Genomic DNA, 139,737 nt, shown 5'->3' on the forward strand with positions numbered 1-139,737 from the left:
CTTGTTCTGTACACCTTCTTGTTTGCTGCTGGAACTCCATGAATTTCCCCGTTGGGGGACGAATAAAGGAGGATCTTATCTTATCTTAATGTCATGAATTTTTATAATTTTACACCAGCTATTAAAAAGACATAGACTGATGAATTTTGCATATCTGTTTGGTAAAAATTGATGCGAACAACTGCTGAAAATTGCTACATGTTTAAGTATATCTTACTTATTAGCACACTATGCAAATCATAAATAGATGGACACACACACACACACACACACACACACACACACACACACACACACACACACACACACACACACACACACACACACACACACACACACACAAATATATATATTCTTAAATATGTTCCATTCTCTTTTCTCAGTGTCAGTCAGTTACCTTCCTTCTTCTTGGGTTTATTGACAAAAGAATAACTTGTCTCACAGTCATCATTACAGGCCGTGTTAGATGCTGAAACATAATAAGAAAAACATAAATATCATGTATAGATGGCAACAGTTGGATTATTAGTTAGTGTTTATGTATCCATTTACATTATTTGTTTAAAGTGATGCTCTGTCCTCAGCTCTAAACCAGAGTTGGCTCATAATCATTTTCTTAAATTGTGCTTATACAAACTGTAGGCTGACAGTTTTTCATCGATAGTCTCATCAACAACTTCTGCTGAAAATGTCTGCATGTAATGTAATTTCTTCATTCTTAAGCAGGTTATCTACACCAGGGGTTATCTACACCAGGGGTTATCTACACCAGGGGTTATCTACACCAGGGGTTATCTACTCCAGGGGTTATCTACACCAGGGGTTATCTACACCAGGGGTTATCTACACCAGGGGTTATCTACACCAGGGGTTATCTACACCAGGGGTTCCCAAAGTGTGGGTTGGGAGACACAAATGAATGTTTTTTTTTCTTCATTATCTAAAAAATAGTAGATTTTACCCATTATAGTAAAAAATATGGACAAAAATAGAGGCTAAACTTGAAATAAAACCTTATAAATATAAAGTGTAATGAGTTTTCTGCCTTTCTTTGTTTCCAGATGACTCCTAAGTTTAGGGTTAGTGAACAGTTAATTATCTAAAGCATCAGTAGCAGCAGGTTCATTCACGATGGCACATGAAACACAGACACATGCTCATACAGGTAGGGTCATTTTCTGCAGACCAGTTAAATGAAGACACATTAAATCACTTTGAGGGACAGTGGGGGGGCGCGAGTCTTTTGAACCTTTATTTTGGGGGGTCACGGGCTGATAGGTTTGGGAACCCCTGATCTACACTAATCACATCCACTTTAACTTGTAATATAAAAGACTCCAAAATATCCACTTTTCTTATTTATTATTTTCAGCTTTGAAATGTAACTCAACAGTGACCACATTTGAATCTGCTGAGCTTAACTCTTTAAGGACCTTTAGAGACTAGAAGAAGATCTTAGTCCAAAGTCACTTTGAAAGCACTAACAGAAGAACATGTTCAACATGTAGTGCAACCTCTGACAAGGCAAATAGCCAATCATGGTTTAGGATTTCAGGGTATATGCAAGGGGCCGAGATATGGGGTGGCCAATCAGATTTCAGGAGGAGATCTTGAGGAGACTGAATAGTTTTCAGGGCTACACCAAACAGAGATTGAGTTGGGGTTATCTTCCCCGCTCAGTCTCCTACATGATTAAGGTTTCATCCATGTCATATGTAGTTGTGTTTAAAGGAGGTTGGTGTTGCTCACCTGTTTGTGTCGGTGGTGAAGACTGGACAGAGGGAGGAGAAGCTGCAGTATGTGTTGTTGATTGACAACTTTTAAAACGTAATAATCCCACAACCAGCAGCAACAGCAGCAGGAATATACAGACACCAATGCAAATCCACAGCAGCTTAGAGTCCTCAGGGGAAGGTGGATCCTCCTGAAGAGCTTTGGGGAGATAACCGTATGTGCTGTTTATTTGAAATCAGAGATTCGTAGTAAACATATGTTTCTTTTAAACAGTGGGAGTCTCACCTCTGACGGTGAGCCAGCTCTGTGGGGATTCTCTAGCTTTGGAGATGCTGCACTTGTAGAGACCTTCATTAGACCTGGAGACACTGTGGATGGTCATGGTTCCTGTCAGACTGTTTTCCATCAGGAGGCCATCTTTGAAGAATTGTGCGGTCACATTGGAGTCAGACGGCTTGGTTCTGCAGCCTAGTGTCACATTGTCTCCCTCCGTCACAGGAAGGACAGGACTCTCCAGAATCACAGAGCCAGCTGAGAAAGATTGTATCAAATATATAATATAGAAAATTAACTTATCAGTTCACATGTCCTGTTGTCCTTCAGACTTCATGTAAGATGGAAGAACCAAAGGATGTCTGAGTGTTTCAGAATTTCGTACCTGTGACTGTGATGTTGATTGAGTTGCTCCTCCTCGCTCCCATTTCACACCAGTATTCTCCGTCATCGACTGAGGGAAAAGCACTGTGAATTCTGCAGGGACCTGTAGACGTCTCCCACGAGCCTGAACATGGTGTTATCCCTCCTTTAACCTTCTTCAGGACTCTCCATCCACTTAATCCCATCAGCCCCTCACAGCTGACGACGAGGGGTTCATATTGAAAGAACTGCTGTCTGTTTGGATCGATCTGAGGAAAATCAGCATCTAAGACACGGACAACAAAATCAGCTTTAAATTTTGACTATTTCAAAAGTCATTGATAGAGATGATAGTTATTATTAAACTGTGAAAGATATATAAACATATAGAGTTATAGTAATAGTAATAACATCAAGATCATTTAGTATATCTGCAGTATGTCACTCAGGCAATACATTTAAAATAAACAAACATGTACTTCTTTTTTTTGTAATGTTACTTTAATACATATTAGTACTTATGTACTATCAAGTCTAGTTCAATGTATTTATGAAGCACATTTAAAAACACAGCAGGAGCCGACCAAAGTGAAGCCGTACGATGCATAAAAAACACAATGTGAAACCAGACAGTTATAAAGAAAATACAACTTTGGAAATGCCAAACAGGCAGTATTTGAAGGATTAGAAGACTTAAATACTAGGCCATAAAAGTGAGTTTTGGGGCGAGACATGAAAGAGTCCACGGAGAGCCCAGGGGCCTTAACAGCCAAAGCGGGGTCACCTTTGAGGTTTTTATAAGCGTTAGTAATCTAGATGTTGAAATTCTCATCCCTACAGCAGTTTGAAAGCAGGAAAGATTGTGTTATTAAACACATTTGATGATAATCAAACATTATGGTTAAAAGCAACATCAATAATATGACTGATTATTAACTGACTTACAGGCTTCTGTAGAATAACTGACTTCATCTTGAGCAGCCAGCAGGAACAACACTGTCATCACTGCAGAGGAAAAAAACAAGTATTATATAGAATATGTTAAAATAACAGATTTAACATGTGTCAATTTATTAAGGTTGCTACTGTGTTCATTAGCAATTATGAATTTTATATACAACCCTGTCTTTTTTGAATTTTGAATGTTGTGTTAAATGTACATTGAAGTGTCCATTATATAAGGAAGCTAAAATTGTTGTTAGGTTTTTAGCATTTATGAATGACCAGGTCACAAATTGAGTTTATATTCAACCTTGTTTTTTTAAAATGCGTGTTAAATGTAAACACAAACATGATTTGATTTTTTGAAAATGATTTAAAGTTCATGTTTAATTGATAATAGTGCAATGACGACATATCATTAATGTTATAACTGAAAAGTTACATTTTGAATTTGATTCCAGTGACATGTTTTAAAAAGTTGAGACAGGGTCAAGTTAACCTTTAACCTTTACTTTCAATTAAATATAATGTTTCTATATCCTGTTCCTCATTAAACACAACATCACAACTTTTGAGAAATTGGTTGAAATGCAAATTTCCACAGAGAAGATGTGCTCTGACCACTAACATATTTTGAATCATTAAAATCCATCCAAAAAACTTTTCAGTTCCACATTTAACATTTCACATCAACATTCAATAACATGAGAACATGAGACAGACTCAGTACTCACTCAGCCTGATGCAGAGAGCTGTGACCTCCATGTCGTCTTGCTGCTGACTGTCTGAACATCAGCCTCAATTAGAAGTGTCATCAAGTAAGTCAGGACCACTTCCTGTTTCTCTGAGGTATTCTGGGGTCTCTGAGACACACAGCAGCTCTAAGAAATACTAGTACTATAAATACAATTCCAACAGGGGGCGCCAGAGGTCCTGATTTCACAAATACACCTTCTTAGTGAACAATAAAACCAAAGTAGTAACATTATGGGAGAGAGAATCAAACATTAATGACACAGATACAGACATTTGATGAGATAAGAATGGTGTTCTAACTGAAGAAACTTTGCAGATTTGTCTCATTGCAGCAATTCAAGTCTTATTCTAAGCTTCTATCTTTAAATGAAACATCTATCTTGACTTGTTGTAAGTGTCTTATATTAAGGCCACCAGTTATCTTGTTATTTACAGCTGCAAAGGTTTTAGTGGTAGCAGGTCAACAGTGTCAGCCGTTAAAATAGATCACTCATTGACAGACTGAGAGAAAATGAAAGTACAACCTAAGGATACACACAGGTTCACTACCTGTGCACCAAACCAACACTGTGTCATTCAGAAAAACTCACTCTGATGTTGTTAGGCTTGATCTTTAAGACATATTCAACAATGTGTGTTATGTGGTCGGTGGATTCACTTTTATTCTGCACAGATCTGTGTTGTATTTTTAAACTTTCTCTTTGTTTTCACACTTTTAACGAAATGTACTGAAGTTAAAAAGTCAGATTAAGGTGTGCATTAATGTGCATTAAGTCTCAAACTATGTCACACATGTTTACTTAAGCCTGGAATAAAATAAAGGACGGACTATAAAGCTATAACAAGTGTTATCTACTCACTACAAGGGGGTGGGGCTAGTTATAAATCCTTAGTATCTGGACTTTGATCAGTCCTCTGTTTCCTCCTACTGTAAGGCAGCTCTGACACGCAATCAGAAGGTACGTTGAATTTTTACTTAGAATATTAAAGAAACATTGTTTTAACATTCCAAGATTGTTATCATTCATAAACCTGTCTTCAGTTGAGCTGCAATCCTCTCCAGTCATCTATTTTCAGTGATTGCAGTGAACATGTAGCACCAGTTACTTAGAATGCACGGGTGTGTTCTCAGAGTTCCTAACAACCTGCATTAGTAAGACTAAAGATACAGGGAAGACAGCAACTTCCAATTCAAACGACTGTATGATTTAAATAATGGCAGAACAATTTAAGACGGTTGAAATAATCAGATAAATTTGGTTGCTTTCTGTTTCTTAAGTTTCCTTTTGAGTAAACAGCTTATTGTGGAATAATCAAAGCTTTATGAATCTCTTTATGACTGTCCTCAATGTGCGTAAGAGAGATTTCTACAGTGGCTGGGAAGGTCATTTCAAATTTACAAAGGATGAAACTCTTAATGTTAGCCACAAATTTACATTTTATAAATTGTGAGACAATTTTAGAAGCAAAGGAACATTTTTACTAGTCCTGGAACTAATTTACAAACAGCAGATTCTACCTAAAAATGAATGTACCGATGATTTTCAAAATAAAAGACGTCTGTAATGTGAAAATGTTCAACAGTTGCTCAGTGGCGGTTCTGGGGAGGGGCCAACAGAGGCCAGTGCCCCTGTAAAACTGAACCTGAACCCCCCTGTGGTCCCCCCTCCACACCAAACAAATATTATACAATAAAAAAAAGCTTCGGTATCCGGCCGATGTTACAGGCTGAACACGTGTGTGGCACTTGGTTCCAGTCCCTTAGAGCGCTAAGGGACTCATGTTGAGTGTAAACAGCTGTTGTCAGTCTGCATGTTGATCTAGAACACAGTAGTATTTATGTCTAGTATAAAGGGATGCACTGATGTTTTGCCAGTTTGTTCTCAGCCGGTCCTTGCCCTTCTCAGTCTCTTTTGTCAGGGTTGAATGTGTCCCTCTGACTACACCCTTGGCCCCAGCCTGGCCCCTCCCAGTGAAATTGGTCTAGAACCGCCTCTGCAGTTGCCTTGCTCTTGGCTAGACGTGCAATCCTACTGAAATGGAAGGGTGCTGCCCTGTCCATGCTTGACGTGGCGTCAGGATGTAATGTCCTGTCTCAAACTCGAGATGCTACGTTTTTCTATCAGTAGCTTAAAGAGGAAATTTTATGAGACATGGGATCCTTTCTTTGCCTTCTTTCATGAACACCCAAACTAAAACATCATGAGATGAGCTTTGAGTCGGTCCTTGGCATAAGAAGTAAGATCTGACTCTGTGTGGTGCGCTGCAAACTAACTCTTACATATTACGCCTTCATTTTTTCAGGACAGCTGGGGATGGGGGGAGGGGAAGGGCTATTGCACTATATCAGGTATTACTAGCACTGCTGCAGAGACCGGTTTGTCTTCCTTGTATTGCACAATACGTACCATCTGTGGCAATGTAGAACATTACCGCCCAACCCACAAGGGAATAATGTATTTGACATTAACCCTGTCTCAGTTTTGCTTTAGACTGATAAGAGAACGCCTCAAAATGTGTTCCTGCCAATCACACCTGTACCTGATTTGGAATTTCAAAATAAAAACCATTGGGAATGTAGCATATTACAATGATTGTGAATGAATTCAAAGTGAGATTATGAACAAAAATCCTTGCTTTCACTGACTCATTACAGTTCACTCTAATCGTGAACAATCCCATAATGTAATCCAAGCAATCACAGCTCATTCTGATGTTTCATTTCAAAATAAAAGCAACTTCTGAAAAAATCCCAATGGCTTTTATTTTGAAATCCCAAATCACATATAGCTGTGATTTGCAGGAACACATTTTGAGGCGTTCTCTCATCAGTCTGAATCAAAATATCTCAGTGGAAACAGGATTGTTAATGTCAAACACAGATGAATCATCCAGCTGTTGCACACGTTCATATTACTGAAGTCTTTTATTTTGATAATCATTGGTAGATTCTTGTTTCTGGTAGAATTTGCATTGCACTTCCCAGCCATTGTAGATTTCAGATTGAATTAAACGTACATGATAAAAAGTAAACTTTGTTATAGTTTCAGACTTCCATGATGATCGGCATGAAGAATGGACTCTTGAAACCTCACATCAGTGACTCCAGGGCATTTATCACACAGCATGCTCTGATTCTCCTTCTCCTAACGTTCACTTGTGGAGGTAAGCAATGCAACAATACATGGTTAGAGGCCGTCATTAGAGGCTAGACTAAATGTTAAAAATGGTACTGTTGTACTTGTATAATCGGCAACAAATACACGTTATACAGTGAATATTTTCAATGTTTTAAAGCTAATTTGTGAAGTCTGCAGATATTTATATACTCTTTGCATGCAGTTGTGGCAAAGAGGGAACTAAAGGTTGGCATATAACAAATCAAAAAACAATCTAACTAACCCGACAACACCACCCCAGGTTATATATAATCACCTTAACCCTCCTGTTAAGTTCAGGGTCAGATTGACCCTTTTCAAAGTAAAAAAAAAAAAAAAAAAAATGCTTAAAGTGTTTTTAACCCTAACCTTAACCCCAATACTAATCCTAACCCTAACCTTAACCCCAATACTAATCCTAACCCTAACCTTAACCCCAATACTAATCCTAACCCTAACCTTAACCCCAATACTAATCCTAACCCTAACCTTAACCCCAATACTAATCCTAACCCTAACCTTAACCCCAATACTAATCCTAACCCTAACCTTAACCCCAATACTAATCCTAACCCTAACCCTATAACCCTAACCCTAATCCTAACCCTAACCCTAGTCATAACCCTAACCCTAACCGTAACCCTAACCCTAATCCTAACCCTAACCTTAACCCCAATACTAATCCTAACCCTAACCCTAATCCTAACCCTAACCCTAAACCCTAGTCATAACCCTAACCCTAACCCTAACCCTAACTCTAATCCTAACCCTAATCCTAACCCTAACCCTAATCCTAACCCCAATCCTAACCCTAATCCTAACCCTAACCCGTAACCCTAACCCTAACTCTAACCCGAACTCCAACCCTAACCCTAATCCTAATCCTAACCCTAACCCTAACCCTAACTCTAACCCGAACTCCAACCCTAACCCTAATCCTAATCCCAACCCTAACCCTAACCCTAATCCTAACCCTAACCCGTAACCCTAACCCTAATCCTAATCCCAACCCTAACCCTAACCCTGTTTTATAGTGAATCAGAAGAGCCGGCTCCCAGTTTGTTCCTTTCCCTGCTTAGCTCTCTCAGTGCTCAGCCCCAGCTCTGCTCACAGCAGGACTTTCTTTGGTTGGTCAGCATGGCGGCCATGCGGCCAATCACATGTGAGGATATAGGATACAGGTGATGGAGGGGAGGCTGTGTATCGTGGCTTCATCTGTTCCTTCTGAGAGGGTTAGGGTTAGGGTTCTTCTCAAAGACCGGGCAAAAACTCACTGAGAGGAGAAACCGGATCAGACCATCCAAGCTGAGGGATCTGATTTTACTCAATGCCAACCTGAGGACATTAATGATGTTTGGTCCAGTTTGGTTCTGGTTCTGTTTGCTTGAGTTTGGTTCTGGTTTGGTTCTGGTTCTGTTTGCTTGAGTTTGGTTCTGGTTCGGTTCTGGTTCTGTTTGCTTGAGTTTGGTTCTGGCTCGGTTCCAGTTCAGTTCCGGTTCTGTTTGTTTGATTCTGGTTCGGTTCTGGTTCGGTTCTGGTTCGGTTCTGGTTCGGTTCTGGTTCGGTTCTTGTTCGGTTCTGGTTCGGTTCTGGTTCAGTTCTGGTTCGGTTCCGGTTCTGGTTCTGTTTGGTTCTGGTTCGGTTCTGGTTCGGTTCTGGTTCGGTTCTGGTTCGGAATCGGTTCTGTTTGTTCGGTTCTGGTTCGGTTCTGGTTCGATTCTGTTTCAGTTTGCTTGAGTTCGGTTCTGGTTCGGTTCCGGTTCTGTTTGTTCGGTTCTGGTTCGGTTCTGGTTCGGTTCTGGTTCAGTTTGCTTGAGTTGGGTTCTGGTTCTGTTCGGTTCTGGTTCAGCTCTGGTTCGGCTCTGGTTCGGTTCTGGTTCGGTTCTGGTTCAGTTCTGGTTCAGTTCTGGTTCTGTTTGCTTGAGTTTGGTTCTGGTTCGGTTCCGGTTCTGGTTCTGCTCCTGCCCCTAACCCTAACCCCAACCCTAACCCTAACCCTAACCCTAACCCTAACCCAACCCTAACCCTAATCCTAACCCTAACCCTAACCCTAACCCCAACCCTAACCCTAACCCTATCCTAACCCTAACCCTAATCCTAACCCTAACCCTAATTCTTACCCTAACCCTAACCCCAACCCCCTAACCCTAATCATAACCCTAACCCCAACCCTAACCCTAACCCTAACCCTAACCCTAACCCTAACCCTAATCCTAACCCCAACCCTAACCCCAACCCTAACCCTAATTCTTACCCCAACCCTAACCCTAACCCTAATCCTAACCCTAACCCTAACCCTAACCCCAACCCTAACCCTAACCCTAATTCTTACCCCAACCCTAACCCTAACCCTAACCCTAATCCTAACCCTAACCCTAATCATAACCCTAACCCTAAACCCAAACCCCAACCCTAACCCCAACCCTAACCCTAACCCTAATCCTAACCCCAACCCTAACCCTAACCCTAACCCTAATCCTAACCCTAACCCTAATCATAACCCTAACCCTAAACCCAAACCCCAACCCTAACCCCAACCCTAACCCTAACCCTAATTCTTACCCCAACCCTAACCCTAACCCTAATCCTAACCCTAACCCTAATTCTTACCCTAACCCTAACCCTAACCCCAACCCCCTAACCCTAATCATAACCCTAACCCTAATCCTAATCCTAACCCTAACCCTAACCCTAACCCCAACCCCCTAACCCTAATCATAACCCTAACCCCAACCCTAACCCTAACCCCCAACCCTAACCCCAACCCTAACCCTAATCATAACACTAACCCTAACCCCCTAACCCTAACCCTAACCCTAACCCTAACCCTAATCCTAACCCCAACCCTAACCCCAACCTGTTTGCTTGAGTTTGGTTCTGGCACAGGCTCTGGGTCTGTTTGCTTGAGTTGGTTCAGTACTTACAATCTGTCTACTCACCTGGGTATTAGGGGTTTGGTTTTAGGACTGAATAACTGATGTTTGTTGTATGGTTGTGATCTTCTCCTTTAGGTGACTCTCAGGTGGTTGGTACATCTCAGCAAGTAGCAGCAATGCTGGGTGATGACACTGTTTTACCTTGTTACCTTGAACCTGCTCGGGATGCTGCTGGCCTGACTGTGGAGTGGGCGAGGCCAGACCTGGACCCCAAATTTGTCCTCTTGAGGCGAGGCGGCATAGAGCTTCAACAAGAGAAACATCCAATGTTCACGGGGAGATCATCGCTGTCCACAGAAAAACTGAAGTGTGGAGACATTTCACTGAAACTCTCTGAAGTGAGACTCACTGATTCAGGAACATACAGATGCATTGTCCCTACAACTACTACAGATTCTGAGATCCAGCTGACTGTTGGTAAGTTAACATTCCTGCACTGTGCACAAATTACCAGCTGTGTTTTTCATGCTCTTTGAAACTTGTAATCAGACGGTTTGTGTCATGTCTCCTCTCTCCTAGGTTCTGTCTCCTCTCCTGTTATCCACATCTCTAAAGTCAGCAATGGAGTTTCATTAGGCTGTAAGTCTGAAGGCTGGTATCCAGAGCCTGAGGTGTTGTGGCTGGATGGTAAGGGGAAAGTCCTCCCTGCTGGATCTTCAGATGCGGTCAAAGGTCCTGATGGTCTATTCACCGTCAGCAGCAGAGTGACTGTGGAGAAGACACAGAGCAACATCTTCACCTGTAGAGTCCATCAGAGGAACATCAACCAGACCAGAGAGACACACATCCAGGTCCCAGGTAGAGAACAGGTTCTTGAGTTATTGATGGTTACACTTCTTCCACTGCAGACAGTTGATGTAGAGTTGCATCACTAATCTGATGTGTTCTATCATTTCAGTTGAACTCTTCATGGACCAGGCAAGTTCTGCTGCTCGCATCACCATCTGTGTGGTTGTGTGCATCATGCCGGTCGTTGCTGTGGTCCTTGTTGTGATGAAATGGGGAGAAAACAAGAGTAAGTTAAATTAAAACTCTTTCAAATATTAATTTCAAAACACAAACACAGATAAACACATTTCATTGATTTTCTGTGTAGAAACCAAGAGAGAAAGAGGGATGTGGAAGACAACATTTGGAACAAGTCTGGAACTGCAGTCTCTGATGGTTGGAGACAGAGAACAGTCCATGACAGTAAATGAGAGGATAAAGTATTTATACAACACAAAGGTTAAACTGGAGGAGGAGTTAGAGAGGAATGGAGGAGAATTAGATCATGTACAACAGGTGATAACAACACTGACGGACCAGAAGAAGGATCTGAAGACCCAGAGAGAGAAACTCATCTCACTACAGCAGGATGACAGGGTGAATATAGAGGAGAACAAGAAGAAAATGGAGAAAACCAACTTCGTGACCAGCGATGACAAGAAGAAAAAGCTTGAAAAGAACAAAACTGATCTGGAGATGAGAAAGGCAGAACATGAAGAACTGTTACAGAATGTAGAGAAACTCCTGGAGTCAACAGATGATATGATTAATAAAATGAATCAAAGGAAAGGCAAACTGGAGAAGGACAAGGATCAATTCAACAAATACCTGAAAGAGACAAAGAGACAGATAGAAGAGAGTCAGAGACAGAAAGAAGAGAGTCAGAGAGACGGGGGCCCGAGAGACGGGGGCCCGAGAGACCAGAGTCAGAGAGATGAGAGTCAGAGAGACCAGAGTCAGGGAGACAAGAGTCAGAGAGACCAGAGTCAGAGAGATGAGAGTCAGAGAGACCAGAGTCAGAGAGACCAGAGTCAGAGAGATGAGAGTCAGAGAGATGAGAGTCAGAGAGATGAGAGTCAGAGAGATGAGAGTCAGAGAGACATGAGTCAGGGAGACCAGAGTCAGAGAGACATGAGTCAGGGAGACCAGAGTCAGAGAGACCAGAGTCAGAGAGAAATGAGTCAGGGAGACCAGAGTCAGGGAGACCAGAGTCAGGGAGACCAGAGTCAAAGAGACATGAGTCAGGGAGACCAGAGTCAGAGAGACCAGAGTCAGAGAGACCAGAGTTCGAGAGAAGAGAGTCAGAGAGACCAGAGTCAGAGAGACTCAGAGACAGAGAGACGAGAGTCAGAAACAGTTAGCATTGTTAGAGAGACAGGCAGCAGTGAAACTTCAAACACAGCAGGCAAAGGGAGAAAAAAAAAAACCTTCTTCAAGTCCTAAGGTTTAATACTTTGAATAAACATTATTTTCGTTTCACATATATCATGTGAAATAAACTTTATATATTTGGGTAAATTCTTTTGTACCAGCAGCTTAAAGCTGAGTATGATGATTCACTTAGTGTTGAATTAGGAGGATATTAAAGGTAAAAATAAAATATAACAGATATATACATTATGTCACCTCCTACATATGCATAGATCAGTTAAAAAAAAAATATATATATATATATATATATATATATATATATATATATTATTTTGGATCAACAATTAAGAACATTTGAATTAGTTATAATAACATTATTATAGTTATTTCAGTCAAGATGTGACCAAAGAGAAGTTTGATCAGTCTTTTTTTCTCCAGGACAAAACCAAAACTAAATCTTTACTGTTCATTTACTTATATTTTATCATTTTTAATTTTTTTTTTAACATTGCTGTGTTTTAAAGTGTTGCTTTTATTGATCTGTTTTTGGTAGGAGATTATTTTGCTGTATCAAATTTAAATTCACGCTTGGCTACTCTCCTATGACATAAATACAACTCTTAAGTGTGTTTGATTTAATAATCCAGAGTGATTTACCTATCTTTACCACTATTACCAAAGATTTTTTAATTTTTTCAATTATATAATTTAAAAAATGATTTCATACATATGTTCTCAAAGTGTCATAGTCTCTACACTATAAGTTCTTTCAGTTCCTAACAGAGTGAACAGCTTTTCCTGCAGGTGAAGTAAACAGCATGAAAGCTCCTCAGAGCACTCCCCGGTCCACAGATGATCATACATGAGTAAAACCTGTGAATCAGTTTTTGTGAGATGCTGTTGTTTTTATATTAGAGCTCTTTTTAAACATATTTTTTAAATGCTACTGATGACTGTTTTTGATTTGTTTTTTTAATGAACAAATAAACTTTTGTCACGACTACTCTGAACTTCTCAAATGTTTTTCTTCAGTTGCCAGATTTGTATTTAAATGTGGACCCCTCTGACCCTGGGTCATATATTGAGTGATTTGTTCATGTTGTATTGTGCAGTTCAGTCTCTTCCTCTGCACACCATAGGTGTTTCTGTGGGTGTGTCTCAGTGAATCAGGTGCTGATGGAGGTGCAGCCTCTGATTGGCCCGTTCAAACAGAATTGCTGCTTCTGGATTGGATGAAGACGGACATCACTGGTTTCAAATCTCAGCAGCTGCAGCCTGCTCTGCACTTCAGACCAGCACAGCAGTATATATGTAAACTGAGTTATCCTAGCCTTCAGACAGTGTGTGAGACATATTGATCAACTGATGATATATTAGTTTGTAAATATTGTATGAATAAAAACACTGAATATGAAGCACTGAGTAGCTTTTGTGTAGGAGTGAGTAGCCTTTTGTTGTGTCCTTATTTTCTCCTGTTCATGGTGGTCAGCAGCTCAGGTAAGGGTTATATCATGTCCTTAAGTTTTTGCTTTCTGTGAGGGAAGTTTAAGGTTTATTTAGACAACTTTATTTTTTATTGTTCTGGCCTTGTACTCTTCTCTCTGAATCTCAATAAATCTGCTGCTTTCACCTGAATTTAACGTACTGGCTTGTACCTTTCTAGGAGTGACCTGATGATGAACACGTCTCTCTGTCAAGAGCTGCAAAGAGAACAACCCAAATATCAGCTTGAGACAGCCTGGTGTCCCAGTGTTAATCTACATGTGATCATTTAATGTGAGCCGCCATTAAACATGAAGGTTATAGTCATCATAAAGGGACTCCTTAAATCTGAAGGTGTATCAGAGTGTGAAGTCTATTTGATTGTTCTAATTTGATAACAGCCGTCACTTCTCTGCAGCAGGATCACACTTCAACAGGTACGTTAGATTTTATTGAATCATCTTCTGTGTTTCTCTTTATCAAAGTTAACATGAACTGTAACTTTAACAAATCAACACTTCATCTGTGGAAAGATATAAATACTATGAGATGTAATATGAAGAACACAACGCTCACTGACTGTGACTGTTGTTCACTTCAAGCTGTTTGAACTTTAACAGAGTTGTGTTTGATTTCTGGAGAGGACAGAATCTAAATCTACATACGAGTAAAACATACTGAAATAGATATACTTAAAAGTGCATAGTAAGCTAAAGAATTTTAACCTCATTCTTTAGTCTGTCTCATAAACTGTATCACCTTGAGGTTTAAATGGAGCCGTTTGCAGCAGTGCCTTCGACCTGCATCATGTGGCAAACAGAAAATAATTACAAGTTTACAGTCTTAGACTGAAGTCTTCTTCAATACTGCATGACGTTATTCTGCAATTTATGTCAAACCCTGCATTTGGCCGTAGACTGACACGTGTTATCATTTCAAACACCCAGGATGTTTCATGTGAAGGAGGGACAATCCCCCCAAACACTGCCCCCCTGTGTCCTCAGTGAGATGGTTTTCCACATCCTGTTCCTGCTTCTGCTGCCACACTGCTGTGGAGGTAACTCACCGACATGTCTTTAGTCCATCAAAATTGATTCTGAGTGATAAGGTTTATTTTGGTCTGCGTCAACAACCAACACGTCCCTCCACAACAAAGGAGCCACGTGAAAATCACAAATAAAAACAAAAAACAAAACAATCACTGAGAGATTCATCAAGAAAATATATATAGAATCCAGCATATACATACACACACATATCTATCTGTACATGCATACGTACACATACACATACATACATACACAAGTACATTCATGCATACATATAAACATGCATACATATAAACATGCATACATATGAACATGCATACATATAAACATGCATACATATAAACATGCATACATATAAACATGCATACATATAAACATGCATACATATAAACATGCATACATATAAACATACATACATATAAACATGCATACATATAAACATGCATACATATAAACATGCATACATATAAACATGCATATATATAAACATGCATACATATAAACATGCATACATATAAACATGCATATATATAAACATGCATATATATAAACATGCATACATATAAACATGCATACATATAAACATGCATACATATGAACATGCATACATATAAACATGCATACATATAAACATACATACATATAAACATACATACATATGAACATGCATACATATAAACATGCATACATATGAACATGCATACATATAAACATGCATACATATAAACATGCATACATATAAACATGTATACATATAAACATATAAACATGCATACATACACAAGTACATTCATGCATACATATAAACATGCATACATATAAACATGCATACATATAAACATGCATACATATAAACATGCATACATATAAACATGCATACATATAAACATGTATACATATAAACATATAAACATGCATACATACACAATTACATTCATGCATACATATTAACATGCACACATATAAACATGCATACATATAAACATGCATACATATAAACATGCATACATATGAACATGCATACATATAAACATATAAACATGCATACATATAAACATATAAACATGCATACATACAAACATGCATACATATAAACATGCATACATATAAACATGTATACATATAAACATATAAACATGCATACATACACAATTACATTCATGCATACATATTAACATGCATACATATGAACATGCATACATATGAACATGCATACATATAAACATGCATACATATAAACATATAAACATGCATACATATAAACATATAAACATGCATACATATAAACATACATTCATATAAACATGCATACACATCCACATATATTTTGGCCAATCCCATGCTGACTAAAAAAGGTGTAGGCTGAAGCCAAGGCTTATCCTGACTACCCTGTAAAATAACTTATACTGTATAGGCAACACTGTGCAAGTAATTATGTTATTTTATAATAAAGCAATATTTAAACGCTTCATTCAGAAACAAACTTACAAACAAAAAAACAAAACACATTTCAATCTCAACAAGCGGTAGTTCAGAAATCTTAGTGAAACCTCATTTATATTACAGTTTATATTACATCCACAACATTTTTTTAAATACACAAAGGGAGTTACACATTTTTAATTCCTCATCACATCTGTTCCAAAGTTTACCTCTCTAACTGACACACACCTCTGTTTTATATTTGTCCTTGTCTTTGTTTTTGTTTTTAAATACCTGTTCCTCTTAATTCATACCTGCTTTCTCTGATTTCAAACAACCTCTGAACACAGTTAGGAAGTAAACTATGTTTTGCTTTATACATTACCTGAGCTGTTTTGTGTTCCACTAAATCATAAAATGTAAGGGCCTTTAAACTAATAAATAATGCATTGGTAGGTTCAAGGTAGTTAGATTTTGTTATGATTCTTATATATGTATTTTCTTTAACTTAAAGATGGAGTCTGTGTTTGTTTTTAAAAAGAAGAGATACTCAAGTAAAATGGTTCTAGGCTTTGTTTATATTTGCCTCAATGTGGCCCAAAACTCATCAAACTTTGCCCAAAACTCCTTCCCTGCAAAATCATTTATGAATTCATTGGTTTTGTGTAAATACCTGATCCATCACCTCCTAGGGCTTTAAAATTAAGGCCCCTGCATCTAGTTTAACCAACATGAATGAACAATTTTTGCAAAGTTCATCATGCCAAAACCTACAAAAAAATATTTATCATTTTTTGTGAACTCCCGACTGGAAGTGCAGAAATTTGAGTTCAATTTCCTATTTGGGCAATTTGCACCTATTAGAACAAACTAGTCCCAGGGTTTTTGTCTGATTAAGTCCTACATCACTCAGTGTATAGTAGACACATTGAACATGAAAATGTATTAATGGATTATTTTTACATCAGTGGGTGTGACTTTGGTGGACGTTCAAAGTTGGAGGTTATTTTGGCAATCTGCCAAATCCTTTAAACCTTAATAATGCTCATCTACAATGTTGGAATTCTGTCCTCATGAATAACACAATTTCTTCCCAGGTGTTCCTCAAGTTATCGGTTCATTTCAACCAATAGTGGCGAATATTGGTGATGACGTCATTCTGCCATGCCACCTCAAACCTGCTCTGAATGCTGCTACCCAAACTGTGGAGTGGACCAGACAAGACCTGGAGCCAAGGTTTGTTTACCTGTGGCGTTCTGGTGAAGAGCTGCTGGGTGATCAACATCCATCCTATGTGAGAAGAACATCTCTGTTCATCAATGAACTGAAGAATGGAAACGTGTCACTGAAACTCTCCAGAGTGAAACTGTCTGATAGAGGAACATACCGGTGCTTCCTTCCCAATATTGACAGAGACGCAAATGTTGAGCTTCTCTTTGGTAAGAGGGTCTATTTTATTTTTACATTGATTCTTAACATGAAGCTTCTTCACTATTCAAACATATGTAAAAATACTTATCCCTTCTATTTCCTCCTCTCTGTTAGGATCTGTCTCCTCACCTGACATCAGCTTATCTAAAGTCAGCGACAAAGTTTCATTAGACTGTAGATCTGTAGGCTGGTTCCCTGAGCCTGAGCTGTTGTGGCTGGACAGTGAGGGGAAGGAGTTCTCTGATGGACCTACAGAGACTCACAGAGGTCCTGATGGTCTCTTTACTGTGAGCAGCAGAGTGACTGTGGAGAAGAGAGAGAGCAACATCTTCACCTGTAGAGTCCATCAGAGGAACATCAACCAGACCAGAGAGACACACATTCAGATTTCAGGTGAGTATTTCCCCATTGTTCATTTTATCTTCTAATAGCTGAGGTGATGTTTTATTAAATTAATATTTTCCTGTGTTTTATCTTTCAGTGGATTTCTTTGAAACCTCTTCTCCCGTTGTTTATATCAGCATCATAGTGGTTCTTGTGCTCGGTGTTGTTTGTGCAGCTGCCTTTGTCTTTTGGAAATGGAGACAAAATCAAATCAAAGGTTAGTAAAGATTTGTGACTGTAATGTGAACAATCAAACACTAGATGTCACCAATGTGTAGGATCATAAAAAGTCTATCCATCAGGGATATATAGAAGTTTGTAAATTATTCAATCATGTAATAGAAAAAAAGGTTTAAGTGTTAATACTGAGTTATGTTCAGTGAGCTGATGGAAGTTTATAATGCATTCAAAATACAATTGAATGGATCAAAAGCGGACCAATAGTTGTAATATTTTATTTTACTCTTCTTAGTTATACACTGTGTGTGCTGTCAGGTATTTCTTTAAAATAATAAAAAAAAATGACCTTACTTTTAAGGAGCGAGGGTACTCAAGGTTCTTTTTGCATCTCTGGTTTTCAGTTTTACACTTTCGCTCAACAAAATTGAACAAAGCACAAACTTAACATTACTGCTCTGTTCTTACATACTCACAGAGGCAAAGCAGAATCAGGATGAATCTGGAGAACCAGAGAGAGAAACAGAGAAACTCATGGCAGGAAAAAATGAGGAGATGGAGGAGAAAAATAAAAGACCTGAAGAAGACTTGCAGAAGAAAGAGAAGGAGAAAAGGAGAAGACTTGAAGACTTGCAGAAGAATTTGGAGGAGAAAAGGAAAACCCTTGAAGACTCGCAGAAGAATTTGGAGGAGAAAAGGAAAACCCTTGAAGACTCGCAGAAGAATTTGGAGGAGAAAAGGAAAACCCTTGAAGACTCGCAGAAGAATTTGGAGGAGAAAAGGAGAAGACTTGAAGAACACTTAAAGAAGGATTTGGAGGAGAAAAGGAGAAGACTTGAAGAAGACTTGCAGAAGGATTTGGAGGAGATAAGGAGAAGACTTGAAGAAGACTTGAAGAAGAAAGAGGAAGAGGAGAAAGACTTGGAAAGAAATGTTCATAGACTGATGGAGCGAAGCAAAGAGGTAAAGAAACAGAGAGATGAACTCAGACATCAAGAAGAGGACATGAAGAGAACCATTAAAGATATTAATGATAAGTTTCAGTCAGCTGAGGAGAAGGCAGAAGGTGACCGAGCTCAGGGATATGTGGACATGAAAAGAGTCGCAGTAACAGCTAAAAATCATCTGGAGAGTAGACAACATGAGGAGGAGAAACTTGACCAAAAAACAGATATACTCCAGAACACAACAGATGATGTGCTGAAAGTGATGAAGGAGAGAAAGAGGGCAGTAGAGAGCAACAAGAGAGACATCTGTGAACAACTGAGGGAGATTCAGAGGAAACTTTCTGAGTACAGACAGAAAACATAAACCGGATACTACGTCACAGCTTCAGATTATATGACGTCAGTTTTTAACTTTCTTTATCAGAAATAAATCAAACAATGAAACATATCAGGTGCAGACAAAATTGCAAACATTAGTTGAATTAGATAATTGTGTTGATTTAAAAATGACTGCAAAATGCTGTTAAAGTGGTGTTTCTAACCTTAACTTGAAATATTTTCAAGCTTTTTTCTTGTAATTATGACCAAGCCTACTGTGTTCAAGTGTGTCCCACATTCAGATGATATGCATTGTATAATTTTATTTTGTGGCATTGTTTTCTTTTGGTTAAATTTTGAGTTTATTCATTTGTTTCACATGCTGTTAATTCCTGCTTTGGAAGTAGTCAAAGTGTTGAATGTTTATCAATACTTTGTGAAATATTAATTAAAACAGAAAAGTAATTTACTCTGGGGCTTTTTCTTCAATCTGCTGCAGATTGAATAAAATAAAAAACACATAAGATGATCATTAATCATCAACTTGATTAAGACAAAAATGCCTTTTTTGAGCTGCTAACTTATTGATAATTACTATTTTAGAGGCTCTTGTTTATTTAATACTGTTTTGGTGTAACACTTTAAATTTCCCGTGGGACGAATAAAGGAATATCTGATCTTATCTCATCAATGTCTTTATTTCCTGATGCACAAAAAAACAGAGAAGGAAAGTAAATTCTGGATCTTGAGAAAAATATGCTGCAAAATGAACAAAGTTATGAAACAGTTCAATTTTAAGACATGCAGTAAACAAAAGCTGAAGTCCTTTGCTTTGCACACAAACTAAAAACAGTCTAAACATATAAAAATTACAATATCTGTCTTTATCATGAAATTAATTAAATTAAATTATGTTTTTTTTATACAAACAGCTTCCTTTAAAATATGTTTTCATGCTGAATATTGAAATGGTACAGTATCTTTAAAGGAAACACCATGCAGAGAAACAATAAGAGACATGCATTCACTTAGAAAGACCTTTTTGTTCAGTCTGTTATAAACAGAGACCCTCTGCGTCTGTCTGTCAGTCAGTTCTGTGGTCATTACCTCAGACCCTGAAATTATCATCAGCACATGTAGAGTCTAAAATGAAACACTGACCATGATGCAGAGCACATATTTCACACATCCTTTAAACCCACATTCTGCATGTGACTCTGCCTGTCTTCACTTTTAAATCACCTTAAATAAAAAGGAGAGACAGAAGCGTCTGACAGAAACACTGAAGGTCTTCAGTGTTGGTAAATCCAGTCCTGTGTGATCCCAGCGGTATGTAACTCTTCACTCACTGCTCTTTGTCACTAACGTCTTTGTTTTCTGTAGTTTGGCAGCTCCCTTTACAAACTTTACAAATGCAGACAATCTTCTGAGTGACTTTGAGTTTTCCAAAGTGAAGCAGTGAGACCAGCACCAGCAGGAGAGCCACCATTAAAACAGTGAAAACCGTTCTGAGGACCAGGTAGGTGTGACAGGAGTGATCTGAGGGGGGTAGAGGCCCACCGGGGAGCGCTGTAGACACAGAAAGGACATAGTGAGAATCTGCATGCCTTAAATCTACCTCTCTAACATCAGGTATATTCTTTCTATTGTTATAAACATTTTTTGTATTTATGGAAAGTTACAATGTTATAATGTTCCAATGTCCTTAAGCAGGCGCTTTTATCCAAAGCGACGTACATACGAGAACAAGAACAACACAAGCAAAGATCTAGACAAGAGGAAACAAGATCAGTAAGAGGAACAAAGAGCTTCAAGTCAGTTTGGGTGCAGGTACTGCCAAGCAGTGTAAAGGCAATGCACAAAGTAAATAAGGAACATCTACAATGAAGGAACCAAACCATTTAAGACCTTCCATTATCATCAACAATTAACATCACCACAATAATGACCAAAGTGCTGGGTCACTCCAGACCTGAACACAGAGTCCCAGAGTAGAGCAGGACAGTGTGAGTCAACTGTAGCTGGAAGACATGATCTGCCCCTGGGGACAACAGTGGAGAACAGTCTAGCTAAGTGCATAGTGCTTCCTAAAGAGCTGGGTCTTTAGCTGTCTTTGGAAAGTAGAGAGGGACTCTGCAGATCGATTGGAACCACCATTTAGGGGCAACAGAAGAGAAGAGTCCAGCTCGTGATTTTGAGGCCTTATCTGCTGGAAGCACTAGGCTCCTTTCAGAGGCTGAGCGTAGCGGGCGAGAAGGGGTGCAGTAGACCTGCATTAGGGGTTCCAGGTAAACTGGAGCGGTTTTGGTTCCTGCTTTGTAAGTCATGATTAGAGTTTTGCATCTGATGCGAGCTGCAACTGGAAGCCAGTGTAGCTGCATGAGCAGGGGAGTGACATGAGCTGTCTTAGGCTGGTTGAAGACCAGACGTGCTGCTGCTGGGTTCTGGATCATTTGCAGAGGTTTAACTGTGCATGCAGGGAGGCCTGCCAGGAGAGAGCTGCAGTAGTCAATGCGTGACATTACAAGAGCCTGAACCAGGAGCTGTGTTGCGTGTTCTGTCAGGTAGGGTTTAATTTCTTAAAGTTGCATTTAAAGCTCCTTTAGAATTCTATGAAACAGACCAAAGATATACTTCTGCCACTTTGTGACCTTCAAAATCAAACCAGAGCATTTCATCTCAACTTAACAACCTCTGCACATTTCTGCAGCAAAGATTTACATGATATGTTGGGCTGCTTAAAGACAGCAGGTCGAGAGTTTTCATCAACACAGTGATTACAAAAGTTTAAAACAAGATTGATGGAGATTTAAAGCTCTGTTGGGGGTTATAGAGTATTTGAAATGAAAAGCGTTATGATGCATGAAATAAAAATGATTTATCAATTAAACTTAATGAAACATCAGTCATTTTGGTAACATGTAGGACACCGGCAACAACAGAGAATTAAACTATCCCAGTGTAGAACAGTTGAACTTTAGAAGAATCAACACATTTCAGAGCAAAAAGACTTGTCTCAAATTCTGCTTGTCTCACCTCTGACAGCCAGCCAGCTCTGCGGTGATTCTCCAAAGTCAGAGATGCTGCACCTGTAAAGTCCTTCATGAGATTTAGAAACACTCCGGATTGAAGTCTCCCCCGTGGATCCGGTGCCGATGTGGACACCGTCTTTATAGAAATCTGCCACGTGTGCAAAAGAGGTCTCTTTACTCCTGCAGCGCAGAGACACCGTGTCCCCCTCCTTCACAGGACGGACAGGACTCTCCAGAATCACAGCACTGCCTGCAAGAAGAAACAAATGGAGCTTCAAAAAGAGCTTCAAAGTTTCAAGGAGCATGAGGAGTGTGTAGTTTTAATTGTTACCAGTGATGGTGATGTTGACGGTGTTGCTTCTCTCTCCTGCTTCACTCTCACACCAGTACCTTCCACTGTCGGTCTTATAAGCAGGCTTGATGGCACAGATGGACTGTGTCATCGTCTCCCAGGTGCTCACACATTGACCTGCTTTATCCTTTACCGTCCTCATGACCTTCAGTCCAGTCTGGACTTGAAAACCCTCACAGGTAAAAGAGATGGACTTGTACTCGAAAAGCTGCAGCTTGGTCGGGACTATCTCAGCGAAAACTGCAGTAGAGACAGAGACACAGAGACATCCAAGTGACTTTCATTCAAAGATCTGACATATGACATTTGTCTGGTGAAGTCCTGACCTTAAGAACAAAAATATATAAGTTCTCAATGATGATTTTAAGAGATCAGAATGAACTGTTACTTACCATTTTCCTGTGAATCATTAAGGTGAACGTGTCCCACCAGAAGAAAGGAAAAAGTCAACGCTGAAGAGTCAACAGAGGAAAGGTTTTGTCTCAGATATATGGAATATTTATTCTATCTGCAATGATTAGAATAAGAGTTTAAAGTCTGCTAAGCATCCAAAAATAATCTTACACATAAAGTAACCTTGAATTCAGAGTCAGGACTCACTCAGTCTGATGCAGAGGGATGTGATCTCCATCACGTCGTCCTTCACACTGATCAGCACACTGAAGTAGAGCTGACTGAAGATGCAGATAAGAGCCTCCTCTTCCTGTGTGGTTAACACATGATGTCACTGCAGACAAGTGTGACTCCAGTAGGGGGGCCCCAGGTCAGAAAGTCCTCCTCAGGTCTATTGTAATAGCAAATGAAGCGCCAACAGGGGGCGTACAACACTCACAAATGGGTTTAGGATCAGATGAACGAAATGTCAAACTGCAAAGTGACCCTGTGTGGTGAACAAAGTGTGACACCTGAGGAAGAATCACAGGAAACACCTTCAACACTCCAAAGCATTGGATTAATAATTAACTGACGGACTAATTAATAAACCAACGACAACTAAACAACAAATCAACAAAACTTAACAAGCACAGAAATCCCTAGAAGTCCTTACTCCTCATGCCTCTGCCTCCTGAAGGCAGCACTCAGGCTTCTAACACCCAGGACCAGGATGTGGGTTCACCTGGACAACAGAAGGGAGGGACCATAACAAGGTCTGGCCATCAGTCTTGGTTCAGGTCCTTCAGGTGTAGGATTAGGGTGAAGTACCATTCATATTCACACCAAGTTGGGAAAACTGTTTAATTTGAGGAGTTACTTCCTGTGAGACTTGACTTGATGAAACAGGGTCAGTGAACTCGGATTAAGGTCCCAAAGTGAAACCACCTAGGTGCAAAACAAAGCGGTACAAACACAGCTTTGTTCCTGCTGCAATCACTGAACGAGCCAGTGTTTTCTTTCTACATACAGACTCAAAACTCTCATTTAACGACTCAAGTCCAGATCTTTTTGTAGTTTTTTTGGTTAATTGTTACTGAAAAGCCTTTTTAAAAGGAACCTTGAGCACTATTATTAAATATTGATTTTATCTTTTTTATTGTTAAATTAGTTTGAGGATATTTTAGTGTGTTTAGCACTTAAAGGTAGTTTGCTTTAACTCCTATTTTCTTCCTTGTTACATCTGTTTTGTAACTGTATGTTGTAATGATCACCTTCTGTACTGTCTCTTTAAGTGACATTTGCTGTATGTTAGTTACCTTGGTAACCTAAGGTCAAGACTGGGGTCAGAGCAGAGTCATCTTCCTGGGCCTCATGCTGCTGGACCGAACATCATATCTGAGTTATGCTTAAGCTTCACCTGCATAAAATAAACGTGCAGCGACAGTAAAGAGTTGTTTTGAGTTTTATTTGCATCTTTACTGACCTGTGGAGCCCCCCCCTGATCTCTACAATGTCATGATCTGATATCTCACTGGCTGCAAAACAAATTTACCTATGGGTACAAATAGAGCAGCCTGAACCTGAACCTGAACCTGAACCTGAACCTGAACCTGAACCTAAAGACAGCTTCAAGATGGTGCACCCCTCAGTTGTGGCCGGCCAGGTGTAAGTGTGTTTGATTTGTAGCTCTTTCACCATCTGCTGCAAAATCTGAGTTTACCTGCAGCCATGGGATGACTTTCATCATCATCATCATCATATTTTCATCATCACCAACAAGCATAGCCTCAAGGGGGCAGTAGATATGAATGGTGTTTGTCTCTAAAGGTCTCTTAAGGTCGCCTTTCAGAGGAGAGGTGAAACGTCTTCAAGGATTTCTACCAGTCCAGTTGCCTTACAGATCAAGCTTTGGACTAAAGGTCTCTCTGTTTACTGCATCAGTATTAAGTACTGTCACTTATCAAGGACTCACTGTAAGTCAGCCGGTGTTAAACAGTCATGAAATGTTCTTAGTGGCTGTGTGTAAACTTTATCTAAACAACAGTCTGCAGAATAAGAGGATGAAGTGTTGAAACTGCAACCCAGAAAGGTCAGGGCAGTCACTTATATTAACACCAACTGTTTAATAAATGCATGGCACAAAGATGTTTCACCGGCTCTCACACGTTTGCCTCAGTGTGCGTGATCGACAAACTAGAACCTGACCTCAGAGAGTTATTTTAAAGGCTGCAGCTCGTCTTATTAAAAGCTGCTCTACATACAATGTGGTCAAACTGCACGTAACACTCTTTAATAACAACCCTGATGCTGCGAGCTCGCTGCAGACCTCAGCTACAGGTTTCCATGAGAACATGTCAGCATGTGAAATTAAATTAATTAGCATTTAGAATCATCATTTAGAATAAACAACTTTATTTTTGCAGTGAGAACACAAGACAGAGCAACTAATGTCAGCACAATGAAATCATGGGGAACAACAGGAAGTCCTTGGATGTAACGTCCAATCCATGTCCATGATGTGACAGATTGAGTCTCCTCATTGGTCAGACGTCTCTGCTCTCTGTGATTTAAAATAAAGAAAACATGAGGAGAGACAAAAAGGAGCATTGATGACAACGTGCCAACTTTTCAACATGCCACCAGATGTTTTCATGAGACACTGGATATGAGAAGTGGTTCTTACCTCGTCGACTGCACTGGATAAGATGTATTCATTTGTGTATTGTTGTTCAGAGTCTGAGGCCGCTGAGTCGCTGAATTCATCTGCTTCTGATTTGGAGAAAAAAAATAATGTTTCAGGTTTTTAGCATTTGAATTGAATGGTTCATGAGGTTTTCTATCTCTCATGCTTCTCAATTGTTCCACTTTTTTAACTCTTCATTACTTTCAAGAGTTTGTAGTCCATGTCACTCTGTGTTGGACATACCTTCTGAAGTTCTGTACGTTGCAAGGAGAGAATACGCTTCCCCGTTTGGCTGTGCAGCACCGGTCGCTTCAGAGACTAAAAGAAAACAGAGAAAACCGGCAATAAAAGAAGTGTCTGTTCTAAATCTGATTTAAATTCAAGTCAGGGAGAAGTTTACGCCAAATGGAGGTAAAGAAAAACGCCTCAGTAGTTCACAGCATTCTTTAAAAAGACAGTCGAGCTTTCTTGAGATGTTAATAAAAATGAAGTTAAGGTGGTAACTTAAATTCAGGAGCAGGACCACACCTAAACCACACCCTCAATCCCCTGACACGCCTACTTAAACGTACCCAGCCTACTCCAACCGTCTATCTGTGATTCTTCAACCCACCCTCCCTCACTTTACTCCACTGCACTTAACCTCTCTCCTTATCCCCTTCTACTCAACTTGTGCTCCCTTCTTCTATGCCCTTGTCTACTTCCAGGTACAACCGGGGTCAAGATCAGCTTGAAATTAAATTCAATTAAATGTTCAAACTTATATCCTTGTGTGGCGTGGTCCTTGCTAGTGAACACTACTACAAATAATGAACACGAGAGATCGAGATCTTTGCAGATAGGGAGCTGGTTTCTGGACTATACTGTGGTTTCCATCCATCCATCCATTTTCTTCCTCTTATCCAGGGTCGGGTCCCAGACATCCCTCTCCCCAGCAACACTTTCCAGCTCCTCCTGGGGGATCCCAAAGTGATCCCAGACCAGGCGGGAGATATAATCCCTCCACAGAGTTCTGGGTCTACCCCAGGGCCTTCTCCCAGTTGGACGTGCCTGGAACACCTCTAAAGGGAGGCGTCTACTGTGGTTTTTAACCCCTTCATATGCATTTCTACCCAGTGGAATTTGAAGAGTTATTTATGTGGTTGCAGTACTGAAGTCTTAAACAGAAGGTGTTTCTGCAGCCAGTCAAGCAAGGTGTATAGTTAGTCACATTCCCAACACATCCCTTGTCTTCCTTACCTGTTTCTGTTTCACTTGGTTGAGGTCTGGTCACTGACCGGTTAGCTGAAAAGCAGACCAGCACAAGACTTCAGTGAAACAAAGCAAAGCAAAATAAATCACAACTTTAAAGTTATCTTTTTCTAACTGTAATCTGTACCTCTGTGTTTCAGACAAAGACAGAGTCCCACCACTATCACTGCCGGCAGCAGCAGCAGCAGCACCGCCGCCAAACACAAAGCCCACATGATGAGGACATTAGAGGACCAATGGGGGGGAGGATGTGTCTCCTCGTGAGGTTCTGTAGAGACTCTTGATAAATTACATTTTAAATAAGACTGAAGCTAACACAGAATATCACTCAGGGTGTTTGTTGTCTCACCTCTGACCGCCAACCAGCTCTCGGGGGATTCTCCAACTTCATAGATGGCACACTTGTAGAGTCCTTCATCAGCCTTTGAGACATTACGGATCATGATGTTTCCATTATAGCCGGTATCTTTCGGTCGGCCATCTTTATAAAACTCAGCTAAATGGACTAATGAGTCATTCTTTGTTATGCAGGTGAGAGTGACGTCTTCTCCCTCAGTCACAGGAACAGCCGGACTCTTCAGGATCACAGAGCCGGCTGAAAGAAACCAAGTGGACCCAGAGGAAGACATCAGTCCACCCCTGAGGGTTTGTTTGTAAAAATGTTGTGATGGAAATGGTGATGCTGAACGTACCAGTGACGGTGATTTTGACAGAGTTGCTCCTCGTTGTTCCGTTGCTCTCACACCAGTATTCACCACTGTCTGCTTCATATGCATGTTCAATACTGCAGCGTCCGACTGATGTCTCCCAGTCGGTACCACAGATGGTTCTTTCAACTCCCAAGATCTTCCTCATCACTCTCCACTCCACTCCATGATCAACTCCCACACAGTCACAGGTGATAGAGTCATATTCAAAGAGCTGGAGGGTGTTCGGAACAATATGGAGAGAGGGTGTATCTGAGGAAAGAGACACATGAGGAAGTGGATGTTTTATAAGATTAGCAAAAGTGAAAGAAATAACCGATTCAAAACAACAGGACTCTACAAAGTCAAGAGGAATATTGAGGTGTTGAATTACAACGATGAGCTCCCTCATGAACCCAGAGGTCTTCCATTTAAAGGGATACTTCAGTGTTTTTGAAGTGGGGTCGTATGAGTTACAGTACACTAGTGCTCCTGTTAGCCACAATGCATGCCGGTGAGCTCTTCCCCTTTAATGAGAACATTCCCAGAGGACCAGCAGGTAAGCTAGGATGTGTTCTCTGCAGATGGGGTCGCCTATTTCATGTAATTTCGCTAAGGTTAAGAAAATATGGTCCAGGCACTCATCATCCCACGTTACCTGGTGGTGCCGGTGTGTAAACTGTGAGCCCAATCTGCTTTCAGGAGAAGGACTTAGTGACAACTTCAGGACCTTTCTGAATCAGAGGATACCAGCAGTGGCTCACATCCGGCTCCAGTCTGCATCAGTCATCCTCCAGAGTTCCCTGGCTTACAGGAGGTCTGCTTGTTTGAACAGCCGGGATAAAGACAGGAACGTCTCCATCTTTTAAATGTGCAGAACAGTGAGTTTAATTCACTCTAAAGACCGAGACCGCTACTTGATCCTGCTACATGCTTGTTGATCCAAACAGTTGATCGGAGTGTATCCGTGCTCATGCAGTGGAAGAACACCGGTCTGAGAGGTGCGTCTGAAAATAGTCCCAAAACAAAGACTGACGGCAAACTGAAGAGCTCCATGTTTTTCTACTGGTGCATGCATTTGCACCGTGATGTGTGCCTGGAACATATATTCTTAACTTTGGCAAAATTACATGAAATAGGCGACCCCGTCTGCAGAGAATTGTAGCCTAGCTTACCTGCCGGTCCTCTGGGAATGATCTCATTAAAGGGGAAGAGCTCACCGGCACTCATTGTGGCTAACAGGAGCACTAATGTACTGTAACTCATACGACCCCACTTCAAAAACACTGAAATATCCCTTTAAAGAGCAGAACTTAAGGTGTATATATGAAACCTGAACAAGTGAAAATACATCATGTTCTGAAGAAAGTATGTCTAACGTAATCAAAGCAATGTTTAAAAGTAAAACCGAAGCTTATCAACATTTTGTAAGCTTGTTGCACGATTCAGACTTGTTTGGTTTTCATGTTATTTAGTATTAAAACTGTATTCTGAATGCCGTTAGACTCACATGGTGTTGAAATGATTATCTAAATGTTACTCACCAGATTGATTAGAGCAGGAACAAAGCTGAAGAAGCACGAAGACGTATATAACTGGTGAGACAAAGATGCAGAGCGTCAGCTCTACACGGATGTTATCTATATGCATAATGAGGTTTTACAGACGGACTCAGTACTCACACATTCTAACTCAGAGAGCTGCGACCTCTTCGTGTCTTCCTGCAGACCGTCTGAGCCTCACACTGACAGATTGACAGATAAACTGCACAGTGAAACGTCTTCTTCATACGCTGCCTATTTCTGGTAACTGAACTGTTGGTTTGAGTTTGTCTGTGCAGTTTCAAGAGACATTCAAATGAAACCACGTGACAACTTTGCAAGGGTGCGTGAAACAGGAAATAACACCTTAACCTGAAACATTCAAAAGAACTCTGATTTAGTGGATGAGGTTTAAAAACCAAAGTTTAGAAAACACAGCTGTCACTTTCTTCTGTAAACAGGCAGGAGTCAGGTCACCTAAAGGGAGGTAGAGATGGGGAGATGCAGGTAGACTTGGGAGGAAGACTAATCTAAGGCCTGACATGGTTCTCTGTTCAAGCAGTCAGCAGAGAGTTTATTATATAGAGCTGACAGTGGGAGGACTCGGTGGAGGAGGCGTATGAAAGGGAAAAGCTTAGGTACTGGAAGCAGAGGTTGGAAGGTTAGGGTTTGTCCAAGTAGAAGTAGGGTGTAGCATGATCAATTCTCTCACTACTGGGAGAAATGGGAGTGCATGGACAAAGTCTGTGAAAGACAGTAAAGGAAATGTCAGATGAAGCAGTTAAGAGGAGTCAGTGGATCGGGGTGCTGGTGGCCTAGCGGTCTAAGCGCCCCACATATAGAGGCTATAGTCCTTGTCACAGGGGTTGCCGGTTCGATTCCCGGCTGGTCGACCATTTCCTGCATGTCTTCCCCCGCTCTCTGCTCCCCACATTTCCTGTCTCTCTTCACTATCCTATCAAATAAAGGCAAAAAGGCCAAAAAAATATAACTTTAAGAGGAGTCAGTGGATCTGGATGAGGGGAGATAATGTCACTTTGGGGCCAAAACAGAATTAGGGAAGTATTCAGTAGGGGGGAGGTAGAGCACACAGCCTAGACCAGCATCTCATCTTGGCTCTGCCTCCCCTGTCTTCTAATCTCTAGCTGCAGACTCTTCTTGTTGGGTGTTGGGTGGTTGGGGCTACCGGGGGTCAGGTGCAAGAGTAGGTAGTATCAGTGTTGTCTCTACCTGGAGCTTGCATGTACAGAGCCTGGGTCTCTGTTGACTGTGGTTGAGTTGTTAAATTGGGGTGTTCTGCTGGTGAATGATGGACAGTGGGAGCTGGCATGGAGGGGGGGCTGCTCTGAGACTCCAGAGCTAACTGTTTTAGCCTCTCCGAGGTGTCGCGGGCCAAACTAAAGGAGCCCACTTTATAACCCCAGTGATGTGCTGGGTCTCGCTCCACATCTGTCCTTTCTATCTCAGGGTTAGGGGGACATGAGGAGCCATGGGGTCGGGTACTAGTCTGATCAGTAGAGGGCATAGTGGTCTGGGTTCCTTCACTGAGCGGTCATCCTTTGTTTCAGCACAAGTATCTTGTGTTTATCTCAAATGCCTGTAGAAGTTAATCAGCCGCCGTCACTGTTATTTATCCAGGACAATTTATTATCCATGCTCCACACCTGTGTTTTATAACAGCTATCATTTATGAGGAGATAAGGTCAAAGTTCAGTTTTAAATTCATTTTCTATAAATAAAGGCACTCATTTAATCACATAAAATCCTAGACTTAAACACGTTTCATTTTCTGTCTACATTTGTTAATTTGATATTTGTGGGTTCACTAAAGAGACCTGCATGTTTTAAGACCTGCCTCTCTTGGCAGCAGAGTCCAGACTGCACCCTTTGGATCAGGTTAAAGTTCACATCATTTTATATCAGGACACGTCGGGCAACTGCAGGGATTCTTTGAGACAAGGAGCAGGTAAGTTTCTTTTATTTAAAAACTCCATGTATTGATTTTGAAGACATTTCCATAAACTGTAATATATGTACAAAGTTTTAGATTACTCAGACCTGGTTGTTACAAAGTCTTATATTTCTAAGTCAGCTTCATGTCAGTGTGTGTTGTTGGTTCATGCACATGATTGCACATGCATCATGTTGGCTTAATCGTTGATGTGTTAAGTACCAAGGAATCCCAGTATAAAGGGAACTAAAGGATATATATAGTGACATAAATTAACATTTTATGCATGTGATTATAAAAGAAAGGATGGATAACAAAGTGATAGAATAAAAAGTAATAATTCACACATTCATGGATCATAGTTTGTAAAGAAATCAAGACTTAGTAAAGGAGTTCATGTGTTTTATTACCACAGCTCGTGACTTTGATGATGATGTGACACTCAGCTTTACTAAAGCAGAGATTGATTTCCTGAACTTTGACTGGTTGAGTTATATTCTGAAAACGTTTTCACAATTGTTAATTTGAATTTTCAGGATGTTTCACCAGGAGAACCAACCGTCCTGTAAATATCCTCTCAGTGCCGTCAGTACTCTGGTTGTGTTCCTTCTCCTCATACACTGTGGAGGTAAGCTACACATACATGTTTATTATTTGAAGGTTAATTGTTGACGGGGGCATTTAGTGGTAATGGTTCTCAATCCACTGTGTACTGTGTCTGGCTTTCACATGCATTCAAATGCTTACAGGTCAAAGGACGCCTCTTAAAGCTGGTGAATGGTCAACTTATGCATTTGACCATATTAGACTTATTATGATGATCAAACTTTGCCTTCTTATAAATGTTACGAAGCTCTACCTCTAGCAGAAGTCAAGGTCACTGCATATTTCCTCTTGGTTAGAGGCTATTGCCTGCCAGGACTCCATCCTAGAGTGACACCTGGTGGAGGAGCATGAACTCATGTCTTAGCCTTGCTTAGGACCTGGTCTTGCTGAGCCTTAAAGACTCACATGTCTTTGCCTTTGGGGGTTCCAGTCACATGGATCGGCTCAGGTGTTCAGGTGGTTTGTCAACTTTGCAGGGAGTGGTTTTAAAGAGACAGGTGTCCTGATCTTGAGCAGCATGAACTGGTTGGCCATTGAGAATATTTTAGAATCATACCTCAAAATTTAATTCAAACACCACCTTGAGAATATGTGGTTTATAAAGTTGTGCACACTGAAAATAACAGCAACAATTCTCCATTTAGCACTAAAATGTCTTTAAAAATGTAGAGTGAATTTTTAAAACTCACCTTTTTATCACATTTAGAGCAATATTTGTGACCATTAGATTTTTTCCATTACAAATACATAAGTTAAAATCACTGTTAAATACAAATGCTGAATATAAATGTAAAATGTTAAATATAACTGTTATATATAAATAAAAATAAAGACTTTCAGGCTACATTTTTATGACGTTTTGGAGCTACATGTGGAGAAACTTGCTGTTATTTTCAGTGTGCACAATTTTACAAATGACACCCCACCCACATGGCAAAACTGGTCTGGCCCGGTTCTGGCCCACACAATACACTTAGACTCGGCCAACATACTGCAAAGAAAGACAACCCTTAAAGGGATATTTCAATTTTTTTGAAGTGGGGTTGTATGAGTCTTAAATCACTAGTAATTGTTGGGGCCACAATAGATGCTGCTCAGCTCGGCTCCTTTAATGAGAAACTGCAGGGAGAACCAGCACGCAAGCTAGGCTACCTCTGCAGACGGTGTCATTTCTGCCACGTGATTTTCTGCACTTTACTTTGCTGCCAGAAACGGTAGCCTAGCTTGCGTGCTGGTTCTCCCTGCAGTTTCTCATTAAAGGAGCCGAGCTGAGCAGCATCTATTGTGGCCCCAACAATTACTAGTGATTTAAGACTCATACAACCCCACTTCAAAAAAACTGAAATATCCCTTTAAGTGGCCTGGATAGTTTGCCAGAGACGGCCCACACATGCCCACACACTATATCTGGGCCACTTAAGGGCTTTGCGGTATGTTGGCCGAGTCTAAGTGTATTGTGTGGGTCAGAACCGAACCAGACAGCATATGAGAAACAAGAAAGAGCACCCATGTGAAGAGATATTAAAAATTTGATTTGTTTCCACCAGGTCAGGCGGAGATGATCGGCTCCTCCACATCACTCCTGGCATTAATTGGAGAGGACATCCTTCTGCCTTGCCGCCTCGTACCTGGGTCTGATATCAGAGCTATGACTCTAGAGTGGGCTAGACTGGACCTGAATCCCAGATTTGTCCATTTGAGACGTGGAGGTGTGGAACTTCTAGTCAGTCAGAATCCATCCTACAAGGGCAGAACGTCATTGTCCACTGACAAACTGCAGCGTGGAGACATGTCACTGATGCTGTCCAAAGTCAAACTGTCTGATGAGGGAGAGTACAGATGCCAGCTTTCAGGACAGGACACCCTTGTGGTTAAACTTGTTGTTGGTGAGTTCACTTTTACAAAAAGACACACAAAGAGTTTTTAAAACTGGTGGACTCAACAGCTGAGTCTATCTTTGACATCTGTAATGTAACACTGATAGCTTGGGTGACCTTTTTTACCTTGAGAGGGGAGGTAGAAGGTCAGACAGTCTTTTCAATTCTTCAAAAACTTGTCATTAATGAGAAACTATATGCTGCCCTATTATCTGAGTATTGTCCTCTCCTTTGTCCTCAGGTTCTGTTTCCTCTCCTGTTATCATCATAAAGGAGATTACTGCTGGGAAGTCCGTGTTAGAGTGTGAGTCTAAGAGCTGGTATCCTAAACCTGAAGTGTTGTGGCTGGACCATGAGGGGAAAGACCTCTCTGCTGAACCTACAGAGACCATCAGAGGTCCTGATGGTCTCTATACGGTCAGCAGCAGAGTGACTGTGGAGACGACAGAGAGCAACATCTTCACCTGTAGAGTCCATCAGAGGAACATCACCCAGACCAGAGAGACTACAGTCCAAATTCAAGGTGAGCATATTTTGTTTTATTTGTTTAATTTGTCAAATCAATAAAATCAGAAGTCTGATGTTTCACTGAGCTTGTTGTCTTTGTCTTTTCAGATGATGTATTCGTGACTCCGTCTTACTATATCGCTTCCATCGTTGTGGTATCGTTACTTGGTCTCCTACTTTTTTCAGCAGTTTTGTTTCTTCTGTGGAAACTGAAACAAAAGAAAGGCAGTAAGTGAATATTTTGTTTTCCATCTTTTAAAGTGTGAATGAACGTTTTTCTGATTGTTGTAACAGACGTTTCAGTCGAGATGTCAAACAAGAAGATGTGTAATGTCTATAAACACATGGTCTGATTCCTATGACAGAGTTTCTTCATGTTTGAGTCACATCTTTAAATATCAAACTGTTCCTGATAAAGATTTAACATGAAGAGGATCAGAAGGGTTTCATGAAAAGGAGGATGAGTTCTGTTTTGATTTTATGTCTTTCTACGGGTTGTTCATTTTTCCTTACTTCTATCAAAATACTGCTTAATAAGTGTGATCTTTCAATTTAACAGCTTGTGTCCTCTTTCTGTGAACAGATAACAAGACGCACAGTAAACGTAAAAATCCAAAAGGAAGAAGAGAACAGGAGCAGCTTGTTGAAAGTCAGAACATGAAGAGACTGCATGATGAGTTACAGGAGAAGGAGGAAGAAAAGAAAGACATGCTAGATGTGATTTCAATGTTGGAGGAACAGAAGACAGAATTGGAGAGATCAAGAGAAGAACACGACTCAAAAATGGTTAAGGAGGAGAACAAATTGAAAGAGAAAATGAATAATCTTCAAGGTGCAATCAGACTTTTTGGGGGCAAAGATGCCAAGAACAGAGATATAACAGAGTTAAATAAGAAAATGGAAAAGAAAAAGACAGGGTATAAAAAATCTTTGCAGAGCACTGTGAATGAACTACAGAGAACAGAGGATATGATTTTTAAAATGAACAATATGAAGGACAAAGTAGAAAACCAGATTGTTGCAATTAGAAAAGCATTAAATAAGAGGAAGTTACTGCAGGATGAGGATCAGGAGGGACTTCAGTCACAGCAGGATGAGAATCCCTGATGAGATTTAAACACTGACTGGTAATTACATTTTAAATACTTTAATTAAATTCAGGTTAATTTAATGCACTCTGACAGAAACATGAGTGTAACTCTCAAACAGTCCAACAGGCGGCTCAATGAGAACATATTGAATCAATGGCTTTCATGCTGTGCTGTGTGAATATGTTCTCAGATAGAAGATTGACCTTATTACAACTGCCACCTGTTTTTATATATATATATCATTTTTACATATTGTGTGTGTGAATAATTAGTTTTTTTACCTGTTTAAATCTAAATGTATCTAACAAGTTAAAACAGAATAAATTACAATTCTGTTGTATCTCATTTGTGAGGGGTGGGTTTTTCTTCCTTTTGTAACATTTCCAATGAAATGCTCTAAAGTCTAAAGTTATGTCTGAAGATTTTAAGATCAATTTTTAATTAAAAACGCTTTAAAGCTGGCCTAATTTATTACAGCCAGATTTGTTTCTCTGGCTTTTTTTATGCACAATCATAAAGAGGGTTTAAGGATTACCAGTAAGGGTCCCACTGATAAATGACAGAAACTTCTGAACATGGAAATAGTAACAAATCTTAAATAACAAGCTGAAAGAAAACATGGATTCCAACAGTTATCTGTGTGCTTACATCAACATGATGTCATGTAGATAAGAGAAAGAAACAGCAGTTTTAACTTTATATATAAACTAGCTTCAGAAATAATACACTGTAATGTCAGAAATCAATCCACTGTCTTCAAATAGTTCAAATGCAGAAACTCATCTTCTAACAAGAACCAAAAACTGTTTCCAAATCATCCTGATTTTAGCTCATCTACACATGCTGCCTGTTGAATATAAGATTATTCTATTAACTTTTAAAGCCCACCATGGACTCTATATTTCTGAGCTTTTATCCCCCATGAACCAGGACGCGGTCTGAGATCCTCTGCTGGCTGTTCCAGGATCCCAACTGACACCAAAGGGGACAGGGCTTTTTCAGTCAGAGCTCCTAAACTTTGAAACAACCTGCCAGAGGAGATCAGACCTGCAGAGTCAGTCCCTTGATTTATTTCATTATTAAGACATACTTTTATTGCAGAGCCTTCTGAATTTGATTTGACTTTATTTTATTTGAACCGTCTTCAGAAACATGTTTTAAAATGATTGTATTCCTTTAAAGTTCTTTTGGGGGAATTTTCTGTCTTTTGAAATCTGTTTTATTTCTTTATCTTGTGTTTTTATGATCTGCCTGTTTGATTTTGCTGCCCATGTGAAGCACTTTGAAACCTGGTTTTGAAAAGAGCTCTACAAATAAAATCATTAATTAATTAATCAAGACACATTTTTACAGGAAAGCTTTTTTTCTGTGATTTTATTTAATTTTAACTTTTATTTTAAGAGTCTGTTTTATAAGTTTGTATGCTTTAACGTTCTTAAGTTTGCTTTGCATTTCTACTTTTTGTTAATGTCCATTGTGAAGCACTTTGTTACCTGTATTGAAAAGTGCTACATAAATAAAATCTCATTGTTAATGTCTCTCTCTGAACCACTGAGTGAGTTTGAATGTTCAACCACACATAAGAAGACATTAAGAACACACTGAATTTAATATTTTACTGAATTTACATTAAAAACAAACTTCTGTCAGTTCATCCTGTATGAGCAGTTATGAGCTACACCAGTGTTCACCACTACCTGCTTCACACACATGTTCAATACGGCACAACTAAAGGAAACATCAATGAAGGGAGGAAACACTTTATAACCCCAGTGATGTGCTGGCTCTCACTCCACATCTGTCCTTTCTATCTCAGGGTTTGTGGGACATGAGGAGCCATGGGGTCGGGTACTAGTCTTATCAGTAGAGGGCATAGTGGTCTGGGTTTCTTCACTGAGCGGTCATCCTTTCTTCCAGCACTAGTACCTTGTGTTTATAGAAGTTAGTCAGCCACCATCACTGTTATTTATCCAGGACAATTTATTATCCATGCTTCACACCTGTGTTTTATAACAGCTATCATTTATGAGGAGATAAGGTCAAAGGTCAGTTTTAAATTCATTTCCTATAAATAAAGCCACTCATTTAATCACATAAAATCCTAGACTTAAACACGTTTCATTTTCTGTCTACATTTGTTAATTTGATATTTGTGGGTTCACTAAAGAGACCTGCATGTTTTAAGACCTGCCTCTTTTGGCAGCAGAGTCCAGACTGCACCCTTTTGATCAGGTTAAAGTTCACATCATTTTATATCAGGACACGTCGTGCAACTGCAGGGATTCTTTGAGACAAGGAACAGGTAAGTTTCTTTTATTTAAAAACTCCATTGGTCACTGATCTTGGAGACATTTCCATAAACTTCAATATTAAATGTAAAAGGAATTCTCTTTCACTGGAGGTTATCTCTAAACTAAGAAAAGGTTTCTAATTCCTATGATCCTATGAACGCTTGGTGTCACACTGATGATGCATTAACAGCAACAAACATGTCATTTAGAATTAAATTATATATGTACAAAGTTTTGGATTACTTCGACCTGGTTATGAGAAAGTCTTGTGTTTCTAAGTCAGTCAGTAAAAGCTTCATGTCAGTGTTTGCATTGTTTGCACATGTATCCTGTTTGTTTAATCACCAGCAAATCCCGGTATAAAGGAAACTAAAGGATAGATATAGTGACATAAATTAACATTTTATGCATGCTGAAGTGATTGCATAAAGAATAATAATTCACCCATTCATGGATCATAGTTTGTAAAGAAATCAAGACTTAGTAAAGGAGTTCATGTGTTTTATTTCCACAGCTCGTGACTTTGATGATGATGTGAAACTAAGCTTTACTAAAGCAGAGATTGATTTCCTGAACTTTGACTGGTTGAGTTATATTCTGAAAACTTTTTCACAAATGTTAATTTGAATTTTCAGGATGTTTGACCAGGGGAACCGACCGTCCTGTAAATATCATCTCAGTGCCGTCAGTACTCTGGTGTTTTACCCTGGGGCTGTCTTCCTTCTCCTCATACACTGTGGAGGTAAGCTACACTGACATGTTTATTATTTGAAGTTAATTTTTCACTGAGGCATTTAGTAGTGGTTCTTATTCCACTGTGTACTAAATCATGCATTCAAATGCATACATGTTTGAGAAGGTCAAAGCTGGTGAATGGTCAGGTTTTGTCTGGGACCCTATTAGACTTATTATGATGATGATGTCTTAGCACAAACTTTGCCTTCATATAAATGTTACAAAGCTCTACCTGAGCAGAAGTCAAAGTCACTGCATATATAGAGTGACACCTGGTGGGGGAGCATGAACTCATGTCTTAGCCTTGCTTAGGACCTGGTCTTGCTGAGCCTTCAAGACTCACACGTCTTTGCCTTTGGGGGTTCTAGTCACATGGATCGGCTCAGGTGTTCAGGTGGTTTGTCAACTTTGCAGGGAGTGGTTTTAAAGAGACAGGTGTCCTGATCTTGAGCAGCATGAACTGGTTAAATATAAATGTTGTTTTTTAAATGTAATTGTTAAATGTTGAATCTCAATGTTACATTTTGCTCTTAATCTATTAATGGCCTCCAAAACTGCCTTTCAAATATTTGTCAGTCAGTTCTGACAGACTATGTTTGGGATATCTGTTATTTTCAGTGTGCACAACTTTATAAATGACACCCCGTATGAGAACAAGAAAAAGCACCAATGTGAAGAGATATTAAAAATCTGATTTGTTTCCACCAGGTCAGGCGGAGAATGTCGGCTCCTCCACATCACTCCTGGCGATGATTGGAGAGGACATCCTTCTGCCTTGCCGCCTCGAACCTGTGACTGATATCAGAGCTATGACCTTAGAGTGGGCTAGACTCGACCTGAATCCCAGATTTGTCCATTTGAGACGCGACGGCGTGGAATTTCTGATCAATCAGAATCCTTCCTACAAGGGCAGAACGTCATTGTCCACTGACAAACTGCAGCGTGGAGACATGTCACTGATGCTGTCCAAAGTCAAACTGTCTGATGAGGGAGAGTACAGATGCCACATTCCAGGACGGGACACCCTGAATCTTAAACTTGTTGTTGGTAAGTTCACATGTGGTGCCCATATTTGAGCTCAGTAAATGAACACATTGACATTTCTTGTATGTCGAGTATTGTCCTCTCTTTTGTCCTCAGGTTCTGTTTCCTCTCCTGTTATTATCATAAAGGAGACAGTGTTAGAATGTGAGTCTAAGAGCTGGTATCCTGAACCTGAAATGTTGTGGCTGGACCATGAGGGGAAAGCTCTCTCTGCTGAACCTACAGAGACCCTCAGAGGTCCTGATGGTCTCTATACGGTCAGCAGCAAAGTGACTGTGGAGAAGAGAGAGAGCAACATCTTCACCTGTAGAGTCCATCAGAGGAACATCACCCAGACCAGAGAGACTAGAGTCCAAATTCAATGTGAGCATATTTTGTTTTATTTGTTTAATTTGTCAAATCAATAAAATCAGAAGTCTGATGTTTCACTGAGCTTGTTGTCTTTGTCTTTTCAGATGATGTATCTGCGACTCAGTCTAACTGTACCGCTCATATCCTTGTGGTCCTGTTAGTTGGTCTCCTACTTTTTTCAGCAGTTTTGTTTCTTCTGTGGAAACTGAAACAAAAGAAAGGCAGTAAGTGAATATTTTGTTTTCCATCTTTTAAAGTGTGAATGAAAGTTTTTCTGATTGTTGTAACAGACGTTTTAGTCGAGATGTCAAACAAGAAGAAGTGTAATGTCTATAAACACATGGTCTGATTCCTATGACAGAGTTTCTTCATGTTTGAGTCACATCTTTAAATATCAAACTGTTCCTGATAAAGATTTAACATAAAGAGGATCAGAAGGGTTTTATAAATAGGAGGGTGAGATTATTTTCACTTGTAAGCCTCTCATTGGGTTGTTAAAGTAATTTTTTCTCTTTTTCATCAAAATACTGCATGAAAAAGTGTGATCTTTCAATTTAACAGCTTGTCTCCTCTTTCTGTGAACAGATAACAAGACACACAGTAAACATAAAAATCCAAAAGGAAGAAGAGAACAGGAGCAGCTTGTTGAAAGTCAGAACATGAAGAGACTGGATGATGAGTTACAGGAGAAGGAGGAAGAAAAGAATGACATGCTAGATCTGATTTCAATGTTGATGGAACTGAAGAAAGAACTGAAGAGATCAAGAGAAGAACACATATCAAAAATGATTAAGGAGGAGGACAAATGGAAAGAGAAAAAGGAGAAACTTCAAGATGCAATAAAACCTTTTTGGGACAAAGATGCCAGGAACAGAGATATATCAGAGTTAGAAAAGAAAATGGAAAACAAAAAGACAGGGTATGAAAAATCTTTGGAGAGCACTGAGAATGAACTACAGAGAACAGAGGATATGATTTCTAAAATGAACAATATGAAGGACAAAGTAGAAAAACAGATTGATGGAATAAAAAAAGCATTAAATGAGAGGAAGTTACTGCAGGATGAGGATCAGGAGAGACTTCAGTCAGAGCAGGATGAGAATCCCTGATGAGAGTTAAACACTGACTGGTAATGACATTTTAAATACTTTAATTAAATTCAGGTTAATTTAATGCAATCTGACAGAAACATGAGTGTAACTCTCAAACAGTCCAACAGGCGGCTCAATGAGAACATATTGAATCAATGGCTTTCATGCTGTGCTGTGTGAATATGTTCTCAGACAGAAGATTGACCACATTACACCTGCAACATGTTTTATATATATATATATATAATTTTTACATATTGTGTGTGTGAATAATTAGTTTTTATACCTGTTTAAATCTAAATGTATCTAACAAGTTAATACAGAATAAATTAAAACTCTGTTGTATCTCTTTTGTGAGGGGTGGGTTTTTCTTCCTTTTGTAACATTTCCAATGAAATGCTCTAAAGTCTAAAGTTATGTCTGAAGATTTTAAGATCAATTTTTAATTAAAAACTCTTTAAAGCTGGCCTAATTTATTACAGCTAGATTTGTTTCTCTGGCTTTTTTTATGCACAATCATAAAGAGGGTTCAAGGGTTACCAGTAAGGGTCCCACTGATAAATGACAGAAACTTCTGAACATGAAAATAGTAACAAAGCTTAAATAACAAGCTGAAAGAAAACATGATTGAAACAGTTATCTGTGTGCTTACATGAACATGATGTCATGTAGATAAGAGAAAGAAACAGCAGTTTTAACTTTATATATAAACTAGCTTCAGAAATAATACACTGTAATGTCAGAAATCAATCCACTGTCTTCAAATAGTTCAAATGCAGAAACTCATCTTCTAACAAGAACCAAAAACTGTTCCCATATCACCCTGATTTTAGCTCATCTACACATGCTGCCTGTTGAATATAAGATTATTCTATTAACTTTTAAAGCCCACCATGGACTCTATATTTCTGAGCTTTTATCCCCCCATGAACCAGGACACGGTCTGAGATCCTCTGCTGGCTGTTCCAGGATCCCAACTGACACCAAAGGGGACAGGGTTTTTTCAGTCAGAGCTCCTAAACTTTGGAACAACCTGCCAGAGGAGATCAGACCTGCAGAGTCAGTCCCTTGATTTATTTCATTATTAAGACACATTTTTACAGAAAATCTTTTATTCTGTGATTTTATTTGATTCTAACTTTGATTTTAAGAGTCTGTTTTATAAGTTTGTATGCTTTAACGTTCTTAAGTTTGCCTTGCATTTCTACTTTTTGTTAATGTCCATTGTGAAGCACTTTGTTACCTGTATTGAAAAGTGCTACATAAATAAAATCTCATTGTTAATGTCTCTCTCTGAACCACTGAGTGATAAGTTTGAATGTTCAACCACATATAAGAAGACATTAAGAGCACCCACTTAATTTAATATTTTACTGAATTTACATTAAAAACAAACTTCTGTCAGTTCATCTTGTATGAGCAGCTATGAGCTACACCAGTGTTCACCACTACCTGCTTCACACACATGTTCAATACGGCATAACTAAAGGAAACCTCAGTGAAGGGAGGAAACACTTTATAACCCCAGTGATGTGCTGGCTCTCACTCCCCATCTGTCCTTTCTATCTCAGGGTTTGGGGGACATGAGGAGCCATGGGGTCGGGTACTAGTCTGATCAGTAGAGGGCATAGTGGTCTGGGTTTCTTCACTGAGCAGTCATCCTTTGTTTCAGCACTAGTACCTTGTGTTTATCTCAAATGCCTGTAGAAGTTAGTCAGCCACCATCACTGTTATTTATCCAGGACAATTTATTATCCATGCTTCACACCTGTGTTTTATAACAGCTATCATTTATGAGGAGATAAGGTCAAAGTTCAGTTTTAAATTCATTTTCTATAAATAAAGCCACTCATTTAATCACATAAAAACCTAGACTTAAACACGTTTCATTTTCTGTCTACATTTGTTAATTTGATATTTGTGGGTTCACTAAAGAGACCTGCATGTTTTAAGACCTACCTCTTTTGGCAGCAGAGTCCAGACTGCACCCTTTGGATCAGGTTAAAGTTCACATCATTTTATATCAGGACACGTCGGGCAACTGCAGGGATTCTTTGAGACAAGGAGCAGGTAAGTTTCTTTTATATAAAAACTCCATGTATTGATTTTGGACACATTTCCAATAAACTTCATTATTAAATGTAAAAGGAACTCTCTTTCACTGGAGGTTATCTCTAAACTAAGAAGAATTTCTATGGGTCTATAAACGCTTGGTGTCACACTGATGATGCATTAACAGCAACAAACATGTCATTTAAATTAAATTATATATGTACAAAGTTTTGGATTACTTCGACCTGGTTATGAGAAAGTCTTGTGTTTCTAAGTCAGTCTGTAAAAGCTTCATGTCAGTGTTTGCATTGTTTGCACACGTATCCTGTTTGTTTAATCACCAGCAAACCCCAGTATAAAGGGAACTAAAGGATAGATATAGTGACATAAATTAACATTTTATGCATGCTGAAGTGATTGCATAAAGAATAATAATCCACCCATTCATGGATCATAGTTTGTAAAGAAATCAAGACTTAGTAAAGGAGTTCATGTGTTTTATTATCACAGCTCGTGACTTTGATGATGATGTGACACTCAGCTTTCCTAAAGCAGAGGATGATTGATTTAATGTTGACTGGTTGAGTTATACTCTGTTAACTTTTTCACAAATGTTAATTTGAATTTTCAGGATGTTTCATCAGGGGAACCGACCGTCCTGTAAATATCATCTCAGTGCCGTCAGTACTCTGGTTGTCTTCCTTCTCCTCATACACTGTGGAGGTAAGCTACACATACATGTTTATTATTTGAAGTTAATGTTTTACTGAGGCATCTAGTAGTGGTTCTTATTCCACTGTGTACTAAATCATGCATTCAAATGCATACATGTTTGAGAAGGTCAAAGGATGCCTCTTTAAGCTGGTGAATGGTCAGGTTTTGTCTGGGACCCTATTAGACTTATCATGATGATGATGTCTTAGCACAAACTTTGCCTTCTTATAAATGTTACAAAGCTCTACCTGAGCAGAAGTCAAAGTCACTGCATATATAGAGTGACACCTGGTGGGGAGCATGAACTCATGTCTTAGCCTTGCTCAGGACCTGGTCTTGCTGAGCCTTTAAGACTCACACGTCTTTGCCTTTGGGGGTTCTAGTCACATGGACAGACTCAGGTGATCAGGTTGTTTGTCAACTTTGCAGGGAGCAATGTTAGAGACACAGGTGTCCCGATCTTGAGCAGCATGACCTGGTTAAATATAAATGTTGTTTTTTATATGAAATTGTTAAATGTTGAATCTCAATGTTACATTTTGCTCTTAATCTATTAATGGCCTCCAAAACTGCCTTTCAAATATTTGTCAGTCAGTTCTGACATACTATGCTTAGGATATCTGTTATTTTCAGTGTCAGTGTGCACAACTTTATAAATGACACCCCGTATGAGAAACGTGAAAAAGCACCAATGTGAAGAGATATTAAATATATGATTTGTTTCCACCAGGTCAGGCGGAGATGATCGGCTCCTCCACATCACTCCTGGCGATGATTGGAGAGGACATCCTTCTGCCTTGCCACATCGTACCTGGGACTGATATCAGAGCTATGACCTTAGAGTGGGCTAGACTCGACCTGAATCCCAGATTTGTCCATTTGAGACGCGACGGCGTGGAATTTCTGATCAATCAGAATCCATCCTACGTGGGCAGAACGTCATTGTCCACTGACAAACTGCAGCATGGAGACATGTCACTGATGCTGTCCAAAGTCAAACTGTCTGATGAGGGAGAGTACAGGTGCCACATTCCAGGACAGGAGACCTTGTTTGTTGAACTTGTTGTTGGTAAGTTCACATGTGGTGCCCATATTTGAGCTCAGTAAATGAACACATTGACATTTCTTGTATGTTGAGTACTGTCCTCTCTTTTGTCCTCAGGCTCTGTTTCCTCTCCTGTTATCATCATAAAGGAGATTACTGACAAGGAGTTGTTGTTAGAGTGTGAGTCTAAAGGCTGGTATCCAGAGCCTGAAGTGTTGTGGCTGGACCATGAGGGGAAAGACCTCTCTGCTGGACCTACAGAGACCATCAGAGGTCCTGATGGTCTCTACTCTGTCAGCAGCAGAGTGACTGTGGAGATGAGACACAGTGACATCCTCACCTGTAGAGTCCATCAGAGGAACATCACCCAGACCAGAGAGACTAGAGTCCAATTTCAAGGTGAGTATTAAATTTATCATGTATTTATGTTTAAAAACATCTTCTGCTGATAAATGATATGTTTGTTTTGTTGTGTCGTTTCAGATGAAGCACCAGTGGCACCACCCAGTTCTGCTGCTCGTATAACCATGATCTTCTTCGTTTGCTTCATGGCACTTTCAGTGGTTTTATTTGTTCTTTGGAAACTAAGACAACAGAGAGGAAGTAAGTTAAAATTATGATTTACTTCTTTTCAAGTAACAACAACCTGGTGGTCTGATGATCCCAGATGTCCTCAGACAGAATCATGTCTATCATGTCTGTGATGTTACAAAAAAGATGCCTGTAATACAAGAAGTGCTGGTGGATCTGTTTTATTTTATTAGAGCTTCTCCACTGTGTTAGTTATTCTTAGTTTTACTTCATTTAGTCTGCTGCATTTCTGCATGTTGTAGAGGTCATACTTTTATGTTAAAACACTGCATGAATTCAACAAGTTTAAACTTTCAAATTAACACGTTGTGTCCTCTTCTTGTGAACAGATGACTGGGTGCAGTGCAGCAGTGAAACCCCAGGAGGAAGAGGAGAAGAAGAGCAGTTTGTTGAAGAAAGTAAAAATATGAAGGGTCTGGAAGATAAGTTACAGGAGAAGGAGCAAGAAAAGAATGACATGCAACATGTGATTTCAATAATGGAGGAACAGAAGACAGAACTGGAGATCTCAAAAGCAACACACATATCAAAGCTGGAGAAAGTGGAGAAAGAGTGGAGAGAGAACGAGAAGAAACTTAATAATGTAAGTGATACATTTCATTGGAACAAAGATGTGAGGGAGAGCGAGCTATTGAAGTTAAAAATAGAACTGGAAAACAAAAAGACAAAGTATAAAATATCTTTGGACAGCATTGAGAATAAATTACAGAAAACAAAGCACGTGATTTTAAAAATGGAAGAAAGGAAGAAAAAAGTAGAATTACAGATTGATAAAATAAAAAAAGCATTAAATGAGATGAAGAGACAGCAGGATGAGGATCAGGAGAGACTTCAGTCAGAGCTGTCTGAGAGAGAGGAGGAGACACAGCAGCATTATGAAACAGTAGAAGTAACAGATAGTTATTACAATCCCTACTGAGTTTAACACTCACTCTTGATGACATCCAAAGAAGTTACATTTCACTTTGGTCCATTTTAAGACTCTCTTCACCTCGTGTTAATGTCACATCCCCTCTGCCTCTACACTGCCCTACTGATCATGTGTGAACTGCATCATGTGTCCACTCTGTTTTAATGTTTGATTTGAAACCTGAAACTGACATCACAACCAGGTTAAACAAGTGAAGTTTTCTTTATATATATCATGAGTGTATAAATAATGCAATATATATGGTGATTCTATTAATATTATTATTCTTTCATTTTCATTTTCATTTTCATTTTCTGATGTCGTGATTATTTAAACTGTTGCATGATTTTACAAGCTATTCTTCTTTGAGTGCATTTTATAACTAATGTTTTATTTTATTATGAGAATTGAAAAATTCAAAGTATTTCTGTAACATCTTTGGTTGCTGAGAACATTAAGATATAACAGTTTGGCTCATGAATGAATCAATGAAGCTAACTTTTGGACTTGTGTTGGGATGTTGTCGATTCATAAGTGTCCACCAGCATTCAGCTCCTTTTTAGATTCTTAAGAGGTTTCATGTGGTGATTTTGATTTTATACACAGTTCTGGATTATGATAATGAGTGCTTTATTTAGGTGTTGCAATACAATCAGTATAAAATGATTTTCTCTCTTTTTTCATGTAATTGAGATTTTACTAAAACATTAAAACTGATCTTTAATATAAAACATGTCTCCCTCCTGGCTACTGTTTCATCTTCCACAAAGGTCATACTAAACACAATGAAACGTGTTCATACATATCCTTCATGTTGCAAAAAGTGAGTAAAATCTTGCATAATGATACAATATGGGTAAGAGACATGACGATACAATATAATATACAAAATAATGTGAAAGATAAGACAACAATGGAACACTGAAGAGACAAAACAGTGACTAGCAGGAAATAATGTATTGTAATATTGCACATTGAGGATGGCGCTGTGTGTGTGTGTACATCAGTGTGCGTGTGTGTGTTTGAGTGTAGGCCTGTGTCTCTTTGTATGCTTGATTGTACCAAATAGGACAGTTGTTTGAGATTAACTGACTGGGTGGAAATAATGGAAGCATAGAACCACCTTCTTTTTCTTGTTCTTGTTGTTGTTGTTCTTCTTCTTCTTCTTCTTCTTCTTTTAACCAATTCATTTTCTGCACCAAAATACCAGGTACAGATTGTGTTTGGTGTAGAGTTTGTCCGCTCTGTTCTGCTGTAGAAACATGGTGGTGCAGGATGGAGGCCTCTGTGGAAGGGGCCCTGCTCCTATGTACTGTAAATCTAAAAGGCTTGTTCTAACTTATTAGTATTACATTCAGGTGATTAAATACTAATTTACTTTAGAACATTATATTCCATTTCTACCAAGTCTGTTCTGCTAAAAACTACACACTGCTTCTTTAAAGAGATACACTTGTTAATACTGTAATGTAATACAGTCACATCTTCACTGCAGCAGACTGACAATAATACATTGATATCAGCCACACCTCCTTCTATCTGAGATGAAAGTCTGTTTTATTTGTGGACTTTGTGCTTTATAATACAGTCTGTGCCGAGACGACTCACCAACACTCACAGGTACGTTTCTTTTATACATTTTAAACAATCCTGATGATTAAAACTCATCATATGATCTCTGTTTGCAGTTTCTGGTAGAAAAGCAGTGAAACTACAACATAAATAATACTGTTTTTATTATTTACTGATCCAATGTTTCCGCCCAATCATTAACTATACAACTGCAAATGTAACAATCTATCCTTCTAGCATGATGTTTAATGTGCTGTTGAAGAAAGATGACAAAGTATGATCGGCTCAAGCGTTAGCTTTAAATGACATTCAGCGGTAATGAACGAGGAAACAAAGACTGGACCTCATCCAGGATATTCATAGTTTTCAGTCATGTGAGCAGCGTGAAGCCTGGAGGTCATAATGAGTAAAATAAGGGTTTCCATTGAATGCTGTATGGAGCTGCAGCACAGGCATGTTAAACGTCCATCTCTTCAGAATCAGGTATATCTATAACAGCAGAACTTCACGTTGGTGATGATTACATTTATCTAAACAAGAAATCTTTGTCATCAGAGGATTGGTGATTGATATCATTCATGCAGATGTGTCAAATCGTCTCTCCCTCCCTAAAGTTCACTGTGAAGCCTCTGCAAGAAATGTTAACCTTCTCCTTGCTTTACCTCAGACCCCTTTATCACCAGACTCTCAGGATAAAAGTGTCCGGTGGTGAAAACAGAAACGTTATTACTAAGCTAGCATTAGCTGGTTAGCTAGTGGTGTCAAGAAGTTAGCGGTGGAGTTGTTTACATCGGTCCACGCACAACGACCATGTCAGAACGACATTGACTAAACATACATTAATTGAAATACTCTGTTTAATTTAAATCAATGAAATGTTCAAAGCTCAAAGAAGTGGGGACTTTGATCCTTGTTTTGTTCCCCCAGTAGGGACAGCAGCTTTCTCAGGTGGGAATCTTACGAAGCTGAACCCAGGCTTGTCTCCTCGTCATATAATTAAACAATATATGTCAGGCATTTTAAACACATAGCTGGCAGCAGAGTCCGGTCATTTCCCTGTAGCTTGTAGAAGGAGGAAGTCTTTCTCTCCCTCCAGGGGGGGCGGGTCCATAAGAGTGTGACATCACGTGAAAATTATGAATAACAAATGTGGTGTCATTTACAAGCCAGGATGATTAACAGTCTAACTGATCAATGCACATGTATTACTGCTAATGTGACAATGCAATAATGAATGTTAGAGGGGTGGTGAACATTTGACTTTAGATCTAATGGAAGTGAGAGCTGATTGGAGTAAAGAGTTCAGAGACAGTCTGTTTATTGTTTGAAAGAAGAAGTGAAAAAAGAAGAAGACATGCTTTCACAAAATACTGGATGTCTGGATTGAAATCTTTTAATTTCATGGTATCATGCTGTAAAAATAAAATCAACATGTTACAAATATTTGTTTGAATCTTTAGGACAAAATGTTTCAGCTTAAAGAAGGACGATCCCCCAAACTTCAGCTCAGCTTCAGCAGCATTGTGATTGTCATTCACACTGCTGGCCTGCTTCTGCTAACACAATCCTCTGAAGGTAACATGCTAATCATTACATGAGTACATCAGGTATAACCTCAAGATAACAGTCTTTCTATCAGTCAAGTAAATACATGAAGTGAAGTATAACCACTACGTCCATCCACAGGTCAGTATCAGGTGGTCAGTCCTCTTCAGCCAGTATTTACAATAACTGGTGATGACATCTTCCTGCCCTGTCATCTGGAACCTGCTATAGATGCTGTTTCTATGGCTGTGGAGTGGACTAAGATGGACATGTACCCCAGATTTGTTCATGTTAGACGGGGCGGTCAGGACCTGCTGGATGGCCAGAACCCCAAATATGAGGGGAGAACATCTCTGTCCATGAACAAACTGAAGCTCGGTGACGTCTCACTAAAACTCTCCAAAGTGAAAATCTCTGATGCAGGAACGTACAAATGCCTCATCCCTGGAATTAACAGAGATGCTTTTATTCGGCTTGTTGTTGGTAAGTGACATAAGAGTATTTAGTTTGAGTTGGTAATGAATAATTTTAAGCCTTAGAATAGTGATATTTTTGGAAATGTCCTCTACTGCTTGATAGGAAGCAACTAATCTAAAAGAGTAGAGATGAAGTGGGATGTTCAGTGAAGTGATATAATTCATAGAGAGGCAGAGAAAGAAATAAGGAGTTATTAGATGGGCTGTTGTATTTAGGTACAGACATATTTCTCAACACTCCTTGAATGGATTACTGTGCATTTACAACTCCAAAGAAAGAGTTTCAAAGATCAGAGTTAAAAAATAGTTTTATACATGCTCATTTTAAATCCCCTGTCTGTTCTCAGGTGCTGTCTCCTCACCTGTCATATCTGGTATCAAAAGAAGCACGGGTGGACTGGAGCTGCAGTGTGAGTCTAAAGGCTGGTATCCAGAGCCTGAGGTGTTCTGGCTGGATGATAATGGAAACCACCTCTCTGCTGGACCTACAAAGACCTTCAGAGGTCCTGATGGTCTCTATACGGTCAGCAGCAGAGTGACTGTGGAGAAGAGAGAGAGCATCATGTTCACCTGTAGAGTCCATCAGGGGAACATCACCCAGACCAGAGAGACAAGAATCCAAATTCAAGGTGAGAATATTTTGTTTTATTTGTTTAATTTGTTAAATCAATAAAATCAGAAGTCTGATGTTTCACTGAGCTTGTTGTCTTTGTCTTTTCAGATGATGTATTCCCGACAAAGTCTAACTGTATCGCTCGTATCCTTGCGGTCTCGTTGGCTGGGGTCCTACTTTTTTCAGTAGTTTTCTTCCTTCTGTGGAAACTGAAACAAAAGAAAGACAGTAAGTGAATAATTAGTTTTTCATCTTTTAAAGTGTGAACGAACGCTTTTTGAGAGTCGTGTTGCTTGTATGTCTCTCTATGGGTTGTTAAAGTTTGTTTTTCCCTCTTAAAAAAAGTGTGATCTTTCAATTTAACAGCTTGTTTCCTCTTTTTGTGAACAGAAAAAAAGGTGCACCGTGGACAAAACCGTAAGAACAGGAAGCGTCTGGATGATGAGTTACAGGAGGAAGAGCCTGGTGTACTAGATCTGATTTCGATATTGGAGGAACATGAAAAAGAACTGAAGAGGTTAAGAGCTAACAAGTTAAAGCAAGAGAAGAAGGATAAAAAGCCGATAGAGAAAGAGAAGAAATCTTTTGAAGCAATGACTACATTTTTTGGGAAAAAAGATAACAGGGAGATATCTCAATCCAAGAAACAAATAAAACTGGGAAAAAATAAAAAAGGCAGAGCATAAGAAACCTTTAGAGAGCATTGAGAATGCACTACAGGGAACAGAGGATATGATTTCTAGAATGAACAAATAGAAGTACAAAGTAAAAAACCAGATTGATGCAATAAAATAAAAAAACAATTAATGAGACGAAGACAGAGGTGGATGAGGATCAGGAGAGACTTCAGTCAGAGCAGGATGAGAGAGAGGAGGAGACACAGCAGGATGAGGATCAGGAGAGACTTCAGTCAGAGCAGGATGAGGATCAGGAGAGACTTCAGTCAGAGCAGGATGAGAGAGAGGAGGAGACACAGCAGGATGAGGATCAGGAGAGACTTCAGTCAGAGCAGACTGAGAGAGAGGAGGAGACACAGCAGGATGAGAGAGAGGAGGAGACCCAGCAGGATGAGGATCAGGAGAGACTTCAGTCAGAGCAGGATGAGAGAGAGGAGGAGACACAGCAGGATGAGGATCAGGAGAGACTTCAGTCAGAGCAGGATGAGAGAGAGGAGGAGACACAGCAGGATGAGGATCAGGAGAGACTTCAGTCAGAGCAGACTGAGAGTGAGGAGGAGACACAGCAGGATGAGGATCAGGAGAGACTTCAGTCAGAGCAGGATGAGAGAGAGGAGGAGACACAGCAGGATGAGGATCAGGAGAGACTTCAGTCAGAGCAGACTGAGAGTGAGGAGGAGACACAGCAGGATGAGGATCAGGAGAGACTTCAGTCAGAGCAGGATGAGAGAGAGGAGGAGACACAGCAGGATGAGGATAAGGAGAGACTTCAGTCAGAGCAGACTGAGAGAGAGGAGGAGACACAGCAGACTGAGAGAGAGGAGGAGACAGAGGTGGATGAGGATCAGGAGAGACTGCAGTCAGAGCAGACTGGGAGTGAGGAGGAGACACAGCAGGATGAGGATCAGGAGAGACTTCAGTCAGAGCAGGATGAGAGAGAGGAGGAGACACAGCAGGATGAGGATCAGGAGAGACTGCAGTCAGAGCAGACTGGGAGTGAGGAGGAGACACAGCAGGATGAGGATCAGGAGAGACTTCAGTCAGAGCAGACTGAGAGAGAGGAGGAGACAGAGGTGGATGAGGATCAGGAGAGACTTCAGTCAGAGCAGACTGAGAGAGAGGAGGAGTCAGCAGCATGAAGAAACAGTACGAGTAACAGTTACTATCCCTACTGAGTTAAACACTCACTCTTAATGACATTCAAAGAAGTTACATGTCACTTTGGTCCATTTTAAGACTCTCTTCCCCTCGTGTTAATGTCACATCCCCTCTGCCTGTACACTGCCCTACTGATCATGTGTGAACTGCATCATGTGTCCACTCTGTTTTAATGTTTGATTTTGAAACCTGAAACTGACATCACAACCAGTTTAAACAAGTGAAAAAATTGTATTCATGAAGTTTTATTTATATATCATAAAATGCATGATTTTAAAGGGGATTCTTCTTTTAGTGCATTTTTTAAATAATGTTTTATTTTATTATGAGAATTGAAAAATTCTAAGTATTTCTGTAACATGTTGGGTTGCTGAGAACAATAAGATGTAACAGTTTGGCTCACGAATGAATCAATGAAGCTAACTTTTGGACTTGTGTTGGGATGTTGTCGATTCATAAGTGTCCTCCAGCATTCAGCACCCGGCTCCTTTTTAGTTTCTTAAGAGGTTTCATGTGGTGATAGTGATCTTACACATAGGTCTGGATTATGAGAATGAGAGGTTTTTCTGAAACATTAAAACTCTGAGCTTTAATATAAAACATGTCTCCCTCATGGCTACTCTTTCATCTTCCACAAAGGTCTGTGACAAAAGACTATACAACTTGTTCATACATATCCTTCATGTTGAAAAAAGTAAGCAGGAACATTTGACTGAATGTTGTTAAAGGTACAGTGTGTAGAAATTAGATTATTTAACTTTATCTATCAATCAAATTGTATATTTTTTTAATCAAAGTCTGAAAATGCAGAATATAATATACAAAACAATTTGAAAGACAAGACAACAAGTGAACACTTAGGAAACAAAACAGTGACTAGCAGGAACTACAAATGTATTGTAACATTGTGCGTTGAGGATGCTTAAAATGGCTGTGTGTGTTTGTGTGTGTTTGAGTGTAGGCCTGTGTCTCTTTGTATGTTTAATTGTAGCAAAAAGGACAGTTGTTCTAGATTAAGTGAGTGGGAGAAAATAATGGAAACAAATCTGAGGAAGGGGTTTAGCTAAATAAATACTTAACAGAAAGACCAAACATTAAATAAAACAACAATAATGAATTATGAATAAGAAAGAAAGAAAGAAAGAAAGAAAGAAAGAAAGAAAGAAAGAAAGAAAGAAAGAAAGAAAGAAAGAAAGAAAGAAAGAAAGAAAGGAAAATGCAAATAAAATATAAGATGATAATAATAATAAGAAAAGGCAAATACTTCAATGGGCAAGTAAGAAATTGAGTAAGCACAAATTGATATAATAATAATACATCCATTAATTAAAGATACATACATTATTGTAATAATAATACATTATTTTACATTAATGAATAGTAATATTAATAAAAATACTAACAGTCAAATGATGAAATAATGACAGCAACAGCAACACTGACCTCAATAACAATGAAGTATTACCACTAATGGAGACATTAATAACTGTAATAATGATAACAATAACCGTAGTAATAGCAATGATACTAACCATAGTTATTATCATCATTATCCCACCAACCATCATCATCGCTGCTTCTTCCTTTCACCCTGAGACCCTCCTCTCCCTTTAAGTCCAGTGGGCTTTTTTCTGGATTCGTTCAGTTCCTGTATTTCGGTCAGACTCTAGACTGAAACGCTCCCCTGCCTAACCCGTCCATCTGTGAAGTGACGGTGGCCTTCAAGGAGAAGAAGCTCCTGTGATGCATGATAAGCATGATCCTCCATTTATCAAGGTTTTACCATAAAAACTTTTATCACCAGACATTATTTTACGCACAACAACCACTTTCTTCTTTTTCTAACAAGCGATACAACAAGTACAGATTGTGTTTGGTGTAGAGTTTGTCCGCTCTGTTCTGCTGTAGAAACATGGTGGTGCAGGATGGAGGCCTCTGTGGAAGGGGCCCTGCTCCTATGTAAATCTAAAAGGCTTGTTCTAACTTATTAGTATTACATTCAGGTGATTAAACACTCATTTAAACATACTTATGAATATTATATTCCATTTCTACCAAGTCTGTTCTGCTAAAAACTACACACTGCTTCTTTAAAGTGATACACTTGTTAATACTGTACTGTAATACAGTCACATCTTCACTGCAGCAGACTGACGATAATACATTTATATCAGCCACACCTCCTTCTATCTGAGATGAAAGTCTGTTTTATTTGTGGACTTTGTGCTTTATAATACAGTCTGTGCCGAGACGACTCACCAACACTCACAGGTACGTTTCTTTTATGCATTTTAAACAATCCTGATGATTAAAACTTATGATATGATCTCTGTTTGCAGTTTAATTATCTGAGGCTGGTAGAAAAGCAGTGAAACTACAACAAGAATAATTCAATTTCTATTCTCTACTGATCCAATGTTTCCGCCCAATAAATAACTATATGCCTCCAAATGTAATGATCTATCCTTCTAGCATGATGTTTAATGTGCTGTTGAAGAAAGATGACAAAGTATGATCGGCTCAAGCGTTAGCTTTAAATGACATTCAGCGGTAATGAACGAGGACACAAAGACTGGACCTTATCAAGATATAACAAAGATGGTGTCATTTACAAACCAGGATGATTAACAGTCTAACTGATCAATGCACATGTATTACTGCTAATGTGACAATGCAATAATGAATGTTAGAGGGGTGGTGAATGTTTGACATTAGATCTAATGGAAGTGAGAGCTGATTGGAATAAAGAGTTCAGAGATAGTCCGCTTATTGTTTGAAAGAGGAAGTGAAAAAAGAAGAAGACATGCTTTTACAAAATACTGGATGTCTGGATTGAAATCTTTTAGTTTCATGGTATCCTGCTGTAAAAAAACAAACATGTCACAAATATTTGTTTGAATCTTCAGGACAAAATGTTTCAGCCTAAAGAAGGACGATCCCCCAAACTTCAGCTCAGCTTCAGCAGCATTGTGATTGTCATTCACACTGCTGGCCTGCTTCTGCTAACACAATCCTCTGAAGGTAACATGCTAATCATTACATGAATACATCAGGTATAACCTCAAGATAACAGTCTTTCTATCAGTCAAGTAAATACATGAAGTGATGTATAACCTCTACGTCCATCCACAGGTCAGTATCAGGTGGTCAGTCCTCTTCAGCCAGTATTTACAATAACTGGTGATGACATCTTCCTGCCCTGTCAGCTGGAACCTGCTATAGATGCTGTTTCTATGGCTGTGGAGTGGACTAAGATGGACATGTACCCCAGATTTGTTCATGTTAGACGGGGCGGTCAGGACCTGCTGGAGGACCAGAACCCCAAATATGAGGGGAGAACATCTCTGTCCATGAACAAACTGAAGCTCGGTGACGTCTCACTAAAACTCTCCAAAGTGAAAATCTCTGATGCAGGAATGTACAAATGCCTCATCCCTGGAATATATAGAGATGCTTTTATTCAGCTTGTTGTTGGTAAGTGACATAACAATATTTGGTTTGAGTTGGTAACCTCAACACTCCTTGAATGGATTACTGTGCATTTGCAATGTTTGCACAGTCTCCAAAGAAAAGGTTTCCAAGATTAGATTTTAAAAAACAAGTGTATATTTGTTCGTTTTAATCCCCTGTCTGTTCTCAGGTGCTGTCTCCCCGCCTGTCATATCTGGTATCAAAAGAAGCACCAGTGGACTGGAGCTACAGTGTGAGTCTAAAGGCTGGTATCCAGAGCCTGAGGTGTTGTGGCTGGATGATAATGGAAACCTCCTCTCTGCTGGACCTACAGAGACAGTCAGAGGTCTTGATGATCTCTACTCTGTCAGCAGCAGAGTGACTGTGGAGAAGAGAGAGAGCAACATCTTCACATGTAGAGTCCATCAGAGGAACATCACCCAGACCAGAGAGACTAGAGTCAAATTTCAAGGTGAGAATATTTGTTTTGTAATTTATCATGTATTTATGTTTAAAAACAGGGTTCTGCTGATAAATGATATATTTGTTTTGTTGTGTCATTTCAGATGAAGCATGTCTGGCACCACCCAGTTCTGCTGCTCGTATAACCGTGATCTTCTTCGTTTGCTTCCTGCTTCTTTTAGTGGTTTTATTTGTTCTTTGGAAACTAAGACAACAGAGAGGAAGTAAGTTACAATTATATTTTACTTCTTTTCAAGTAACAACAGCCTGGTGGTCTGATGATCCCAGATTTCCTCAGACAGAATCATGTCTATCATGTCTGTGATGTTACAAAAAAGATGCCTGTAATATAAGAAGTGCAGGTTTGGAAATGAAGCTGGTCCCTTTTATTAGAGCTTCTCCACTGTGTTAGTTATTCTTAGTTTTACTTTATTTAGTCTCCGTATAAAAGTCATATTTATGTTAAAACACTGCATGAATTCAACAAGTTTAAACTCTAAATTTAACACGTTGTGTCCTCTTCTTGTGAACAGATGACTGGGTGCAGTGCAGCAGTGAGACTCCAGAAGGAAGAGGAGAAGAAGAGCAGCTTGTTAAAGGTGGTAAGAGTATGAAGGGTCTGGAAGATAAGTTACAGGAGAAGGAGCAAGAAAAGAATGACATGCTAGATTTGATTTCAATAATGGAGGAACAGAAGACAGAACTGGAGATCTCAAAAGCAATACACATATCAAAGCTGGAGAAAGTGGAGAAAGAGCGGAGAGAGAACGAGAAGAAACTTAATAATGTAAGTGATACATTTCATTGGAACAAAGATGTGAAGAAGAGCGATCTATTGAAGTTAAAAATAGAACTGGAAAACAAAAAGACACAGTATAAAAGATCTTTGGACAGCATTGAGAATAAATTACAGAAAACAACGCACGTGATTTTAAAAATGACAGACAGGAAGGAAAAAGTGGAAAACCAGATTGATGAAATAAAAGAAGCATTAAATGAGATGAAGACACAGCAGGATGAGGATCAGGAGAGACTTCAGTCAGAGCAGTCTGAGAGCGAGGAGGAGTCAGAGCAGCATTATGAAACAGTAGAAGTAACAGATAGTTATTACAATAACTGATGAGAGTTTAACACTCACTCTTGATGACATCCAAATAAGTTACATTTCACTTTGGTCCATTTTAAGACTCTCTTCCCCTCGTGTTAATGTCACATCCCCTCTGCCTGTACACTGCCCTACTGATCCTGTGTGAACTGCATCATGTGTCCACTCTATTTTAATGTTGGATTTTGAAACCTGAAACTGACATCACAACCAGGTTAAACAAGGGAAAAATGTATTCATGAAGTTTTCTTTATATATCATAAAATGTATCAATAATTCAATATGTATGGTGATTCTATCAATATTATTATTCTTTCATTTGTATTTCTATTCTCTGATGTCATGATTATTCAAACACCCTGCTGGCTATTCTTTGAGTACATTATTTAACTAATGTTATATTTTACTATGATTGAAAAATTCAAAGTATTTCTGTAACATTTTGGGTTCCTGAGAACATTAAGATGTAACAGTTTTAGCTCATGAATGAATCAATATTTAGGTGTTCTAAAACCATCACTGTAACATGATTTTCTCTCCTTTTTTCATGTGATTGAGATTTTTCTGAAAAATTAAAACTCTGATCTTTAATATAAAACATGTCTCCCTCATGGTTTCATCTTCCACAAAGTTCAGTGACACAAAATACAATAAAACATGTTCCTACATATCCTTCATGTTGAAAAAAGTAAGTAAAGTAAGTGAAGTCTAATATTCTTTAAATAGCAGATTGACTTTATTACAACTGCCACAAGTTTATAAGTATAGATATGTATTTATATATCAAATTAAAGAAGCTTTAAAATATCTTTCAATCATTAAATGTGTCAGTAGAAAAACATATATTCATTATTTAGTTTAATATTCATGTTTTATCCTGATTATTATTACAAGAAATGATTAAAAGTTTTTACATTGCATGATGAATAAAAAAATAATTTATGAAATACTTTCAAATAACACAGCACCATTGTTTTTTTGTTTTTTTTTTACGGGTATTTCAAATATTTTATAGAACATTTTATTTCAGATACACTCAGTCTGTTTTATATGGAGACAAATTCAAGTAAGGAAATAAAAACAACAAAAACAACCAGGATTACAAAAGTGATAAAGTGATGAGGGATCAATAAGATGGACTTAATAAGAGTCTTTACTGGCTGTTTTTTTTTTGTTCTGGCTTTAAAAAAATCTAATGTTATTTCAAAATGGCAGCAGGGCGTAAACAAAACCTGACATTTAAAATCAAACATTTTGATCAACAGGTTTGAAGACCATTAAGAGCATTTCGATTGATTTTGAGGTTCCTTACTTTTAATTGAGCAGCACTTACAAACATGTGCAGAGAGGACAACCAGAAAAACACACTAAAAATACACACACACATATAATAACACACATTATCTTCTTGATGCATCTTTCTGCATGTTGAGAACATCATGGATATCAAAATTACAGATGAAATAGTTCTAAAACATTACACACAGCTTTCACAGATTCAAAGAGTTTCTCCACCGTCTGTTAGTATTTCTGCTCCCTGTGACCTGTAAACAGAGGAAATATAAACTGATCACAGCGGTCAATATTTTATTAAAACATGTCATATTTATTTCACTAAGCTTTGACTATAGTCATGTGCAATATATTTGAATGATGACATTACTCTGACCCACAAAAACCCCCTTTTATGAATTATGCATGAACCGTTTTTCAGATGACACCTGAGTTTATATTTCTCAGTCATTAAGTCGCTTGTGAAGGAAAAAAAGATTCATTGAACATAATTAAAATTAAATGATCTAATCAACAATACCTGAATTGAATGTTAGAATGATAAAATAATTCACATATCAGGGATTATTTAATCATCTATTATTTTGTATTGTGACTTCAGTAAAGTACCTCTCCCTCTTCTCTCTGTCCTCATAACATTCAATGTCTCCTTTTTATCTTCAGCTTGAAAACCTGCAGGATGAAATTAAATCCAGTCATTTAATATTCCAAAAACAACAACAAGCAGAAAAATAATAAAAAATAAAATATTTGTTACATTTAAGTTCAACCACATTGATACCTTCGTTTGAGAAACAGGCTTTAATTGATAATGCATGAATTGATAAAACATTGATTTTATTTTAGTCTGATAATAAAATAATGGAATAAATAAATAACTTGATTGACTGAATTTATAATTGATGTTACAGGTAACAATATAAACACTCAGAGTGAAATACCTCTGTGTGTCTTTTGCTGTGATCTTTTAGTATCAGGTAAAACTGACTCTCCTGAAACTGAGATGTTAAAGAAAATAAAGAAGTTTTGTTATTTACAATCTTTAATAATATAATGTGTTTTTTAATGTGTACACAGTACCTCTCGTCTGTCTCGCTGTGGTTAAAGCTCCTACTGTCTTCTTCTTATGTTGACCCTGACGACCTGCAACACAAAATAAAATCATCTTTAATTCAACAAAATGAAACTATGACAGAACTGTTTCTTGTTTAACTATTTCACATAAAACTACTGCATGTGATCATTGTATTGAATTAAATTAAAATGGTATATTTCAAACATGTTGAAAAAGACACAAACCTCCAATCAAACAGACAGACCGTCACAAGAGGACAGACTTTAAAAACAATGCTCTGTTTCATGACTAATACAAATAATATTGACATATCTGAAAGGAGTGGGAGGAGTAACTTTTAAAGTGACAAAACAGTGAAACAGGAATTATCCAAACTAACTGAGGGGTTAACTCTCCATGCAGAGACACTATGGTCCTTACAGTATAGCAGGAATAAAGGTATAAAAGCCCAAATAAAAAAGGGTGCTGAAAATCTTGTATTGACTTTGAACACTCCTCTAAATCTCTTCTTAAGACTCACATTTACACACTTGCTTTTATATGAATTATCCCTTTAACCACTTTTTATTTGTATTTATTTATTGGTATTTGTATTTGTTATCTAACTAATACATTATTTTGAATTCTATTTGATTATTTAATTATTCATTCATTGATTATTTTAATATTCTTAATATGTCCTGGTCTATTTGCTCTGATGTGATGTCATCGTCTTCTTAAAACCTTATTATTGTCCCTTATTCCCTTGATTTATTTATTTATTTGTTTATTCACTTCTTTATTTACTTAATTTTTATTCAACTTTTTTGAAAAACCTCCATAACAATGATTCATTGGTCTACTTTCTAACCACTTTATTCTGTTTAATTTGCATTTATTCTTTCAAATCTTTAGTATTGTATTTTGTCCTCACATTGTTAGAATTTGAACACTGTGTCTGTTAAAGGTTTATTCTGTAATTCAAATTCTGCCATTCTTTGTTTATCAAAGCACTTTGTAAACATGTGTTTTTAAAGGTGTTATATAAATAAAGTTATTATTATTATTAACACAATGGTTAAACTAAAATGAAGTTTAAAACATTTAAAAAGTATTGAGTTAGAGATGTACCTTGTTTGTTTTTATTCCTTGGGACGTTGGCATACACACTCATGTCTTGATCAGCCACACTGACGTTTTCATAAACTGGAAATAAATATGAATTTCATGATGATAGAACAGACTGACTCTGATACATTAACATGTGACAGTTATCTTAATATATTTGGGGACTGTGCAGTTATACACTGAAGATGTGTTCTGTGTTCCTTCAGTGTTGATACTCACTTTGGGCTGATTCTGTTGTTGATCCATGAGAGAAGAATCCTCTCACTACAAGGAAAACAGAGAAAAGAGAGAGTCTGAGAGCTCTAAGGAAGCTGTCCAGGTTTTTTTTAACAATTATGCAAAGTGATTCTGCACTGATTCTATAGCTTTACTACAATGTCTGTTAACAAATATTTATTCTACTTCTTAAATGTGACATTTATGGATTAAAGTCTTGGATGTGTCACTCAAAGTCAAAGTCTCTCTTCACTGTGCTAATCTCTTTGCTTCACATATCAGGGATTATTTAATCATCTATTATTTTTGTATTGTGACTTCAGTAAAGTACCTCTCCCTCTTCTCTCTGTCCTCATAACATTCAATGTCTCCTTGTTATCTTCAGCTTGAAAACCTGCAGGATGAAATTAAATACAGTCATTTAATATTTAAAAAAAAACAGACATTTTCAAACACACATCTTCATTCAGTATCAACACGAACAATTTGTTGATTTCTGCACACGTAAAATATTCACTGAAATGATATGTTGTTAGAAAATCCCCTTTAGTGGATAAGGAGTCATGTCTTTGTTTCCTGTTTCATTTCATTGTTCCCTCCCTGTGTGTATCCCTGAGTTATTTTGAGGTTACTCTATGTGTTCCTCTTATTTTTAGTCATCCATGTTTTGTGTTTCTTGTTTAGTTTTGTCATTCTTTATGCCTGTGCTTCCAAAACCTTTATTTTTCTGTCAAGTTGGGAAAAACTTGGAGGATCCATGTGCAGAAAAATAAAGGTTTTAATTATAAAAGAACAAAAGATGCAAACAAAACTTACTAAAGACATCCAAGAACTAAATCTAAAAGAAAACAATGGGAATACAAAAAAGACGTACAACGATCCAACACAGGAAACAGAGAAACTAAGTGCACAGAGTAAATGACACAGGTGTGGAACACAGGACACAGGTGGAACTAATGAGGTTAATCAGAAAAGGAGGGGAACACAGAGGAGCAGGAGGTAAAACTAAACTGGAAACACAGGGATCAAGACCTACAAAATAAAACAGGAAACACAGCAGGGCCTGATTAAAGCTGCTCAGAGAAACTTTCTCTATCACCAGCAAGACAGTCCTGACTTCTTTCAGCACATTTCAGTTTTCAGACAAAAGGAACACTTCATTATGAATATTTTGTCTGTTCCATAAAAGCAACAGGATTTCATTCGTGCAAAGGAAAATGAATCTCTTTCTGTACCTCTAGATTTCCTATAGTGAAGTAGTCCTCCCACTGAGAGCAGCACTGCCACAAAACAAACGCTGAAGAAAACTGATAACCATGTGGTGATGTGACTGGAACCACGCCTGGGAGGAGGAGGAGTCTCTTGTTCAATGTATGCTGTACACATCAAAGAAGAAATAGGTTTAAAGGTCTCTTGAGTTAATGCATGATATTTTCAGTCCGCCTACAATTGTCTAAACAAAGACATGGTCATGCTGCAATCATATTTGATATATTTCCTTTCTTATGACCCACTACTGGGAGAACAAATGCAAGCTAGCAAATGTTAGCTTTGTCTTTGTTAGCATGTAAGTATGCAGACATGAACAAAGGTAAAGGTGAGCCTCTCTTCCCACCAAGTCTTGTGTTCTGACTTTCCTTTAATATATTCTTATAAGCACATAAATCTGAAATCTGTGAACCCGACTGCAGTTTGAAAACAGTCCTTTCTCATATTTAAAGATAAAGCACGTTTTTATGTCTCACCCCCGACAGTGAGCCGGCTCTCCGGTGATTCTCCAGCTCCAGAGATACTGCACTTGTAGAGTCCTTCATCAGACACAGAGACATTGTGAATGGTCATCTTGCCTTTATATCCTGTCTCTTTGAAACCCCCGTCTTTATAGAAATCAGCGACAAAGTTGTTGGATGAAAGCCGTTTTTTACAGCGCAGAGTGACAGTCTGTCCTTCCATCAGAGGGAGAACAGGACTCTCCAGGATCACATCACCAGCTGAACAACACAGAGACATGCAGTTAGGATCAAGTAGCAATCCTCACTGAAACTGGACTAACAGAGTCCTCTTGTATGACACAGGCTGCAGAGAAATGCAAACTTTCAAGCAAGGTTATTTGACTTCTGCCTTGAAATTTGAATTAATCCAGTATACTGCTTATTCTATTCAGGGTAGGAGACAAGATAAAGTTAAAACAAGACAGGACACTGGTCAATCACAGGCTACACTAACGACCAAATCCCACCGGATCCGTCACAGCACCAGATCTGATAGGTTTCTATTCTAGTCAATGTGTTAACTTCCACTGGATCCGCTCTGTTGCGTTCCGGCTGCATCTCTGATCCGGCAGGTTGGAGTCCTCTGGATCAGATACACAAGATGTGTATCCATCATGATGAGCGGAGCCAGGCCTGGAGTCAACAGGTCAGAGGTTTTCAGAGGACCAGAAAGACAACATGGATGAGGAGAGGAGGAGGAGGAGGAGAATCCTTGATTCAGGGATTACCAAGGGGAAACCTCGGTCACATGACTTCAGGGAGAAGTCGTCCTTTTTCTCAGATTCTATGATTAAAAATCTGATTTCTGTCTTTCTTGATATTTTTTGTTAAAAGTCAGAACTCAGACTTTAAAAAAAAATCTGAATAAAATGTCAGAATTTAATCTTTGTCTCAGATTTCAAAGTTAAAGTCTGAATTCTGACTTTTTTTAACAGGTTTTTCAATACATTTCTGATTAAATTCTGATTTAAAACTTTTTTCTCAGAATTCAACTTTTTTCAGAGGTCTGAGAAAAAGTCAGAATTAATCTTTTTCTCAGATTCTAAGTTTAAAAATAGGAATTTTTACATTTTCTCTTGAATTTTTTGTTCAAAGTCAGACTTCAGAATGTGATTCTTTTTTAAAGTCTGAATTCTGACTTTTCTTCTCAGATTAGTTGAGAAAAGGGAGAAATGATACTTCTATTAAAATCAGAATTTGTTATCACCAGATCGTATTTCACTTAACTACAACAACAAACCAAAGTCATGATGAGCGGAGCCAGGCCTGGAGTCAACAGGTCAGAGGTTTTCAGAGGACCAGAAAGACAACATGGATGAGGAGAGGAGGAGGAGGAGGAGGATCCTTGATTCAGGGATTACAGAAGGGGAAACCTCGGTCACATGACTCCAGCTGTCCGGTCAAAGCTGCAAAGACCGGACTCGTTCTGGACCTAAAGTTAGGATTGTGTAATGAGGTTTTATATCGTTGAATATATGAACGCTGAATGGCACTGGTCCAAGAACTGAACCTTGGGGATCCCCTTTTTGTAATGTGGTGAAATTTCTACATTTCTACATAAAAATGGACAGTTCTGATAACCAATACATCCATTACTTATTGATTATGCAGATAAGAAGCTAGGGATAGATGTATCATGATCAGAGACATATCAAAAGGGGGAGACGATTCCATGAACCCAGTCAACAGGTCAGAGGTTTTCAGAGGACCAGAAAGACAACATGGATGAGGAGAGGAGGAGGAGGAGAATCCTTGATTCAGGGATTACCAAGGGGAAAACCTCGGTCACATGACTCCAGCTGTCCGGAGGTCCTGCTCCATGCTGCGTTCTGGAAACACAACCGGTTGTGGTGACAGACGAGAGAGCACGGAGACGGACCAACAGCGGATCACGTGGAAGTCTGATGTTATAGAGACAAGTCTCTCTTACTCTCACACCTACGACTAACTTAGAGTCACCAGTTAACCTAACGAGCATTTCTCTAAGGCCCAAGTACCCTGAGAGAGAACACCTTAAGGAGAACATGCAAACTCAATGCTGAAAGGCCCCAGCCCCAATAACAACCAGGAAACCTCTTGCTGTGGAGCAATAGTGCCAACCACTACCATTAAAGTCTTTCCTGAAATCTGCAAAATACTTGTGCCCTAATGAAACAGATCAGGGGTCCCTCCAATACCACCAAACCCTCGATGAGCACCACATCCTTAAAAGCATTGCAACCAAGCCGGTTGGTGACCACGCAGATACTACCCCCTAGACCACGTCGCCACGACCAAGCAGCACTGCCACCTTCATCAAGCATAAGTTCAAGGGATCACCTTTGAAGTCCTTGTTCTCTTCTCTTGAGATCCATTGAAGAACAAGGACTAAACTAAAGATGTTTCAAATGTTGAAACTCCTCAGTTTTCTGACGTTGTTGATAAATATGAAGAATGAGAGTTGTTGTTTCTGATACATGCCTGTGACCACGATGTTGAGAGCGTTGCTTCTCTCCCCCTCTCCATTTTCACACCAGTATTCTCCGCTGTGGACTTCAAAAGCAGGACCGATACTCAGCGATCTTACTGAGTTCTCCCATCCAGTCGCCTTTAGTGGATTATTTTTCATCACTCTCCATTCAGTTGAGCCGGTGAACCCCTCACAGTTCAATGTTATGTATTCATACTCAAAGAAGTGCAGTCTTTGGGGGTCAATGTGAGGGAAAGCAGCACCTGTGAAAGACAGAAATACAAAATCAAAGCCTCTTTTTGGAGGTTGAATTGTTGTGTTTGTTCTGTAAAACACAGCCGGTCTAACTTTTAAGTTTGATCCTAAAACCTTAACTCACCTGCTTTTAGAGTATAGTTGTGACTCTGGGCAGGAAGCAGCAACGACACAGACACCACTGGAGAGACAACAGGAGCAGGCAGTGTGTCAGAAACAGACATATAACACACAGGTTTGTATATATAGATATTTAAAAATGTTATCAGGCAAAGAGAACCTCAAACCGAGGTCATTAAAGTTCTAGTTTCAGAGAGACAGATTCAGTACTCACAGAGTCTCAGGCCAAGCACAGCGACCCCCATGTTGTCTTGCATCTGAAGAAGTGTCAGACTGAATAAAGGCTAAGTCTGTTGTACGTGAGGTTGTCATGTCTCCTTTTCCTGTTCAGAGTAGATGCTGCAGCATGACATCCTTTAACTGAGGTCTCGGTTACTCTGGGGTTTAAAATAGCGTGTCATCATGTAGCTGTTTCAGAGAGACTGTGTCACTGAGTCCACACAAGCAAACCTGATCATCAGAGAGTCTGGGCTTCTCTCTGTCTCAGTTCTTGATTCCCTTTCCTGCAAATATTATTCCACCCTCTCTCCCTTTATAAAGAAAACAAAGCACACTCAGGGATTCTGAACCCTAAAGCACATTGGGAGAAGGTAATCCATTTTTCAGTGTGCCATTATCTGCTTGTCTGTATTCACCACTCTATTGAAGAATGCCTGTAGCCTGGCCTGGCATGCATGCTCCAGTGAATCAGTCATTTTGCAGATCTGTGTGCAGGCATATTGTTTTCATAATGCTGTTGCAGGAACATGCAGGTAGGGAGGCTGTTCCTGTCCAAACAAGGCCTGAGAGTCCAGAAGAATCTCAAACTTGAATTTTCAATCATCCTGCACCCTTTCATACATACTTACCTCAACCAGCAGCAGCTTAAGGCTGATTTATACTTCTGTGTCTCCCCTACGCAGCAGGGGCTGACGCGGACATGAGCACCACATACTTGTGTGTCCGTGTCGCGCAGCAATTCTCCTCCGAAACGCTTGAGGGCAGTGCGGTCTCTCTGATAGCCGGTCGCCTGCTTCCGGTCCCGCTACGATCTCTGTTTACTTTTCCACAGAGATTCAGAGCGTGTTATGTTAATCTACAGCTGATACATGTTACTGTTTATCATACAGACATGATTACATGAAGAATAGAGAGGAGGAGATGAAATACACGGCCGATGTGTGGCCGATGTCCGGGATCCTGGAAGTGATATGAATGCGGGAAAGACAAAGCTGCCGAGCGGACCAATCACAGGGCTTGCGGTCAGCGTCGGCTCTACGGGTAGTTACATTCTGGAGGAGGTGCAGGTCAGCTACGTGTGTAGGCCTCGGCGTAGGTACGGGAGCTACACGGACCCCCGGCGTAGGGTACGCCGTTTATTCAACTCAGAAGTATGAATCAGCCTTTAGTCTCCTGGGACTTGGCTTGGGAACCATGGGGTTACTAGTTCAAGGAATTAGGCTGGTGGCTGTAGGGTGCCAGTTCGCCTTCTGGGCACTACCAAGGTGGGGCGGCTGTGGCTCAGTGGGTAGAGGAGGTCATCTATCGACCCCAGCTCCTGCAGTCACATGCCAAAGTGTCCTTGAGCAAGACACTGAACCCCGAATTGCTCCCTCTGTTGTTCAGAGGTGTGTGAATGTGAACGAATGACATTAGGTAACACTGATGGTCCCTTACTGTAGCAGCCTCTACCATGAGTGAGTGAATGGGTATGAATGGGTGAATGTGGCGAGTAGTGTAAAAGTGCTTTGAGTGGTCAGAAAGACTAGAAAAGCGCTATATAAGTACAAGTCCATTTACCAAAGTGACCTTTAGCAAGACAGTAGACCCCAACTGACCGGGATGCCTGTCTCTGTACAGCCCCTAACTTTGATATATGTTCATCAGTGCATCCTGTTTGTGGATTTCCAGCCTATGAATGTGCAGCATGTTTCAACAACAGAGTGTGGAAATTGAACTTCCCCTTAAGGAGTAAGGGTTCACTTCATCTTTTCCTTCTTTAATCCCTTTTGTCCTTCTTACCTTTTAGGATGGGATGACCCCTAACACCCCAACTTTCCTATACCCCCTTCATTACACTCCTTCTAGACCCAACCTCTCAGTCCTTTTCATCCCACCAGACACTGACAACCTTTCATATCACCTCACCTCAACCCTTTCATTCCTATTCACTACTACCGCCTTGAGGCAACTGAAAGCAACTGCACCACTGACCCACAAATACCCAGTGCTAAATCTATGCTGCTACATAAAGCACATTGGTGAGATAGCAAGATGCTAATAACCAGGTTAGCACTCAATGCAACCTGCCTAACACAGACATGCTAAGTGGTGCTCACACAGGGAACACATGCTGACTTTGCTACCATGAGTCCATAACTTGTATGAGGGATACACACCTGGTCCAGGAACCTACAGCTTTATGATCTCAACCACTTCCTGATGACGATCCAACAGACAGGTTTCTCTTATCAATGCATTTTTTACAGAGTTTATAAAAGGCGCCCCCAAACCTCAGAGGTGTGGCCAACTGTTTGAGTTTCAAGTTGTGTTTTGATGTTAGTTTTATGGCTGCATTGGTTCTTTGTTTTGTTTTTGTTTTTCAGAGCTGACTGCAGCTGAACATGTTTTTTCATTTGGGCCTGAGCACCGAGATGCATTGCAAGGCTTTATTAGAACCCTAAGGATGACTTTTCTTTCCAGTGGGATGAATGAATCCCAAATTTGTATGCCTCAACATGCCCAAAAACTCACCAAACTCTGCACAATATAGCATATAAGTACTTCAGCACAGCAATGACTGGTGCAAAAGTGGATCCTGCTGCTCATCAGGCGGGTGTGTGAGGGCCTGTTCGTGTGAATGTGAATGTTTGCTCCAAAAGGGTTCAACTTTTAATTCATGTTTATGATACACCATGTTCTGAAATGGCAAATATAAAGAAAAACACAAAGATGATATCTCAATGATTATTTTTAATCAAGCAGAGGTGGACAGTGGTTCACATTTTGTCCTACAGAGAGGACACTGAAGAGGCTGTGTGGTCACTCTGCACAGCGTATGTCAGGGTCAGATGCTCAGTTAAAAATATAAATGACAAACACACAAAAATACAGAGATGGTGTGATGAGTAAAAATAAGGAACAACATAACCCTGCATTCACCTCAGACACCTTATCTAAGGTTCATTAAATACTTTAATACATGACATGGTATTTAAGATCAGACAAGAATAACCGCATGATCCTTTTTATGCCACAAACAAACAAAGATAAAGAAATGCTCTGAACTCAGAAATGTGTGGTTTCTTTATCTTAGAGTTATCACAGATGTGGGACGTGTAGATTCTAAAATCAGCTGCACAGTTTTTCAACCTCAGGTCAAACTGCAGACACAGTTTCATGTTGGTAACTGACCACGGCGAGTGTATTTCAGAGCTGCTGCAGCTCTGTCATTTTTAAACACCTGTGAGAGCAGACACGTGAAACCATGTGGTTTAACTGTTCCTCTCTATCAAACCACTCACACGCGCTCAGCTTAATAAGACATACATGAGCAATGAGGCTCTGAGGTGACAGTGGGTGAACACCATGTCAGTCCAAATCCTTAAATCTTCTAAACATATCACAATGAGTTTCTGTTTTTACTTTGTTAAATTAGGCGTATAATATATTGTTTGGTAACTTACACCCTCTTACACTATTGCACAAATAATGGGGATCAGTGTGTTTTGTCTTTTTTGTGAAGTTTGTCTTTTTTTTTTTTTGTAAATTTGTTAAAAAATACTTTTTTTTAAACTGATGAGTTTATTTGACCTTGATCATTATAATTTTACCCTTTCACTATTTTTTGTACATGATTATAGAACATCAGTGCAAGATACAGTGGAAAGTACAATATGTGTTACAACTTGGATCTCCTCTCATAGAATACATGCTATCTCCTCATGCAAAAGTTTCTGGTGTCATGGACCTGTGAGTCACAAAAGATTGTTATTAGTGAAAACAACACAATTTAACTTTCCTCATCTCCTGTTTTGTATCCACAGATGTTTACTGTCCGTAACTAATGCAAGACATTAACAAGACACGTTGCTTAGCGCCGCTGGAGTGTGTGCTTGTTGCAGCAGCTCTCTCTTGGTTGTTCTTCTATCTGTTTAGTTCTCTTTGTATTTGGAGCCTGTCAGGACTTTTAAGGACTCATTTGTTGGTCATGGACACCAAACTGACTACGTTTGCAGGGGTGTTCTTATTGTTTTTGTTCCTGTGTGTGTCCAGAGATCCTGTGTATCCATGGTAACGTTGTTTAAATATGAGATCAGCTGTTAGCAGCCTGTAGCGTGCCAATGCTAAATGACGCTAGGCCCAATGTTCCCTGTGAGCTGAGGAGAAGGAGGCGAGGACGACGTGCTGGTACTGAGGTGCAAGCGAAGAAAAAACCACATGGACCTGTCCTTCCACCCACCGTTATGGGGACTGTAAGATCTATCTACGATAAGGTGGACCAGCTAACCCAGCACCAGAGTAGCATCATGCTAACAGAGCTAACACCAGACACGAACGCCACATTGGAAGGATTTCACCTGCTGTGGGCGGACAGGATACAGGAGAGCAGGACTGAACTAACTGGGGAAGAAGGCCAGCTCAGTCCTGGACCCTGTGGAGGTGGTGGCTGACAGGAGGATTATGGCCAAGCTGTCGTCTCTGATGAACATTTCTTTCCTATATATATTCTTGTTGAATTCTTGTTCTGTACACCTTCTTGTTTGCTGCTGTAACTCCATGAATTTCCCCGTTGTTGGACGAATAAAGGAGGATCTTATCTCATCTTATCTTAACAACACAAAGATACAATAATAGTTCCTCATTAATTTGCACAGCAGCAAAGCTGCATCAGGCTGAAGCTGAGTGGAGAAAGAGACAGCATTTTTCAAGGTCATGTGGAGGCCAACATATTGATGACACTCTGTTCTGTAATTGGCCAAAGACTCCTCATGTGTGAGTGAGTGGCTCTCACAACATCTACAGAACACCACCCTTCTACAAACTACCACAGCTGCAGTTGTCAAGTTGATGCATTGGCTCTAATATCAGGTGTTGTGATGGTTTACCATAAAGCCTGCATTGAAAACAAGCAGCAGCAGCTCTATTCATGGAAACCACATTGACCAAAATAGAGCAAACAGCACAAAAAAAGTGGTTTAGTGGCTCTGCTGTGAAGCAATGACTTAAATTGGGACTGTTAATAATGATGCTTTGCAAAAAATAAAACTGTTTTCAAGTCAAGTATAAGTTTTAACACAGAGGTATGTTTTGGGTGTTGCATGAACAGAGATGCATTACACAGCCTGGTTAAGTTTACATGTGTGCAGAAGGTTAATAAACATGAGTTCCCTAAGTTGGATGGAAACTAGGAAATAGACATTTACTTTAGATTTCACATTCTGGTCTTTCACACATCTTCAAATGAAGAATGAGTCTTACCATCATCCTAAACTATATGTTGTTCTCTTTTGTGTTGTATTTTGTCTGTGGTATTCAAAAAAGCAACTATCAATGCTCTTAAAAAAAATAATAAAAATTTGGCTGCATTAATAAAATAAATTTAAAAAGGTAAAACATTAACACTAACACTTGTATTACTTGTTGAATAAACATGAAGATGAAATGGAGATTGTGAAAACATAAAGGTTTAAACTTCTAACTTCTGATAAAACTTCTGATATCTTCATGGTTTACCACAGAGCGTCTGTTTAAAGATGCAGCAGCTCGACTCTTGCATGCAGCATCTCGGTGAAGGTGGAATAATGTGGTTTAACTGTCACACTGTGAAAAACTGCTATAATTTAATCTGACATCGTGTTGCTGTGAATGCCATGGAGGTCAGTAATGACACTGTGAAATATCTCAGTCTAATTTGGAATGCATTCAACGTCCATTCTGTGTAAAACTTCAAGAAAACTTCACTAGAAGACCCTCACAGGAGGGGTCGCAGGAGGGTCGCAGGAGGGGTCAAAGGAGGGTCGCAGGAGGGGTCGCAGGAGGGGTTGCAGAAGGGTTGCATGAGGGGTCGCAGGAGGGGTTGCAGGAGGGTTCGCAGTAGGTGTCGTGGGAGGGGTCGCAGAAGGGTCGCAGAAGGGTCGCAGGAGGGGTTGCAGAAGGGTTGCAGGAGGGGTCGCAGGAGGGGTTGCAGGAGGGTTCGCAGTAGGTGTCGTGGGAGGGGTCGCAGAAGGGTCGCAGGAGGGGTTGCAGAAGGGTCGCAGGAGGGGTTGCAGGAGGGGTCACAGGAGGGGTTGCAGAAGGGGTCACAGGAGGGGTTGCAGAAGGGTCACAGGAGGGGTTGCAGGAGGGGTCACAGGAGGGGTTGCAGAAGGGGTCACAGGAGGGGTTGCAGAAGGGTCACAGGAGGGGTTGCAGAAGGGGTCACAGGAGGGGTTGCAGAAGGGTCACAGGAGGGGTCGCAGGAGGGGTTGCAGGAGGGTTCGCAGTAGGTGTCGTGGGAGGGGTCGCAGAAGGGTCGCAGGAGGGGTTGCAGAAGGGTCGCAGGAGGGGTTGCAGGAGGGGTCACAGGAGGGGTTGCAGAAGGGGTCACAGGAGGGGTTGCAGAAGGGTCACAGGAGGGGTTGCAGGAGGGGTCACAGGAGGGGTTGCAGAAGGGGTCACAGGAGGGGTTGCAGAAGGGTCACAGGAGGGGTTGCAGGAGGGGTCACAGGAGGGGTTGCAGAAGGGGTCACAGGAGGGGTTGCAGAAGGGTCACAGGAGGGGTTGCAGAAGGGTTTGCAGGAGGGTTCGCAGGAGGTGTCGCAGGAGGGGTCGCAGAAGGGTCGTAGGAGGGGTTGCAGAAGGGTTCGCAGGAGGGTTCGCAGTAGGTGTCGCAGGAGGGGTCGCAGAAGGGTCGCAGGAGGGGTTGCAGAAGGGTCGCAGGAGGGGTTGCAGAAGGGTCGCAGGAGGGGTTGCAGGAGGGGTCACAGGAGGGGTTGCAGAAGGGTCGCAGGAGGGTTCGCAGGAGGTGTCGCAGGAGGGGTCGCAGGAGGAGTTGCAGTAGGTGTCACAGGAGGGTCCAGGAGCGTCACAGGAGGGTCGCAGGTGGGGTCGCAGGAGGGTCGCAGGAGGGGTCGCAGGAGGGTCGCAGGAGGGGTCGCAGGAGGGTCGCAGGAGGGGTCGCAGGAGAGTCGCAGGAGGGGTCGCCGGGGTCGCCGTTTCGAATACCGACCGGTGGACCATTTCCTGCATGTCTTCCCCCACTCCCTACTCCCTACATTTCCTGTCTCTATTCAGCTGTCCTATGATATAAAGGCAAAAAGCCCCAAAAAATATAACTTAAAAAAAAAAGAAAAATAAGTTGACTTACAGTCTGTAATTACCAAAGAAAAGCAGAAAATGTTTTGTGAAAACACTAAAAAATAACTGAATGAAGATCATTCATATGCAGTTTGTTGAAACATGGCAGTTTGCTCATGTCTGTATCCTGGAAAACACAAAAATACAGCAGTCAACATGGTTCAAAAACTAGGATAATGAACAGTTACAGTATTTATTATTTTGGTTAGAACTGACTACCTGAAAGAGTGTTTTTAAGTCCTTTAAATCAATTACTCTGTAGATAACACATGACTGATATAGTCCTATTTATAAGTAATCAAATGTGATTCAACAAGATGGAAGCAACACTGATTAAGATTGCTTTTTGCCATGACACATATTTGAAAAAATGAACTTGACCTTTTTTAAACTAACTAACACTTTAGTTTAGAGTGAAATACCTCTTTCCTTCCTCTGTGGTGTGACGACCGCATATGTTGCTGTTGATGACGCATGACCTGGTTCCTCTCCTTTAAAAAGCAAAAGTTTGAAAGAAAAACAAACATCAGAATTTCAGCAGAAGAAGAAAAAAAGGTACAAACAAATTATTTCACTTGTTTAAGACTTATAATAGTGGCTACAGTGAGTTTTGAATATACAGCTTTTGATTGTTTAATAAGTTGTATGTGGCTTTTTTGTCAGTAAAAATTAAGTTAACATTATTGAATATCTCCACTATCATCTCTCTCTCTCTTCATCTCCCTCTATCCCTCTCTCCAACACGGTCTCAGCAGATGTGTGTCTAACATGAGTCTGGTCCTGCTGGAGGTTTCTGCCTGTTAAAGGAAGTTTGTCCTTGCCACTGTAACTTGCTAAATGCTGCAAAGTGCTCTGCTCATGGTGGATTAAGAGGAGATCAGACTGAGTCCTGTCTGGAAGATGGGAGTCCGGTCTAGACCGGCTCTGTTTGAGTCTGAGGAGAACATTTGTTGTGATTCTGTGCTATATAAATAAAGATTGATTGATTGATATTACATATTTTCTATGTATTATTAAACAGGTACCTCTGGCCCTTTTCTTCTTCGTCGTGACCTCAGCATACGTCACATTACTCCCCATCGTCTCCTGACCGCCTGAAATGCACAGACATACTTCATTTCCAAAGAGCTTGTTAGATAGTGTGTTATGTCTAAATAATCTCTGGGTGTACTAAAGTAAGACACAGTGAGCCTGACCTCAGAGAGAATCATCCTTCACCATGCATTCATGGAATCATGTTGCAGATCACAACACAGATTTGTTAATTTTTCACAACAGAACTGTAACAGAAGTCATGTGTAAACTGACTGCCGACAGACCCGCTGATATAACTAGTGATGAAGTAAACAATGTCTTATCTTATCAAGGTTTGTAAAGCTCACACTTCAACTGTCAAGCATTTCTAACTAAAGATGCATTCGAGTGTTGCAAAAATAAATACCTCTTTTTTTCTTGTTTTTAATGACTTTAGCATATACATCTCCTTGTGGTTCAGCTGCAACAACTTGATCATACACTGTAAGAAACAAATAAGACAACACCTTAAAAACACTCTGTGATGATGTGTGCATGAAACTAATGTTGAAAAGCTTTACAGACCTGGGTCTGATCCTGATGATGGTGCGTCTGCTGAAAAGCACGCAGCTGTATAACAAAAGAAAAAAAACAGTGGCATCAATAAACATAAATATATAATAACACAGATATTTTAGTCAATAATAGAGTTAATAGTTAACCAATATATACAAATAAGACAGATAACTTTATCTGATTTCCTTTTCTATTGGTTTTTATTGCATTGTTTTATTTTATTCAACATTTTATTATTATTATTATTATTTTTTTTTTATTATTTAATTTTCTACCTTTGTGTTTCTGACACTGAAGTAGTCCCACTACCAGCACCAGCAGCACGGCTACAAACAGAATGGTGGAGATAACTGGTAACAGCGTGGAGAGTTGGATGGATCCAGGGGAGGCTGGATGGGGAGAAGTTTCATTTCCTGCTGGAGTTGTGCTTTCAGGTGTAGGAGGCCTGGATACTACAAACACCACGAGAAAGGATCATTTCACAACATGCAGTACGGTGCTTAACTGGCAGTTTAACCCTGCCTGGACTGAAGATTATTTACTTGCTTACTGCTTACTCCAAACATCAAACCAACATGCATCATTTGCATCGAGTGCACTACAGTAATTAAATAATGTTAGGTTCAGAAGCAGGGATTACAGGAGTGGTCCTGCACATCCCAACAGAGAGCCTCCCACAGACTCTAAAGTACTGACAGGATGCATGCTTGCCCATGATGCCAAACTTAAAGTCAGTGTGGCATCTGATACTAAATGTTTGCCTCCTGTCTGACTCTCCAACCACTCACAGGGTTTCAGTTCTGATTACAGATGGACAGAAAAGGCAGACTTCATGTATCGAGCAGTCAGTGAATCCACAAACCAAACTAAAATGGAACATCTGTGCATGCATGTCTGATTTTCTGATTGTTTCAATTCTCACCTTTGACAGCCAGACGGCTATTTGGTGATTTACCATGTCCTGGAATCTTGCAATTGTAGAGCCCTTCATCAGACTTAGAGACATTGTCAATGGTCATTGTTCCTTTAAATTCAGTCTTTTTAAGATGTCCATCTTTATAGAAATCAGCTGTTAGGTCGTGGGGTGGTGTCTTTTTCCTGCAGTGCAGAGTGACAGTCTGTCCCTCCATCACAGGGAGAACAGGACTCTCCAGGATCACACCGCCAGCTGGACAACAGGAGAAAAATCAGTGAACACTGAAGTTGAACCACTGCAGAGCATCAACCTCCAACATTAAAAGTCCTTTTTAAAAAGCATGTATTTACAGTTTTTTAAACTTACCTTGAACAATAGATATGTTGAGTGATCTGCTTCTCTCTCCTTCTCCGTTCTGGCACCAGTACTCTCCACTTTGTCTCACAAAAGTAGGTTTGATATTTTTGGATGTCGTTGAATCCTCCCATCGAGATGCTCCTGACGACGAAGTGTTTCCCATCACCCTCCATTCAGTAGAGCCAGTAAACCTCTTACAATCTAACTGTAGGGATTCATACTCAAAGAACTGAAGTCTGTTTGGTTCAATATGAGGGAAAGCATCATCTGTGACCAAGGGAAAGAAGAAATAAGTTAGAAGAGCTTTTCCAAAATTAGATACATGCAATGTAATCTCATACTAATCACCTTTTTAGAATTAAGTGACGGCATAATTAAGAACGTCTTAAACTTACATTGCAGGAATAAACACTTCACTAATAACAACCTGTCATAATGATATTGTTCAAAGACTAGACACAGTTAGAAATGTTGTGTCTTAATAACTGAACAGACTTTAACTCACCGTTTGTCTGAGCAGAGTAAGTGTTCAGAAGAGTGAGCAGCACTGGAGAAACAAAAGAGAGCAGCATATTAGACATGGATGTCTTCATCAGGGATGGAACTAAGTCTAAGCTAACACACTGAGCATGTGCACAAAAGCATCAACAATAATACAAAGTATTAAAACCAGCATTCCCTAATTATAAGGTGCACCAAATATGTGGTGCTTTGGAGAAAGAGTGGTTACTACTTGAGGACAAATGATCCATCATGAATGTTTCACTTGTTAATGCAAAAGAAGTGAAAAGTAGGAAAATAGAAACAGAAAACACATGATTCTGAACTCACACAGCCTGTTCATATGCAAATAGATGATACCTGACTTTACAAAGACGTTAGTAAAAAGTTTGCATTATAATAAGAATAAGTTGTATAAGAATATAGTTGTATATATTACATTATTTTGAAGTTTTCAGGATAAAACATTAAAGCGTACTCACTCAGTTTACTCCAAAGTGATGTGACCTCCATGTCGTCTCAGTCCTCACTGTCTCAGACTGAATGAAAACCCTCTATGCTGAAGACTACATAGTAGTACTTCCTTTTCCTGTGCAGAGGAGACGCTGTTTCAGCTTGTAGGTAACAACTGCAGAAGTATCAGCTGATCTCAGAGATAAAAATAGCTTGATATTTTGGTTCAACTGTCAGACAAGTGTGTGTTGAACAAACCTGAGCAGATGAGGACGTCTGATGGAGACTTATTTAGATAATCTGTAATTCATGTGATGTTTTCACACAGATAGTTAATTCTCACAAAATACTTTTCAGTCCGTGTAAACATTAACTTGTGATGTATGGCCAAAGAGAATATGTGTTGTAATGATTAACTTTATGATGTCCTACTCATGGCAGAGTAATCTTAGATTAAGTTCCTAAAAACAGGAGAAACTTGATTATCAGTGGACACAAATAAAACAAATAAATACATAATTGTATTTGTGTTTTTGCATCTATATTTACTATTTTGAAAGGTAGAACTTTTACCAGAACTCCAAAACTGATGGCTGGATTAATTAGTATTTTCCATCCATCTTCCTCTGCTTATCCGGGTCCGGGTCGCAGGGGCAGCAGTCTCAGCAGGGAAGCCCAGACTCTCCTCTCCCCGGTCACTTCCTCCAGCTCTTTTGGGAGGATACCGAGGCGCTCCCAGGCCAGCTGAAAGACATAGTCTCTCCAGCGTGTCCTGGGTCTTCCCGTGGCCTCCTCCCAGTCGGACATGCCTGAAACACCTCCCCAGGGAGACGTCCGGGAGGCATCCTGACCAGATGCCCGAACCACCTCATCTGGCTCCTCTTGATCCAGAGGAGCAGCGGCTCTACTTTAAGTCTGAGCTCCTGACCCTCTCTCTAAGGCTGAGCCCAGACACCCTGCAGAGAAAGATCATTTCCATCGCTTGTATTCCTGATCTTGTTCTTTCGGTCACTACCCACAGCTCGTGATCACAGGTGAGGGTCGGAACGTAGATTGACCGGTACATTGAGAGCTTTGCCTTCCGGCTCAGCTCTCTCTTCACCACAACAGACCAGTACAGCGTCAACATCACTGCAGACGGCGCCCCGATCCGTCTGTCAGTCTAGCACTCCCTCTTCCACTCACTCATGAACAAGACCCCGAGATACTTAAACTCCTCCACCTGGAGGCAAAGACTCCCCTCCGACCTGGAGAGGGCAAGCCACCCTTTTCAGACTGAGCCCCATGGCCTCAGACTTAGAGGTGCTGATCCTCATCGCCGCTGCTTCACACTCAGCTGCAAACCATCCCAGTGCAAGCTGGAGGTCACTGTTCAATGAAGCCAATAGGATGACATCATCTGCAAAGAGCAGAGATGGAGTCCTAAGGCCACCGAACTGGACCCCCTCCGCCACTTGGCTGCGCCTAGAAATTCTGTCCATAAAAGTTCAGAACAGAACCGGTGACAAAGGGCAGCCCTGGCAGAGTCCAACCCCCACCGGGAACGAATTCGACTTACTGCCGGCAATTAGTATTTTATGTCTAGTAATCATTTACTTTGGAGCTATCATTGTGTTCTAGGTATAAAAGTTACTGATTCACAGACTCATTTTGAAAGTGAAAGAAACATTGAATTATGCAGCTGTTGAGGATAATTTCATTCATTTCAGATCAGATATGTGCTCACCTATTTTTATGATAGATAAAGGAACTACTTGAATCTTTCATGAGATGTTTGAATTTACTTTCACACTTTGAACAGTAGTTTTCTGTAAACTGAGTTAAGAGGCAAACATTAACTCTTATTTTGCTTTCACTGCAGTCTGGAAATAAAAACTATAGGATTGTAAAGGAGACACATCTTGTTACTATAAAGTCAGCGTTTTTTAATTTGCAGACTTTGACCAGGAAGCTTTATACCCTGAGGAGAGACTGACGCAGAGAAGCAGCAGGTATGTGTCTGTTTCCAGTTGATTCATATTTATTTCTATTTCAGTTCTGCTTTAAAAACTTGTAACAGAAAATAATATCTCATTTACAAAGCTTTAAAATGGGCTGATATCTGAAGGCTCCACCTCCCATACTACTTTTACAGACTTCAGGTACGACACGCAGGCCTGCATGTTGGGAGCAGACTAATAGGGCGCTAATTCAGTTGAGTTATTCATTAACTATATCCCAGACCATGACACAGAATGATGCCAGGTGTCAGATCTCAACTTATTGAAAAGCAGGACAGCAGTAAGAGAAGAACTGCAGCAATTTTAAATTAAAGTACTAAAGGCTATTGCCATTTTAGATCTAGTATTATATTTTAAACAATATAAAATGATCAACAGATATCTCTGCAGTCTTGAAGTAAGAACAACAGGATTGTAAAGGAGAGACACACCTTGTTATAAAGTCAGTTAGTTTTATTTGCAGACTTTGACCAGGAAGCTTTCTACCCTGAGGAGAGACTGATGCAGAGAGACGGCAGGTATGTGTCTGTTTCCACTTGTATTTGAATTTCTTTTTCTGTGGTGCTTTAAAACCTTTTAATGGAAAATAATATCTCATGATGTATCATTGCTTTAAACAAACTGATCATTTACAAAGCTTTACAATGTAGTGTGACCACATATCAAGGAAAGTCTGTTTAGCTGCTTCCTACTCGAGGCTCTCTGACTTTGACTCTTTTCATGTTTACATAAAAACATATATATCACAGTCCTGTCAGGATAATGCTTAGGATGCTGTCAGCCAATCATAAACCAATTCAGAAACATTTCATAGAAAGCCGTGAAACTGAGGCAACGTTTAAATAGTTGGAGATATTTTATTTGAATGGCGTTATTGAACTTTTAATCTACTGTTTGTATTTTAAGGGGAGAGACCTCCTTCTCCTTTTAGTGGATCACTTTTCATAAAGCTCTCAAATTGAAAACATTACAAAACAAAACTTAAAATGAATTAGACTAACGTTGGCAGTCTGTGAATGATTACCATTACAGTTTTTCTCAACTGTTTCCACACAAATACTTGGTACTTGAGACAAAATGACTACAACTTGTAACCCATGCACCAACCCCCTGAACCAATTCTGCTAAACTACAAGAACAGTTCCTGCTTTACACTCAAACTGCAGTTCTAAAACACACTTTTTTCAAAACACTACACACAAGTCTGTGCATTTGGCTCAATTTACATGAAGAGAACGCACTGTCTTTCAAAATCTAAAGTGAACTGCCCTACTTTGCACACTGACTCATCACATGGGTACACACCTGTCACACAGTTTTACAATTAGCAATCAGAGCTTTATTTCCCACACTGCTTGGCCAGGGAAAACATTGCTTGTGACGTGGATGAGGTGTTGTGGCCAGACCGAAACAGAAGAGAGGAGGCAGCATAGTTTTGTTTTGACTGTAACTGTATACAGTAAATTCTTCTGTTGTTTTGTATGTAGACCACTGTATGTGTAACTTTGTGTTGGTTGGGATGTGCACCGGGGTCAGGTCGAAGAGGCATTATTTCAAGCAAAGCAACCTAGACATCCCTTTTACCAACAACGTTGTGATCCGGAGGCGTCAGACTCATGATCCACCTTACCCTCACTTGTGAACAAGACCCTGAGATACTTGGACTCCTACACTTGGGGCTTCCCATCCGGAGAGAGCAATAAACCATTTTCCAGCAGATAACCATGGCCTCAGAATTAGACCCTCTTCCTTGTTTCTTAATGCCTGCCGGAGGTCCCAACTCAAAGAAGCCTAAAGAATCACATTATCTACAAAAAGCAGAGATGGAATTCTGAGGACCTCAAACTGGAGACCCTCTTTGCCCCGGCTGCACCTTGAGATCTTGTCCATAGAATCACAAACAGAATCAGTGACACTAGGTAACCTCCTTGGAGGGCTAACATGCACTAAGAATGTCCCTAACTTCACTTTGGTCCTACAGGAATCAGATAGTTCATAGGTCCAGTGGGGTGCCCTAGTATCCCTCTTTCGGGGCAAAGTGACTCTTTTCCCTCTTTGCCTCTTCATGGGGGTTCTGTGAATCTTTCTTAGTCTGGACCCTCATCTGGGACCAATTTGCCTAGTGAGACCCTCACTGAATCATTGATGGTCAGCCTATAACAGCTGAGGCTTTTTGGTTCATTCCTAATACAATCTTTGTCTTTTTTCCTTCTTCAGGATGCTTTGTCTAAAGGATGGATTTGATCTTAAACCAAAGCTCTGTTCCTGCAGGGCTTTGGTTTTCAAGCTCATTGTGATGATCGTCCTGTTGGCAGACTCTTATAAAGGTAACTATATATCAAATACAGAGTCAGGGAACATACATACTGTACAAAAACACTGGAATTGTCAGAGCTAGATAGGAATCTGTATCTCAGATCTATATTCAGTATAGATATTACAGCTTTCAAATGATTCATTCATTTTGATTGCAATTTTTACCTTATGCTTAAGTCAAGTTCCATTTCTGCTTAGCCATCCACAAGTACTCGCAGCAGGATTGGGATATATGATAGCTTTATTGAATGCCTTGAAACAATCAGAGATATGTGAGAGTGCAAATATATTTCTATATTTATATAATTAACTTCTATATATATTTTTTTTTCTTATTCATCCCTCCTCTCTCTGCAGGTTCTTTCTCCCCACCTGTCATTACTCGTATTTCTATAAACACCTATGAGGTGGTGTTAGAGTGTGAGTCTGAAGGCTGGTACCTGGAGACTGAGGTGCAGTGGCTGGATGGTGAGGGAAAGCTTCTCTCTGCTGGACCTACAGAGAGAGACAAAGGTGCTGATGGTCTTTATACTGTCAGCAGAAGAGTGACTGTGGAGAAGAGTAATGATGACATCTTCACATGTAGAGTCCATCAGCAGAACATCAACCAGACCAGAGAGACACAGCTTAAGATATCAGGTGATTTTTTTCAGGCTAATGTCTATTTATGTAATTAATATTGTCTTGTGCATTATTGTTTCATTCATTATTTCACAGTTGCTCATGTCAGTATTATATTGCATGTTTTGCCCTGTTGTTTTTGCATGTCTGAGCTCTCTTTCTATCTATACCTTGAATTTAACTGTTTTTTAAAAACATTTGTAATGTGTTTATTTCTGTATTTTTCTTTCAGCTCCTGAAAGCCTCACCATACTCTTTATCACTATTGCATGTTGTGGTGGCTTAGCTGGTGGCTTAGTTGGTGGCACGCTGTCACTTGGAGGTTCTTGGTATGTCTTCAATAAAAGCAAGTCTGGAATTGGTAAGTGATATCATATTATTGCTTTCTACCAAATATTGTTCTGCTTTAAAAAGATTGTGTATTTCTACCATGGCTTTTATCTGTGTCTTTTTCAGTGCCCTGCTCTTCCAAAAACCAAACAGAGACATCACATGCTAAAGTTGCTCAGCTCCGAAAACAATCCCAGAAGATCCATGAAGAACTGAACGTTTGGAATAAAGATTTGTGTAAATTAAAGGAACAGAAGAGTGGACTTCAAAAGCTAAATTCAAAACTCAGGTTGCAGTTACAGAGAATAGAGAAGGAGAGGGAGAAAAACAATGAGAGGATTAATGAAGTGGTGAGGAAAACAGAGAGTGAGAGGGACAATGACACAGAAAGAACAGAGGGGTACTTGAGGGAAAAACAGAGTCTGTTAGATGCTCAGGGTGAACTGCAGAAAAGAAAGGTGGAGCTGGAGGATCAGCAACTTAGCATTGAAAGTCTTCTTGAGAGTGCAGAGGGTATAGTTGCATCAATAACACAAAGCTGTACGAGCAAAGAAAATGAACTGAAGATGATTGAAATGCAGCTGGAGGAGAAGATGGATGGTATGGGCGGTAACAATCAAAACCTCATACCGTAGTCAAAAGTGTGCTTCTGTTCTGTCATATGATGTGAACACAATCAACCACTTAAATCTGTACACTGAACCATTCTTCCTCTTTGCTGGTTCAAAATAGCTTACATATAAATCCACCCACTACTCTGAAAATATCATAAACACTGACTTTTACAGAATAATGAGTTTTATGCACAACATTTTTAGAGTTTGTCAAAACTTCTTGTTGAAGTTCCACAAAAACCTAAACAACTTGAAGATGATTAGATGATGTTTTGACAATGTATGATTTTTTTCCCTACTTGTTTGGATTTATATTTGAATCATTGGTTGCAAATGAACGATTAGAAATGCTTCAAAAGACTCAACATTAAATTACAACAATATATATTACCATATTATGAAAAGGAATATTGTTTACTTTCATTCTTAAATGTTGTCTCTTATGTTAGAAGTTTTAGTTTGAATGTTATATTTTGTTGTGGTGACCCCAAAGGAGGACAAGGGGTATAAAAAAAATATATAGATACATTATAAAGAAATCTTTGAAGTCTGTAATGTAGAGCAGTTTTTTTCAGCATTTTAATTTGTTATTAAAGGTGACATATCATGCAAAATTGACTTTTTAATGGTTCTTTACCTGAAATATGTGTCCCTGGCATGTCTACAGACCCCCCGAGAATGAAAAAAATCCACTCTGCCCCTGTTCTGATTTCTCCACCTTTCTGTAAATGTGTGTGAAACCAGCCGTTTCAGACTTCAGTGTTTTTGTTACGTAACAACAATATCCGGTCTGTCACGGAGTCAGAGCTCGGAGCTTGTTCAGCCCATAGACTGTATAAAATACAACTCAACCCCTCCTCTGTTTTTCATTACCTGCACAAATGTGTGCTAACAAGGAGCTTAGGAAGGAGGCATGCTAGTTGTAGGCTGTCTTAATAAACACAAAGGTCGGTTTTACTCCCCACGTCTGCAGATTTGAAGATCTAGTGGATGATTTTTATTTGTCATGGATAAGTGCTAGCGCTAATTAGCATAGCCACATAGCTATATGTTCATAGCTGTAGCTGTAGCTGTAGCTGTAGCTGTAGCTGTAGCTGTAGCTGTAGCTGTAGCTTGTCGACATACTGACAGATAAAACAACAAGAAACACTAAATCTGTGACCAATCCTTCATAAAAGGTCCCGCTGCCTTTCTGGCAGAGGTCGGTTTGACTCCCCACGTCTGCAGATTTGAAGATCTAGTGGATGATTTTTATTTATCATGGATAAGTGCTAGCGCTAGTTAGCATAGCCACATAGCTACATGTTGGTAGCTGTGTACCAAGACACACGTCTACATACTGATAAATAAAACAACAAGAAACACTAAATCTATGACCAATCGTTCAGAAAGGTCCTGCTGCAGGCGCCTCTCCGTCAGGATCAGATTCAGAGGGTTGAAGTAACGCGATCTCTGAGCAGCCGTGTATATTCAGCCAACATGTAAACATTAGATCAACGTGCTGGAGAGCCGAGGCACATCCACTTCCTGAGGGGGCGTGGTCAGAGGGAAAACAGAGTGTTCTGATGAGGAATGAAGAAGAGGACTTTTCAGGCATGCCAAAATCTGATTTCAAAGTGTTTTTTTGAGCATAAACTTTAAAGACATGTTTTGGGGACCTCTTAGACCAATATATGTTGATGAAAAAAGCGTGATATGTCACCTTTAATTGCTTAATGTTGCCATGTTGGATAGAAAGCTGATTGCAGATAAAGGAAGTAGTAGTATGTCATTTTGAAATTGAAGACAAACCCTTGAAGAAATTAAGACATCTTGTAATTGTATGTGACAATAAAACATTTCAGATGATTACTTTCATTCCACATGTTTATTTATTCCAACATAAACACAATTTAAATACATTGTTGCCCATAAAGCTGGAATAAGATATTTCTCACCTCTTCTCATGAAATGATTGTAACAATGTCATTTATAAAGAAGAGGAATATGTCTGAAAGCAAAATGATCCTACATAACGGGCAATAGTGTATATGTTGTCAAAGTTATTAGTCATTTTGCTCTATGAGCTACAGAGTACAAAAAAAGTACATTTTTCACTGGATGAATACATAATGAGACCGTGTCTGAGAGAGGGATAGAGGGAGATAAAGAGAGAGATTGATGACCAACCTCTATCAGAGAACTCAACACATACCGCTCATTTAGTTTTCATTTGAAGCAGCGGCTCATAAGAAACCAAATCTGTCAGCACTAAACACACCTCCACCTGCTGCTGCCACCTTGTGTCGACCCTCTGTGAATCTGTCCTGTGTTTTTTAACATACTGTTGCTTGATTGTGTTGTCTATTCGTTGTGCTCATCTGTCGCTCAGTCTTGTGGATATGGGACTCCGTGTCATGATCCTCATCATGGCAGCCCTCTCCTCTCCCTCTTTGTGTGTGTTTTGTCATTTCCCTGTCTGTTGCTCCTCCTCCTGTGTCTCTTCCCCTTGTTTGTGTCTTGTGGGTGAATGTGGGCGGGGTTTCCATTCTGCAGGCAGCACCAGGTGAAGCCACTCAATAATCAACCCTCCACTATAAAGACTCCGGATTCTCTCCTACTCGTTGCCAGATCGTACTTCAGTTTTAAGTGGTACACTGAGTCCGTGGCTCCTCAAACATGTTTTTGTTCTGCTTGTCTTTGTGTGTGTCAAGCTGACGTCCTTGTGTGTTTTCATTTAGATTCAGAGTTTGCCGTGCATGCTTCCTGCTCTTGTGCTGATCGCTTCCCTGTCTGCTGCTGAACCTGCCTGCCTTTGCCTGAGCTCCAGTTACCCTCTGTGGAAGGACTCTGGAAAGAGGGACTGCTCCGCTCGTTACCCACGGCGCCATTACCACGGAGTTCACTCTGAATAAACACTTGTATTTTTCACAATCCAGCTTGCCTGAGTTTTGCATTTGGGTCCAGTCCTAGTGACAATCATAACACTCCGCACCTCACTCTTATATACTCACAATTGTCACTATTTACTCAATCACCTTCATTTACTTAATCATATTATATCATATTAATTTTACTCATATAGCCAAATATACTAATCATCACGAGTGGTTAGATACAAATATAGCGTGTACTGAAACCATGCAGCTTGGCACCACGGAGAACTGAGACCTGTACAGTATTGAGGCCTCGGTCACCCTGAACATCTGAGAGAGTGGAAAAGTACTGAGAACCAAAGAACGCCATGACTGCATGTCTGGATAGCGGAAAACCATAACAACAAGAAGGACCTGAAGGTCGTAGTCACAACGACATATCAAAAGTAAGACGTAATGTAGCCAAAAACAGGAACCAGGGCCTTGGGAGAATTCCATGCATAAGCAGACATAGGTTCAGTATCCCAGAAATTAAGGGGGGCAGGTGGCAGACCACACATAGCTGATGTGCATTGGTGAATGATGAGAGAACGTTATCCTTGAGGGTAGACAGGAATGTGTGTGCACTAACTTTCACGTTTCAGGACAACTTCTCAGGCCTGGAGGAGTATGATGGGAGTCAGAACGAGGTGACGTGGACGCGCCTCGGGCCAATGAGGGGGAGACAACGCCCTCAAATCATGCACAATTCAAATTCATCCTATGTGTTAATAAATACTGGGTCAGGGAAAAAGTAGTGAGTTCAGACTTCGTGAACTGAACAGCACTGTTGTTGATCAGGGACACGATAGTCAGACCCAGAGCTCTGTACACTTTGCAATTTCTACTGGTGTTTAGAATAAAGCTGATTTTTGAAACTTCAATACCTCCATCCTATTTTCTTCATCAAACGAACACGCGAGGACCAGGCATTCAGAGAGGTCCTCCAACAATCTATATGTTGCCTCATTTGAATTGCATGCAGCTAGTTCAATGATTGGTAGTCACTGCCTGATGCAAACATGTACAGCACTGTTAAATGTTGTCCTGTTGTGTCTGCATGTGTCTTCTTTAACATTTCCTCATAGCTGCTTCCTGGTTGTCTTACTCCATGTATTTTATGTCCATGGACACTTTCTCAAAGACGGTCATATCATGTCCTGATGTAGCTTTCAGTCATTTTTAATCATATGGTGCTTTTTGTACTTTTCTTTTCTCCTCTTGTTTGTTTGTTTGTTTGTGTTTTGGTTTCTCCTCTACCTTCTTATTTTGATTTTATTTTACTCTATGTTATCTTTGTTTAATCTTGATCTTTTTAGGGAGCCTTTTTAACATCTGGCAAGGGACTACAGATGTAAACTAGCCTTTTGGCTAACTGGCATATTTACAGAAGTGTTTATTAATATGCATGGTAAGAGTAGACTTAAAACTTTCCTTTTTGATAAAGCTTATAGTTAAGCTGGATCAGGCTTGGACCAGCTTTTGTCATGCTGCTATAGGCCTAGACTGCCGGGGGAACTGGCACACTGACACACTGGGATCCTAGCTCACCTTCTTCCCCCCAACCCCTTCATCACTTACTTTCACTCTGCCTGTCCCATTAAAGTTACTAACCATAGACCTTTCTGGAGTCCCTGAACTCCATTGTCTCGTAGATTCCTCTGAGCTGCCGTAGACGTCCTCCTGCTGTGGACGATCTGGACTCCAGCTGATACGGACGTGCTGGACTCCAGCGGCAACAGCTTCTACGACTCGTCTCATCACTATCACCTCTCTCTCTTACTCCCCTCTATCTGTCTTTCCAGACCCAACTCAGTCGAGGCATGATGGCTGTCTAACATGAGTCTGGTCCTGCTGGAGGTTTCTGCCTGTTAAAGGAAGTTTGTCCTCTCCACTGTAACTAGCTAAATACTGTGATGTGCAATGCTCATGATGGATTAAGGTGGGGTCAGACTGAGTCTTACCCTGTCTTGGTGTTGGGTCTCTGTTCATAATTTGACATAGTGTGGTCTAGAACTCCTATGTTTGTAAAAGCGTCTTGAGATAACATTTGTTGTGATTTGGCGCTATACAAATAAAGATTGATTGATTGATTGATGGTGCTTTTAAATAATACATAAATGATAGTAATGAAACAAGTAGTAGTAGTTGTAGTTGTAGCAGCTGGAGTCTGGCACGTCTACAGCGGGGGAGCTCAGGGACTCCAGAAAGGTCTTTGGTTAGTAACTTTCAATGGGACAGGAAGAGTTAAAGTGAGTGATGGGGGGGTTGGGGGTTGGGGATCCAGCTCTAACTATAAGCTTTATCAAAAAGGAAAGTTTGAAGCCTACTCTTAAAAGTAGAGAGGGGGTCTGCCTCCCGGACCCTGACTGGTAGATGATTCCAAAGGAGAGGGGCCTGATAACTGAAGGCTCGACCTCCCATACTACTTTTACAGACTTCAGGTACGATGAGCAGGCCTGCATGTTGGGAGCAGGCGAATAGGGCGCTAATCAGATCAGATTCAGATGAGTTATTCATTAACTATATCCCAGACCATGACACAGAGTGATGCCAGGTGTCAGGACTCAACCAACTGAAAAGCAGGACAGCAGTAAGAGAAGAACTTCAGCAATTTTAAATTAAAGTACTAAAGGATATTGCCATTATAGATTTAGTATTATATTTGAAACAATATAACATTATCAACAGATATCTCTGCAGTCTGGAAGTAAGAACAACAGGATTGTAAAGGAGAGACACCTTGTTACTAAAGTCAGTTAGTGTTTATTTGCAGACTTTGACCAGGAAGCTTTCTACCCTGAGGAGAGACTGACGCAGAGAAGCAGCAGGTATGTGTCTGTTGATTTAATTATATTTACATTTCTGTGGTGCTTTAAAACTTTAGAGCGAAAATAATATCTCATGATGTATCATTGCTTTAAACAAACTGATCATTTACAAAGCTTTACAATGCAGTGAGACCACATATCAAGTAAAGTCTGTTTAGCTGCTTCGTATTTGAGGCTCTCTGACTTTGACTCTTTTCATATTTACATAAAAACATATATATCACAGTCCTGTCAGGAAAATGCTTAGGATGCTGTCAGCCAATCATAAACCAATTCAGAAACATTTCATAGAAAGCTGAAACTGAGGCAACGTTTAAATAGTTGGAGATATTTTATTTGAATGGCGTTATTGAACTTTTAATCTACTGTTTGTATTTTAAAGGGAGAGACCTCCTTCTCCTTCTAGTGGATCACTTTTCATAAAGCTCTCAAATTGAAAACAATACAAAACAAAACTTAAAATGAATTAGACTAACGTTGGCAGTCTATGCTCCTGGCACAGATGCTCTTAATGGTTACCATTAAACTGATGAATCATACTTTACTATCAGGAATAATCTTGGTAAAGGTCAGACAATCATAGCGCCACCTGAAAATGTTATTTCAAAGTGGAATCACTGGTTATCTTTGATTATAATTATATTTTAAACAACAATATCCAGGCTTAAGATACATTCCATATTAACATAAATCAGTATCATCATGGTCATATTAAGTTCATGCCTTTTTTCTGTAAATGTGAGCACAAACAATAGTTGACTTTTATCTGCCCAACTGTGAGGCAGTCTTAGAAGAAAGGGTCAGGTCACAGAGGCATTAGGCCAAGCAAAGCGACCTAGACATCCCTCTCCCTAGCAATGTTTTCCAGCTATTCCTGAGGGATAATGGGGTGTTCCTGGGCCAGGTGGGATATATAATCCCTCCAGCAAGTTCGTGGGTCAACCCCAGGGGCCTTCTGCCAGTAGGACGTGCCTGGAACACCTCCAAAGCGAGGCGCCCACGGAGAATGCTTATTAAATGCTCAAACCACCTCAACTGACTCCCTCAGGATTGGAATGTAGACCGAGTGGTAAATTGAAACCTTTACGTTCCAGTTCAGCTCCCTCTTCACCAAGAAGGTCTGGTACAACTCCCACATTACTGCTGCCAAGTGTCAGACTCGTGATCCATCCTACTCACACTTGTGAACAAAACCCTGAGATACCTGAACTAGGGGGGTGCCCCAGTATCCCTCTTTCGGGGCAAGGTGACTCTTTTCCCTCTTTGCCTCTTCATGGGGGTTCTGTGAATCTTTCTTAGTCTGGACCCTCATCTGGGACCAATTTGCCTAGTGAGACCCTCACTGAATCATTGATGGTCAGCCTATAACAGCTGAGGCTTTTTGGTTCATTCCTAATACAATCTTTGTATTTTTTCCTTCTTTAGGATGCTTTGTCTAAAGGATGGATTTGACCTTAAACCAAAGCTCTGTTCCTGCAGGGCTTTGGTTTTCAAGCTCATTGTGATGATCGTCCTGTTGGCAGACTCTTATAAAGGTAACTATATGTCAAATACAGAGTCAGGGAACATACATACTGTACTAAAACACTGGAATTGTCAGAGCTAGATAGGAATCTGTATCTCAGATCTAAATTCAGTATAGATATTACAGCTTTCAAATGATTCATTCATTTTGATTGCAATTTTTACCTTATGCTTCAGTCAAGTTCCATTTCTGCTTAGCCATCCACAAGTACTCGCAGCAGGATTGGGATATATGATAGCTTTATTGAATGCCTTGAAACAATCAGAGATATGTGAGAGTGCAAATATATTTCTATATTTATATAATTAACTTCTATATATATATTTTTCTTATTCATCCCTCCTCTCTTTACAGGTTCTTTCTCCCCACCTGTCATTACTCGTATTTCTATAAACACCTATGAGGTGGTGTTAGAGTGTGAGTCTGAAGGCTGGTACCTGGAGACTGAGATGCAGTGGCTGGATGGTGAGGGAAAGCTTCTCTCTGCTGGACCTACAGAGAGAGACAAAGGTGCTGATGGTCTTTATACTGTCAGCAGAAGAGTGACTGTGGAGAAGAGTAATGATGACATCTTGACCTGTAGAGTCCATCAGCAGAACATCAAGCAGACCAGAGAGACACAGCTTAAGATATCAGGTGATTTTTTCAGGCTAATGTCTTCCATAGTTGCTTGTGTCAGCATCATATTGCATGTTTTATTTTGCTCAATGCTATCTTGACTGCCTACCATGTTTTATTTGTCTTTCATTTAAAAAGGTCCATGCATATTAATTAACATTTTTGTAAACATGCATGAGTTAGTCAAAAGTCCACTTTCAAATCATAGTCCCTTTCCAGGTGTTAAAAAGGAGACTAACCAAAAAAAAAGGGAGAAACAAAACAAAAACCAAAAAGAAAAGAAGAAAGAAAACACAGAGTTCAAATAACACCTAACCATTAAAGATGACTAAAAACTACATAAAGAAGACGGCGTAACAAGACAGTTGTTATGCATTGTAACCAGAACTGGACCCAAAAGCAAGCTCAGGCAAAGATTGATTGTGAATATACAAGTCTTTTATTTGAAGTCAGCCACGTGACAATGGCAGCTCTGCATGAGGCAGGAGTGACGTCCACCCTGTGGTAATGGCGCCATGGATACAGAGCGGAGCAGTCCCTCTCTCCAGCGTACACACAGAGGGAAACAGGAGCTCAGGCAACAGGCAGGTCCAGCAGCAGACAGGGAAGCGATCAGCACAAGAGCAGGAAGCGTGCACAGCAATCTCTGCAGCAAGGCAGAAACACACAAGGACATCAGCTAAACACACACAAAGACAAGCAAATGTTAAATACTGAGGAGCCACGGACTCAGAATACCACTGATACTGAAGTATGATCTGGCAATGAGTAGGAGGAAATCCAGAGGCTTTATAGTAGAGGGTTGATTAGTGAATGGGCTTCACCTGGTGCTGCCTGTTGATGGAAACCCCGCCCACATTCACCCACATGGAACAAACAAGAGGGAAGAGACACAGGAGGAGGAGTCACAGACAGGGAAATGACTAAACACACACACAAAGAGGGAGAGGGGAGGGCTGCCATGATGAGGATCATGACAACAGTCTTTGAAAAGGTGGAGCTGGACATAAAATATATCGAGCAAGACAACCAGGAAGCAGCCAAGAAATACATTTAAGTATGCAAGACATGCATGAAACCAAAAAAACAAAAACAAAGCATTCTAGGCAAACAATTAGTAGCATTAAGCTAATATTAATTCAGGCATCCATGCAGGAATATACAGAAGCACATGACTTATGAAGCGAAGCATGCATCCGCACATCAAAAGCATAAAAGCATGCAGACACAAGAGGACACCATTTAACAGTGCTGTACAGGTTTGCATGAGACAGTGACTATCAATCATTAAACTAGCGGCACATACTGTACAATTCACATAAAGTAACGTGTCGAACTCACTGAGTGAGCAACAAGAAAAACAGGAGAAATTCACAAATGGCAAGACACAAGGTGGCATTAGCAGGGGAAGTAGTTTTATCTCTCTCTCTTTCTTTTTCTAGCTTTCTCTCTCCATTTGTACTAAAATGTGAAATGTAATTTTTTTTTCTAAGATAATTTGTAATGCTTTTATTTCTGTATTTTTCTTTCAGCTCCTGAAAGTCTCACCATTCTCAGTATCCTAATTGGTTGTTGTGGTGGCTTAGCTGGTGGCTTAGTTGGTGGCATGCTGTTACTTGGAGGTGTTTGGTATTTCTTCAATAAAAGCAAGTCTGGAATTGGTAAGTGATATAAATATGTTTTTTTTTACAATTTGAGAGAAAGTGTGCATCCATTGTCCTGCTTTTTATCTTTTTATTTTTTAATCTTGTGAATCCTTGACTTGGCTTTAATATATATTGTGTATTTCTACCATGACTTTTATCTGTGTCTTTTTCAGTGCCATGCTGTTCCAAAAACCAAACAGAGACATCACATGCTAAAGTTTCTCAGCTCCAAAAACACTCCCAGAAGATCCAAGAAGAACTGAACGTTTGGAATAAAGATTTGTTTAAATTAAAGGAACAGAAGAGTGGACTTCAAAAGCTAAATTCAAAACTCAGGTTGCAGTTACAGAGAATAGAGAAGGAGAGGGAGAAAAACAATGAGAGGATTAATGAAGTGGTGAGGAAAACAGAGAGTGAGAGGGACAATGACACAGAAAGAACAGAGGGATACTTGAGAGAAAAACAGAGTCTGTTAGATGCTCAGGGTGAACTGCAGAAAAGAAAGGTGGAGCTGGAGGATCAGCAACTTAGCATTGAAAGTCTTCTTGAGAGTGCAGAGGGTATAGTTGCATCAATAACACAAAGCTGTACAAACAAAGAAAATGAACTGAAGATGATTGACATGCAGCTGGAGGAGGAGATGGATGGTATGGGTGAAAACAGTCACCTCCACATAGCGTAGTCAAAAGTGTGCTTCTGTTCTGTCATATGATGTGAACACAATCAACCACTTACATCTGTACAGTATATACTATATATACACTGTAGTATATACTTTTGGAACATGAAATTGAAAACAAACCAAATGACCAAATTAAACTTGTAATTGTACGTGACAATACAATTTCAGTGCAACAATTGTGATTACTTTAATTTCATTTCATTCATCATTATATTATTTCAGACTGTACATATTAGTCATGCTTATTTGTTGTTCTTTTTGTATTTATAGCTGATGTTATTGTTATTTTTTTTATTATTATTTGTATGTCTTATTATTCTGCCTTGTACAAAGAGAGCACAGTTTACCAAGTCAAATTCCTTGTGTGTTCAAGCATACCTGGCCAATAAAGCTGATTCTGATTCTGATTCTGATTCCACATGGTTTTTTTTTAGTCAAAATCTTTTTATTGAGATACAAACAGGGTATACATGAAGTGCAGTGCTGATCAGTTAATGATATTAGAGGATGTTATAAATAAACACCAAACGCAGTTAGCAGTCACGTCTACATGGGAAAAGTGAGAGACGTGTGCAAAGGGAAAGAACCAGTAACTGCACATGGTAAGTAAATGAAGCATGGACATACAACAACAGCTTGTGTTACTTTTTTGCTTTTTAGGTTAAAGAAAATATAAAAGGTAAACTAAAAACAAAACAATAAACAAACAGAAACAACAACAACAACAACCATTGTGAAACAATCCCTACCCTGTCACTGCCAGTGGTATCGTGAAATACTTTTCCCAGTCCCATTAAAGGTGACATATCATGCAAAATGTTCTTTTTAATGGTTCTTTACCTGAAATCTGTGTCCCTGTCTACAAACCCCCTGAGAATGAAAAAAATCCATTCTGCCCCTGTTCTGATTTCTCCACCTTTCTGTAAATGTGTGTGAAACCAGCCGTTTCAGACTTCTGTGTTTTTGTTACGTAACAACAATATCCAGTCTGTCACGGAGTCAGAGCTCGGAGCTTGTTCAACCCATAGACTGTATAAAATACAACTCAACCCCTCCTCTGTTTTTCATTCCCTGCACACATGTGTGCTAACAAGGAGCTTAGGAGGGAGGCATGCTAGTTGTAGGCTGTCTTAATAAACAAAAAGGTCGCTTTGACTCCCCACGTCTGCAGATTTGAAGATCTAGTGGATGATTTTTATTTGTCATGGATAAGTGCTAGTGCTAATTAGCATAGCCACATAGCTACATGTTCATAGCTGTAGCTGTAGCTGTAGCTGTAGCTGTGTACCAAGACCAAGACGCACGTCGACATACTGACAAATAAAACAACAAGAAACACTAAATCTGTGACCAATCCTTCATAAAAGGTCCTGCTGCCTTTCTGACAAAGGTCGGTTTTACTCCCATCGTCTGCAGATTTGAAGATCTAGTGGATGATTTTTAGTTTTCATGGATAAGTGCTAGCTCTAGTTAGCATAGCCACATAGCTACATGTTCGTAGCTGTGTACCAAGACACACGTCTACATACTGATAAATAAAACAACAAGAAACACTAAATCTATGACCAATGGTTCAGAAAGGTCCTGCTGCAGGCGCCTCTCCGTCAGGATCAGATTCTGGATCAGATTCAGAGGGTTGAAGTAACGCGATCTCTGAGCAGCCGTGTATATTCAGCCAACATGTAAACATTAGATCAACGTGCTGGAGAGCCGAGGCACATCCACTTCCTGAGGGGGCGTGGTCAGAGGGAAAACAGACTGTTCTGATGAGGAATGAAGAAGAGGGTTTTTCAGGCATGCCAAAATCTGATTTCAAAGTGTTTTTTTGAGCATAAACTTTAAAGACATGTTTTGGGGACCTCTTAGACCAATATATGTTGATGAAAAAAGCGTGATATGTCACCTTTAAATACCTAGTTCTACATCAGAAAGAGAGAGACGATGAAGCTGCATCTGAATCATGGTTTTAAAGGTTTGTGTACAGAGTCCAGAAAGGGTCCCCAAATTTCAATAAACTGTGCATTTGAATGTTGGAGTGAGAATCTTATTTTCTGATTCCACATGTTTATATATTCCAACATAAATAGAATTTAAATACACTGTTTCCCACAAAGTTGGAGTATGATATTTTTCACCTCTTCTCGTGAAATAACTGTTACAATATCATTTATAACTAGAAAGGTTGCATTTCCTGAAAGCAAATGTGTTGAAATGCTGAAGTTGAAGGCTGAATGCTGTGAAACACAGCTAAACATGTGGAAGAGTAGTAGAAGTAGTTGAAGTAGAAGAAGTGGAAGAAGTGGAAAAAGTAGAAGGAGTGGAAAAAATAAAGGAAGTGGAAAAAGTAGAAGAAGTGGTAGAATTGGAAAAAGTATAAAGTAGAAGAACAATATGTTGAAATGCTGACTCAGCATTACAACATAATGAAGGGGAACATGTCTGAAAGCAAAAATGATCCAACATCATGGGCAATAGTGTATATATTGTCAAAGTTATGAACAGCTATTTTTCTCTATGAGCTACAGAGAACAAAAAAAAATACATTTTTCACTGGACGAATACATAATCATTTATATTTGATAATCATAGCTGCAGTACATCACTTTTGCACCAGAGTTAAGGTAAATCCGACCAAAGCTCTCATTTTTTGAAAAAAAAAACAGCAAGCGAAGAACAAGTTTTTTGCCTAAAGATCTGCTTTAAAACAACACATTTTATAATAATATAAGCTCTAAATAGGTTTTATTTTTGTAATTGATATCACAATTTCCATGTGAGCTGATCCTTACTTTCACCATTACAGATCAATAAATCAATTAATCTTTATTGATACAACACCAAATCCCAACAAACGTTCTCCTCAGACTCTTTCCAAACAGAGCAGGTCTAGACCGTACTCCAGTCCCATCTTCCAGACAGGACTCAGTCTGATCTCATCTTAATCCACCATGAGCAGAGCACTTTGCAGCATTTAGCAAGTTACAGTGGCAAGGACAAACTTCCTTTAACAGGCAGAAACCTCCAGCAGGACCAGACTCATGTTAGACACACATCTGAATCTGAGACCGTGTTGGAGAGAGGGATAGAGGGAGATGAAGAGAGAGAGAGATGATAGTGGGGAGACAGATAGTAGTAGTTGTAGTAATAGCTTGTGCCGCTGGAGTCCTATCTAACTAGAAGCTTTATCAAAAAGGAAAGTTTGAAGCCTACTCTTAAAAGTAGAGAGGGTGTCTGCCTCCCGGACCCTGACTGGTGGTTGACTCCAAAGGAGAGGGGCCTGATAACTGAAGGCTCTACCTCCCATACTACTTTTAGAGACTTCAGGTACAACACGCAGGTCTGCATGTTGGGAGTGTAGCGTTCTGGAGGGCTAATAGGGCGCTAATCAGAGCAGATTCAGTTGAGTTATTTATTAACTATATCACACAGAATGATGTCAGGTGTCAGGGCTCAACCAACTGAAAAGCAGGATAGCAGTTAGAGAAGAACTATATGATTGTAAAGGAGACACACCCTGTTACTACAGTCAACGTTTTTTTTTTTTTATTTGCAGACTTTGACCAGGAAGCTTTCTACCCTGAGGAGAGACTGACGCAGAGAGACAGCAGGTATGTGTCTGTTTCCACTTGATTTATATTTATTTATATTTCAGTTCTGCTTTAAAAACGTTTAATGGAAAATAATATCTCAGGATGTATCATTGCTTTAAGAAAACTGATCATTTACAAAGCTTTACAATGCAGTGTGACCTCGTATCAAGTAAAGTGTGTTAGGCGGCTTCATCCTTGAGGCTCCCTGGCTTTGACTCTTTTCATATTTACAAAAAACATTTCTCACAATATTGCTCAGAAAATGTCAGGATGTTATCAACCAATCAAATACCAATTTAGACTGTTCGTGGAAACAATACAAAACCCAACATTAAAAAGTAAGAAGAACAAATTAAAATGTGCTCCCTGCACAGATGCTGTTAATGATTACCATTGAACTGATGAATCATACTTTACTATCTGCAATAATCTTGGTAAAGGTCAGACTATCATTGCACCATGTGTAAAGCTTTTTTTCAATGAGGAGTTCTGGTTTAATACTGGCTCTCATTGTTCCTGGTGGGCCTCCTGGTCCTAAATAATGTTAATCTCACTTATAATAATATTTTGGATTATATCAGGAAAACACTTATCAATATCAACACAGCTGAGGTTATTTGGCTCATCAAACATTGTTCCTTCTTCTTTAGGATGCTTTGTCTAATGGATGGATTCTTCCTTAAACCTAAGCTCTGGTCCTGCAGTGCTTTGGTTTTCAAGCACCTTGTGATGCTCCTGCTACTGATAGACTCTAATAAAGGTAATTATAATTTAAATCCTGTGATGAAAACTCTCTTTAAACTATCTTTAACTCTGTGCACAAGTTTCTGACTGCTCTATTAAGTATCTGTGTTTTTCCCAGGCCAGTCTCTCGGGGTTGGACCCTCTCAAACAGTGGTGGCATTAGTCGGTGATAATGTTACCTTGCCATGTCACCTTGAACCTGCAATGAATGCTGTTTCATTGGGTGTGGAGTGGGGGAGACCTGACCTGGAGCCAAGATTTGTCCATGTGTGGTATGAGGGTCAAAACCTTCTGGAAAACCAAAATCCATCTTACAAAGGAAGAACATCAATGTCCATGGAGAAACTGAGACATGGAGACCTCTCACTGAGCCTGTCTGCAGTCAAACACTCTGATAATGGAGCTTATAGATGCTACTTTCCATCACAGGACAAGCAGTCTACTGTTGAGCTTGTTGTTGGTAAGTTGTTTGTATTCAGTCAACCACTCCTACATATCTCAGATTTCAGGGCATTTAAGGAAGTTGCACTTTCCCATTGTGGCAGCAGAAAGGCCCTTTAGAAGGAAACAAGAAATTTAACTGAGCATCAGTTTGAGTTTGTCAGGCATATTCACATTTGTGAACAGTAGTTGCATTTTTTTTTCCAAGAGGAGGTTTCTTTCACCCCTAATGCATTTATGTTATTATTTGTGTTTGATATTTCTAAGTAAACCTTGTAGTGTTTCAGAAGGTGTTCATTTTTTAAAATTGACTTCTCCTCTCATCAGGTTCTTTCTCCTCACCTCTCATCACTCATATTTCTAAAAGTGGCAGTGGGGTGGTGGTAGAGTGTGAGTCTAAAGGCTGGTATCCTGAGCCTGAAGTGTTGTGGCTGGACAGTGAGGGGAAAGTGTTCTCTGATGGACCTACAGAGACCCTCAGAGGTCCTGATGGTCTCCTTACTGTGAGCAGCAGAGTGACTGTGGAGAAGAGAGAGAGCAACATCTTCACCTGTAGAGTCCATCAGAGGAACATCAACAGGACCAGAGAGACACACATTCAGATTTCAGGTGAGTATTCCCCCCTCCTTCCTTTTATCCTCTAACAGCTGAGGTCATGTTTTATTAAATTAATATTGTCCTGTGTTTTATCTTTCAGAGGATTTCTTTGAGACCTGTTCTTCCGCTGCTCATGTCAGCATCATAGTGGTTCTTGTGCTCGGTGTTGTTTGTGCAGCTGCCTTTGTCTTTTGGAAATGGAGACAAAATCAAATCAAAGGTTAGTAAAGATTTCTGACTGTAATGTGAACAATCAAACACTAGATGTCACCAATGTGTAGGATCATAAAAAGTCTATTCATCAGGGCTATATAGAAGTTTGTAAATGATTCAATAATGTGCAAGTTTAAGTGTTAATACTGAGTTATGTTCAGTGAACTGATAGAGTTTATAATGCACTCAAAATACAACTGAATGGATCAAAAGCGGACCAATAGTTGTAATATTTTATTTTATTCTTCTTAGTTATACACTGTGTGTGCTGTCAGGTTTTTCTTTAAAATAATACGTTTTTTTTTACCTTACTTTTAAGGGGCGAGGGTACTCATGGTTATTTTTTCACTATCTCTGGTTTTCAGTTTTACACTTTTGCTCAACAAAATTCAACAAAGCACAAACTTAACATTACTGCTCTGTTCTTGCATAATCACAGAGGCAAAGCTGCATCAGGTTGAATCTGGAGAACCGGAGAGAGAAACAGAGAAACTCATGGAAGAAAAAACTGAGGATTTGGAGGAGAAAAATAAAAGACCTGGAGAAGACTTGCAGAAGAAAGAGAAGGAGAAAAGGAAAAGACTTGAAGACTTGCAGAAGAATTTGGAGGAGAAAAGGAAAACCCTTGAAGACTCGCAGAAGAATTTGGAGGAGAAAAAGAAAATCCTTGAAGACTCACAGAAGAATTTGGAGGAGAAAAGGAGAAGACTTGAAGAAGACTCACAGAAGGATTTGGAGGAGAAAAAGAGAAGACTTGAAGAAGACTCACAGAAGAATTTGGAGGAGAAAAGGAGAAGACTTGAAGAAGACTTGCAGAAGGATTTGGAGGAGATAAGGAGAAGAGTTGAAGAAGACTTGAAGAAGAAAGAGGAAGAGGAGAAAGACTTGGAAAGAAATGTTCATAGACTGATGGAGCAAAGCAAAGAGGTAAAGAAACAGAGAGATGAATTCAGACATCAAGAAGAGGACATGAAGAGAAACATTAAAGATATTAATGATAGGTTTCAGTCAGCTGAGGAGAAGGCAGAAGGTGACCGAGCTCAGGGATATGTGGACATGAAAAGAGTCGCAGTAACAGCTAAAAATCATCTGGAGAGTAGACAACATGAAGAGTGGAAACTTGACCATAAAACAGATATACTTCAGAAAACAACAGATGAAGTGCTGAAAGTGATGAAGGAGAGAAAGAGGGCAGTAGAGAGCAACAAGAGAGACATCTGTGAACAACTGAGAGAGATTCAGAGGAAACTTTCTGAACACAGACAGAAAACATGACAGTAGAGACTATCAACAGAACACATGACAGTAGAGACTATCAACAGAACACATGACAGTAGAGACTATTAACAGAACACATGACAGTAGAGACTATCAACAGAACACATGACAGTAGAGACTATCAACAGAACACATGACAGTAGAGACTATCAACAGAAAACATGACAGTAGAGACTATCAACAGAACACATGACAGTAGAGACTATCAACAGAACACATGACAGTAGAGACTATCAACAGAAAACATGACAGTAGAGACTATCAACAGAACACATGACAGTAGAGACTATCAACAGAAAACATGACAGTAGAGACTATCAACAGAAAACATGACAGTAGAGACTATCAACAGAAAACATTTAACAAGTTGATTTTTTTTATTCTGTTGTTGAAATAAAAAAAGCTTTTTTTTTAATCAGTGATAACTGATACAGTCAAACATGTTGGAGATGTTTACAGACTTGTATGTAAATCTCTAAAACAATAATGATGTAAATTAACTTTTGTTTGATTCTTATTTTGATGTCTGTTCACTTTTTTAAATGACTTCTTTGCTAAATGTTGAATATATATATATTGTGTGTGTGTGTGTGTGTGTGTGTGTGTGTGTGTGTGTGTGTGTGTGTGTGTGTGTGTGTGTGTGTGTGTGTGTATCCCCGACATTCTGCTGATTTCACTGTTCATTTTGTCTTTTTCCTTTCATTCAATTGTCATTTTTCCCCTTTTACTGAAGTTTTTAAGTCATGTTAAATTTAACACATAATATTAAAACATGTTGCTGATATTTTCTCTTATTGTGACAATGTTTGGTATTTACATTTTGGAACAGTTCAACTGTTTGTTTGATTTTTGCTTGTACAGAAAAGTACAAAGATAAAATAAAAAAGATAATTGTGTAGAGAAACAATTCATAATAAAGATAATGAATAAATAGAAATTACAAAACATTTTTCCTTTGTTGCTCTTTCTTTTTTCTGCATAGAAATAATAACAGATTATTAATTCAATCAATAAATGTTAAATAAATCAAAAGCAGCTTTTAAACTGAAAGTTGATCAGCTGAATTTTCATATTATTTAATCATCAGATAAATCAAAGCCTGCTGAGACCATCAACACTAAATTACATAAACCAAAGTTTTCAGACACAGAGTGTCAACTAAAGTTAAACCCACAGTCTCTTTTCACTGAGCTGCTGAGATGGAGAACTTACTCTGTTCATGATCTGTGAAGAGAAACCCTTATACTAAAATATGATGATTAAAGAGAGACTGAAGGGAGTGATTATAATAATTCAACCGAAAAAACAAAGGAAATGTAGGCAAGCTGTGCAAAAGCCAGAAACTTTAAAATGCTAAATCTTTTTTTTTTTTTTTTAATATATATTTATTGATCATTTTCTTATTGGAAAACCTTCAGGACATTCAGACATTTCTCACTTTACAGACAAAAACAAACAAAGAAATTACAACAATATGGCAGTTCTGAAAAACTAAACAGAAAGATAACCCAACAATAATGAAGTTAATCAATTAAAACTTCACTCTCAGTGATGGGCTCTAACAGTGGCAGCAGAGTTCTATAATGGGTGTGACTTATCTCTAGATTTTTCAGCTTAGTGGGGTATCAAGCTTGTCGCTAATGTAGTCTACAAAAGGTTTCCATGTTCTCTCAAACTTATCAGAGGAATTCTGTATTGTGAATCTCAGTTTTTCAAGTTTTAGGTGTTGCATCACATCTCTCAGCCAATGAGTCCAGCTCGGGGAGTGAGAGGATTTCCACTGAAGAAGGATCAGCCTCCGAGCTAACAAAGTTACACATTTTGTTATTCTGAGATGAGTTCCTGTCAGGTTCTTATTTTCAAAATGCAACATCTTTGGGGTAGATGTGGAAAGCACATTTGAACATCTGTTGCACCGACTGCTTCATATGAAACTGCTGGAACAGAGCCATGACCACAGGGATGTATTTAAAAGCTGCAGCAGCTCTTTTGTTCAAACACCTGTGAGAACACACGTAAGAAACACTGAGGTTTAACAAGTCTACCATCATCTCTCAGAAATAGACCCTGATGCTGCTCTAAAGCAGAGGCTCTTAGACTCAGTGTAATTATTATAGCTATGATCAGGTCTTATTTAATGCTTTAAACTGCTGACAGACCAGATAGAAATGTCAGTATATTTCAGTAGTAACAGCATTCACACGTTCAACTAAATACTGCTCCAACAGTGAAAAGGTGATAAGTGTTTAAAAGCTGACATAAGATCTGCAGAACTTTGGTTGTTTCTTCCTAATTTAACATTTGTAAAATATCCCAGTTTAAAGCTGCTTCCATGAGGGTGTCTCTGCTCTCACTGACCTGTAAGACACCAAACATCTGTGTTAGTTCTCCACTTAAACTCTACTCAAGAACTCAAGATACTTAAAGAAAATAATATTCATAATAATATAATGTTAAATAAATATATGTGCTAAATTCTAAAGGAACAGCATTACCTTCAGCTTTTCACTTACTATAACTAGACTGCAGAATACATTCAATCACTCTCCACAAACTGAAGGTAGGAAGCTGTGGACAGGTTAGTCTTGCTGAGCAGCTAGATACCTCTGACTGTCTAGGAGGCACATTGTTTTGATGCTAACAGAAGTTAGCGGTTTTACCTCAAAAGCAGAAGCTAAATTTCCCTTACATATACACTTGCACTCAAAAAGGCGAGTTAATTTTAATTGAATTATAAATATTTATCAGTGTTTTACCTTTTTTCTTCAGATCTTCTGTGAGAGCCGAATATGTCACCATACTCATAACATCATCACCTCTCTCCCCAGAGACTGAAACAGAAGATATGTATTTAAATTGAATCATAATTATAATATTTTTAGAATATATCTATCTCTCCAACTATCTTTCTCCTTACTCAAGTAGAACATGTATAGTTTGATTTGTGTCTTTTCAAAATCTATGTTATATGAATTTAACTTGGTCAAAGATCCGGTTGGTTCATTAAAAATTAAAGTATTATATTAAAAATCAAGCAACTAACAAGAACATTAGAAGAGTTCATTTGCAAAATAACTCACTTTTTAAAAATGTTCAATTTGTTACAAAAAACATTTTTTTTCAATTACTAGCTTTAGGTATTATCAATCAACTGAAGTTGGGTGCTTTGCCCAAATCAAAGTTGCATAACTAATCAGAGGTATCTTAAAAAAATAACTTTATTAAAAATGTATATTCAAAAGAAATATATATTTTAAATGTATACAAACAGAGTTATCTGTTTTTGCAAATGAACTCTTAGAAACATCACATTAGAGGAAATAACTTTCCACTCTATTTTTATAACAGGTAACTAAAAGTTATCTGTGCATCAAATGAGCAAGTTATCATAAATAATGAAGCTGAAAAGATAAGAAGGCACAGACATCATTAGATATAGTTTATAAAAACTTTGTTCCTAAATACATACATTGAAAATATATTGAAATATCTTTACCGCTTCGTTCTCCATAGTAAAGCAGTCCTATCACCAGCAGCAGGACAGCCACAGTTTCAATGATGAACACAGTTAGTAAGAGGTTGTAGAGACGAGGGGAGCCAGGAGTCTCTGTGCTCTCTTGAATTTCTTCAGTGGATGAATTATAACGTTCTGTGACATTACAAAACAAGACTGTGTTGTCTTTTTTTCAAAATGTGACAATTTTATACAGTTTGTGTTAATTTACTGAGTTAATTCATGCTCAAAGAGACAAGACAAAGATACTGCATGAGACTATAAAAGCCAGGGGAATCAATCTTTTTGGGTCAATAGATATTGTCACCAAATGTTAATCCAATCTTGCATAGGTTCATTAATAATTTGGTAATTTGGCAGATGAACATATCTGAGAAAAGTGAAAAAGTAGGCTTTCTGACAGCAAAACTGCTGAGGATTTTCCAAATAGTGTGTACACGTACATGGTCATTAGTGTTTGGTCTGAGTTTGTTCAAATTACCTAATTTACATGGAAGAGTCAGTGTGGCATCTGATACTAAATGTTTCCCTCCTGTCTGACTCTCCAACCACTCACAGGGTTTCAGTTCTGATTACAGATGGACAGAAAAGGCGGACTTCATGTATCGAGCAGTCAGTGAATCCACAAACTAAACTGAAATGGAACAACTGTGCATGCATGTCTGATGTTCTACTGAATATATGACCAAAAGTGTTTCATGAGAAATATTAATATATTTTGGTATTTACTACATCCATTGCTTGATTGCTTCATGGCTGTTTAAATTCTCACCTCTGACAGCCAGACGGCTATTTGGTGATTTACCATGTCCCGGAATCATGCAATTGTAGAGTCCTTCATCAGACTTAGAGACATTGTCAATGGTCATTGTTCCTTTAAATCTACTTCCTATGGGATGTCCATCTTTATAGAAATCAGCTGTTAGGTCGTGGGGTGGTGTCTTTTTCCTGCAGCGCAGAGTGACAGTCTGTCCCTCCATCACAGGGAGAACAGGACTCTCCAGGATCACACTATCAGCTGGACAACAGGAGAAAAATCAGTGAACACTGAAGTTGAACCACTGCAGAGCATCAACCTCCAACATTAAAAGTCTGATCTCAAACAATATATTCACAATAAATATATAATCTATATATACAGTTTAAATTTTATTTTAATTTTGGGTACAATATGTCATTTTTAAAAAAGCATGTATTTACAGTTTTTTAAACTTACCTTGAACAATAGATATGTTGAGAGATCTGCTTCTCTCTCCTTCTCCGTTCTGACACCAGTACTCTCCACTTTGTCTCACAAAAGTAGGTTTGATATTTTTGGATGTCGTTGAATCCTCCCATCGAGACGCTCCTGATGACGAAGTGTTTCCCATCACCCTCCATTCAGTAGAGCCAGTAAATCTCTTACAATCTAATTGTATGGATTTATACTCAAAGAACTGAAGTCTGTTTGGTTCAATATGAGGGAAAGCATCATCTGTGACCAAGGGAAAGAAGAAATAAGTTAGAAGAGCTTTTCCAAATGTGTTATGTAATCTCATACTAATCCCCTTTTTAGAATTCTGGTGTCTGTACTTTACTCTCATTGTAAAAGTGAAGACATAATTAAGTTTGTCTTAAACTTACATTGCAGGAATAAACACTTCACTAATAACAACCTGTCATAATGATATTGTTCAAAAACTAGACCCAGTTAGAAATGTTGTGTCTTAATAACTGAACAGACTTTAACTCACCGTTTGTCTGAGCAGAGTAAGTGTTCAGAAGAGTGAGCAGCACTGGAGAAACAAAAGAGAGCAGCATATTAGACATGGATGTCTTCATCAGGGATGGAACTAAGTCTAAGCTAACACACTGAGCATGTGCACAAAAGCATTAACAATAATACAAAGTATTAAAACCAGCATTCCCTAATTATAAGGTGCACCAAATATGTGGTGCTTTGGAGAAAGAGTGGTTACTACTTGAGGACAAATGATCCATCATGAATGTTTCACTTGTTAATGCAAAAGAAGTGAAAAGTAGGAAAATAGAAACAGAAAACACAAGATTCTGAACTCACACAGCCTGTTAATATGCAAATAGATGATACCTGACTTTACAAAGACGTTAGTAAAAAGTTAAACCTGCTCAAACCGGATATTTAGAAATAGCTCTGATGATCAGTTTTGCATTATTTTAAGAATAAGTTGTATAATAATATAGTTGTATATATTACATTATTTTGAAGTTTTCAGGATAAAACATTAAAGCGTACTCACTCAGTTCAATACAAAGTGATGTGACCTCCATGTCGTCTCAGTCCTGACTGTCTCAGACTGAATGAAAACCCTCTATGCTGAGGACTACATAGTAGTACTTCCTGTTCCTGTGCAGAGGAGACGCTGTTTCAGCTTGTAGGTAACAACTGTAGAAGTATCAGCTGATCTCAGAGACAGAAATATCTTGATATTTTTGTTCAAGCGTCAGACAAGTGTGTCTTAAACAAACCTGAGCAGACGAGGACGTCTGATGAAGACTTATTAAGTTTATGGCAAGGTAAGTTTATTTAGAAAGCACCATTCATACATAGAGCGATTCAAAGTGCTTTACAGAGTTAAAAACAAAAACCAGAACAGTAACAATTCACAAAAACACTCAGCAAACACTTCAAACATTTACATTTTATATGCAGCCAGTTATGTTTGATCTACTCTCTCTCTAGTTTTAGTATTATAAACAGTATACAATGATCAGCAGATATCTCTGCAGCCTTGAAGTAAGAACAGGATTGTAAAGGAGACACACCTTGTTACTAAAGTCAAAGTTTCTTTTTATTTGCAGACTTTGACCAGGAAACTTTATGCCCTGAGGAGAGACTGACACAGAGAAGCAGCAGGTATGTGTCTGTTTCCAGTTGATTCATATTTATTTCTATTTCAGTTCTGCTTTAAAACTTTGTAACACAAAATAATATCTCATGATGTATCATTGCTTTTAGAAAACTGTTCATTTAGAAGGCTTTACAATGTAGTGAGACCACACATCAAGTAATGTCTGTTTAGCTGCTTCGTACTCGAGGCTCCCTGTCTTTGACTCTTTTCATGTTTGCAAAAAAAATAAATTCATATATTAAAATATTGTCCAGAAAACGTCAGGATGTTGTCAGCCTATCAAATACCAATTCAGACAGCTTGTATTTTGTTACAATGTTATAATGTTACAATGTTACAATGTCATTTAGCAGACTCTTTTATCCAAAGCGACGTACATACGAGAACAAGAACAACACAAGCAAAGATCTAGACAAGAGGAAACAAGATCAGTAAGAGTAACAAAGAGCTTCAGGTCAATTTGGGTGCAGGTACTGCCAAGCAGTGTAAAGGCAATGCACAAAGTAAATAAGGAACATCTACAATGAAGCAACCAAACCATTTAAAGGTGACATATTCTGCTTTTTATCATCAACATATATTGGTCTAAGAGGTCCCCAAAACATGTCTTTAAAGTTTATGCTCATAAAAACACTTTGAAATCAGATTCTGGTCTGCCTGTAAACCCCTCTTCTTCAGCCCTGCTCAGAACAGGCTGTTTTCTGTGTCTGTGCCTTTAAATGAGAATGAGCTCTCTGACCACGCCCCCTCAGGAAGAAGTGGGTGTGGCCTCGGCTGTCCAGCACGTTGATCTAATGTTTACATGTTGGCTGAATATACACGGCTGCTCACAGACCCGCGTTACTTCAACCCTCTGAATCTGATCCAGAATCTGATCCTGACGGAGAGGCGCCTGCAGCAGGACCTTTCTGAACCATTGGTCACAGATTTAGTGTTTCTTGTTGTTTTATTTGTCAGCATGTCGACGTGTGTCTTGGTACACAGCTTCCAACATGTAGCTATGTGGCTATGCTAACTAGCGCTAGCACTTTTCCATGAAAACTAAAAATCCTCCACTAGATCTTCAAATCTGCAGACGTGGGGAGTCAAAGCGACCTTTGTGTTTATTAAGACAACCTACAACTAGCATGCCTCCCTCCTAAGCTCCTTGTTAGCACACATGTGTGCAGGGAATGAAAAACAGAGGAGGGGTTGAGTTGTATTTTATACAGTCTATGGGCTGAACAAGCTCCGAGCTCTGACTTCCTGTTACAGACCGGATGGCGTTGTGACGTATGAAAAACACTGAAAACTGAAACGGCTGGTTTCAGCACACATTTACAGAAAGGTGGAGAAATCAGAACAGGGGCAGAATGGATTCTTTGACTTTTCAGGGGGTTTGTAGACAGGGACACAGATTTCAGGTAGAGAACCATTAAAAAGTCCAGTTTGCATGATATGTCACCTTTAAGACCTTCCATTATCATCATCAACAATTAACATCACCACAATAATGACCAAAGTGCTGGGTCACTCCAGAGTATTTTAAGTGGAGAGACCTCCTTCTCTTAAAGGTCAAAACATCAAAGCATCATGTCCTCTTGCTCTTCTATATTTTGCTTGTTGTGGATTGTTTTTCATAAAGCTCTAAAATTGAAAACAATAAGAAACACAAATTTAAAAAGTAAGAAGAATTAATTAAAATGTGCGCCTGGCACAGATGCTGTTAATGATTACCATTAAACTGATGAATCATACTTTACTATCTGGATTAATCTTGGTAAAGGTCAGACTATCATTGCACCATGTGTAAAACTTTTTTCAATGAGGAGTTCTGGTTTAATACTGGCTCTCATTGTTCCAGGTGGGCCTCCTGGTCCTAAAGAATCTTTATCTCAGTTTATAATAATATTTTAAATAATATTCAGGTGACTTTTAGGTATAATTCAGAAAAAACTAATCAATATCAACACAGCTGAGGTATTTTGGCTCATCAAACATTGTTCCTTCTTCTTCAGGATGCTTTGTCTAATGGATGGATTCTTCCTTAAACCTAAGCTCTGTTCCTGCAGTGCTTTGGTTTTCAAGCACCTTGTGATGCTCCTGCTACTGATAGACTCTATTAAAGGTAATTATAATTTAAATCCTGTGATGAAAACTCTCTTTAAACTATCTTTAACTCTGTGCACAAGTTTCTGACTGCACTATTAAGTATCTGTGTTTTTCCCAGGCAGGTCTCTCGGGGTTGGACCCTCTCAAACAGTGGTGGCATTAGTCGGTGATAATGTTACCTTGCCATGTCACTTTGAACCTGCAGTGGATGCTGTTTCATTGGGTGTGGAGTGGGGGAGACCTGACCTGGAGCCAAGATTTGTCCATGTGTGGTATGAAGGTCGAAACCTTTTGAAAAACCAAAATCCATCTTACAAAGGAAGAACTTCAGTGTCCATGGAGAAACTGAGACATGGAGACCTCTCACTGAGCCTGTCTGCAGTCAAACTCTCTGATAATGGAGCTTATAGATGCTACTTTATTTCACAGGACAAACACTCTACTGTTGAGCTTGTTGTTGGTAAGTTGTTTGTTTTCAGTCAACCACTCCTACATATCTCAGATTTAAGGGCATTTAAGGAAGCAGCACTTTCCCATCATGGCAGCAGAAAAGGCCCTTTTGAAGGAAACAAGAATTTGAACTGAGCATCAGTTTGCTTATAATGCTTATTTCTCTCTGTTTAACTTTGTCGGACACATTCACATTTGTGAACACATCTGATGTCTTTGGGTCACATTCAGATTTGTAGAAAAAACTGTTCCATGAAGAAAACCTCTTCAGTGTTTGTATCGATGGAGCAATGATCAGCTTCACAACAGTAGTTGCATTTTTTTGTCCAAGAGGAGGTTTCTTTCACCACTAATGCATTTATATTATTATTTGTGTTTGATATTTCTACATATACCTTGTAGTGTTTAAGAAGGTGTTCATTTTTTAATTGATATCTCTCCTCTCATCAGGTTCTTTCTCCTCACCTCTCATCACTCATATTTCTAAAAGTGGCAGTGAGGTGGTGTTACAGTGTGAGTCTGAAGGCTGGTATCCTGAGCCTGAAGTGTTGTGGCTGGACAGTGAGGGGAAGGTGTTCTCAGATGGACCTACAGAGACCCTCAAAGGTCCTGATGGTCTCTTTACTGTGAGCAGCAGAGTGACTGTGGAGAAGAGAGAGGGCAACATCTTCACCTGTAGAGTCCATCAGAGGAACATCAACAGGACCAGAGAGACACACATTCAGATTTCAGGTGAGTATTTATCCCTCCTTCCTTTTATCCTCTAACAGCTGAGGTCATGTTTTATTAAATTAATATTTTCCTGTGTTTCATCTTTCAGTGGATTTCTTTGAAACCTCTTCTCCCGTTGTTTATATCAGCATCATGGTGGTTCTTGTGCTCGGTGTTGTTTGTGCAGCTGCCTTTGTCTTTTGGAAATGGAGACAAAATCAAATCAAAGGTTAGTAAAGATTTGTGACTGTAATGTGAACAATCAAACACTAGATGTCACCAACGTGAAGGATCATAAAAAGTCTATTCATCAGGGATATATAGAAGTTTGTAAATGATTCAATTATGTAATTGTGAAAACATTTTTTTGCAAGTTTAAGTGTTAATACTGATTCATTCTCAGTGGGCTGATGGAAGTTTAAAATGCAGTCAGAATGTAATTGAATTGATCAAAAAAGTACCAATAGTTCTAATACTGTATTTTATTATTTGTTGTAGTTACAGACTGTGTGCTGTTATGCACTTATATAAAATGATATATTTTTACTTTCTTTTTAAGGGGCGAGGGTACTCAGGGTTATTTTTCCACTATCTCTGGTTTTCAGTTTTAAACTTTTGCTCAACAAAATTCAACAAAGCACAAACTTAACATTTCTGCCCTGTTCTTACATAATCACAGAAGCAAAGCTGCATCAGGCTGAAGATGAAGAGAGAGAGCAACTCATGGCAAAAAAAGTGGAGGATTTGGAGCAGAGAGAGAGAAGACTTGAAGACTCACAGAATGATTTGGAGGAGAAACAGAAAACCCTTGAAGACTCACAGAATGATTTGGAGAAGAAAAGAAAAACCCTTGAAGACTCACAGAATGATTTGGAGGAGAAAAAGAAAAGACTTGAAGAAGACTTGCAGAAGGATTTGAAGGAGAAAAAGAAAAGACTTGAAGACTCACAGAATGATTTGGAGGAGAAAAAGAAAAGACTTAAAGAAGACTTGAAGAAGGATTTGAAGGAGAAAAAGAAAAGACTTGAAGAAGACTTAAAGAAGAAAGAGGAAGAGGAGAAAGACTTGGTAAGAAATGTTCATAGACTGATGGAGCGAAGCAAAGAGGTAAAGAAACAGAGAGATGAACTCAGACATCAAGAAGAGGACATGAAGAGAAACATTAAAGATATTAATGATAAGTTACAGTCAGCTGAGGAGAAGGCAGAAGGTGACCGAGCTCAGGGATTCAAGGAAATGAAAAGAGTCGCAGTAACAGCTAAAAGTCATCTGGAGAATAGACAACATGAAGAGGGGACATTTCAAACTAAAACAGATATACTTCAGATCACAACAGATGGTGTGCTGAAAGTGATGATGGAGAGAAAGAGGGCAGTATTGAGCAACAAGAGAGACATCTGTGAACAACTGAGGGAGATTGAGAGGAAACTTTCTGAGTACAGTCCGCAAAACATGACAGTGGAGGTTATCAACAAAACACTTATAACAAGTAGACGTAATTATTCTGCTGTTTAAATAAAAAAGCTTTTTTTAATCAGTGATAAGTGATACAGTCAAACATGTCTGAGATGTTTACAGGCTTGTACGTAAATCTCTAAAACAATAATGATGTAAATTAACTTTTCTTTGATTCTTATTTTGATGTCTGTTCCTTTTTTGAAATGACTTCTTTGCAAAATGTTGAATATATATATATTGTGTGTGTGTGTGTGTGTGTGTGTGTGTGTGTGTGTGTGTGTTTCCCCCCTTTACTGAAGTTTTTAAGTCATGTTAATTTTAACACATAATATTAAAACATGTTCCTGATATTTTCTCTTATTGTGATAATGTTTGGTATTTACATTTTGGAACAGTTCAACTGTTTGTTTGATTTTTGCTTATACAGAAAAGTACAAAGATAAAATAAAAAAGATAATTGTGCAGAGAAACAATTCATAATAAAGATAATGAATAAATATAAATTGCAGAATGTTTTTTCCTTTGGTGCTCTTTCTTTATTCTGCATAAAAATAATAACAGACTATTAATTCAGTTAATAAATGTTAAATAAATCAAAAGCAGCTTTTAAACTGAAAGTTGATCAGCTGTAGTTTCATATTATTTAATCATGAGATAAATCAAAGTCTGCTGAGACCATCAACACTAAATTACATAAACCAAAGTTTTCAGACACAGAGTGTCAACTAAAGTTAAACCCACAGTCTCTTTTCACTGAGCTGCTGAGATGGAGAACTTACTCTGTTCATGATCTGTGAAGAGAAACCCTTATACTAAAATATGATGATTAAAGAGAGACTGAAGGGAGTGATTATAATAATTCAACCGAAAAAACAAAGGAAATGTAGGCAAGCTGTGCAAAAGCCAGAAACTTTAAAATGCTAAATCTTTTTTTTTTTTTTTTAATATATATTTATTGATCATTTTCTTATTGGAAAACCTTCAGGACATTCAGACATTTCTCACTTTACAGACAAAAACAAACAAAGAAATTACAACAATATGGCAGTTCTGAAAAACTAAACAGAAAGATAACCCAACAATAATGAAGTTAATCAATTAAAACTTCACTCTCAGTGATGGGCTCTAACAGTGGCAGCAGAGTTCTATAATGGGTGTGACTTATCTCTAGATTTTTCAGCTTAGTGGGGTATCAAGCTTGTCGCTAATGTAGTCTACAAAAGGTTTCCATGTTCTCTCAAACTTATCAGAGGAATTCTGTATTGTGAATCTCAGTTTTTCAAGTTTTAGGTGTTGCATCACATCTCTCAGCCAATGAGTCCAGCTCGGGGAGTGAGAGGATTTCCACTGAAGAAGGATCAGCCTCCGAGCTAACAAAGTTACACATTTTGTTATTCTGAGATGAGTTCCTGTCAGGTTCTTATTTTCAAAATGCAACATCTTTGGGGTAGATGTGGAAAGCACATTTGAACATCTGTTGCACCGACTGCTTCATATGAAACTGCTGGAACAGAGCCATGACCACAGGGATGTATTTAAAAGCTGCAGCAGCTCTTTTGTTCAAACACCTGTGAGAACACACGTAAGAAACACTGAGGTTTAACAAGTCTACCATCATCTCTCAGAAATAGACCCTGATGCTGCTCTAAAGCAGAGGCTCTTAGACTCAGTGTAATTATTATAGCTATGATCAGGTCTTATTTAATGCTTTAAACTGCTGACAGACCAGATAGAAATGTCAGTATATTTCAGTAGTAACAGCATTCACACGTTCAACTAAATACTGCTCCAACAGTGAAAAGGTGATAAGTGTTTAAAAGCTGACATAAGATCTGCAGAACTTTGGTTGTTTCTTCCTAATTTAACATTTGTAAAATATCCCAGTTTAAAGCTGCTTCCATGAGGGTGTCTCTGCTCTCACTGACCTGTAAGACACCAAACATCTGTGTTAGTTCTCCACTTAAACTCTACTCAAGAACTCAAGATACTTAAAGAAAATAATATTCATAATAATATAATGTTAAATAAATATATGTGCTAAATTCTAAAGGAACAGCATTACCTTCAGCTTTGCACTTACTATAACTAGACTGCAGAATACATTCAATCACTCTCCACAAACTGAAGGTAGGAAGCTGTGGACAGGTTAGTCTTGCTGAGCAGCTAGTTACCTCTGACTGTCTAGGAGGCACATTGTTTTGATGCTAACAGAAGCTAGCGGTTTTACCTCACAAGCAGAAGCTAAATTTCCCTTACATATACACTTGCACTCAAAAAAAAGGCGAGTTAATTTTAATTGAATTATAAATATTTATCAGTGTTTTACCTTTTTTCTTCAACTCTTCTGTGAGAGCCGTATATGTCACCACACTCATAACATCATCACCTCTCTCCCCAGAGACTGAAACAGAAGATATGTATTTAAATTGAATCATAATTATAATATTTTTAGAATTACATTACAAGTACACACAACCCTATTTTTCAAACAGGTAACTGGCCCCTGTGAATCATAAAAGCTATCTGCACATCAAATTAGCAAGTTATCATAAATAATAAAGACTCAAAAGATAAGAAGGCACAGACACATTAGACATAGTTTACAAACATGTTGTTCCTAAATGTATTTTAAAATATCTGTACCGCTTCGTTCTCCATAAAGCCGTCCTATCACCAGCAGCAGGACAGCCACAGTTTCAATGATGAACACGACTGGTAAAAGGATGGAGGGATGAGAGGAACCAGGTGTTGAGGAGCCAGGTGTTGAGGAGCCAGGTGTTGAGGAGCCAGGTGTTGAGGAGCCAGGTGTTGAAGGGGTCTCTGTGCTCTCTTGAATTTCTGCAGTGGATGAAGTACAATATACAGTAGTATATTATCAAATGTTAAGTCAATCATGCATAAATTCATTTAAAATTGTGCATGCACGTCTGATCTTCTACCGAATATGTGACCAAAAGTGTTTCATGAGAAATATTAATATATATTTTGATATTTTACTACATGCATTTTACTTTATAGAAAGTTTGCCTGAAAGTGGAAAATTGTATTTTGAATGCAGCTGAAAATGTCCGGCACACTTGATTGCTTCATGATTGTTTCAATTCTCACCTCTGACAGCCAGACGGCTATTTGGTGATTTACCATATCCCGGAATCTTGCACTTGTAGAGTCCTTCATCAGACTTAGAGACATTGTAAATGGTCATTGTTCCTTTAAATTCAGTCTTTTTAAGATGTCCATCTTTATAGAAATCAGCTGCTAGGTCGTGGGGTGGTGTCTTTTTCCTGCAGCGCAGAGTGACAGTCTGTCCCTCCATCACAGGGAGAACAGGACTCTCCAGGATCACACCGCCAGCTGGACAACAGGAGAAAAATCAGTGAACACTGAAGTTGAACCACTGCAGAGCATCAACCTCCAACATTAAAAGTCCTTTTTAAAAAGCATGTATTTACAGTTTTTTAAACTTACCTTGAACAATAGATATGTTGAGAGATCTGCTTCTCTCTCCTTCTCCGTTCTGACACCAGTACTCTCCACTTTGTCTCACAAAAGTAGGTTTGATATTTTTGGATGTTGTTGAATCCTCCCATCGAGACGCTCCTGATGACGAAGTGTTTCCCATCACCCTCCATTCAGTAGAGCCAGTAAACCTCTTACAATCTAACTGTAGGGATTCATACTCAAAGAACTGAAGTCTGTTTGGTTCAATATGAGGGAAAGCATCATCTGTGACGAAATAGAAGAAGAAATAAGTTAGAAGAGCTTTTCCAAAATTAGATACATGCAATGTAATCTCATACTAATCACCTTTTTAGAATTAAGTGACGGCATAATTAAGAACATCTTAAACTTGCATTGCAGGAATAAACACTTCACTAATAACAACCTGTCATAATGATATTGTTCAAAGACTAGACACAGTTAGAAATGTTGTGTCTTAATAACTGAACAGACTTTAACTCACCGTTTGTCTGAGCAGAGTAAGTGTTCAGAAGAGTGAGCAGCACTGGAGAAACAAAAGAGAGCAGCATATTAGACATGGATGTCTTCATCAGGGATGGAACTAAGTCTAAGCTAACACACAGAGCATGTGCACAAAAGCATTAACAATAATACAAAGTATTAAAACCAGCATTCCCTAATTATAAGGTGCACCAAATATGTGGTGCTTTGGAGAAAGAGTGGTTACTACTTGAGGACAAATGATCCATCATGAATGTTTCACTTGTTAATGCAAAAGAAGTGAAAAGTAGGAAAATAGAAACAGAAAACACATGATTCTGAACTCACACAGCCTGTTAATATGCAAACAGATGATACCTGACTTTACAAAGACGTTAATAAAAAGTTAAACCTGCTCAAACCGTATATTTAGAGATAGTTAAGGGGACTTTCTCTCACAATCAGATTTGTGTTATATTAAGAATATGGTTGTATATATTACATTATTTTTAAATTTTCAGGATAAAGCGTACTCACTCAGTTCAATCCAAAGTGATGTGACCTCCATGTCGTCTCAGTCCTGACTGTCTCAGACTGAATGAAAACCCTCTGCTGAAGACTACATAGTAGTACTTCCTGTTCCTGTGCAGAGGAAACACTGTTTCAGCTTGTATGCAACAACTGTAGAAGTATCAGCTGATCTTAGAGACAGAAATAGCTTGATATTTTTGTCAACCGTCAGACAAGTGTGTGTTGAACAAACCTGAGCAGACGAGGACGTCTGATGAAGACTTATTTAGTTTATCTGCATTTATTTGATGTTTTCACACAGATGGTTAAATTCTCACAAAATACATTTCAGTCAGTATAATCATTAACTTCTAATGTATAGCTATGGAGGACATATTTGCTAATGATGAACTTTATGATGTCCTACTCATGGCAGAGTAATCTTAGATTAAGTTCCTAAAATGCTGATTTTTTTGTAAGACACTTGATCACTTGGAGAACCTGGTTCTGTGTGAAGGCACTACTGCTGATGTTATACTCTGCCCTCTGCTGCAAATCAGTCGGATGGTTCCATCTCACACAATACACTTTAATTTTGGCAAAGCCATGAAGAAAAAACTGTATTCAAAACAGGAGAAACTTTATTATCAGTGTCAACAGAGCAGATGGAGCAGGACAGGAAGTCAGGCGGTTAATTTTCAGAATAAAACACTCTGTGTTATCACCAGATCGTATTTCACTTAACTGCAACAACAAACCAAAGTCATGATGAGCGGAGCCAGGCCTGGAGTCAACAGGTCAGAGGTTTTCAGAGGACCAGAAAGACAACATGGATGAGGAGAGGAGGAGGAGGAGAATCCTTGATTCAGTGGTTACCATGGGGAAACCTCGGTCACATGACTCCAGCTGTCTGGAGGTCCTGGTCTGTGCTGGGTTCTCAAACCAGGCTGTAAACATGTTTATTAATGCTGCAAAGATCGTCTTCTTTGAATGGGTGTGTATGTGGTTTCTGGTGTTTCTGCAGCCAGCCTCTAGTGGATTCTCCATGAAGTGCAGTTTCTAACACTTCCACATGGGGCTTCATGTTTTGAGACCGGAGGTTTCAGCTTGGTATTACCTCTTGCAATTGCAATGAAGCTACATGAGACTCAAGGGGAGCCCCTGCAGAGTGGAATTCATATTATCTTATTATACTTCATTTTTAATGTTTTGTTTTTCAGTTGAAATGTATGAATACTTATTATCATTACTATTATTATTGTCATTATATTTTAACCTATGTAAGAACATTGCCGTATTCCCTGTCCTTATTGTAAGCTGCTGGAATAACAGAATTTCCCCCAATGAGGTTTCAATGAAGAATATCTTATCTAATCTATATTTAAAAAAAAGAGTATCAATGGATTATATGCATAATATATTAACATTCTGTGACACTTTTTATCAGTAGAAATTCCACTGGAACCTAACCAACTGGAGAGTAACTTATACCACCTGTTAATGTGTTCTTTCTTCACAGGGCCCTCTACAGTCTCAGATTCAACCTTCTATTGTCTCTATCAGAAGGATTTCTACATTAGAAAGTGATAATGTTCTTTGAGCACTATGTAAACAATCTGAAGAGTCCCATCTCAGTGCATGGTGCAAAGATTGATTTGAGTTGAGGATATCTGACCAAATTTTGCTTCTTCACTGACACACAATCTCTCAGCTTGTGCTTTTACTTGTATTAGAGATTCAGTGCATCCAACCAACTGAAAAGCAGGACAGCAGTTAGAGAAGAACTGCAGCAATGTTAAATTAAAGTACTAAAGGATATTGCCATTATAGATGCAGTATTATAAACAGTATAAAATTATCAGCAGATATCTCTGCAGCCTTGAAGTAAGAACAACAGGATTGTAAAGGAGACACACCTTGTTATAAAGTCAGTTTGTTTTATTTGCAGACTTTGACCAGGAAACTTTCTACCCTGAGGAGAGACTGACGCAGAGAGACGGCAGGTATGTGTCTGTTTCCACTTGATTTATATTTATTTATATTCCAGTTCTGCTTTAAAACCTTGTAACAGAAAATAATATCTCATGATGTATCATTGCTTTAAGAAAACTGTTCATTTAGAAGGCTTTACGATGTAGTGAGACCACATATCAAGTAATGTCTGTTTAGCTGCTTCGTCCTTGAGGCTCCTTGACTTCGACTCTTTTCATATTTGCAAAAAAATATATATATATACATATATCACAATATTGTCCAGAAAACGTCAGGATGTTGTCAGCCTATCAAATACCAATTCAGACAGCTTGTATTTGGTTACAATGTTACAATGTTACAATGTTACAATGTTACAATGTTACAATGTTAAAATGTTACAATGTTACAATGTCATTTAGCAGACTCTTTTATCCAAAGCGACGTACATACGAGAACAAGAACAACACAAGCAAAGATCTAGACAAGAGGAAACAAGATCAGTAAGAGGGACAAAGAGCTTCAAGTCCATTTGGGTGCAGGTACTGCCAAGCAGTGTAAAGGCAATGCACAAAGTAAATAAGGAACATCTACAATGAAGCAACCAAACCATTTCAGATCTTCCATTATCATCATCAACAATTAACATCACCACAATAATGACCAAAGTGCTGGGTCACTCCAGAGTATTTTAAGTGGAGAGACCTCCTTCTCTTAAAGGTCAAAACATCAAAGCATCATGTCCTCTTGCTCTTCTATATTTTGCTTGTTGTGGATTGTTTTTCATAAAGCTCTAAAATTGAAAACAATAAGAAACACAAATTTAAAAAGTAAGAAGAATGAAATAAAATGTGGGCAGAAAATGTGCGCCTGGCAGAGAGGCTGTTAATGATTACCATTAAACTGATGAATCATACTTTACTATCTGCAGTAATCTTGGTAAAGGTCAGACTATCATTGCACCATGTGTAAAACTTTTTTTTCAATGAGGAGGTATGCTTTAATACTGGCTCTCATTGTTCCAGGCGGGCCTCCTGGTCCTAAAGAATATCAATCAATCAATCAATCAATCAATCAATCAATCAACCTTCATTTGTATCGCACCAAATCACAACAAATGTTATCTCAAGACGCTTTTACAAACAGAGCAGGTCTAGACCACTCCATGTCAAATTATGAACAGAGACCCAACACCAAGACAGGATCAGACTCAGTCTGACCCCGCCTTAATCCACCATGAGCATTGCACATCGCAGTATTTAGCAAGTTACAGTGGAGAGGAAAAACTTCCTTTAACAGGCAGAAACCTCCAGCAGGACCAGACTCATGTTAGACACACATCTGCTTAGACTGAGTTGGGTCTGGAAAGACGGATAGAGGGGAGTAAGAGAGAGAGGTGATAGTGATGAGACGAGTAGTAGAAGCTGTTGCTGCTGGAGTCCAGATCGTCCGCAGCAATAGTAATCTCAGTTTATAATAATATTTTAAACAAAATCCAGGTGACTTTTAGGTATAATTCAGAAAAACACTAATCAATATCAACACAGCTGAGGTTATTTGGCTCATCAAACATTGTTCCTTCTTCTTTAGGATGCTTTGTCTAATGGAGGGATTCTTCCTTAAACCTAAGCTCTGGTCCTGCAGTGCTTTGGTTTTCAAGCACCTTGTGATGCTCCTGCTACTGATAGACTCTAATAAAGGTAATTATAATTTAAATCCTGTGATGAAAACTCTCTTTAAACTATCTTTAACTCTGTGCACAAGTTTCTGACTGCTCTATTAAGTATCTGTGTTTTTCCCAGGCAGGTCTCTCGGGGTTGGACCCTCTCAAACAGTGGTGGCATTAGTCGGTGATAATGTTACCTTGCCATGTCAACTTGAACCTGCAGTGGATGCTGTTTCATTGGGTGTGGAGTGGGGGAAACGTGACCTGGAACTAGGAATTGTCCATGTGTGGTATGAAGGTCGAAACCTTTTGAAAAACCAGAATCCATCTTACAAAGGAAGAACATCAATGTCCATGGAGAAACTGAGACATGGAGACCTCTCACTGAGCCTGTCTGCAGTCAAACACTCTGATAATGGAGCTTATAGATGCTACTTTATTTCACAGGACAAACAATCTACTGTTGAGCTTGTTGTTGGTAAGTTGTTTGTTTTCAGTCAACCACTCCTACATATCTCAGATTTAAGGGCATTTAAGGAAGCTGCACCTTTCCCATCATGGCAGCAGGAAAGGCCCTTTAGAAGGAAACAAGAATTTGAACTGAGCATCAGTTTGCTTATAATGCTCATTTCTCTCTGTTTGACTTTGTCGGACACATTCACATTTGTGAACACATCTGATTATCTATGGGTCACATTCAGATTTGTAGAAAACAACTGTTCCAAGAAGAAGACCTCTTTAGTGTTTGTATCGATTAGAGCAATGATCAGCTTCAGCTTGTGTTTGATATTTCTAAGTAAAACTTGTAGTGTTTCAGAAGGTGTTCATTTTTTAAAATTGACTTCTCCTCTCATCAGGTTCTTTCTCCTCACCTCTCATCACTCACATTTCTAAAAGTGGCAGTGGGGTGGTGTTACAGTGTGAGTCTAAAGGCTGGTATCCAGAGCCTGAAGTGTTGTGGCTGGACAGTGAGGGGAAGGAGTTCTCTGATGGACCTACAGAGACCCTCAGAGGTCCTGGTGGTCTGTATTCTGTCAGCAGCAGAGTGACTGTGGAGAAGAGAGAGAGCAACATCTTCACCTGTAGAGTCCATCAGAGGAACATCAACAGGACCAGAGAGACTCACATTCAGGTTTCAGGTGAGTATTTCCCCATTGTTCCTTTTATCCTCTAACAGCTGAGGTGATGTTTTATTAAATTAATATTTTCCTGTGTTTTATCTTTCAGAGGATTTCTTTGAAACCTCTTCTCCCGTTGTTTATATCAGCATCATAGTGGTTCTTGTGCTCGGTGTTGTTTGTGCAGCTGCCTTTGTCTTTTGGAAATGGAGACAAAATCAAATCAAAGGTTAGTAAAGATTTGTGACTGTAATGTGAACAATCAAACACTAGATGTCACCAATGTGTAGGATCATAAAAAGTCTATTCATCAGGGATATATAGAAGTTTGTAAATGATTCAATTATGTAATTGTGAAAACATTTTTTTGCAAGTTTAAGTGTTAATACTGATTCATTCTCAGTGGGCTGATGGAAGTTTAAAATGCAGTCAGAATGTAATTGAATTGATCAAAAAAGTACCAATAGTTCTAATACTGTATTTTATTATTTGTTGTAGTTACAGACTGTGTGCTGTTATGCACTTATATAAAATGATATATTTTTACTTTCTTTTTAAAGGGCGAGGGTACTCAGGGTTATTTTTCCACTATCTCTGGTTTTCAGTTTTAAACTTTTGCTCAACAAAATTCAACAAAGCACAAACTTAACATTTCTGCCCTGTTCTTACATAATCACAGAGGCAAAGCTGCATCAGGCTGAAGATGAAGAGAGAGAGAAACTCATGGCAAAAAAAGTGGAGGATTTGGAGCAGAGAGAGAGAAGACTTGAAGACTCACAGAATGATTTGGAGGAGAAACAGAAAACCCTTGAAGACTCACAGAATGATTTGGAGGAGAAAAGAAAAACCCTTGAAGACTCACAGAATGATTTGGAGGAGAAACAGAAAACCCTTGAAGACTCACAGAATGATTTGGAGGAGAAAAAGAAAAGACTTGAAGAAGACTTGAAGAAGGATTTGAAGGAGAAAAAGAAAAGACTTGAAGAAGACTTGAAGAAGAAAGAGGAAGAGGAGAAAGACTTGGTAAGAAATGTTCATAGACTGATGGAGCGAAGCAAAGAGGTAGAGAAACAGAGAGATGAACTCAGACATCAAGAAGAGGACATGAAGAGAAACATTAAAGATATTAATGATCAGTTTCAGTCAGCTGAGGAGAAGGCAGAAGGTGACCGAGCTCAGGGATTCAAGGAAATGAAAAGAGTCGCAGTAACAGCTAAAAATCATCTGGAGAGTAGACAACGTGAAGAGGGGACATTTCAAACTAAAACAGATATACTTCAGAACACAACAGATGGTGTGCTGAAAGTGATGATGGAGAGAAAGAGGGCAGTAGAGAGCAACAAGAGAGACATCTGTGAACAACTGGAGGAGATTGAGTGGAAACTTTCTGATTACAGTCCGCAAAACATGACAGTGGAGGTTATCAACAAAACACTTATAACAAGTAGACGTAATTATTCTGCTGTTTAAATAAAAAAGCTTTTTTAATCAGTGATAAGTGATACAGTCAAACATGTCTGAGATGTTTACAGGCTTGTACGTAAATCTCTAAAACAATAATGATGTAAATTAACTTTTCTTTGATTCTTATTTTGATGTCTGTTCCTTTTTTAAATGACTTCTTTGCTAAATGTTGAATATATATATTGTGTGTGTGTGTGTGTGTGTGTGTGTGTGTGTGTGTGTGTGTGTGTGTGTGTGTGTGTGTGTGTGTGTCCAGCATTCTGCTGATTTCACTGTTCATTTTGTCTTTTTCCTTTCATTCAATTGTCATTTTTCCCCCTTTTACTGAAGTTTTTAAGTCATGTTCATTTTAACACATAATATTAAAACATGTTCCTGATATTTTCTCTTATTGTGACAATGTTTAGTATTTACATTTTGGAACAGTTCAACTGTTTGTTTGATTTTTGCTTATACAGAAAAGTACAAAGATAAAATAAAAAAGATAATTGTGCAGAGAAACAATTCATAATAAAGATAATGAATAAATAGAAATTACAAAACATTTTTCCTTTGTTGCTCTTTCTTTTTTCTGCATAAAAATAATAACAGATTATTAATTCAATCAATAAATGTTAAATAAGTCAAAAGCAGCTTTTAAACTGAAAGTTGATCAGCTGAAGTTTCATATTATTTAATCATGATGTAAATCAAAGCCTGCTGAGACCATCAACACTAAATTACATAAACCAAAGTTTTCAGACACAGAGTGTCAACTAAAGTTAAACCCACAGTCTCTTTTCACTGAGCTGCTGAGATGGAGAACTTACTCTGTTCATGATCTGTGAAGAGAAACCCTTATACTAAAATATGATGATTAAAGAGAGACTGAGGGGTCTGACACACTGTATCTAATTAAAGACCTTAGATATAATACATGTAATAATTTTAATCAAACAGTGACAAGGACGTTCAGATTTTATTGAAAACAAGATTTGAACAAATTTATTACAAAAAGAGTGATTATAATAATTCATCCAAAAAACAAATGAAATGTAGGCAAGCTGTGCAAAAGCCAGAAACTTTAAAATGCTCCATCTTTAGGTGGTGTAAATGTGGAGATCACATTTGAAGATCTGTTGCACCGACTGCTTCATATGAAACTGCTGGAACAGAGCCATGACCACAGGGATGTATTTAAAAGCTGCAGCAGCTCTTTTGTTCAAACACCCCGTGAGAACACACGTATGAAACACTGAGGTTTACCAAGTCTACCATCATCTCTCAGAAATAGACCCTGATGCTGCTCTAAAGCAGAGGCTCTAAGGTTCAGTGTAATTATTATAGCTATTTGATCAGGTCTACTTTAATGCTTTAAACTGCTGACAGACCAGATATAAATGTCACAGTATATTTCAGTAGTAACAGCATTCACACGTTCAACTAAATACTGCTCCAACAGTGAAAAGGAAAACCTCATCTAACGTATAAGTGTCCAAGCTGACATAAGATCTGCAGAACTTTGGTTGTTACTTCCTAATTTAACATTTGTAAAATATCCCAGTTTAAAGCTTCTTCCAGGAGGGTGTCTCTGCTCTCACTGACCTGTAAGACACCAAACATCTGTGTTAGTTCTCCACTTAAACTCTACTCAAGAACTCCTTATGTGGGATGAATAGGACACAATCAGTCAACTTATTAAACTTTGAACCTTCAAAGTTTTTATTATTCAAATGAATACTTATTACAACTATACCTGGAGTTGTTTCATGAACCTTATTCTAATATTTTACATTCAAATAACATCATATGTTGACAACGCCTTATTGAACAAACGTATTCCAGCGGGTGTTTTGCACGATCTCACTCCTCAGTAATCTGAATAAATATATAGTTTGTTGATTAAACTAAGAAAGTATCAGAAAAGCCTGTGAATCTCATGTGTGTGAATGTCTGCATGAATCTCTCATTGCATCAAGCATTATTATAAAAAGCATTTAAAAAGACATTCAACAGTGTTATTTTTGGGAAATAAATTGTAACCCTTATACTTTTTTCCTATGTTCTTTTATTCTAATGGTTGAAATTGGTCGTCATGTGTGGCAAACAATAACACTACAGTAATGTCACTTGGTAATATTTCCCAAAAGGATTACTCCCCAAAAATGGCAACTATTTCCTGGTTTATAAATCATTGTCCTTGTACCTAAAACAATCTTTTGAAATACTTAAAAGAAATAATAATAATAATAATAATAATAATAATAATAATAATAATAATAATAATAATAATAATAATAATAATAATAATAATACAGGTTAGTCTTGCTGAGCAGCTAGATACTGTTAACTCTCTAGGAGGCACATTGTTTTGATGCTAACAGAAGCTAGCGGTTTTACCTCACAAGCAGAAGCTAAATGTGCAGGAACTGTGCAGGATAAAAGCGTCTGCTAAATGACATTGTGACATTGTAACATATACCAGATGTGATTTCACTTTTATTGAAATCAGTTATTTTACAAAGTTACATAAGAATTTAGAGAAACACTGCTGCATCATATTTAAAGAGCTGTTCATATGTGTTTAAAAACCTCCTCCTCAAAATATTAAATGTAACTACACTTTGAGACTGACATTTCACAGTTTTAAAGTTTTTGTTTTTCTTTCATTTATTAAAACCTGAACATTTATAAAACAGTGTAATGTGTTGTGGATGACTTGAGATTGCTTGGCTGTTGTTTTTAAGTTGCAGTATATTAAATAACTTGATTACAAAAAAAAGATGTAACAAAAATTACTTTTTAATCAATAGTTTTTAACAGAAGCCCTAAAAGGACGTGATTAAATACATTTTATTTGATTTATTTTTAGTGATTTCTCAAGTGTTAACAGGATCAGTTATCTCTTTTTATCCAGAGAACAAAGCTTGATTTGTGTTTTAGATCTTCAACCTGTAAGATTAATGTCTCTGAACAAAATGTCTTTTTAACATTAACTTAGACAAACTTCTCTAAACAATGTTTGTGAAAAAATCTAACAATTATAGAAACTGACATCAGGCCTTTCCTATTACCTGAAGTTACTCTTTATGTATAAATGTGCTCCTTTTATATTTGGTACAGAAGCCCTGAAAAGACATGATTAAATACATTTTATGTTCTGTTTTCTTGAGATGTCAACTCCTTCTTCTTGTTATCTTGAGAAAACAGAGAAAATAAAATGTATTTTTTAAATCATGTCCTTTTAGGGCTTCTGTAGATTTTTGCTATTTAATCTGTGTTGAATCACATAGTAGAATACCTCATCAAATAACTGGATATCTGTATTCTCACATAAAATATGCACAACATCTTCTATATGATTATTGTCAATCTGAGAATAATTAATATTTGAATGTGTTTGGTAAAGTTATAGAGAGAAGAAGAGAAACAAAGTACTCACTCAGGCTGATACTGATGGCTTTCACCTCCATGCTGTACGGCTGCTGACAGCTGACTGAACATCAGACACAAATACAACTGAGGCGTGAAGCTAAGACCCTCCCCTTCTTCGTGAGATGAAGGGAAGACATTTTAACATGTTGCTATTGTTTTAAAAAAGTCAATTACAGTCTGGATTTGCACAGGCATGAGCAGTGAGCAGGCTAGAAGGCTAGAAGTATTGCACTTTTATTTCAGTCCAGAATTTAACTTTATCCTTAATTCAAGCTGTGTGTCTTATATGATATTGTAAGATATCAGGACACTCCTTTTGACACTGTTGAAAGATTCAATGTGTGAGGAGAAAGAAGTAGTGACAGCAGAACTTCTTTATGGTGCTGTTGTGTTATTACTATGTGTAAGAGGAAACAAACACACAGGGAGACAGGCAGCGGCACTGAAGGAGAAATAAGGGAGAAAATCAGCTTTGGATGAAGAATCTTGGAATCGCTTTTTAAACATTTGACTTCAAAGCAAACAGGAAGTCTTACTGTAAAGTCCTGGGAAAAAATCCAACAGAAGATCCAAAAAATCACAAGAATCAGAGGAGGAACAAACAGTGGCGGGTCTAGACCAATTTTACTGGGAGGGGGCCAGGCTGGGGCCAAGGGTGTTGTCAGAGGGACACATTCAACCCTGACTAAAGAGACTGAGAAGGGCGAGGACCGGCTGAGAACAAACTGGCAAAACATCAGTGCATCCCTTTATACTAGACATATATACTACTGTGTTCTAGATCAACATGCAGACTGACAGCAGCTGATTACACTCAACATAAGTCCCTTAGCGCTCTAAGGGACTGGAACCAAGTGCCACTCCATGTGTTCTGCCTGTAACATCGGCGCAATAGCGAAGCTTTTTTTATTGTATGATATTTGTTTGGTGTGGAGGGGGGGGCACAGGGGGGTCCAGGTTCAGTTTTACAGGGGCACTGGCCCCCGTTGGCCCCTCCCCAGAACCGCCAGTGGGAACAAGGAGAAAAGATGCAGGGAATATGTAATGAACCAACAAAGAGAGGAGAAAACAGGGAAACTAATCACACACAGGGTAATCAAAGACAGGTGTGACAACAAGACACAGAGGGAAAGCACAGGAAGTTAGACTAGACTAGACTATTCACACTGGGACACTACTTCAAAATAAAACAGGAAACACACAAGGTCAGAATTACAAAATAAGTACAAGCACTTTATGGTTTTATTACAGAACTGTTTATAGTACATCTGCTTATCTTCGGACCTCCTCCTTCAAAAGGAGGTCAGACAGCCGGAAGTTAAAGCTGCAGGAGCTGAGGGATTAGACTGGTATGGGCTCCAGTTCAACGCTTCCTGCATGACCACAAGCTTTTCTGCGCTTACACGTATGTAGAGTTATTTCAGAAATGTATCTTCAACTGATAATTATGTATTGACAAATAAGGCTTCTTAAAATGTTGGTTTTTTTATTGCTTATTTGAAGTGTTTGATGTTATCTGTTAACTTCCATGAGTCACAGCTGACTTTGTATGGCCATTAAAGTGCGACACAATAGATACAACTTCAATGTTTCATGCAGCAAATTGTTCATCACCATTGAGCTCTTTGATTTTAATTGATTGAATAATAATGGATGTATTTTGTTAAATCATATTTGATGTGATTGTGTTCCAAACTCTCTTAGCTCTTAGACTTTTACTGATTTAATCCCTGAACATGTTCCTGATGGTTGGAACATATTCTTACATTTTCTACATTGTGTCAAAAGGATAGATTTCAAGTGCTAGTGCTAAAAGAAAGACACATTTCAGGTGCTCTGCTATCTATTTGGCTTAATATTTGTTGCATCATTGAGTCACAGATTAATTTGACATTGTTGATTCTTCTTTTTGAATATTTAAGATTATTATTGCTGTGGCTCTCAGCTGCTGATAACTTGTGTAGTCTAGTTGTCTCCCAGTCCAGTAGGTGGCGACAATGCACAATGATACTGGTCTTGATTGAACCATACATTCAGAATGCTGGGCCACAGTTGTCAGAGGAGATGGTGATTGGTCCTGAGGAGACTAGCTGAGAAGCATTATGTCTCATTTGTCATGCTGTTTTTTTTTCATTCAAAAACACCCTAAAATATGTTTTCAGGAATCAAAGATGCGTTGCTTGGAAGGACTGTTTCTCAAAGCTCTGGTTTTCCAGCATGTTGTCCTGTTCCTGTCACACACTTCTGAAGGTAACACATAAAGCATCATTACAGAATTAAATGCTTGTAAGAATTAGACTTTAAAAAACATACATAAACAGTGATCATCTCAATCAACTAGTTTTAAGATATCAACGTTCTCATGTTTTTAATTCTGATTTGTTGTTGACAGAACAACATGAGGGTTAACTTTAAATGTGACATTTTGTGTGATAGGTTAGATTTCATGTTCCAGTCACTTTCCTCTAAGGTCGTTCTGAGGGGGGGTGATAAACCTCCCTCAGTAGTAACAGCCTTAGTTGGTGAGGATGTCCTCCTGCAGTTGCAGATTGTTAGCCTCATTGGCCACTGTAACATATACTTAAATTAGGTAGAATTCATCACATGCTTTGCGTTTATTGTGCATTGCAGTTTGCAAAGAAAGGCAAAACATGAATACAATTAATGTTAACAAGCCACAGTTCTGTACATTTGAGTAAGTTGCAGCTGCAGGATTAAAGAATCCTTTTCTTTTCAGGCCAATTCTGGGGAGCTGGACCCTCTCAGACCATATCAGCATTAGTTGGTGATGATGTGATCTTGCCATGTCGCCTTGAATCTGCAGCAGATGTTTTTTACAAAAGTGTGGAGTGGGGGAGACCAGACCTGGAACCCAGATTTGTCCATGTGTGGCATGAAGGCAGAGACTTTCTGTCTAACCAAAATCCATCTTACAAAGGAAGGACATCCGTGTCCATCGAGAAACTGAGACGTGGAGACCTCTCACTGAGCCTGTCTGCAGTCAAACACTCTGATAATGGAATATACAGATGCTACTTTCCACCACTCAGTAAAGAATACAATATCAAGCTTGTTGTTGGTAAGTGGCAGGAGAGTTGGTGAGGTTTTAATATGCATGTTTTACATAAATCTGACACTCTCCATGATATTTATTTGAGCTGCTCCACTTGTGCTGTAATGATTCAGTTGTTTGAAAGATCATCAAGTTGGACAAGTCCTAAATTGCTGCTGGTTTGACCAACCTAGTTTAGACAGTATCCTAGAAAATGCTGCAGCATAAACACTTGGTAACACCACTGGACAGCTAATTGTAATGTCCCAACAGACGTCTCTGATGTTGTACTGCAGGTCCTAGATCTCTTTGTCCACCCCCCTTTATAAACTCAGATCCTTTGTTTGGTTATATTTTTATTTTCTCCTCAATCATCAGGCTCCGTCTCCTCGGCTGTGGTAACCGGGGTGAAATTGAACAGCACTGTTGTGGTTGTACAATGCAAGTCTAAAGGCTGGTATCCAGAGCCTGAGGTGTTGTGGCTGGACAGTGAGGGAAACCTCCTCCCTGATGGATCTACAGAGACCCTCAGAGGACCTGATGATCTCTATACAGTCAGCAGCAGAGTGACTGTGGAGAAGACAAACAGGGACAGCTTCACCTGTAGAGTCCAACAGAGCACCATCAACCAAATCAGAGATATACACATTCAGATTCCAGGTGAGTATTTCCACTTGTTGATTTGTTTTCATGATTTTTTTAATGGTTTAATCAAATGTCTTTTTTTCTAGGGCTTATGTCAGAAGACTACTCTTCAAATTCTACCGCTCGTATCAGCATTATCTTAGCTGCTATCTTCATATGTGCTGTAGCAGTGATCTTTATTGTCTGGAAATGGAAACAGAACAAAAAAAGTAAGTGATGAATACATTTAATCTGTTTCAAAATGATAACATTTCTTTAAGAATCCATGGGATTTGTAGTGGGAAAAAATGTGAGACTGACTGCTGGTAAAATATATAATGTCATAAAATTTTTATTTTTTATTACAACTGTCATTAGTTTAGAAAAATAAGCTAAATTAAAACACAAATCCTAACTCTTCAACTGGAAAAAATGGTGAGTCTCTTTGAGAGATCCCAACTAAATGCGTATGAGTGACAGGATTCATCTTAACATTGCAGTGAGGATTTCAGAGAGAAAACAAAGACAGAGAGGGAAAGGCAAGATCACAGAAACTGTTTTAACTCAAGGTTTAATCAAAGTTTAAGTTAGTAACAGCAGTCAAGATCTAAAGTAGTTAGATAGGAATCTTTCTCTGAACATATTTTTGTTGCAGACAATTTCCTAATATTCATACATTTATCAGCATCATAGGTACAATCTCATATGACCCTTTGTTTTTTAAAATAAAGAGGATTACCTTGGAGTTTAACAATACTAACTTTATAGCAGTATTTAGCTCCTATTCATGTGAGCTAGCCTAACACGTGAAACAACAGATTCTATTGATTCTAACCCCCTTTTTTAAGTGTAAACTGTACTTGTTGAGTGTCATCATTTCAAATGTGTAACTTGCTCCTATGTTCATACAGAACTAACACACTTCAATGAAGACAAAGAAAGCACAGTTCAGAAAGATCTGCTTCTGCAAGACATCAAAAACAATGAGCGTGACCGGGTGGTGAACACATTGAAGGAGCAGAGGAAGATTCAAGACATGTTGGAGACACAGAGGAAAAACTTGGAGGAACAAAGAAAGAAGCTGGTGAGTTTCATAGAAGAACTCAAAGCTCAAGAAAATCAGATGGGGACAAATATCATAGAAACTGAGAAGAAGCTTGAGGCAGCTAAGAAGGTAGCAGAACAGGACAAAGGAAAAGGAAACTTTGAACTGATGGATATTATATTAGAGGCCAAAAAACAGCTGCAGGCCCGGAAGCACAAAGATAGTGAATTGATAACAGGTGTATGGATACTACTGAATGAAACAGATAAGTTGCATCAAAACTTAAAAACTAAAATATCTCCAGAAGAGAGAAGTGATGATCCTAATCAGAAAAAGACAGAGTCGCCGGAGTGTGATGAAAAGGGAAAGTGAGAGTGAAGTTAGACTCACAGGCGGGAATGCGATGGAGAGTCAATTTACATTTTATCAGTTGTGGTTTCTTTAGTTTGCTCGCCTCAAAACTCACTTTTTAACATTTGAGTCCTGTAGTCCTGAATATGTTTCCATTCCCAATGCTGTGTTTACCTTTATGTTTGTCTCATCTCTTTTTCTTAATAATTGTGTTTTTCATGTATTGTACAGCACTTCAGTCAGCTTCTGCTTTGTATTTAAATGTGCTTTATGAATGAAATTGACTTGACTTATAATACTGAATTATTGATTGAAGCATTTTGTTTCATTGTGTTGGATTTGCTGCAGAGTTTATTCTGCTTTCTTAAAATTAGACTGTAAAAGTTGAAATGTGTCTTTTAAGTAACAAAGATTAAATATAACCTTTCACCTGGCTGCCCCTTTTCCAAGGCCAAAATACAGTCGTTTTTCATCTTTGCTTTTTGTGCTGTAATCCAAAGAGGTATCAGAAATCTTTGTGTTTTATATGTTTCCTTAGTTATACATGTCCAGGTATAAATAAGTAATATTTGTATATTTCTGTGTATGTAATCTGTTTGTGCAGTTTGTGGATTTCTTTTGTGTTATGCAATAAACTACAATGAAATACAATCACAAAGCAATTCTTGATCTTCACAGACCTATAAACATACAATCTCTCTCTCTCTCTCTCTCTCTCTCTCTCTCTCTCTCTCTCTCTCTCTCTCTCTCTCTCTCTCTCTCTTCATAGACTTAATGAAACATGAGTCAGTGAAGGGAGGATATGCTTCCTCTTGCTGCCCATTTGTCCTATCATACTCAGAGAATTTCCATGGTAGCATTTCAAGTCTTATTATATCATAATTTTTAAGATGGAGATAGAGACAGAGACAGATATTTTGAAGTAGTAAAGAAATATTAATTAATTCTCTATGTTGCATAAGCATTTATGTGTATTTATATTTTTGTTCAGCAAATGAATAACTAGTTCTTCATTTACTCACCAGCACAGGATCATTACAGATGATTTTTGAGATTAAGCCCTTCAACAACCATAAAGGACAGCAGATACTTTGACACAAGGAACAACAAATATCACAGTAAAATACATTATAAGTGTAATGTAATATGCAAGTCATTATCTTTCTGATAGAATTGTTAATGAATTACAGAATACATTATATTGACAGAAGGCAACCACCTTTATGGATGAGGTCAAGGTTTAGAAAGTTTTTTTTTATTGAAGGACTTCGGCAGCGATCAGAGTCAGAGTCATCGTAGAGCAGCAGAACAGCTTCAAGATCCAAGAACAAACTATTCAAACACACAAGAGGTATGTTTTTACCATGTATTTATTAAAATATAAACTGTGCTTTATACAGTTCAAGCTCTATTCAAGTGGTTAGGTACTGTCAAAGATTATCAAAACAAAGTTCCACTTACTTCTTTCTTTTTTTTGTAGTCATTCAAAATGTCTGATTCACAAATGTACTGAATCCTGTAAGAATGTGATACATCGCTGGTTATGTCTTAACTGTGTTGCAGGTAACTTACTTAATTACTTATAGCTTTAAAACTTGGTTACATACCAGCATATCTTTCATTGCTAAAAGAGATTAACTGACAAACTGCATGTATGGAGGTATATTAAATCATTTTAATGGTTAAACTGTTTAGAGTACTTTGTGCACCTTTGGTGAGACTAGATTTCTCTCATTGCTTTCTTAGTTTGATAACCTCTATCTTATGTTTCATTAATGTTGCTTTGACAGAGATGCATTGCATTTCCTTTTAAGGTAGTGCTATTCAACACTGAAATACATTTGATCATCTCTCTGGGAACATATGTTTACAGTTACTGTTTATTTCCCTAGAACTTCAGGATGTCCTGCCTGTTTCATGGATTGTTCCATAAGACTAAGCTCAGGGGTTGCAGTGCTTCGGTTTTCCAGCTCACCATGATCCTCCTACAACTGGCAGACCTTTGTCGAGGTAACTTACTCACACGGTTCAGTCACTGGTTAGGTCAGCATGGAAATGGGGACAGAAGTTGCTTTATTTTGACTTATAGCACCAATCTGCAACAATCCAAACAATCTTCATTAGAAGACTGCAAAATTAGGACCAATGCACATTCACAGACAAATGCAAAAGTCAAAAACAAATGCAATTGTGGAAACTTGCAGAAAATGAAAAAACAAAGGAATAAAACAAATTAGAACACCTGTTTAAATGGCTAATGTGCATCAACTGCAGATAGGATACAAATCTAAAAACCCACACATACAGGTAACATGCAAAAGAAAAAACAAATCCAGACCTGACAATGGAAGTACTCCAGGCCTTTGGATTTACATCTGCAGCAAGTTCCTCCTAATTGCAGATTGTTAGCCTCATTGGCCACTGTAACTTATACATAAACGATGTAGATTTTATCACATACATTGCGTTTATGGTGCATTACATTTTGAAAAGAAAGACATAATATAAATATATTTCATGTTAACAAGCCTCAGTTCTGTACATTTGAGTAAGTTGCAGCTGCAGAATTAAAGAATCCTTTTCTTTTCAGGCCAACTCTGGGGAGCTGGACCCTCTCAGACAATATTAGCATTAGTTGGTGATGATGTGATCTTGCCATGTCGCCTTGAATCTGCAGCAGATGTTTTTTACAAAAGTGTGGAGTGGGGGAGACCAGACCTGGAACCAAGATTTGTCCATGTGTGGCATGAAGGCAGAGACTTTCTGTCCAACCAAAATCCATCTTACAAAGGAAGGACATCAGTGTCCATGGAGAAACTGAGACGTGGAGACCTCTCACTGAGCCTGTCTGCAGTCAAACACTCTGATAATGGAGTATACAGATGCTACTTTCCACCACTCAGTAAAGAATACAATATCAAGCTTGTTTGTCATGGCTGTGGCAGTGCCTTCTCTCCCCTGTTGTGTTAACCCTCCTCTCTGCCTTTGCCCCCTCCTTCCTGTGTGCTTGGTGAAGGTGTGGCTCAGGAGACACACCTGTGAGCGATCTGAATCAGCAGCACTACAAATACCTGGTCCTCCTGCCACTTCAGTGCCGGATTGTTCCTTCGCCACGGGTGATTATAATCGTCAAGTACTTAGTCATCAAGTGTGTCTAAAGATCAGAGTTTTTTCCCCTCATGCCTAACGTGCTGTGTTTTTTCTCTCCGTGTGCAGCGTTCCTCCTGCTACCTGTTTTTTCACCAGGCGTCTTGGAGCTGGCTTCCTGGATATTTTTGTTTTGCTTCAGTTGTCTCCACAATAAATTGATTGTACTCTTCAATTTGTCTCCGTCTCAGCTCCTGGGTCCCTCTGTTGAGAGCACACCCTGACAGAACAATCCGGCCACATGGACCCTGCTGAGACTGAACGCCTCCGTCAAGCCCTCTCCACTCAAGGAGCCATGGTTGGGCAACATGAACAAACCCTGAAGGAAGTTGTGGATGTTCTACAAGGGCTCTCTTCCAAGGTTTCCCAGCTTGGAGTCCACATGGACCAGGTGGCCAAGCAGCTCACGGTTCTCTCTTCTGGACCCAGCCTCCCTGCTCCTCCTTTGTCTCCTCCACCAGCCCCACCTTTTTTCTACTGCACCCTCACGTGAGCCATTCATTCCCATTCCTGCTAGGTTTTCAGGAGATCTAGGTAACTGTGGTCAGTTTCTCCACCAGTGCTCTCTTGTTTTTTTAGTCAGCAACCCCACACCTATCAGTCAGACCCTTCCAGAATAGCCTTTGTTATGAGTTTATTAGTTGATAGGGCAGCTCAGTGGGCAGCAGCCGTGTCACGCCAGGACTCCCCTGTTTGTCACTCTTACAGGCGGTTCTCTGCAGAAATGCTAAGGATTTTTGACCATCCAGTCAGAGGTAAGGAGATCGGTAACAGGCTCCTCACACTTCGTCAGGGCTCAAAGTCAGTTGCAAATTACGCAATAGATTTCAGGATTTTAGTGGCAGAGAGTGGGTGGGATGACATGGCTTTGCAGGGGGTGTTCACTAAGGGTTTAGCTGACAATATCAAGGATGAGCTGGCAGCTCGAGATGAGACCACCTCTCTTGATGATTTAATATCCCTAGCCACTAGTCTAGATAACCGACTAAGGGAGAGATGCAGGGAGAGACAAGCTAGTTTCCCTCCAGTTCCCCAGGCTCTTGCCAGAAGCCCCAGCACCCACTTAGTCAGTCCTTCTCCCCCACCCCCCATCCCTGAAGAACCTATGCAGCTTGGACGGATGGGGCTAACACCAGCGGAACGCCAAAGAAGATTCAGAGAGAGGCTCTGCATATACTGTGGACTCGCAGGTCATGTGCGAGTAAATTGTCCTGAGCTGTTAAACACCCAGGCTCATCACTCTTCAGGGGGGCGCTGATGAGCCGCACTGCCACCTCTTCTTCCCCCCTCTCGTCGTATCCATCTCCCGGGTTCTCTGCTATGGCCACAGCACAAGTCACCACTGCAGGTACTAATTGACTCAGGTGCTGATGACAACTTCATTGACTCTGACTTTGTACAGCTACAGGACATCCCTACTCTGACTCTTCCCTCTCCCAGAGAGGTTTTTGCACTTGACGGAAGACTCCTTGCCACAATAACCCATTGTACTGCTCCCCTTAACCTACTTCTCTCAGGTAACCATAGGGAATCCATTTCTTTCTTTGTCATTCCCTCACCTCTGTCACCAGTAGTTCTCGGTCTCCCTTGGTTGAGACTTCACAACCCACACATTGATTGGACCACTTCCAAAATTATCAGCTGGAGCGTTTACTGCCATTCCCATTGCCTCCACTCAGCTGTGTCTCCTTCTGGTCCCATGACACCCCCTCAACCAGCACCTACAGACCTGACTTCTGTACCCATCGACTACCACTGCCTCCATGACGTTTTTAGTAAAGACCGTGCCCTTTCTCTGCCGCCTCACAGACCCTACGACTGCCCCATTGACCTGCTCCCTGGAGCATCCCTGCCAACAAGCCGACTCTACAATCTGTCCCGACCTGAGCAGGATGCCATGGAGAAGTACATTAACGAGTCCCTGGCTCTTTGTCTCTCCCTGTGTTCATTTGTTCAAGTCCAAGTCCATCTGCTACAGAAAACCATCCATCGCTACAGTTTATATAATGACATATCTGTTTATAAAATACCATATTTGTATGCAGACACTTTGAGTTATCCTTTGGTTTAATCAGTCCTGAACGTGACTTGTAGAATGACATTCAAATGTACTCAAGATGCTAAACCGAGGCTTTCAATGATTTGCTCCTGAAAGAGAATCAAATAATACGTGACGTCTCTAACAAAGTTTACACCACACCTACAAGTGCAATGAGTTGATAATGGAAAAAGCTATGAATAAAGAATTAAATATTCTTGTTCTTTGCATTAGTGTCATGTTGTTTTTTTGTCTGACTCACAGATTAGCTGAAATGTTCCACATTTCTGAAATTGTTTCTTATACAAAGTTAATCATTTTCATTGTGCTTTTACTGTCACTATAAATAACCCAGGAGAGTTTCATATTAATAAGCTCAATTTCAGTTTGATAAGCACATATTGATGAACACTACCCTAATGTAGGCTTTTTGTACTGCTTTAGGAAAATGTATCTAAAATTGTGCTTCTGAATATTTAGATCAGTTACTTTTAAAAGTTAGTCATTGCATTTACACCCTGTATGTAGAGCACAATGACAAAGTACATTACATGACAGACAGGCAGGCAGGCAAGCAGGCAGACAGGCAGACAGACAGACAGGCAGACAGGCAGGCAGACAGACAGACAGACAGGCAGACAGACATCAAGGTAGTACTTCTCTGCCCTCTGCTGTACATCAGCTGCTTGTTAACAATGTACATAAGAGCTTCTTTTTTTTTTTTCACAAGTTGTATTCATCCCAAATTTGAGCACATGGCTCAACATACTTTAAAAAGAATGGGTCAGAGAACAAATGTTTGTTGACAAGCACAAAGTTACACTTGATTTCTAATATGTGACAGACCTTGATGACAAAATAGGCTTTAAGGTAATTGGAACACACACACACACACACACACACACACACACACACGCTGACCTTATCTGGCAACTAACAGTTGGAGTTAGAGAACTCTAGCTTTTTGGTTGGATGTAATAAAAGTCAATCAGTAATCAGATATGAGCCCAGACACAAAACTCAGGTGTGAAAGCTAGGGCACATGCACAGTATGAATGTTGCAGTGTTGAGAGTGTATGAACCAAGTGATGAACCTGACTGTGTTCTGAATCAGCCAACTCCTAAGCTCTATTTTCAGGTATGTGAAATAATTTTAAAGATTAGAAACAGTTATTGTGCATAAAAACTTGATTATATTTATTGAATTATTCTATTATTGCAGATCATTTCTTTTAAAAATGAGCTCTTTTATTTAAATGCCAAGCAATGGAAGTCAACTAACTCCCTGTCATGGAGAGAGTACAATTGGAAGAACTTGGTTAGGTTTTTTTATAACACCTGTACAAAAACATTCAGAGGGGCAGACAGCATGTTGGAGAGGGTGTGGGACTCGGAGAGCAAACCACCTTCATGTGTTTTGGAATTGTTCAGAGATTGAAAATTACTGGAAGTCAATCAGAGATAGTATGGAACAAGTTTTAAAAACTAAGATTGATTTATGTTTTCAAGTCTTGTATCGGGGTAAGATACCACCTCAACTTCTCGGCTTTTCCAGAGTGTACATGTTTAGAGTAATGCTGGTGGCCAGCAAAAAAGCCATAACGAAAAAGTGGTTGTGTCAGGATTCACCTGCATTAGTAGATTGGTTTAATGTGATGCATGACATTTTTGTAATGGAAAAACTAACGTTTACTCTGAGGCTCAAAAGTGATGTTTTGGATTAATGTTGGAAAGGATGGATTGAGTTCATTAACCCCCATAGAACGGATTTCAGGTCAAATCTACAGCTTTACTGTAACTCCCTTAGTTCACTGCTACACATGGACTGTTGTGTTTTCTTTGTTTGTTGTAATTTTGTCTGTCCTCTTTGTCTTTGTTTTTCTTGTGAAAAAAAAGTGATAATTTGAGAATGTGCTGTATAAATCTATCTTGAACTTAAATAAAAAGAAAATTGAAAAAAAAAAAAAAGAGCTCTTTTATATTTTACTGTGCAAGTCAACCAGTGCACTTAATGTCTTACTAAATGATGCTTCTTGTCTGTTTTTTTGTTATTTCAGATGATTTTTTATATCAAACATCTACTACTTGTGCTATTGTTGAATCCCTTTGTCTTTCTTGGGCTGTCTCTGGTGCGTATACATAATCATGTTTTAACTAGCAAGGCACAATTTGATTTCATCGTATTCCTATTATTTTGAGTTTACTTATTTTAAACTAACTTTACACTGTGGTATGAAAACTGTAATATACAAGTAACATAGTGGTTTGCTGGTCTTTGATTCTGATTTCAGATCAAAAACATCATGACTAAGCCAACCTATAACCTTAAAGAAGTCAGCGTCTTTATCATTTCATTCAGCATTTCATTCCTTCTATTTTCTTCATGGAGGGGAAAATGTCGAGAAATCAGTGAGTTGAACACTTTTAAACACCCTTTCTTAGATTAGCTTTATCCTTGCAGTTTCTGTAGTACAGCAGTGCATGACTTTCATTGTTTTAATAATAAACCTAATACTTCCTCCCTTTGTGTGTTTTCACTTTTGAACTTTTGCAAGAAGATCTGACATCCATTGACATAAGATAAATATTGAAAAACAAATAGAATGAATAATGAATAGAAGCTTAACTGGTTTTATTAAATACATGTTTGTAATCTGCAATGGAACTGTATATTGTAATGATTTATTATTTAGGCTAGAGGGCAACACGGTCATATTTAATGAAATTGTTCTTTCTCTCTTTTTGTTGTCTCAACATTCCTCTTGATTAGAAAACAAAATTGCAGCTTTGGAATGCAACATAAAGAATCTAAAAAAAGAATTAAGAGAAATAGCAATACGCAAGGAAGTTGAGCAGCAAAAGGATGCAAACCTGATGGACCTGGGATTCTGCATTGACAAGAGGATGATGGACAACCAGAGACTGTTTGCACAACTGGATCTCGAGAGTGTACAGGTAGACCTAGAGGAATTAGAGGAGAAGCTTCACAGCCTAGAGAGCGTCACTGACAAAACAGAAGAATACTTGAACAGGAAAAATAACCTGTTAGATGCCAAATGGAGACTGGAGACAAAAATTAAAGAACTGCAGAAACTGCTACGGGACACAGAGACCCTGCAGCGGAGTCTTACAGATAAGAAAGGTTTCATGAGCCTGACGGGGAGGAGGACCAAGTTTGAATTCATCTCAAGGGATCTTATTGATGAACTGAATAAGAAAAAGAAAGAGATGGAACAATTACAGTTTTCATGGTGGCTCATCATTTAAATGTATTTCTGTTTGTTTGTTTGTTTTTCTCCAACCACCTTGGTATGACAGCAGCTATATTTGTTTATTTTCTTAATCATGACATAATTGTTTTATATTAAATCTAAAGTGCGTATCTACATCAACTATTATCTGTGACAAAATGATCAACAGCCCAAGAACCAGCATATAGAAATACAGTATATACACACATATGTTTTAAGCCAGCTGTCTTTGAGCACGAGGAAGGATACACAAAAATACACCCTGGACTTGTTACCAGTCAATTTACAGGCAGACACATAGAGCAATAACCATTACACTCACATTCACACCTACCATAATTTTAAAAGAGACAAATCACAAAGGTCACAAAAGTGGGAGGTAGCCAGAGTACCGGAAGAGGACTATTTCAGAAAAAAATTAGAATACATTTGAAATTATTCTAACTTCACATTTGCATCAAATTACAGCGATAGTTAATCTTTGATGTAGTGAGCATTGTTTATGGAGTTGCAGCTCAATCTGAAGCGTACATTTGTCATGCTGTACCTGCTCAAAAAGATGTAGAAAAATAAACTCAGGTTGTGTCAATAAATTGAATGTAAGAGTGATATCTCAGTTTGAAGTTTGTGCGTAGACAATACATGTTTCCTGTTTTTGCATATTGAGGTACAGAATAAAGGGTGATATGTATAATAATAATAATAATAATAATAATAATAATAATAATAATAATAATAATAATAATAATAATAATAATAATAACTAAATGCATGAGTGACAGGATTCATCTTAACACTGTATAGTAGTGAGGATTTCAGAGATACAATAAAGACAGAGAGGAAAGGCAAGGTCATGGTAACTCTTTAACTCAAGGTTTAATAAAAGTAATAGCAGTCAAGATCTAAGGTAGGACGACAGGAATCTTGCTTTGAACATATTTGTGTTCACTACTATTTCCTCATATTCGTAATTTTATCAGCATCATAGGTACAATCTCATATGACCCTATTTTTTTTTTTACAAGTATTACCCTAGTAAAGAGGATCACCTTTGAGCTTAACAATGTTAACTTGAAATCAATCTTTAGCTTCTATTCATGTGAGCTAGCCCAACACATACGAAACAACAGACTCATTACGATCTGTAATGTGTAACACTGACCCTGCTACTGCCTTAAAAACATTCACTGCTAGGAATTCATAAATGGTAGTAGAATACTTTATCTGAAAACCTAAGAAATCTTTATTTTTATGTTATTTAACAATTTTTTTCACAGTGTAATGTAGAGTTCTAGTTACTCAAAGATGTTTTGATTCACATGTATAACAGACATGGTTGTAATT

The 139,737-nt window shown here is 39.0% G+C and overlaps 15 protein-coding genes and 3 long non-coding RNA genes across 19 annotated transcripts in view; 10 read left to right on the forward strand and 8 right to left on the reverse strand.

Annotated features, from left to right (window-relative positions):
* The window catches only part of LOC117807745 (low affinity immunoglobulin gamma Fc region receptor II-a-like), a 7,876-nt gene extending 1,298 nt beyond the window's left edge, over positions 1-6,578 (reverse strand). The window contains exons 1-7 of the mRNA XM_034677144.1: positions 6,477-6,578; positions 4,047-4,097; positions 3,316-3,375; positions 2,393-2,656; positions 2,020-2,265; positions 1,750-1,932; positions 398-469 (exon numbers count right to left, since the gene is read on the reverse strand). Coding sequence (XP_034533035.1) covers positions 398-469; positions 1,750-1,932; positions 2,020-2,265; positions 2,393-2,656; positions 3,316-3,375; positions 4,047-4,097; positions 6,477-6,498 — 898 coding nt within the window. The 5' untranslated portion in view covers positions 6,499-6,578. The remainder of the gene's footprint in view (positions 1-397; positions 470-1,749; positions 1,933-2,019; positions 2,266-2,392; positions 2,657-3,315; positions 3,376-4,046; positions 4,098-6,476) is intronic.
* A 6,880-nt stretch (positions 6,579-13,458) lies between these two features.
* Positions 13,459-18,291, forward strand: LOC117807746 (butyrophilin subfamily 1 member A1-like). Its single transcript, XM_034677145.1, has 6 exons — positions 13,459-13,798; positions 13,965-14,220; positions 14,731-14,840; positions 17,352-17,693; positions 17,800-18,078; positions 18,167-18,291. The coding sequence occupies exons 3-6, from the start codon at positions 14,732-14,734 to the stop codon at positions 18,289-18,291; spliced, it is 855 nt and encodes a 284-aa protein (XP_034533036.1). The 5' UTR covers positions 13,459-13,798; positions 13,965-14,220; position 14,731.
* A 2,198-nt stretch (positions 18,292-20,489) lies between these two features.
* On the reverse strand, positions 20,490-28,155 carry LOC117807747. Its single transcript, XM_034677146.1, has 10 exons — positions 27,897-28,155; positions 27,554-27,799; positions 27,332-27,472; positions 26,197-26,271; positions 25,954-26,039; positions 23,496-23,598; positions 23,288-23,347; positions 22,875-23,135; positions 22,548-22,793; positions 20,490-21,080 (listed from the first exon to the last, which is right to left on the reverse strand). Exons 1-10 carry the CDS (start codon positions 28,057-28,059, stop codon positions 20,857-20,859), a joined length of 1,605 nt encoding a protein of 534 aa, XP_034533037.1. The 5' UTR covers positions 28,060-28,155; the 3' UTR covers positions 20,490-20,856.
* On the reverse strand, positions 25,666-26,283 carry LOC117807002. Its single transcript, XR_004629852.1, has 3 exons — positions 26,197-26,283; positions 25,954-26,039; positions 25,666-25,830 (listed from the first exon to the last, which is right to left on the reverse strand). It is a non-coding gene; the product is annotated as an uncharacterized LOC117807002 (long non-coding RNA).
* A 16,327-nt stretch (positions 28,156-44,482) lies between the features above and the next one.
* On the forward strand, positions 44,483-54,291 carry LOC117807749 (butyrophilin-like protein 2). The gene is made up of 10 exons (XM_034677147.1): positions 44,483-44,810; positions 44,904-45,185; positions 45,270-45,389; positions 45,707-45,960; positions 49,320-49,434; positions 49,546-49,887; positions 50,228-50,509; positions 50,602-50,721; positions 50,884-51,010; positions 54,237-54,291. Exons 1-10 carry the CDS (start codon positions 44,483-44,485, stop codon positions 54,289-54,291), a joined length of 2,025 nt encoding a protein of 674 aa, XP_034533038.1.
* Positions 54,292-55,240: 949 nt separating this feature from the next.
* Positions 55,241-57,360, forward strand: LOC117807750 (butyrophilin subfamily 3 member A2-like). The gene is made up of 4 exons (XM_034677148.1): positions 55,241-55,349; positions 55,461-55,802; positions 55,969-56,250; positions 56,774-57,360. Exons 1-4 carry the CDS (start codon positions 55,241-55,243, stop codon positions 57,358-57,360), a joined length of 1,320 nt encoding a protein of 439 aa, XP_034533039.1.
* Positions 57,361-58,577: 1,217 nt separating this feature from the next.
* Positions 58,578-65,947, reverse strand: LOC117807012 (low affinity immunoglobulin gamma Fc region receptor III-like). Of its 2 annotated transcripts, XM_034676043.1 has the most exons (12): positions 65,847-65,930; positions 65,637-65,693; positions 65,269-65,520; positions 62,782-63,027; positions 62,272-62,412; positions 61,368-61,430; positions 61,040-61,084; positions 60,824-60,898; positions 59,719-59,781; positions 59,580-59,636; positions 59,248-59,310; positions 58,578-58,889 (listed from the first exon to the last, which is right to left on the reverse strand). In XM_034676043.1, exons 1-12 carry the CDS (start codon positions 65,887-65,889, stop codon positions 58,867-58,869), a joined length of 1,128 nt encoding a protein of 375 aa, XP_034531934.1. In that variant the 5' UTR covers positions 65,890-65,930; the 3' UTR covers positions 58,578-58,866. The 2 variants fall into 2 exon arrangements, with proteins under 2 accessions (XP_034531934.1, XP_034531935.1); XM_034676044.1 differs by lacking the exon at positions 61,368-61,430 and having other exon boundaries at positions 65,847-65,947.
* Positions 65,948-73,026: 7,079 nt separating this feature from the next.
* LOC117807751 (low affinity immunoglobulin gamma Fc region receptor II-like) lies at positions 73,027-77,161 on the reverse strand. The gene is made up of 9 exons (XM_034677149.1): positions 77,025-77,161; positions 76,796-76,902; positions 76,318-76,359; positions 75,822-76,079; positions 75,462-75,707; positions 74,815-74,991; positions 73,975-74,043; positions 73,372-73,440; positions 73,027-73,076 (listed from the first exon to the last, which is right to left on the reverse strand). Exons 2-9 carry the CDS (start codon positions 76,824-76,826, stop codon positions 73,027-73,029), a joined length of 942 nt encoding a protein of 313 aa, XP_034533040.1. The 5' UTR covers positions 76,827-76,902; positions 77,025-77,161.
* Positions 77,162-89,837: 12,676 nt separating this feature from the next.
* LOC117807614 (butyrophilin subfamily 1 member A1-like) lies at positions 89,838-93,030 on the forward strand. The gene is made up of 4 exons (XM_034676950.1): positions 89,838-89,907; positions 90,252-90,533; positions 92,048-92,176; positions 92,335-93,030. The coding sequence occupies exons 1-4, from the start codon at positions 89,877-89,879 to the stop codon at positions 92,841-92,843; spliced, it is 951 nt and encodes a 316-aa protein (XP_034532841.1). The 5' UTR covers positions 89,838-89,876; the 3' UTR covers positions 92,844-93,030.
* Positions 93,031-97,089: 4,059 nt separating this feature from the next.
* LOC117807095 (butyrophilin subfamily 2 member A1-like) lies at positions 97,090-100,082 on the forward strand. Its single transcript, XM_034676151.1, has 5 exons — positions 97,090-97,193; positions 97,296-97,637; positions 97,946-98,227; positions 98,316-98,435; positions 98,868-100,082. The coding sequence occupies exons 1-5, from the start codon at positions 97,097-97,099 to the stop codon at positions 99,701-99,703; spliced, it is 1,677 nt and encodes a 558-aa protein (XP_034532042.1). The 5' UTR covers positions 97,090-97,096; the 3' UTR covers positions 99,704-100,082.
* Positions 100,083-101,154: 1,072 nt separating this feature from the next.
* LOC117807096 (low affinity immunoglobulin gamma Fc region receptor III-like) lies at positions 101,155-105,588 on the reverse strand. The gene is made up of 7 exons (XM_034676152.1): positions 105,479-105,588; positions 104,954-104,995; positions 104,433-104,694; positions 103,993-104,231; positions 103,203-103,355; positions 102,463-102,537; positions 101,155-102,064 (listed from the first exon to the last, which is right to left on the reverse strand). Exons 1-7 carry the CDS (start codon positions 105,507-105,509, stop codon positions 102,057-102,059), a joined length of 810 nt encoding a protein of 269 aa, XP_034532043.1. The 5' UTR covers positions 105,510-105,588; the 3' UTR covers positions 101,155-102,056.
* A 2,578-nt stretch (positions 105,589-108,166) lies between these two features.
* On the forward strand, positions 108,167-110,745 carry LOC117807752 (butyrophilin subfamily 3 member A2-like). The gene is made up of 6 exons (XM_034677151.1): positions 108,167-108,197; positions 108,300-108,641; positions 109,082-109,363; positions 109,452-109,571; positions 110,022-110,247; positions 110,679-110,745. The coding sequence occupies exons 1-6, from the start codon at positions 108,167-108,169 to the stop codon at positions 110,743-110,745; spliced, it is 1,068 nt and encodes a 355-aa protein (XP_034533042.1).
* Positions 110,746-111,823: 1,078 nt separating this feature from the next.
* On the reverse strand, positions 111,824-113,571 carry LOC117807097. Its single transcript, XR_004629907.1, has 3 exons — positions 113,444-113,571; positions 113,127-113,201; positions 111,824-112,725 (listed from the first exon to the last, which is right to left on the reverse strand). It is a non-coding gene; the product is annotated as an uncharacterized LOC117807097 (long non-coding RNA).
* Positions 113,572-113,897: 326 nt separating this feature from the next.
* On the reverse strand, positions 113,898-115,543 carry LOC117807753 (Fc receptor-like protein 5). The gene is made up of 5 exons (XM_034677152.1): positions 115,506-115,543; positions 115,280-115,384; positions 114,765-114,806; positions 114,269-114,526; positions 113,898-114,154 (listed from the first exon to the last, which is right to left on the reverse strand). The coding sequence occupies exons 2-5, from the start codon at positions 115,308-115,310 to the stop codon at positions 113,898-113,900; spliced, it is 588 nt and encodes a 195-aa protein (XP_034533043.1). The 5' UTR covers positions 115,311-115,384; positions 115,506-115,543.
* A 3,283-nt stretch (positions 115,544-118,826) lies between these two features.
* Positions 118,827-120,063, forward strand: LOC117807754 (butyrophilin subfamily 3 member A1-like). The gene is made up of 3 exons (XM_034677153.1): positions 118,827-118,923; positions 119,026-119,367; positions 119,747-120,063. Exons 1-3 carry the CDS (start codon positions 118,827-118,829, stop codon positions 120,061-120,063), a joined length of 756 nt encoding a protein of 251 aa, XP_034533044.1.
* Positions 120,064-127,056: 6,993 nt separating this feature from the next.
* LOC117807755 (butyrophilin subfamily 1 member A1-like) lies at positions 127,057-129,978 on the forward strand. Its single transcript, XM_034677154.1, has 4 exons — positions 127,057-127,135; positions 127,623-127,964; positions 128,316-128,597; positions 129,473-129,978. Exons 1-4 carry the CDS (start codon positions 127,057-127,059, stop codon positions 129,976-129,978), a joined length of 1,209 nt encoding a protein of 402 aa, XP_034533045.1.
* Positions 129,979-132,988: 3,010 nt separating this feature from the next.
* On the forward strand, positions 132,989-135,370 carry LOC117807472. The gene is made up of 2 exons (XR_004629976.1): positions 132,989-134,452; positions 134,914-135,370. It is a non-coding gene; the product is annotated as an uncharacterized LOC117807472 (long non-coding RNA).
* An 814-nt stretch (positions 135,371-136,184) lies between these two features.
* On the forward strand, positions 136,185-138,737 carry LOC117807756. Its single transcript, XM_034677155.1, has 4 exons — positions 136,185-136,280; positions 137,200-137,271; positions 137,434-137,551; positions 137,913-138,737. The coding sequence occupies exons 1-4, from the start codon at positions 136,185-136,187 to the stop codon at positions 138,407-138,409; spliced, it is 783 nt and encodes a 260-aa protein (XP_034533046.1). The 3' UTR covers positions 138,410-138,737.
* The last annotated feature ends 1,000 nt before the right edge of the window (positions 138,738-139,737 follow it).

This window comes from Notolabrus celidotus, chromosome 23 (assembly GCF_009762535.1).
Source record: "Notolabrus celidotus isolate fNotCel1 chromosome 23, fNotCel1.pri, whole genome shotgun sequence".
NCBI classification, from domain to species: Eukaryota; Metazoa; Chordata; class Actinopteri; order Labriformes; family Labridae; genus Notolabrus; species Notolabrus celidotus.

Bases quoted from the DNA above. Each gene is read 5' to 3' on its own strand.
- LOC117807012 (XM_034676043.1), bottom strand. From the start codon at position 65,889: ATGCAAGACAACATGGGGGTCGCTGTGCTTGGCCTGAGACTCT. The intron at 65,694-65,846 runs GTGAGTACTGAA...TTGTCTCTCCAG, and splicing joins TGTGCTTGGCCTGAGACTCT to TGGTGTCTGTGTCGTTGCTG. The intron at 63,028-65,268 runs GCATGTATCAGA...TGTGTTGTTCAG, and splicing joins TCTCAACATCGTGGTCACAG to CTGGTGATGTGATCCTGGAG.
- LOC117807755 (XM_034677154.1), top strand. From the start codon at position 127,057: ATGCGTTGCTTGGAAGGACTGTTTCTCAAAGCTCTGGTTTTCCAGCAT. The intron at 127,136-127,622 runs GTAACACATAAA...TTTTCTTTTCAG, and splicing joins CCTGTCACACACTTCTGAAG to GCCAATTCTGGGGAGCTGGA. The intron at 127,965-128,315 runs GTAAGTGGCAGG...CTCAATCATCAG, and splicing joins CAATATCAAGCTTGTTGTTG to GCTCCGTCTCCTCGGCTGTG.
- LOC117807756 (XM_034677155.1), top strand. From the start codon at position 136,185: ATGCACAGTATGAATGTTGCAGTGTTGAGAGTGTATGAACCAAGTGAT. The intron at 136,281-137,199 runs GTATGTGAAATA...TTGTTATTTCAG, and splicing joins CTCCTAAGCTCTATTTTCAG to ATGATTTTTTATATCAAACA. The intron at 137,272-137,433 runs GTGCGTATACAT...TTCTGATTTCAG, and splicing joins TCTTTCTTGGGCTGTCTCTG to ATCAAAAACATCATGACTAA.
- LOC117807754 (XM_034677153.1), top strand. From the start codon at position 118,827: ATGGAGGGATTCTTCCTTAAACCTAAGCTCTGGTCCTGCAGTGCTTTG. The intron at 118,924-119,025 runs GTAATTATAATT...TGTTTTTCCCAG, and splicing joins ACTGATAGACTCTAATAAAG to GCAGGTCTCTCGGGGTTGGA. The intron at 119,368-119,746 runs GTAAGTTGTTTG...TCCTCTCATCAG, and splicing joins TACTGTTGAGCTTGTTGTTG to GTTCTTTCTCCTCACCTCTC.
- LOC117807750 (XM_034677148.1), top strand. From the start codon at position 55,241: ATGTTTCAGCCTAAAGAAGGACGATCCCCCAAACTTCAGCTCAGCTTC. The intron at 55,350-55,460 runs GTAACATGCTAA...GTCCATCCACAG, and splicing joins GCTAACACAATCCTCTGAAG to GTCAGTATCAGGTGGTCAGT. The intron at 56,251-56,773 runs GTGAGAATATTT...TCTTGTGAACAG, and splicing joins GACTAGAGTCAAATTTCAAG to ATGACTGGGTGCAGTGCAGC.
- LOC117807096 (XM_034676152.1), bottom strand. From the start codon at position 105,509: ATGGAGGTCACATCACTTTGTATTGAACTGA. The intron at 104,996-105,478 runs GTGAGTACGCTT...TTGTTTCTCCAG, and splicing joins ATCACTTTGTATTGAACTGA to TGCTGCTCACTCTTCTGAAC. The intron at 104,695-104,953 runs GTGAGTTAAAGT...CCTTGGTCACAG, and splicing joins TTACTCTGCTCAGACAAACG to ATGATGCTTTCCCTCATATT.
- LOC117807095 (XM_034676151.1), top strand. From the start codon at position 97,097: ATGGATGGATTCTTCCTTAAACCTAAGCTCTGGTCCTGCAGTGCTTTG. The intron at 97,638-97,945 runs GTAAGTTGTTTG...TCCTCTCATCAG, and splicing joins TACTGTTGAGCTTGTTGTTG to GTTCTTTCTCCTCACCTCTC. The intron at 98,436-98,867 runs GTTAGTAAAGAT...GCATAATCACAG, and splicing joins GAGACAAAATCAAATCAAAG to AGGCAAAGCTGCATCAGGTT.
- LOC117807751 (XM_034677149.1), bottom strand. From the start codon at position 76,826: ATGGAGGTCACATCACTTTGGAGTAAACTGA. The intron at 76,080-76,317 runs GTGAGTTAAAGT...CCTTGGTCACAG, and splicing joins TTACTCTGCTCAGACAAACG to ATGATGCTTTCCCTCATATT. The intron at 74,992-75,461 runs GTGAGAATTGAA...TGGTGTTTGTAG, and splicing joins TAGCCGTCTGGCTGTCAAAG to TATCCAGGCCTCCTACACCT.
- LOC117807746 (XM_034677145.1), top strand. From the start codon at position 14,732: ATGTTTCATGTGAAGGAGGGACAATCCCCCCAAACACTGCCCCCCTGT. The intron at 14,841-17,351 runs GTAACTCACCGA...ATTTCTTCCCAG, and splicing joins GCTGCCACACTGCTGTGGAG to GTGTTCCTCAAGTTATCGGT. The intron at 17,694-17,799 runs GTAAGAGGGTCT...CCTCTCTGTTAG, and splicing joins AAATGTTGAGCTTCTCTTTG to GATCTGTCTCCTCACCTGAC.
- LOC117807749 (XM_034677147.1), top strand. From the start codon at position 44,483: ATGATCGGCTCCTCCACATCACTCCTGGCGATGATTGGAGAGGACATC. The intron at 45,186-45,269 runs GTGAGTATTAAA...GTGTCGTTTCAG, and splicing joins GACTAGAGTCCAATTTCAAG to ATGAAGCACCAGTGGCACCA. The intron at 50,722-50,883 runs GTAAGTGAATAA...TTTTGTGAACAG, and splicing joins ACTGAAACAAAAGAAAGACA to AAAAAAAGGTGCACCGTGGA.
- LOC117807614 (XM_034676950.1), top strand. From the start codon at position 89,877: ATGATCGTCCTGTTGGCAGACTCTTATAAAG. The intron at 89,908-90,251 runs GTAACTATATGT...CTCTCTTTACAG, and splicing joins GTTGGCAGACTCTTATAAAG to GTTCTTTCTCCCCACCTGTC. The intron at 92,177-92,334 runs GTAAGTGATATA...TGTCTTTTTCAG, and splicing joins TAAAAGCAAGTCTGGAATTG to TGCCATGCTGTTCCAAAAAC.
- LOC117807753 (XM_034677152.1), bottom strand. From the start codon at position 115,310: ATGGAGGTCACATCACTTTGGATTGAACTGA. The intron at 114,807-115,279 runs GTGAGTACGCTT...TTGTTTCTCCAG, and splicing joins ATCACTTTGGATTGAACTGA to TGCTGCTCACTCTTCTGAAC. The intron at 114,155-114,268 runs GTAAGTTTAAAA...CCTGTTGTCCAG, and splicing joins CAACATATCTATTGTTCAAG to CTGGCGGTGTGATCCTGGAG.
- LOC117807752 (XM_034677151.1), top strand. From the start codon at position 108,167: ATGCTCCTGCTACTGATAGACTCTATTAAAG. The intron at 108,198-108,299 runs GTAATTATAATT...TGTTTTTCCCAG, and splicing joins ACTGATAGACTCTATTAAAG to GCAGGTCTCTCGGGGTTGGA. The intron at 108,642-109,081 runs GTAAGTTGTTTG...TCCTCTCATCAG, and splicing joins TACTGTTGAGCTTGTTGTTG to GTTCTTTCTCCTCACCTCTC.
- LOC117807747 (XM_034677146.1), bottom strand. From the start codon at position 28,059: ATGAGGAAGATCTTGGGAGTTGAAAGAACCATCTGTGGTACCGACTGG. The intron at 23,599-25,953 runs GTAAGAACCACT...TTAACCACACAG, and splicing joins TATCCAGTGCAGTCGACGAG to GAAGAGGAGGCTCTTATCTG. The intron at 22,794-22,874 runs GTAACAATTAAA...TTCTTCTTGCAG, and splicing joins CGTCAACATCACCATCACTG to GCAGTGCTGTGATTCTGGAG.